Source organism: Nannobrachium achirus (genome assembly GCF_963921795.1).
Source record: "Nannobrachium achirus genome assembly, chromosome: 6".
Lineage (NCBI taxonomy): Eukaryota > Metazoa > Chordata > Actinopteri > Myctophiformes > Myctophidae > Nannobrachium > Nannobrachium achirus.
Genome location: NC_137815.1, coordinates 69,234,269 through 69,378,447, shown reverse-complemented (window position 1 = coordinate 69,378,447; position 144,179 = coordinate 69,234,269). Strand labels below are relative to the sequence as shown.

Here is a 144,179-nt window from a genome sequence, read left to right as displayed (position 1 = left end):
CCCAAAACAAATATTTGCACTGGGGCCTATCACCATATGATGTTACGCCACAAACTTTAGTTTAGGATGGCTCATTGTGTGTGTGTGTGTGTGTGTGTGTGTGTGTGTGTGTGTGTGTGTGTGTGTGTGTGTGTGTGTGTGTGTGTGTGTGTGTGTGTGTGTGTGTGTGTGTGTGTGTGTGTGTGTTGATGAGTTTTGTCTCCTGTGGAATCAGACAACGAGACAGTTATCATCATTGTTGTGGTGAAATATATAGACTAACATGTGGAATAATGTGTGACAAACAATGTTGAGGTATTTGTACTTTTACCAGTTTCCAATATTTTTACTTCTACTCCACATCTCGGATCCAAATATTGTACTTTTACTCTCCTCTACAATGAAAACTTAAGTTATTAGTTACTTAGCATTTAGGCTATAACTTATAGTATTATAAAACATGCATTAACCACTTTACCTAGGATTTTGGTACTTTTAAGTACATTTTAATACCAACACTTTCATACATAGTATGTTTTGAATTCTGGACTTTTACTTGTAACAGAGTACTTCTATATTGCAGTATTGATATTTTTACTTAGGTAAAATATGTGAGTATACTTCCACCACTGATGATTTGTGAACATTGATTTGTGAATGTTATGTCAAGTAGTTGTGAATTAGGTGATTTTGTCATTGAGCTAATTGGCCGCTAGATGGCAGTGCAAACCCACATGATGAGTCAAAAGTTCACTATGGAACAGTGAATGTATCAGATGTTTTTTATCCAGCTTTGTTCATATTCACTGGTGTTGTGGAGCCTATAGCTTCTTTATTCCGAATTGTTATTAGTTGAATAATAATTGACAGAACACATAACAACAGAACCTGGAAGTGATCCACAAACAGGGTGACTGTTCAAAGGGGGATATAGCCTATTAATCAAATCTGGAATACATTCCTTAATAAATGATTTCTTCACCAATGTGTTCGTAAAGGTGTCTAGTATACTAACATATCTAAGTTTGAAATTCAAAATCCCTAGGAGAATCTTTGGCAGCTAGGGTAGGTTTGGGTCTCATTCACTTACTATAAAAATAAAAAGACTCCCAAAAAAATCCATTGCAAGCATTTTTTTTGCACGAAAAACTTTATTTGGGCTAAAAACGGGCCCACAAAATGATGGTTTAGTGATGAGTCATCACTTTTCACAACTGAAGACTAATTTGCATAAATGATTGAGATTTGGATGATTCCCCTGGTAACGCTATGAACTGTGGGTAATTCCTTTGCCAAAGTCTGCATCGATGCCTTCTTATTATAATTCTATGATCGATACTGACTTACGGAAAGAGAGCAAAAATAGACCCACACTGACTTCACGTGAACGTGCGCCCAAGGGCTCGGACACACTGTGTGATATTTAAGTGGTCGGCGATTATTGGATCGTAGAGTATTTCACACTACACAAGCGTCTTTCTTGAAATCGGCTGTCATAATATCGTTGTGGTTTTCACACTGTAAGATAGATCGCCGACAAGGGATCACACACTGCCAGACATTTCACCATGATGCGACCTAGACCCGAGACATATAGACAACATTTGTTTCTAAATATTATTAACGTGATTTATTTGATTGAAAAATGTATTTGCAGTTTGCATAGGAACAAGTACAGTTTCATGACGGTACAAATCACTGGTTCAAGGTCAACTAAAAAGAGATCCTAGTAAGCTAAGGATGTCTGTGGAGAAAGCCAAATGGGGAGTTGGGGGACAGAGGCCGGGAGGGGGGATGGGGAGAAAGTCCAGGGCCCAGTAGTTTGTACAAAAGTTCCAGCCAGGCTGCAACGGGCCTCAGCAGTTCTTACTGTATCTGTGGGGGTCCGCTGTGGTCCGTGGGACTGGATCCGTAGACAAAGGACTAGGAAAATTGGAAACGGAGCTGGATAGTATTAGCTTCAGATGGGGGGGGGGGGGGGGGGGGGGGGGGGATTAAAGGACAACTTTAGTTTTTTACAACAAGGGTTCATATTTTAAATTGTAATTAAATAATATAAATGATGAGTATTAAAATCATTTCATTTATTCTTTTAGAGATTCTTATTTCAGTGGTTGGGGGCATGCGTACAAGTGGCTAAATACAGAATAAGCCCATTCCCAAGATACAATGCAACCTTTCATGGTTGGATGTGACTTATGGCGGCTAGAAGTGTTACTGTAAATAGCAATAAAGAAACTGCTGGCTTACTGTGTCTAAAAAGACATTTAGCCACTCGTACGCATGCCCCAATGCGTACGCATGCCCACATTTTAACACGGTAAACGCGATAAAACCATAGAACGAAACAAATGAAAACATTTTAACCCTCACTTTTTCTTTTCTCTAATTACAATCTAAAATATGAACCCTTGTTGTAAAAAAACAAAGTTGTCCTTTAAGGCTCACATCTCCCGATAGTAGCAGAAAGAATATTATCATGGATTTTCTGTCCATTGGGGGGCATGTTTCTTAGTTTTGGGTCTGAAGTCAGAGTTATTGCGACCACACAGAGGCTTGTTGTTTTTTCCTCCAAGTAGGTAGAAGTCGCTGTGCGGTTCACTGTTCTCCCTAGCCCCATATAGAACCTCAACCTCCGCTGGCGATCAGTTGTTAGCTCCGTGGTGAGGTCCTAAGGTTTAAATCGCTTATTTAATCAGCCTGCCATGTTTTTTTCCATTCAACCCAGAACTCCCCCGGCGGCAGTTGCCAGTACTGCTTCCTATTCTGCTACAATGCGAACCGAGCAGTACTCGCACCTGCCGCCGGGGGCTTTTCCGGATTTAATGAGACTCATGAGCGATTTAAACTGTTTTCCAAGTGCCGGTGTATACTTTTCTTGTGTCTAAGGAAAACAGTACTTGGCGAGTATGGAACTAACCTTATTTTTTTTATTTATCTCCACGAAATGGGTTTCCCCGGTCGCCGTAAAGCCGTTCCTTGACAGCGGGCGGATGGTTCCATAGGACCTCACCACGGAGCTAGTCTGGGATCACTTCACTTTTTGGGCTTGTAACCGGTCTGGAGCGGAAACCTCAAAACGTCATGTTGTAGTACTCAAAGGACTACAATTTGGCCGGAACTATCCACCGGAAACAGTTTTAACCCAAAATAATTCCCCTGCACTCAAGGACATACTTTTAAGGCCTACCTAATAAACTCCTTGATGCGGAGTAGTTTCGCTTTTGAAAAATGTGTTTGGTATGTATGCATCTTTTTTTAGTCTAACTCGTAGCGACTGGAAAGACTACACAAGGCTACTCGAGTATTTTAAAGGGGATTGGGGAAACAAACGGAGGGAACCAAATCAGAGCGACGCCGCTTCTTCTAGTGGTTTCCGCGTTGGGCGGAAACCAAACGGGCTGTTGTGAACAAACACCAGGCTTTCTCTCTGAAAGCCTGGTGGGCGAGGTTACCACGGAGCTAACAACAGATTGCCAGCGAATGGTGGTTTCTATATGGGGCTATGTTCTCCCTTGCAAAACTCTCCCTTTCTATTGGTGTTAAAAAGAGTGGTGATTCCTCATATAAATCATTAATCCACGGGAAAAAGAGGAGAAAGTGTGGTATAATCCTTGCTGAAGATTTCAGGAAACCAGAGTGAGCTGAAATGTGACTCCTCATGACGACGAACTAGTTAAAATGCAAAAGGTGAAAGGCTCCCGTGGCCGTAATAATATGTGCTAAATGTATAATAGTAAATAATATCTAAATATTGAATCAAGCAATTTATGTAAGTTGTACGGTTGTGCTGGTTGATTGGCTAAATTCACAAACTGACAACTGAATGAAATAAATAAATCATACAGGAACAATGTAAATAGCTCAACAAAAGTAAAATGTTTTTTTTTTTCTTTTTTTTTCTTTTCCCCCCCCTAATTCAATGCTAAATGCCACTTTTGCCCCTTTCACTTTTAATTATTCAACTATTAATTACACCTGAGAATATCTGTAGGCCTAATCAACTGCAATCAATTAATCAAGGGCTTAAATAGTTGCATCAATCTGGACTGACTAGAAGTTTGTTAGTTGACTTGTGTGGCTGTGATTAGAGCAGTTGTGTATTTGGTATTCCTTATACAAGTATAAGGAATGATCAGAAAAGTTCAGAGAAGAGATTGTTACTTTTTTACAGAAAAGGATATAAAACAAGACACTGAATGTTCCAAAAAGTACAGTTTTGAGCATAGTTCACAAGTTCTAAGTCAAGGAACAGTGGTTACACTGATGAACAAATTTGTCAGTGGCACAAGCGTAATTTGTATAGGGTTGATGGGTTTAATAAACCCAAGGGCCCCCCTACTGGTGACAGTATTATAAATTCATGGGCTATTATATCTCCGTTGTCTCGTGAAAACCTTGTATGTCCAAAACCGTTCATTTAGCATTTTTCATTTTAAAAATGATTTAAACTTGTGAAAACAGCAGATCTACAAGCACACAACACCTCGTACCGCGAGGCGTTTTGTGCTTGTAGATCTGCTGTTTTCACTACTTATGTGCGACGGCCTTGTCTGATGAAGCAGGGCTTTGCTTTGCGAAAGAACATACACATTTGAAACTTGGAGATACGATATGTATTTTGTCATTTCCAATATATTAGGGGTCTCTAATCTCCTAATCTATGGGCCCCACTCACAGCAGTTCAGGGCCCATTTGATCTGAAAACCCATGCAGAATAAGATCTCATTTCGCCCCTGGTCAGAGGGGGTTGAATAATTTCGAGCACAACTGTATGTTTGTTTGTTTTTTTGCTCACACAGAGCAGGGTGAAAGTGAAAGCAGTTTTTCAGTTGAGTTGCATCACTTAGAGGACGTGAAACTCACACAGTCAATCAGCTGCATATTTTCCTTCAGCGTCTCGTCTGCACATGATGAAGGTAAAATATCTCTACTTTATAATCTGCCTGTGAATTCACCCTGATACTAATAGGAGGAGATATGACACTAAAGAAGAATGAGAAGCCTTTTTATCCAATCGTTTTCTGTGTTTTCTTGTATTTCCTGGTGTTCCCCATACAATACAAGGGAAACAGAAATTGATCGGATAAAAATGCTTCCTATGAAAGAATACGGAGGATACGGGTAATTATAGTAGGGCGTAGGTGTACCATAGAGACGTGTGAAACTTGATTAAGCACTTTGTTTGTGAAATCTGAATGTTTGTGTAGCTGTAAGCAGTAAACTAAGTCACTCTGCAGGAAACTAGGTCAACCCAGAACCTGGCGGTTGTGAGATACGACCGCCATGTTTCAGGCAAACGTACATGTAACCAGTGGTGTAGTAACTAAGTAGTCTACATTTACTTAGCCTAAGTACTATTTTGAGTTATTTGTACTTATTTCCAATTTCCAATACTTTTACTTCTTCTCCGTTACATCTCAGATGTAAATATTGTACTTTCTCCAATACAATTATTTGAGAACTTTAGTTACTAGTTACTTTGCAGATATAAATTACAATATTATAAAACATACATTAATGACTTTAGCCCTCTTTAATACCTAGGCTATTTTAAAATAGCCGATTGTGAGCCTGTAGATCTGCTATTTTCAAATATTTTGTACTTTTACTATTGTTACTTTAAGTACATTTTGATGCCAATACTTTTGTACTTTTACTCAAGTACATTTTGAATTCCGGACTTTTACTTGTTTAAGGGTGCCCTCACACCAAAGTACCTATGAGAGTGGAATCCGCGATACAATATTTTGAAAAAATTCGATACTCGATACCATTTCCGATACCACGCACCACGTATATTTTAGTGCAAAAATGTTTATTTTTATTTAAAGAAAAATACAGAACTTCTAGAGGTAGATGGTAGTGCATTTTTTAAAGGCCTGCCTTTGATGTTTTCACATTCTAAGTACAAATAGGCCTAAAATAACTAGGAATAAGCCAAAGTAGGAAGGATACACTTAAAAGTAACGTTGGTGTAAACCAACGAGAGAGGTAAAAACTGACTATCGATATAATCGATACTATGGAAAAGTCATATTGAAAATCAATACTATATTCAAAATCGATTAATTTCGATAAATCGATATTTTTGACAACCCTAATATATATATATATATATATATATATATATATATATATATATATATATATATATATATATATATATATATATACTGTACTGTGGTCTATGTCCAGGACACTCCAGCTTGCTTGTCTTGTCTTGTCTGAACACAAAGACGTTATAGCCCCAGGGATAAGAGCAGCAGTAGCTAGGTGCTTGTTCGGACAGGAAAAGCAAAAGAGTGCCAGAAACTATGATGGCAACAGATGCTCCCTCCCTCCCTCCCCCCCCCCCCCCCCCCTCTCTCTCTCTCTCTCTCTCTCTATACCTCAATATATATTGTATCTTCATCTAGTCTAGCATGCAATCTTCCATCCTGTCCTTCTTTATAGATTTACAATGATGTTCCTGTATTGTATATTGTGCAATAGACAGTCAATGGATGTGGCCTAAACATGTTTGCATGATCCCTCCCATTGTTGTATACTGTACTTCCAACCCTTTCTGCCTCTGGGCACGAAACCAGCACAATACATGTGTCTTGTTGACATTCCGTGTATCTTACTCCGGTGACCATGGACTGTCAGTAGACCAAAGCACCCGAACATAGTGTTCGTAATTCAATAAACACTCAACTCCATGGCTTCTTAGAAAACTCTCCCTACAGTTGGCTAGCGAAAAGGCCTCCAAGATTTATATATACAAGATATTATACAACCACAAAAACAGACGCATCAACCTCCTCTCGGAGCACAACAGTTCTACAGTGGAGGGTCAGGTTCTATATCGGGCTAGCTAGGTGAGAGCACGTCGATAAAAGTATAGTTTTTTTGCGTGTGCACACAAAAAAGAACGGGCAAGATGATATTTCAAAAGTGGAATGATTATAGACAGTGGTGGGAAAAGTACTCACATTTCTTACTCAAGTAAAAGTATCAATACTGCTGCAATATAGAATACTCAGTTAGTAAAAGTCCGGAATTCAAAATGTACTTGAGTAAAAAGTACAAAAGTACTGGCATTAAAATGTACTTAAAGTACTAAAAGTTAAAGTAGTCATTATGCAGAATGTCCCATTCCAGTTTTCAAAAGTACAAACGTCATGACATCTTATGAAAATAGCAGATCTACAAGCTGACAATGTGACACATTGTGAGCTTGTAGATTGTCCATTTTCAAATGGCCAAAATTAATATATGGCTGAAGTGATTAATATATTTTTTGTGACCGTCATCAAAATCTACAAAGTAATTAAAGTGTTCAAATAAATGTAATGGAGTAAAAGTAAAATAGTTGCCTCTGACGTATAGAAGTAAAAGTATTGGAAATTGGAAATACTCAAGTAAATAACAAATACCGTAAATAACCAATTAGTAGCCCAGGCGTTTATTGCGCAAAATCGATGTGGACCCCGGGCGCTTAAAAGAGGCCAGGCGGCTATTGGTAAAAGGCTTTTATTTATTTTGGCACTGGCCAGCACTGGGCCATTAATTGGTTACTTTTCTCAAACTATAAGGCTGGCAAGGTTTATATTTTACCCCAATAAATTCTTCCATATTATAATGAATGTCACATGTGTGTTTGCAGATGTACTGTATGTGCAATGCGCACCCAACTAATACACAATTTCATGTTATGGCTGGGCATCTTTCCTCTTTATCACAGATACAAACTGTTCCTGTTTTTTAGGGATGTTCCTAGCAGTTAATTTCACTGACGTGTACACAGTTTTGTTTTGTTTGGAAACAAAAATAGACCTAGCTAGGCCTATTTAATCCGAATAATTGATTCATTTATTTATTAGAATTATGCCTATATATAGCCCAAACTGAGCACATTTCAATCTATTAGGACAAATCTCATTTGAAAAAAATATCAAGAGTAAAGCCTTTTAAAAATGTTTATACTATTGGAATCTGCTCCAAAATAAGTCATTACATAAGCCAGCTAAAGACGCATCTAGGTTAAATACCAATTAACTCCAGCGCACCGCAGCTGGACAGACTCTGGACTCTGAAGCATATGCAACCAAGTGACCAGCTCAGCACTCCTCAATGTTACTTTAAACTGTCATGAATAAGGGTAATTCACAACAGAAAGAGGGAGTCATAGTCAACACACAAGCTCAAACGTTTAACTGATTATTTATTACTTAACTTAAATTAAATAAGGCAATAAGCAAACATAAATGGTTGTGAGGTGTGAGCAAGTCAGTAGTCAGTGGTGTCTGCGGTATGCGTGAGTGTAGTGTGCTGTGTGCGTGTTGTATTAAAGTGTGCATAAGGCAAACAGAACAAAAGGCTAAGGCCCTAAACAGGCCAGGTGGCTCCTTGAGCACAACCTGTTCCTTTGGAGGAAAAGGAGAGGGAGAGAGAGAGAGAGAGAGAGATCTGGGCAGGAGGCCTTCATTTTATACTCCCCAGACCACACCCCCTCCAAGGTGTGCGCAATGGGCTGACGGTCTGCTCCTCCCTGCCATGACACTGAGGCAGGCGCCTAGCCTACAGTGAGGCAGAGAGGGGCAGGGCCGTCACAAAACCATAATGTATGGAATTCTCAGACAACTCCAACTTATTATTAAGCCTCCATGGTCTCCCCTCAAGGATCACAACGAGGCAGCGGGCATGTAAACTACTCGAGGTAACGATTGATTAACATCCAGTAGTAGAGATTTCTACATCAAGATCCTTTGCCATCAAAGTATTCACACAAACGTTGCGCCTTAGCAACTTTTCTGAGTAGCCTATCAAATGATTCTTAACTCCCCTACTGCTTTGGACGTTCCTGTTCGCCCCAATTCTCAAGAGACCTCCGCGCCAATACGGCGCTCGTTCGCGTTCGTTCGTTCGTTCGTTCGTTTACCTTGTTGAAGCTGATGAGGGGTCGCGCCGCCGTGTACTGTAAACACATTTTCCGCGGTGATGGTGTAAAAAATCCATTATGCGTTCTGCAATGTAAAATGTAAAATTTCATAATCGTGAAAGCCCTACCCCTCACATATAGGACAGGTGTATCTATCATGGTTAAAAGTTTGATGTTACGAATTGATGGGTTTGTATTAGGGGTTGTGTGACGTGTCTGATAAAATGAATATTAAATATCTAATACTGAATCGAGCAACTTAAAAACTGTCTGGTTTAACACAAAAGTGTTAACCAGAGTAGACGATAAAATGATCCACTTTTTTATTGTGTGAAATATCCCTTTAACTGCAAACTCACTTAAGCTCAAAATGCACAGGCCATGTACTTGCAATTTCCCAGAATTGCATTCTAGGAACCAGTAACTAGAAAGGCTAGTACTGCCTTCTGTGTTTCTGTATCTGGCGGTATTTGTGTCTGTGATTACGCCCATAGCCAATCAGAGAGGGGCTGTCCAAACCATAGCCAATGAGGGACCTTCTTGGTGACGTCATCATCAACAAATGCAGCCTCCACAGAGCCGATGTGCCCACCCACTGACCCACATACATACAGATATCACCAGTCGCAGTACTTGCACGCTTTGCTTGCGCACAAGAAGGCCTTACGTGGCCATGAGTGCACAAAGAGCAAGTTGGCACCTCGGCAGAGTGCACTCTTGCTGTGTATTGGAGCGGTGCAAACCGCTCCTATATATTTCACTTTGTAGCGTATTTAGCTAAAACATTTTAGCACGGAACGATTCATTCATTCATCATCGATTGGCTAATTGATTAACTAAACATTAGAATTGACCAATCAGAAGCTGTTCTACCCATGATGATATGTGTTAGCCAAACAGAACAGACCAATCAAATGCTGTGTTGTTCATGCCAATTTAGATCTGTCTTGGCCAATCAAAATCCTGCTGTGTCCATGACGTGTTGTCCATGACGCGTTTAGCTAAATATTTATGAAACAATATCTTAGCCAATTAAATCCTTGCCCATCAGTCAAAGTTAGAGGGCAAAGTCTGATCAATCCATATCCTGGGCAAAGTTTATTCTCTTCAGTTTGTTGTGCGTTATGGCCATGCTGTTTGTCTGAACTTCTGTCTGTTTTCCCTCTGTCTCCCTCTTGCTGTATAACCCACAAGAAGCTCTATTTGGCTCTATACATCGCTTCACAATATAATTGTAACATATGTCAATTTCTGAGTACAACCACGGCAAAGGACATGGAAAAGGATTAGCCACTTACTACAAACCTAAACAATTCCGACATCAAACAGATTTCAATGATGATACTAAGCAAATAACCATGATGACTTCAACAGACATAGACATAATCAGTATTTACAGAAGTAAACCTAATCCAAACCTTAGAGAAGATTTTGCTGAAAACCCCAATAATCACATTTCACATTCTCTTCTAAAACTGGGATTCACTCAACTTATAAAACAAGCAACTCACTTTAAAGGAGGACACATAGACCATGTATACTTTCAAAATAAAAAGAATATCAACGCACATTCCTCTCTGTACAGTTCATACTATACAGCCAACGACCATGATGATGAAAACTAGAGAAGAGAAATAGATATGCTTTCAACATAATTAAGTGTGCCTGCCATGCAATGGCAAAACACTTATTGTAATCCGCCATACTTAAGTAAGTACATACATAATGTCGCCACAAAATTTCGGCACGTAATAAGTGCCGCACGATTTACGCCACCGCCGCAATATATACATGAAAACGTGCGGCTCGGCCGGGAATGGGGTGCTATTACTTTTCTTTCCGATCCGCGTTACCATTGCGACGTAATTCGCAAAAAACTACGCCAAAAAACCCCATTGACTTAGAATGGGGGAAACTTCGGCACGTAATAACTGCCGCACGATTTACGCCACCGCCGCAATATATACATCAAAATGTGCGGCTCGGCCGGGAATGGTAAACTATTACTTCTCTTTCCGATCCGCGTTACCATGGCAACGTAATTCGCAAAAAACTACGCGCAAAAACCCCCATTGACTTTGAATGGGGGACTCGAAAAAAAAAAACAGAAACTTTGGCGCCACATAACTCTGCCATACTTTTGCCTAGCAACGTCATTTAAAATTTAAAATGCTCACACAACTTTGGTCTTTTTCCGGCCAATAGGGATAAGCTGTAATTAAGCCCCGCCCCCTCTGTATTCCTATTGGTTGGGCTTTAAACAGCCAATACTCCAGTTCACAGCATGGTACAGTCTTGAAACTTAGTGTCTGGACTTAAGCGGCCAATAGGGACGTATTACTTAAGCCCCGCCCCTCTTAAGCCCCGCCCCTAGCTTCCTATTGGCTGAGCTTTAAACGGCTATATCTCCAGTTTGCAGCATGGTACCGTCTCGAAACTTGCTGTGTGTACTTAGATGGCCAATAGGAATGAGCTGTAATTGTTTAAGCCCCGCCCCCTCTGTCTTCCAATTGGCTGGGCTTTAAACAGCCATAACTCCACTTCCCAACACATTATGTTATGTATGTTCATTATCAAACCAATAACCCCTAACTCCATTTCTAAATGTTTGTATTTTTTTTCCTCCAGTACAGTATTAATAATCATATATATTTGAAAATCTATATTTATTTTTTCGTTACACTATTAATGATCATACATAATATATGAAAATCGCCTTAGCACCGCCCACTTCGAATTTATACTATTACTATTATATATATTAATATTCGTTACGGACTGTACAGCACTTTGGTTCAACACTGTTGTTTTAATTGTGCTCTTTAAATAAAAGTGGATTGGATTGGATATCTGGACACAAAAGGGGAATGCCCGTATATGGGCATGCATATGTTGATGACATAGCTATCTCCATAGTTGGGCATTAAAAAAAGAATAAGGACTGACAGATACATAGATCTAAGTGTGAGAGACATACTAATTCTAGCTAGAAAGAATGTAATTCTGGGAAATTGCGAGTGTGGTTGCCTATTTATTGTCTGGATGTGAAGCATGACTTGCCTGGCTCCAGCCCATAGACCCGCCCACTCTCTGAGCGGACTGGTTCTCTTGGTCTGGTGTTGTCCTATGACGCTAAAGTTTCTCTGGTTTAGGCAGAACCAAGCCAATGAGAGTCTGAGCCTCGGAGGAGGGGATGGGTCTAACTTTTGAAAATCAACAGAAACAGTGAAGGGAGGGGGAGCTCTCAGTCAAAGCTCTTAATTGCTCCCTTTGAACTTCAAAGGGGGTTGTGCTTACCTCATTAGCATCAAAGACAACGACCTGTTTGATGCCTGACATAGAGGGGAGGGGGAGGGGGGAATGTTTTTGTGTACACACAAGTCAAACACAACCCCTCCCACCAGATCTCTTGTGATTGGGAATTTCACATTTCAAATCCCCTCCCCTTTGAAATCTCTTGTCAATGGGACAATGTCAGACTCAAGCTCAGCGCAGTGTCTGAAATCAGGCTAAAGCATGACCAATCTTCAAGCACCACTCCCCCATTGAAATCAATGGACCTACTCTATAATGGTGACATCACCGAGAATGCTGCTTCCTGATTGGTATAAAGAAATCTGGACTAGAACTATGATGTGTTGCCCTCTCGGAAACCACACTAATAACTGGAAATACTGTTCCTACAAAACAGTGTGGGCTCGCTCGTGACTATATTCTGCAGCATGCTAACTGTCATGTGAAGCTCAAACAATATCCAGCTTTTTTTTGAAGAATACAATTGACCTATAAAGCTTTGGTATAAGACACTGGTCTCGCCTTTCAGCGAGCCCACAATTATTTGTATATAATATATGCAACAAAATGGTCAGTGACAGCTGTGTCAGAGCAGAGGTCATAACATTCATATAAACATCTCACTGAAACTTGTCTCCAGGAACTCTAGCAGATGCTCCAGTGGTCCCATGAGGACCATAGAGCAGTAACATGAAGCTCCACAGGACCAGAGACCAGTGGTCCCTGAGGACCAGAGACCAGTGACACATGCTGTTAGCTCAACTACAACTACAGTGTTGTTCTCTGGTGAGTAGAACTGTAATAACTGTGTCTAAATCAATACCTATTCACTATAGATATCATAATGACTGTACCATTACCCACCAGTCAGTTCTGACCCTTGGACGACCCTGTGGGGCTCGTCGAAATGTCAGTGGGTTCCTCTAGGCAACTAGGTCAACTGTTTTTCGAAACACAGTTTAAGATGCAGATTTCCTTTGTGCAGGCACATACCCTGTATGTGAGAGAGAGAGAGAGAGTGTCTGTGTGTGTGTGTGTGTGTGTGTGTGTGTGTGTGTGTGTGTGTGTGTGTGTGTGTGTGTGTGTGTGTGTGTGTGTGTGTTTGTGTGTGTGTGTGTGTGGTGGGGTTAGGTTTTAGTTTAGGACGCATCATCAGTACTGCCTTCAGGTCTTGGGGTCAGCAAGGCGTATTGGGGCCCGGGTCGCAAATTTGGGCCCAGGGCCGCAGCCCCGAATTTGCGGCCCCTTGGGGTGTTTCGGCCTTGACACTATACACCCTCGCCGAAGGTGGCCAGCTCAGGGTGATCAGTCCCGAACTTGCGTCATTCCCGATTAGTCATGAGAGTCGCTTTCATATGGAATGGCAGACTTCTCATTGGACTGTGCAAGGCAGGGGTGTCCTTTTCCCTGAGTCAGGCCTATAGGCTGACCGCATACCTCCTGGTTTACAGTTTAAGCATTTAGCAGACGCTCCCAATCCAGAGCCACTCACAACAAGCAGGGCAACACATAAATGACTCCAATAAGCAAGGTAATACAATAATACATCAACATCAATACACCAGTAAGACTCCCTAATCGTGATTTTAGGGCAAAATGTGTAGGAGCAGTGTCCAAAAATGTGTTTAAAAAATCGGCCAGATGGTGGCGCTATATGGGACAGATCCATGTTGATGACATGAGTGTAGACATACTGTGTACCGATTTGCGTGATCTTAGGGCAAAATCTGTAGGAGCAGTGTCCAAAAAATGTTTTTGAAAAAATCGGCCTAATGGAGGCGCTATATGGGACAGATCCATGTTGATGACATGAGTGTAGACATACTGTGTACCGATTTGCGTGATTTCAGGGTAAAATCTGTAGGAGCAGTGTCCAAAAATGTGTTTGAAAAAATGGGCCTGATGGTGGCGCTATATGGGACAGATTCATCTTGACGGCTCTCTTGGCGCCGCCGAGGCGGACGCGTGGGTACCGGCCCCGGCTCTCCCGGTCGCTCCTAGCCCGAGTTACAGCATTTTATGTGCGCTGCAGTGGCGGGGGTCCTCCACTAGGGGCATCCATTCTGGAGCACCAGGAGTCGGTGGTCCCCAGGAATTCCCTGTGAACAGCCCCGTTTGGGTGGTCATTTGGTAATTTTTGCACTTTTTGGCGGCGGCGGAAGGGGGTCCCTGGGGGTCCCTGGAGCTCCGGGGGTCCCTGGTGGGGTGGAGGTTGTGGATTGGCAGGCAAGGAGTGTGTGTGCAAAGTTTGGCATGGATTGGGGTAACGGTGGCGGAGATATGAGTTGGGGAAAAGTGTGACGTGACGGACAGACTGACTGACTGACTGACAGACAGCCGGTGGAGGTTTTGGTAGTAACTGCGACCTGACAGTCGCAATCAATTGCACAGAAATATCAATCCAGAAAAAAAGACACAGGCAGACCAAGCACCCAATCAGTAAAAAAACCTTATACAAAACCTAAGAATGCTATCTAGCTTTGTCACTTTGGGGCAAGGTTATTATAGTAAACGAAAACTAACTAAAAAACGAAAACTAGAATGGAAAAACATTTCAGTTAACTGAAATAAAAATAAAAACTAAGCTTTTTAAAAAAACGAAAACTAACTGAAACGGTATTATGTGTTTACAAAACTAACTAAAATAAACTAAAATTATAGAGAAAATCTCCTTAGTTTTTGTCTTTTGTCTTTTGTGGAAATAAAAAATAAAAAACACCAGTTGGTGAGGTCAAAGAGAGAAGTTGTATGTCTCAACATTCCTGCCACTCTCAACAATATGATGTTTTGTTGATTTTCTTTATTAACTGGGGACCCCCTGGAACCACCTCAAGGACCCCTAGAGTCCCCCAGGCCCTACCTTGTAAACCGGAGCATACATATTTTGCTAAATGCCTGTTGCCATTGGTTACGGTTTTAACTGTGTCAGCTGACCACATGTCAGTATGTTTGTTACTTCCTCAATTCTCACATATTACTGTACATTCTGTGGTAAACTGTCTATTCCACACACGCAAACACACACACACACACACACACACACACACACACACACACACACACACACACACACACACACACACACACACACACACACACACACACACACACACACACAGGCCGAAGCAAGTGTCAAATTGTATTTGAGGAAGTGAAACTTCCTAATTCTGTTCAGATCACAAACAATTTCTGCCAGATATGCAAATTCAGTGACCAAGACATGGTCAGTGAAATGAGCTTAATAATGCTTAATAATGAATTAAACATATTATTAGCAAAGCATTTTTACAAAACAAAACAGAATATTGAATCAATATTTAGAAAAAGCATACATAATTAGTAATAAAATAATGAATAGATGAGGCCTGTCAGCAGAACCTACTGTAGCAAACTGACAGTTTAAAGTGTGACTTGCATGATGGTGTAAATGATAAACCACACTTCACTTCACACCCTTATGAATGTGTCTGTTTACTTGTGCTGACAACTTCATTTGTTACTTTAGGGGCATTTTGTACTTTTCAGAAAAAAAATACTTTATTTAATACTGGGCAATATTGCTCATGCTTATAGGAAAAAATGAAAATCTGACAATACTTTTATGAACTTTTTTATTTTTTTATTTTAACATGCCCATTACAGTTTAGGCATTTAGCATTAATTGAATACGTGTGGTTCAAGAACAGGACATCATTCTCACATAGAGCTGAACACACATGTGAACACACATGAACGTCACATATGAATATACACATGAACGTATACACTAGGACAGAGGTTTTCAAACACAGGTGGAATGGGGCTTCGGAAAGGGGGTGTTAGAAGTAAGCAATTTACCCCGAGTGAGAGGACATTATGAGAGCATAATGTCCGACCCCGAGTGGTAAATAGCTTTTCTACCACTTTTTCCCGTATACATGAAAGAAAACACATAGTTGTAACTTGCAAGGATCTTAAGTTACAATCATTATTGCCTATAAAACTTCCGCGAGACAGCAGATAGTTCCACAAACAACATCTTCTACTCACCAACAGATGGCGCCAACTCCATACTAATCCATGCGTCTAGCTTACAGCTAAGCTAACGTCAGTTAGAAGTACCGTTCCGGCCGTAAATAGAGGCTGTTCGCTTCCAGAAAGGCATAGGTTCAGAGAAAAGGGGCTTTAAAGTTGGCGGATTGCATTGGATCCAAATAAATCGGCGACGATAGTACGCACGTTAGTAAACATAGGACCGCTGCGACCTTCATTTGTTGGTTGGGGGAAAGGTGTTCCGACTACCTCCTGAAGTCCCCGGATGTACACTGAGGCGCATTGATCTCGGACACACAACTTTGCGGCAGTTGTCCTCTCATAACCTCTGGAATTTAGCCAATCAGAATCCAGTATTTGAACACGTGACTCGAAAAAGTGGTAGAAGTGGGGGTGACTGTGTCTGTGTTCTGGCATAATACTGTATTTCTGTGCATCTATGCTTCCGGGTCAAAATGACCCGAACAGCACTAAAGGTTCAAAAAATATGAGGGGGGTGTAGCATGGGTGTAGTGCAAAAATATTTTTTTTACATGTTCATCTCAGAAGAATCTTTAAGGCCAGTGAGTTTCAGGTGGAAAAACCTTTTAACTTCTACCTTTTTTTTCCAAATGAAAATGTAAAACGAACAGCACTTAAGGGTTAAACTATACTTTTTCCGGAGCTTTTTTAATCTCACCCCTGACAAATACCCCATATTACGTAAAAGACTAAAACTAACACTAAAACTAATAAAAACTAAACTAAAACTAAGCATTTTCAAAAAATAAAAACGAAACGAAACTAGCAACCTCACTTTAAAAACGAATTAAAACTAAACTGTAATTAAAAACAAAACCTCAAAACTAATAAAAATAAAAACTAATGGAAAAATCCAAAACTATTATAACCTTGCTTTGGGGCCCAGCAGGGGTCTTTCCTTCCTTATAGAAAGCCAATGGCTGCTTCTTTCGGCTGCCTCTGATGCAGCTTTGACGGCTGAGCGCTGGCTTTGGCCTCTGATTCCCAGGTCTGCAAACAGTCTTGTTGTAGATCTTGCCACAAAAAAAGTGTTCCAATCACGGTGTTGTGCTTCAGCAGCGAGCCTTGAGCGCCACTGCAGCCCACTAAAAAGGCTGTAACTCGGCCCCCCAGCGACCGGGAAAGACGCAACCAGCACCCAGGGGGTCCCCGGGTTCCAGCCACCCCTGCGGACCCCCGCACCGCCAGGAAAAAGAATATATGGGAAAATAGTCAAAAGTATCCGATCGTACATGCAGTGGTCGCTTATCTCCCGATTAGGGAGTCTTACTGGTTAAATATGCAAGAATGTTGCAACTTCTCCCCTCCCAATCGCACCGAATCTACCGAATTATATGTGAGAATGTGGCCTAAAAATATCATAAAAACTTGTCTAGGAGGTTTGAGACAAGTTAAATCATTGAAAGACAATTACTCTGATCTGATTCCAATGACACCACCCTAAAGTTAACATTAGCAATCGTCTCAATAGTTACAGGTACATAGAAAAAAGGAAAAAACACAAACTTGTAGACCGGCTATTTTCAACCCTAACCCTGTTTGGCAGTGGAAATTTGACGTTTCGCCACGGTCACGCCGTTTCACGCTTTTGATAACTTTTCATTCTAAAGGTCTCTTGCATAGGCTGAACGAGTTTGAGGTGATTCTTCTGACCATCCTCTTCGGAGGAGTTTGTTAAAGTATGACCTGTGAAAAAGGCAAAACGCCACAATAAATGCAAAATGTCTGACTTCCTACTGGGTTTAAGTCATGTCTCCAAGATACTTTTGTGTAAGTCGAGACATGATACAGGTGTCTACCAACTTTCATACATACTGTATAGCTGATATTCTGGGGCTGCAATGTTGAAATTATGTAAGTGCCACTTACACATATCCCCTCCTTCCAATAAAACATTATTTTCTTCTTTGCTCGTCAGCTGTGCCTCATCCGGAGAAGACCATGGCTTCAGACCAGGTAGGTGTACAGGCAAATAGCAACACAAAATAAGGTGTCATTGTAACAATTGTTGCATATTGAAAAAATATAATAATACCTTCTACTCATTTCTATAGGGCCTGTCTGTGAAAAGATTGAACGCCATGAGGGTGGAACTTACGTGTATCCTGATGAATGATGAAGGCTACATTCTACAGCATGCATATGCTGATGGAATTATTACAAAAAGAGATTATAAATATATAAAGCAAATAGTCCAGTCAGAAGAAGCGTGTATTGAACTTATTGATAGAGTTATTGCTAGAGGAGAGGAATTTGTATTTCAGTTCCTAGAACTTCTAAAAAAAACAGACATTCTCTACACATATCCACAACTCAAGAAATTGAATTCTTCTTCAGCGGTGCCAGGTAAAAAAGAAAAAAAAAAAGAAAAAAAAAAGGGAAAGGAAAGGTGATTCTTTGTGCCGGGTGGGGCCGGGTTGGGGTAATCATGATGTCTACTTTGTTTGACTTAATTCATCCTTAAGTTTTGTTCAGATTCACCTCACCTTGGTTCTGTTCTCGGGTCAAAAACAACACAAATATATATATATATATATATACCGATGTTTCTGGTTGACATTGGCACATTTCACTCAGGTTTTTTCATCTCACTCATGTCACTTTGTCTGCTGACCTCACTCAGCAACGAAATAAACATAAAATAAACAAAAATAAATAAAACAATTCACAGGAGGCAAGCAGTGATCACCCCATGATGTGCACTGCAATGTAGTTTCAAATGCATTGCATTGCAGGCGCTTTTTTAGAGTAAAGAAATTAAAAATAAGAAGAAGACATGTGTGACATGCATGATCTGGGCAGATTGCCCCAGGAAATGTGCCAATCTCAACCCAAAACAACGGTATATCTGATAGCTGAAATTCATGTAAAATAAGAGCTGAACACAAATGTAAACATGTGAACACATATGAATAAACATGTGAACACACATGAATGTCACATATGAATGGACACTTGTTAGACCCTCCAGAAAAACACGGGCAAAAAATCTTGATTATGTAGGCTAAAATCCTTGATTTTGCAGGCAAAAATCCTTGATTATTCTGTGAATTATGCGTTTTTTTATGTGAATTTATGATGTGAAAATGCGAAACTATGCGAAATATGCGGGAACTTATTTTTTTATTACAGTATTTATGTATACTGTATATATATATATTTATATACTATTCGCCCCCCTCTCTTGATACGCCTTCTCTTTACTGTTACAGTACTGTTCTCGTTTCTTCCTACCTTTTTCTTACTTCTCTGTAACTTTGTAAATAACCTTATACTGCTGTGCTACCACTGGGCAACTGAGTTTGGGATAATAAAGGTATCTATCTATCTATATATCTATATCTATATCTATCTATATATATTATAATATAGATATATATATATACCAACCAGAGCATGTGAGCGGGACGTTTTTGACGTGAGCGTGAGCGAGCGACTTTTCAAATGGGTCTGAGTGGCTTTGGAGCGAGGATTTTCCTCCACTCCGTGGAGCGCCGAGAAGCCCCTCACTGCAGAGTGCAGAACGGGGCATGGCGGGATGTGGGAGGAGCTGGACGTCCCGTGACGTCCCGCTCCTCCCATTGTAGGCCGTTTAGTGTTTCGAGCTCCCACCCCCCACGAGTCCCTGAAATCAAGTGCAACGCTTTGTGGGCTTGTAGATTGGCTGTTTTCTGCCACCGGTGCCCAGTCGTTTTTAGAGACGGCTACATGGCGACGGACCACCCGTGAGACGCCGTCGCTGGCGACCCTCCACCGGGGTCCCACGCCACCTCTCGCGGACCTCCGCTGCGGTCTCCCCGTGGTCGGCGGCAAGGAACCCCCGCAGGGCGGCCGACTCACAGCCACTGTGCCGGGGTCCGTCGCCGGCGACCCTCCACTGGGGTCTCCATCGTATTTAAATCAAAAATGAAAACTTCCCCATAGGGGTTCTGGAGCACCTGCAGCACCCCTAGTTCCCACGGCTATGGGAGCCACGTACTGCCAAAACATCACATTCACTTTCACTTTCAGCTGTGTAGCGATGCGCGGAAGCAAAGAAAGTCTTTGATTTGATCATTGCTTCGTCAATTAAGAAGGGATTTCTAAAATGTTATGATTCGCTAAACGCGAGATTTCACATCGTGATTTCGGTTTGAAAACGATTAACCATGCAATCTGCGTAGTCTGCGTATACGGCCCGTCGGCGCTGATTAAAAGTAATTTTTCATTATTAAGAAACGTTATATTTTTTGGGAATGGCAATTCAAAGCCAGAAGCAAATCACAACATCATATTGTGTAACGTCAGTCGCAACCGCCGGATGTGGGAGGAGCGGGACGTACAGGCCTCTATGGTACAGGCCGTAAGTGATCCCGCCACGCCCCCATCCTGCCACGCCCCCCGTTCTGCACGATGCAGTGAGGGATACTTGGGAGCGCCGACCTCCTCCGCTCCTGGCCGTCCCTGTTGGGGCCGCGCACCGCATGTTTCCAACAAAACAGTGCCGAGTGCAGTAGTGCCAGTGCAGCCATGTCGGCACCGCAGAGATTTCACTCAAGTCAAATGTATTTATATCATCCACACACGTAGGCTATGTTTATAATAAATAGCCTACCTTGTGTCAGTTTTTTTTATATATTTTTATTGTTTTTTTTACACATAACACAATACATATAATCACACACATTCACACACATATACACATACCACCTGCACATGCCCAACAAATTACATTGTTCACATCATCCTTCTCTTTTCTATGGTTCCAGCCCATAGACCCCGCCCACTCTCAGAGTGGACTCTTTCTCTGGTCTGGAGCTGAGTACATGAATAGGTAGTTTAGCAGCCAAAATGTTCGGCTGCTCCAATGAGCGCGGCGGGTGGGGGTGGGTCTAACGAATATCCAATCAGCGCAGCAGTTGAAACGATTTCAAACAAAGTTCACACACGACAGGCACATACACACACACACACACACACACACACGTGCGCGTGCTGAGTTCACCAAGCTGTATCTTAATTACATCTTTCTGGTCATAGTTCTGTGTGTATCTATTAATACTGTAATAATTAATGCCCACAACAAAATGGCTGCTTAATAGCAGGGAATACAATTTGATATGTTTACACACATCATATTCATATATAGCATCTACGGATGGTTCTCAGATAGGCCTAATTCTCTTCACCTCAAAAGCAGCAAAGATATTGATCTATAAGCAGTCTATGGTAGTCAGACTTAAAATGCAGTATGTGTGTAGGCCTACACATGGAGTAGAATACACTACATTTTGTGTGCCATTCTTAATGCCAAATAATCAATTAGCAGCTTTTTCAAATTTAACTTTTTTTATAAAACAAATCTTAAAATTGTCCTAACTGTTAAATCGCTAAAGTTTTAGATCACCCACTCCGTGAATTTCAGCCTGTAAAGCCTTCTCTATATATGTAAACTGCGATCCTTGCCGTGGACCGGATCTCGCGCCAAAATTGCGTCATCACACTACCGGCCAATCACAGCGAGGGTTATACAACTGCCGGCCAATCACAGCGCATCTTGAAGTGGGGTCGCTATGGCAGCCATATTTGTTGTCGCCCGTTTGTACCATCCCTTCTCTAGGTAATTTCGCCTACCAGGCAGGGTGAAGGAGTCCGTATCTCTGGAATTACTGAACGCACAGGAACAAGGGACCCCTCAAAAGATAGATCTCAGCGAGGTGGAGGCAGACGCGGGGGTCTGAAGGTACGAACAACGGCCGAAAGACGCGGACGTGACCGCGGTTTGCTATAGGGCTAATGACCACTAGTTGGGCATCTTACACAGTATAGCTTTAAATTTATTTGGTTTATTCATTTTTCAATCAACAACTATTTTGGGCAGTGTGAGGGAGAGCGACTTTTTTATTTTATTATTATTTCTTTCAGTCACAAGCATTAGGACAGTCCATTTAAATAGAGGAGTAATATTCCAACCCTTCCCAACTGGATTCCACAGAACAACAACATGATTGTGGCACTATAAACCACTTTGCTACATAGCCTGTTGAACATGCTCTTCAAAAGCATCCTCAGTATAGCCTTGCATATCCAGGCTTACTCATCTGCGAAGAGAAAAGCCTGGTGACAATATCAGGCAGAGACTGTTCAACTTCCGCCGTGAGAATTTAACCGGAAGACTACAATGCATGACGTAACTTCCGTTAAATACAGCACTTCCGCCACTTCCGCTAGAACGAACCGGAAGTCATATTGTGGCCAGGGTGTCCTCAGTAGGAGGCAGATGTGAGACTGACGTGTCATTTGTGTGCGATGCAAGAATACAACAGAGCTCATCAAGGCCTGCCCTTTCCCTTCTTTTTTAGGCCATAGAGAATGAGGGCATATTGTCTTGCACAATGCACATGCTAACGTCTCAGATTATGTGTCAAGCCAACGATTCTCAGACCCTGGAGCTTATTTACTGTATGTGCTTCTCCAGCTTGTTGAAAGCTGATGTTTTGCTTTTCTGAACAGGCTGCTCGTTGCATCACAGAAGACTCTCACAAAAAGCCACTCCCAATGTATTTGTAATATCAGACACTGGGATGTATCGTTGTCTATCCAGCATGCATTAAGAGATCCCACCCAACTCTACTGCTATGATAAAGATTGTTGCAGTCAAAGTAGAAAGTGCCAATGTCTGTCTGTGGGATTGGTGTTTATAGTCTGGTTTATCCAGGAAAATAAGAAGAAAGCTACACTAGAACTATTGTGTGTTGCCCTCTAGGCAACCACACTAACAAGAAATGACACAATCCTTTTATACCAGCTTGCTCCTTGTGGACCAGCCTTGTGGAGCATTTTAGTGGTCTTGTGGTTGTAATCCACTGGGAACTGAATTCCTTCTTTCCGTTTATATTCATAATAATATATACCATCATACCATTTTCATAGTAACATACATACATAGTAAGAAAAAATTCAATGAATCCATTGACCAATAGATACACAGTCAAAATGACATCACGGCTTTGTATCTAATGACCGTTGATGAACAGTTGTTGATTTGAAAATATTGACAAATAAATGATAAATAGCTGCTGATTGATTATTTGGCGTTACACACAAAATGTAGTGTATTCTGCTGCATGTTAAAGGATCCATGGCTAATACGACAAATATGCCTTAATACATTATAATTGTCCTATATAACTGCAATGTAAAATTAAAAACACCTTAAATATTTTATTTCTTCTAGAAATAGCTAATCTTTCACTCAATAAGGGAAATGCCTGTCGCAAGTTGATGATGTCATAAATGTCATGTGTCATTTTTATGGCAGGCTTGTGCTAAAAAACAAAACACAAACAAACACATTTGAAATATTGATTTGATGCTCATATTAGCCATAGGAAGTATTATGTTTGTTTTTATTTGCACATGCATGCCATAAATTCCATAGGGATAGATCACAAATTACATCTATGACATCATCAACTTGCGACAGGCATTTCCCCTATTGAGTGAAAGAGGACTATTATAATGTACTAGAAGCTTCTAGTCGGCGATCTGGCCAACTCGGGAATGATGTAAATAGGGAATGAATGCGCCACCCTTTAATGCAGACCCCATTATACGTGTTGTCATACAACCTGTTTTGACCATCTGTTTGCCTGTGTCCATTTATGCCCATATATGGAGATGATCTCTGTATCTGTATCTGTCTGTCTGTGTCCCTTTTATGCCCATATATGGAGATCTCTGCTCTTTGGGCGGCCAAGCGTCTAGTCGGGTGCCGGCCTACTCGGGAACAATGTAAATAGGGAATGAATGCCCCACCCTTTAATGCAAACCCCATCATAACTGTTGTCATAGGACCCGTTTTGACCATCTGTTTGCGTGTGTCCATTTATGCCCATATGGAGATATCATGCCCATATATGGAGATATCTGAACGTCTGCGTCCATTTTATGCCCATATATGGAGATCTCTGTATCTGTCTGTCTGAGTCCCTTTTATGCCCATATATGGAGATCTCTGCCCTTCGGGTGGCCAATCGTCTAGTCGGGGACCGGCACCGGCCTACTCGAGAACGATGTAAATATGTAATGAATGCCCCACCCTTTAACGCAAACCCCATTTATCTGTTTGTCTGTGTCCATTTATGCCCATATATGGAGATATATTTCTGTCTGCGTCCATTGTATGCCCATATATGGATATCTCTGTATCTGTCTGTCTTCATCTTGAGCAGTAATACGCAGCCTGCTTGCTTTGCCACCCATGGGGAATGATGCCCCTCTGGTTGTTAGGCAATACCCATCATGCCCGTTGTTCAGTTGGCGTACGTCAGAGCCCTTTATGATGTGATGTCACAATGAGTCGGCGCTTGCGCCGATTTCCTCCGGAACAGCCTGATGTCAACAATCAGCTCCGCATAAGGAGATTCCGAACGTTTCGCGCCGTTTCGGGAAAACCGTTCATCGGGTCGGGTCGGGTCGAGGCCGGGCACTGCACTCCGCGCCGCGGCGGGGAACGCGCGTGCCGAATCTGAAGCCGGTGGGACGAACGGTTCTCGAGATACGCGGATTACATACACACAGACATACAGTACAGACAGACTCACAGAGACTTCTCGCATTTATAGATACCGGTAGATTAAGGCATATTTGTCGTATTAGCCTGGGATCCCTTTAACCCATAATGCATTTTTAGTTTATTTTCTATTTATTTGTTTACCATAAACTGCTTATAGAACAATATTTTGTTGCTTTTGAGGTGAAGAGAATTAGGCCTATACTGGGAACCATCCGTAAATTCTATATGAATATGGAGTGTGTATTGATTGAAGAATTTATTAGAAGTTTGCAATAGAAAAAAGTACAGTTTCATGACAGTACAAATCACTGGTACAAGGTCAACTAAAAGGAGATCCTAGAAAGCCGAGGCTTATTTCCACAGGAACCACACTTTAAGTATCTCATATAACATTGAAAGACAGACGGATAGAACATAGTACTTTATCTAGGATAATATCAGTTTCAAAAGCATAACATCAAATACAAAAGGCAGAATACAAAGAAAAAGGGGGGGGGGGGAGCATGGGGGCTTAGTCTATTTACAAGTCACGGGTAGCTGCTGTCTGAAGGTGACTTTTCATACCAATTTTGAAGGAGGCTAGGGATTTGCTCTCCTTTAGGGCTTGTGGAAGGGCGTTCCACATGTTGATGGTATAGCAGGAGAACGAGTTAGCGCCTTGTTTAGTGTTAAATCTATCATATCAAATTATATTCCCTGTTATAAGCAGCCATGTTGTTGTTTGTAGGCATTATTACAGTATTAATAGATAAGGATTAGAGGGAACTCTGGAAAATAAAAAGCCAGCTGTTTCACAATACAAGTAGCATATTATGACATATTCTTCTGGTTGCTTTTGGGTGTTGGTGTATTCCCTATAAACAATCTGTATAAATTCAAGTAAGTAGTAACTTACTACTACTATTTTTACTATTTACACATTTTTCTTCTCTTTGAAGTTGAAAGGAAAGTGGTAGAATTATACTTTAGTCGTTATTTTTGTCTCGGATCTGTTGAAATAGCTAGGGACACATATTGACAATAAATCTGCTTGGAGGTCTGACTACAAAATGATGTCACAGCTTAAAAGCCCCATAGGAAATACACCAGTAAGTGGAAAAGGTTTCATGATTAACTTGAGGGGCTATTTCTGCACTTTTTTGGTAAATCACTTTTTGAAGAATTTCATGACTTTTGCATTAAAGTTAGGACTACTGACCATCCATTTCTTGAAGAGAACAAGTAAAAAAAAAACACTGTCAGGTTTTGTACTAGCCCTATTAGAAGATTATCACCAGGATTACAGGGGAACATCTCCTTAGAAATTACATTTCTGCCTATAGAATGTCCTTATATAAAATATATATGCTAATTCAAAACAGAACCACATTTTTGCGTTCTGATTGTTCTGGGATGTAAGGACACTACCTGCAGACCATCTGTGCAATTATGAGGTCAAAACAACCAGCAGGTAGAAAATGACAAAGGATAGACTTCGAACTCCAGGCATTTTTTTGCCTATGTGGTGAGTCCTTCATGCATCAATTTCATGACTTTTGCAGTATATTACCTAACAATATATAAGCAGCCAGAACGTACCTTCATTGCATGATTTTCTCTCACATGGAATACTGTTTTACAAACTGGTCTTTTGCAAATACAACAACGACCAAACCCATTGAACAGGTATTTAAAAGGGCTATTAAAATACTAGACAAAAAAACAAACTCCTATCACCACTGTAACATTCTGGAAAAGTATCACCTCCTCAGCTTTGAAGATTTTAGGAAATGTAAAAATGCATGTCTAATATATAAGTGCCTTAATGGTCTGGCTCCCCCTCCTCTTATGGAATTCATCCATAAGAAGAGGGACACTGGACGCAGTACTAGGTCAACATCCAGGGGAGACAGTGAAATTTAGCACTCTTGCTAATTCCGGTGTATTTACATTGCATTTATGTAGTGTTCATTAATATGCATTGTCCCGTCTAAATAAACAAATAAAGTAAAGTAAAGTAAAGTAAAAGCAAAACTCGGGACAATTCATTTCATGAAGGGGACATCCTAAAGATATGAAAAACTATGTCGCGTTTTGTTCTACTTTGGGACTATTTTTTCCTCCTCTAATCAGTAACATTGATGTATTGAACATGAATTGAATTTCTTTTTACAGCTAAATGTGGAAGTTGTGAGTCTCCAGAGCCAGTTGAAAGGTCAGCTCGCCACGTGCCCCCGGAGTCTTCAAAATGTGAGTACATGTTGATAAGCGGTAGGCCTATAGTGGCGTTTGATAACTAAACAAACAAATAAAGGGCTTAAACAGGGTTTTGTCCATAGTTACATTCTAGCATTTGTACCAAATGCATAGAAAAGTAATCTAAGAAAAAACGCAATCAGAACAAGCATATATATATATATATATATATATATACGTATATATACGTATATATATATATATATATATATTAAGGCTGGGACTTTAACTGATTAATTGTGATTAATTAATTACAGAAAATTAACGTGATTAAAGAAATTTACGTATTTTATTCGCACTTAGTTTTTGCACCACAGAACCTTCAGTTTCGGGCATACCGATCATAGCGATGCACCAACCAAGAAGAGACAACAAACGCAAAGGGAGAAGTAGCCGATCAGAACGCTTTGCTTGGCCCAGTGGATGCGTAATTTAGAAAAACTCACTCGTTGATTCACAAAATGTGTTTTACTTGAAAAAAATACTTCTCAGGTCAAATATCGATGTGCGATTAAAATGCGATTAATTGCGATTAATTAATCACAGAGCCTGTAATTAATTAGATTAAAAATTGTAATCGCATCCCAGCCCTAATGTCGGGCATTCGTGGAATGAGCAACACAGCCAAACGTGTGGATAGCGCCAACCCAAAATTTGCCCCTTTAATTGTGCCAAATGTTATTGTGTTTGATATCATTGTTATCGTTGATTTGTCACCTTATATAAGGATATAAGGAGTTGTAAGGATCTACCATTCGTGGAATGAGCACAGCCAAACGTGTGGGTAGCGCCCCTCCAAAATGGTCAAAATGACCTGTCATGCCTGCAATACTGTTTTTTTGGTGTTCACCTTTGTTGCTTTGGTCGGCGCTACTCATACGTTTGGCTCATGCCTCGAATGCCCGATGCTTACACTGCAAAAATGAATGAACTAAGCAAGACTTAAAATCGTATATATAGCCATAAATTATTATTGATCTGGTTTTAAGACTGATATTCTAAACAAGAACAAATTGTATAAGATGATTGATATCATTTTTAGAAGATATTTCTTTTTTCTCTTACCATGATATTACATCTTAAATCAAATGATTTTACATGTACATGAAGCTAAAATTACCCCCTGAGACAAAGGTTGAATCCACAGTGTGTCTTTTTTTGTAGCTGTGAGTACTTATTTTAAGAACCAAATAACTCCTATCATATTATTGGAATGATTCTAAACATTTAATCATAAATGTAACTGACAGTTTTGGGCAAGCACATTGCTGACATCTCCCTCTGCTAGGCCTATAGCATTGTAAGGACTCAGTCACACACTTTCACCAGCCTTCTGGATAGAAGGCAATCAGAATCAACAATCATTAACCATTAACACATCTGTGGAAAAACTCCACCTGAGCCAGGTTCCTCAATCAAGAATGCACCAAACTTACCATGGGATTTTGCTCTAACATACTAGAACATTTCAATAGACATGTAGGAGACTGTGGGGCAGTACCAAAATGGAATGATTTGGCCCGCCATGATGCGCATGAAAATAACTCATGATTAGAGAGAGAGACCAACAGAGACAGACAGCGCAAACTTACCTCCTACATGATAACATAAACCTGGTCAGGTGAATGGCTCAGAGGGAGATGAAAGGCATTCATTTCCATAGCTAACATTGTGGTTTATTAATGAATCGTCAGAATGTGTAATCTGTTACTTCAATGTAATGATGCAAGTAAGACAGTACATTTTGGTGCGTGGTTAATAATGAAGCTGTACCTCGTTGTAAAGGTGACGAATCAACGATAAAAATTATATAAAACACAATACAATTTGATATTATTAAAGGGGAAATATTATAGAAGTCAAGTTTCCTTTCTTTTTGTGCTGGGTTTATAAAAGCATATGTTTATGCTTTTATATGTAAATTACATGTATGGTCATTGAGGGAAGTGTGAAGAGGTGAGCTTCCCTGTGCATGCAATAATCGATTTATTTGATTCTTTATTCTTACAGACACCTCCGCTTTTTGGACAGTATTTTGGACAATAATTGTCTTTACTTTGGTAAAACGATTAGCTGTGCAAACAGCCTCCCTCTCACGCATCTGTACATCACACACAAGTTGTAGTAAATACATTAGTTCTGTCTTTGATTTTTAACATTTTATTAAATAAAGCAAACTGAATAAGTAATGATGATATTTTCATTGTTCAATAGATTTTCATGATGATGCGGTCAGTTCATGATGCGGTCACCTTCTCCAGCTGTGAAGGAGCGAGGAAAACAGACGGTTAGTGGGCTCACAGACAGGAAAATTAAGAAACATATTTTGTCTAAATATGCTTTGGTTCATGCTTGCACAGAAACTCTTCCGTTGCTTTTATTGATATGGTAGCGTTTCAGTTCCTGGAGCTGTCACCTCGCAGGTGACAAGCTGCATCAAGCTTCAGTGAGTGAGTCACTGCGAGTGTTTAAGCACGATGACACAATATTAGCCTATTCTTTCATTTCATTTCAATTATAATAGGCCAACAAATCAACAGGAATGAATGCTCTGATGTCCTTTTCTAATAAATATGAATATTCAAGGTCAACAATGTATGCTTTATTTTAAGATTAATTTCTTAATTTCCATTTTGAAATTGTGCTATATCCCTGTGTGCGTGCGTGCGCACGCGCATGCGTGCATGCATACATACAGTACATACTGTACATACATACCAGTAAGACACCCTAATCAGAAGATAAGCGCTTTGCGTGATTTTAGGGCAAAATCTGTAGGAGCAGTGTCCAAAAATTTGTTTTGCAAAAATTGGCCTCATGGTTGCGCTAGAAGAGGGCCATGTGAGTAGGGCAAAAGTGTGACGTGAAAGACAGACTGACAGACAGACTGACAGCTGGTGGAAGTTTTGATAGTAACTGCGACCTGACGGTTGCAACAATTTAGTCCTACAAAAGTAGTTATGAAATGTAAATGTTGTGTCCAACAGGAATTCATGTGACTGAACCCTGCACAGAGTTCACAACGACATCATGTGAAGACTGTCCTGAGGGAACCTTCCAGCCTCTGCACGATGGAGAGAGACAGTCTCATGCAGGTACATTTATGTCTTTCATATTGAATGAGAACTGACCAGTGTGCATCATCAACTCAGTCAGTGCTTCATGTGCTTTTGTTTTAAGGACAAGATCAGGTGACCGGGTCTTCCCAGGACATCCTGGTCAAAGTGGGGGATGAGGTGATCCTGCACATCAGCACTTTGATCCAGCTCCTTGTTGGTAAGATTCAATGTCACCTAGAACAAGGACACCGGCACTCACTTTAGAACGAATTCTTCATGTTTATTGAAGGTTTGAATTGAATTGAATTGAATTGAATTGAATTGAAGAGTTTATTAGCAGTTTGCAATAGAAAAAGGTACAGTTTCATGACAGGACAGATCACTGGTGCAAGGTCAACTAAAAGGAGTTCCTAGAAAGCCTTGCGGCTTATTTACACAGGAACCACTTTATGTATCTCATATAACTTTGAAAGACAGACGGATAGAACATAGTACTTTATCTAGGATAACATTAATTTCAAAAGCAGAACAAAAAGAGAGGGGGGGTGGAAGCATGGGGGCTTAATCTATTTACAAGTCTCGAGTAGCAGCCGCAGCAGCAAACGAGCGGACGTTTCGGCGGCCTTCCTCAGCGCGTAACTGAAGTAATATCAACATCAGTGTCATGTATAAAGGGGACCTCTGTGCCATGCACAAAACGGTCGGGGTGAAACAAAGATCAGTCACTTCATTATACAGCTCACATCACTCAATGTTTTCTTTAGAAATCTTTTACATACCCCGGGTCATCATAAACAAGAGACCAATAGCACAATACATATCTGTGCGAGTACAAGACCCCTCCCTCTATTAAGTGTGTGTTTTCACCTTTGATAAACTGACCATAGAGTGAGGTTAGAGTACAATAGAAAATATGGTACTACATACTAGTTAGTATTTATTTATATACTCTTCTCTCCACTTCCCCTCTTCTTTTACATCACCATCCTCACTCTCCTCCTCCTCTCTTTGGTTGTGAGTTCATGTTCTGTACAGACTCACACTCCAGGCCTGCCAGGCTGCCACTAATTCCAGGGACTCCCCAGAGTTCTTTGTGCCTGCCACTTCTCAGTTATTACAATACGGACCCTTAGCTAGAGTTCTCAACAAGCCTGTAATTACAGGCCTCGGGAAACTCGTGTTTGGCACAGACTATACCAAACTCGGGAAACTCGTGTTTGGCACCAAGTGTGTTAACACCTTCTAAGCCAAGGGGAGCCCCTTAATGTTAAAACCGTACTATATCGCACATCCCCCCAGGGACTCTCAGCCACGTCGTACATTCCCGGACTTTGTCTTTAAAACCGGAATAAAAGCTTTTGATCCGAAAATCGGCGATCGTCTAACCTTCCCTAGTCACCACTCGTGCACTGATAGCTCATGCAGACCGTGCATGAAGCAGAGGTGACGTCAGCGCCTCTCCTTCTCCAAGGCACCTTCCACCCATCCGTTTACTGTCTACACACTCGAGCTCCTCCTGCAGCCATGCTTGGGGCTATGCTAGCGAAACTTTTCAGTTCTGTTCTTCAGTCACACATGGACTATTTGCGGGGACATTTACGTGAAAGGATCGCGCACGCGAAACGCACGGGGACATCGACGATCGGCCAAAACCCCCATTCTATCCCAACGGAAATCGAGAAAATCATGGTGAGTTACTGGCCTGGGGGGAAAAAAAAAAGAAAAAACAGCGGCGCTGTTCAAGATGGAGGGGCTGCGGGGTCATGTTTATAAACATAATATTATGTCTCAGATCACAATACAATAATAGAAATGTCACGGCTAATCTACCAACCACCATTCTATTTCGGACGTCAAGGTGTTAACAATGTCTGACAACAGTATGTCTGCTTTAATACAATAGCACTTTAATAGCACAACATTGGGCTTTTTAGCGGTTGTAAAATATTGTTTGTAGTTGTTAGTACTTATTCATGATACAGGTTTCTACGCCTTATGTGCATTATCACATTCTACAAGACAGCACCTGAATACGGACATTTGCTTATTATGATTATCCATACATATATGCATATGATCAAAACTACTGGACCTAAACTATGGTCTGACATACAACTTAAAATATAAAGGACCATGATATGTCATGTTGTCATGTCATGAAGTCTGTTTAGTAAAGGACCATGATATGTCATGTTGTCATGTCGATCGCTCGATCAATCAATCGATCAATCAATCAATCAATCAATCAAACAATCAATCAATCAATCTCACTGTTTTTCAGAGAGTGGCATTACCACAGCTGAAGCAGTGAGTACATGGATGTATACAACGATCATCTTGGTGGCAGCAGTACTGGGACATTTAGACTGGGAAAAGAAGCACCCTGGTGAGACTGTGTGTGTGTGTGTGTGTGTGTGTGTGTGTGTGTGTGTGTGTGTGTGTGTGTGTGCGTGCGTGCGTGCGTGCGTGCGTGCGTGCGTGCGTGCGTGCGTGCGTGCGTGCGTGCGTGCATTGATTTAATAAAAGGTAATGTTGTATTACTTGATATTATATAAGTGTTAACTGGAGCTTACAGTATGTGTGGCAACAGTTTAACAACTCTTACGTTTCAGAGAGGGCTCCATTGGTGAATCTGTCCGACCAGCCTATGACAGGTACGTCTTCTGTTTTATCCTTCTAAAGAAATAAATATATTTTCTATAATATAATAATTTTATTGAGTTTGGCAACTCTTTTACATTTCAGAGAGGGCTCCATTGGTGAATCCATCCGACCAGCCTATGACATCCGACCAGCCTATGACGGGTACGTCTTCTGTTTTCTATAAGTAATAATATTTGTTTCTATAAGGGTAATAATAATAATTATAATACTAGTGAGAGTGATAACCTTCTGTAACATAAAGACCCTAAACTTTAAATTATGCACCAATTAAAAACTCATAATCAACACTGTAAGAAAGGCCATGACTGCACAGGTGTTGTCAGTAATGATTACCCAGGTGTTTTACTTTCTAGTTGATTGCATACCAAACCAACAGGCTGAAGCTGATTGATAGATAGATATTGAAGTCTGCTCACTGCAATTATAGTTCATTGTTTCAGGTTGACATGACCCAGTTTGTCAGTGCTAGTTCAGTTTGCCTACTGTCTGCCTCCAGTAAAGACAGAGTGTGTGTCATTCCTAATAAGTAAGTCCTTTTTAGTTTTGGGCTTCTGTTCTTTAGTTATTTCAGTATTGTGTAATTGTTTGGACATATGATTTTATGATGACTATGAATGTGTATTTCTGTTTCTGGTTTTCTATTTCAGACCATACTGTCAACGGTCATACTGTCAAACTGTCACTATAAATAGAAAGTAAATTACAAGTCAACTCTACCAAGGTCTAGGCCTGGGGCGGTATGGACATTTTGTTACCGCGATTACCGTCTTCCCATTTACCGCTGGTACTGCGGTAATTACCACACCCCCGTATCTATTAATTAAGGTTCGGCGATAAGCCAAAATATTGCAATCATCTTCCCAAAAGTCGCCTCTCCACAGTGGAGAGGCGACACAGCCTGACTGCCCGAGTTATACTTCTCCGTACAGCACAGCGGGTCTGGCTTTCAAAGGAGCAGATCTACAAGCTCACAACACATCACATCCGCGACGCGTTCTGAGCTTTTAGATCTGCACTGTCGGGTTACCATAGTAACGTAGGCTAGCTACTTGGGCTTTTCAGACACAAACAGCAGTGTGAACAAACCAGAAGAGGAAGGGTAGTCAGATCGTGTACAGTGATTCTGTAAACTCACGTCACGTCTCAACTCTCAAATCGCAGTGATTGAGTGCTGCTATATACAGGTTTTAGTTACAAGACTTGACAGAAAAGGTTATAAAATCGCCGACGCACGGGGCACAACGTGCGACGCGGTGGAAAAAGTAAAATAGTTTCATTTTCGGTTTTAGTCCACGCGGCCCGCGCTCCGCCAGTAATCCGTATGAATAAAAAAAGATATGCCACAACACAAGGGGCCTCATTCATCAATCTGGTCGTAAATAGGGTGTATTTTTTTCCTTAAACTTCATCTTAAATTTCAGTAAGTCCAAACGTCAGTCAAATTCATCAAGCAGTGTGTATATCCTATTTTGTGCTTATCCACAGGTGTATGTCATGATGAATTTAGACTTAAATTTAAGTGCAAAAACAAGGGTAAAAACGAGAGAGCAGCTTCCATAGTACTTATGGCAGGACCATATATGGTAGAGAGAGCATGACTAAGCACTTTCTGCTCTGGAAACCCATTCACACCATAGGCTACTAGAAATTAATCACAACTTAAACTTGGTTATGCTGTTGAACTTAATTGTGTAAAAAAAAAAGAGAGACAGAGAGAGAGAGAGAGAGAGAGAGAGAGAGAGAGAGAGAGAAAATAATAATAGGCTGCCTATTTTTTTCTTCTCTATAGATCAGCACATTTACAATACGATTAGTCCTCAATCACAAAATAATAAACATGGGATGGATATTATAATCCTTTTCTACTGAACATTGCCAAAAAGATAATGTTGAAGGAATATACAGTATGAGCTGTGACACGCGTTGCTTTCCGATATGGACCAGACCAGGTCGCGAGCTTTATTATTTATTTATATGTATATACTGAGGGGAAATTATTTTTTTGAATTAATATTTCAACACTGTCCTGTAAAGCCACATGTATCCTTATCAGACCGAAGGTAAGAGTTATTTTGCTTTTGTGTGTAGCGTTATGTGTTGATGTGATCAATAGGCCTACAGTAGCCTAGTCTATTATAGCCTAGTCTATTATATAAGCCTAATCAGTGGAGGGTCGCGTCGCCCCCCATCTTCTCGCCGGCATACGGAACTTCAACTTGGACTTGCTGCATATAAAAACTTCAACTTGTCTCGTCAAAAAACAGAGGAAAAAAAAGGAAAGAAAAACACTGACAACAGGATAGGAATTAAAACTGTTCTGATCCCACAGATTGCAAAATGGATGCTGAATGTAATGCTCTAATGTAGACTATAATAGAATAAAGTGGTTTACAAGGTTCAATCCATCACGGAATAATACACTAAAAAATGATGTGGAAATATCCACAAAGTGAAGCTGCTATGCTTCATCAGAGGTAAGAATATAGGCTAGTGGCAAATACAGTAGGCCTAGGTAGTGCAGTGGGTCTCAACCAGTGGTCCAGGGACCACAGTGCTGTGCTGGGGTTTACAAGTGTTCTGGTCTCCTGCTAAATGAAGGAGAGTTGGTAACCAAACAGACCCTTGGGCCTTTATAGATCCTTAACTCTTTAAAAGGAAACCAAATGGACGAGTGCAGGCAGTCATCATGCGGTGCATGAGTGGTCCCCCATCGGCGGGTCCATTTGGTTACAAACTCAGTGACAGCTAATCCACGACTGAATATGTAATTATTTGACAATTGACATATTCTTTTATTAACATGTTTAAATACATGTGTTGGCAGAGATGGGCGAAAATACATTGAAAAGTATTTTGATACAAAATATAAATACTGGGTCAAAAAATGTATCAAAATACAAAATATAAATACAGGCCAGAGAAATGTATTTAAGATTCAAATACGTATTTTGTATTTTGAAAATACATAAATACTTTTTATAAAAATGTATGCAATGATTAGTAATTTTATAGATTGACTGCCAAGTATTACATTAATTGCCTGTCAGAATTTCGAAGAATAAAGTGCCTTCCAGACGATATGCGGTCACCGCCTCCTAGTAATTAATTTTCAATGGGAGGCGGGCGGCTATTTTGGCCGTGCAGAGAAGTTTTGGGGCGGCGAGGCGAGCGGGTGCGGTCCCGTGAAATCCCCGCGAGCGTGCTAGTTTGTGCATGCATATGCGGGCGGCGAGAGATGGATTGTGTTCATCTTTGTGAAATACTGTGTGTCTCACCACAGTGCGGTAACCGCTGACCCAAGCGGCAGCCATAGCGGTGACTGCGTATCGTGTGGAAGGCACTTAAATTGACCATACTATGGTATGTGTCTTGAGCAGGCAGCCTAAATGTTTACCACTGTGTGCCAGTGTGTGAGAGCTCAGGCCAGAAGTGCCTTCCACATGATACGCGGTCAACGCTACGGCTGCACTTGAGTCAGCGGTTACCGCACCGCGGTGAGACACAAACACACTCGCTCAGTGAGTAAACGCCACACGGTATTTCACAAAGATGAACACAATTCATCTCTCACTGCCCATGCACGTACGTATGCATGCACAAACGAGCATGCTCGCAGGGAATTTCACAGGACTCGCCTCGCCGCCTCAAAACTTAGCTGCGCGGCAGAAATAGCCGCCCGCCTCTCATTGAAAATGAATTACTAGGAGGCGGTGACCGCATATCGTCTGGAACCCACTTTACCGTTATCTTATAAAGGAACTATGGCATGAGACTGAATGCACAGGTGCCTCTGCGCCAGTACTTCATAGAGTGCGAAACCGCTCTGCCAGCCTTATAATAATAACTAAATCTGCACTCTGTCAAGGTGCCAACTTGCGCCTCGTGCACAAGGGCCATGTATGGCCTGCTTGTGCGCCAGCAGAGCGCGCCATGAGGTGCGCTCTGATATCACCACTGACATCACCAGGAATTATGGTCCCTCATTGGCTGTTAATGATGACATTGCCAGAAATGCTGGTCCCTTATTGTGCTACATGCTTAAACACACACAGCTACCTACCTACCAACCTACATACATACATACGCAGATGAACGCAGTACTTGCGCGCAAGTAATTCGAAATTGTAATCATAATGCACGTTACATTTGAAGCAAATCAAAGTCAAGTGCTATGGCTGTATCACACACACACACAAACCACCAGCAAATCTTTCCCCCTACAGTTTAAACCTCTGTGAATGTTTACAATCTGTCCATTTGAGAATAACATTACATTAAAAAGTATTTTGTATTTCAAATACAGAAAAAACTAGACCTGAAAGTATTTTGATACAAATTACATCAATTGTTTTCCATCCCAGCCAAATACAAATTACAAAATACAAAAAAGTATTTGAAATACGTATTTCAAATACATGTATTTCAAATACTGCCCATCTCTGTGTGTTGGCACATGTTGGGCAGAATGGACTAATACATATTTTATTTGATGTTTGGCACAATTTAAAATTGATTTTGCATGAAGAAAAAAGCATTCTAAATATGCACCGTGGGCTGACGGCTTATTTCCCGACCGAAAAAAGCATCCTAAATATATGCAAAGCTTTACACCATGGTCGGAGGTGGTGTATTTTCCATCGTATTTCCAGCACAAATCCAAGACCAAAATACATTGATGAATTTGACCCCAAACTTGAGAATCGTCTTAAATGCCGGTAAGATCAAAATATGATCTTATTTTGATCTTAAGTGCTTGATGAATGAGGCCCAAGGTATGTATTAACATCCTTGTGTCGAGTGGATTACAGAGAAAGTTTATGCTGCTCCGTCATAGAGTTGTGCTCCGTACTCTACTGCCCTGGCTGTGCACTGTGTGCAGGTCTGTGTCTGAGTGACGTATGTGGCTTCCAACGTGTGGTACACGGCCCAGAGCAGAGCGGCATGGAGCGCATGCGGTCCTCGCTTCTCCCCGTTTTAAAACTCGCTTGTTTTCCAATAAAAAATAGACCTTTTTTTTGTCTTTTACGGCGGTACGGCGGTTACCGCCTCCAATCCTACCAAGGTCCTGTGCACATTTGTTCTGACCAACAAACAGGGGCGAGTGCTAAAGGCCCACCACTATACAGTCCTTTTGCAAGTCCTCAGCTACAAACACACTTCAATTGATTAATTTATACATACATGGTTGTTGTCTTTCTTTCTTTCTTTCTTTCTTTCTTTCTTTCTTTCTTTCTTTCTACATTCACCAGCTCTCATCACAAATGATGAAGAAATTCGAATTGTGATGGTGGGGAAGACTGGAGCTGGAAAGAGTGCCAGTGGAAACACCATCCTGGGATTCAAAGCATTTGAATCCAAGGGTGGAGCCAAATCTGTGACAGTGAGCTGTTATAAGGCCAGTGGTGTAGTGGCTGGTAGAAAGGTTTCTGTTATTGACACTCCAGGCTTCTTTGACACTTTGTTCAGCAAAGATGATACCATTAAAGAGGTCAGAAAGTGTATTACCTGTGCTGCTCCTGGTCCTCAAGTGTTCCTGGCTGTGATCAAACTGGAGAGATACACAGAAGAGCAGAGGAAGGTTGTGGCAAAGATCCAGAAAGAATTTGGACAAAGTTCAGATCGATACACCATGATTCTCTTCACTCATATTGACCAGTTTGAAGGTTCAATTGAAGAATTTTTGGATGATTCTCCAGAACTACAAGCATTAATCAGCAAATATAGTGATTTTCATGTCTTAAACAACAAAGCTGAGGATCGCTCTCAGGTCACTGAGCTGCTGGGGAAAATCAACCAGATGGTGGAGAAGAACGGTGGAAGTCACTACACCAACGAGATGTTCCAAGAAGAAGCAAGGAGACAAGGTGAGAGATCATTTACACTCACATAATGGCATTAAGCCAACCTATTACACTAATAGAGCCCTATCAGGATGCCCGCATATAGTCACTTGTGTAGCGTTTATGACAGTAATATTAATATCAATATTAATAAAAATATTAATATTAATAATAAAAAATATTTTTTTCACAAAATGATGAAAAATATATTTTTTTCTTCTCGTTCACTGTTCAAAACGTAGATTCTTTATATTAGCCTAGGCATTTAAGATTCCAGTACCAATCACATTGATTCAAAACACACAGAAAGAACGTCACTGTCCACACTGTTTCGCTTAAGGTTAAAATATGAAAAAGTGATTTATTATAAAAATCATAAAATGTACATTCAGACTAGCATAACTATGTCTGATTCTTCAAGCAAAAGATAGATAATGGGTTCTTAGGGAAATAATAGGCATAGTATTTTAAAACCTGTCAAACTGTTGTACAAAATAGATGGCAGACTACTGTACAGTGTTCACTTTTGCAAAGCGTTTCCCCAAAACATATATATCAAACAATCACCAAAAGAAAAGAAATAAAAGAAATGAAATCAATACAAGATCATTAAACCTTCGATATCTAACCCTACTCTATCTTAGTTGCCATTGACACATATAAAACTGCCTTACTGTGTGTGAAAGGTCCGTTTGCACATTCGCGTAGAGAGGAGAAGAGGAGAGGGTTGGTTGCTAGTGTAGCAGCCTAGCATGTGCTGGAAGGTCGGCCATTGCAGCAGGGCGTTGGCTGTGTCATCGCCATGAGGTCTGACCATGCGGCTTGGATGGAGGCAGCCATCTTGGAGAGCCACAGGAAGTAGCGTGTGCAGAGCAGGAGAGGAGAAGCACCCCCCTTCTGGCTGGAAAGGGGAAACAGGAAGTTTCCCGGTCGGCTGCTGTAGTGGCTCCACACACCCCCTCTGGCTGGAGGAGGGGGGATCCTGGAATTCCACCCTGTGGTTGTTGAGAGATGTTGTCACAGGCGAGAGCGCTGCATGCTCCAATCGCCTGGTCTGGATAGCAGTGTATTTGCCTGCTTGCTGATGAGCCCAGGGGATCCTGGGAACCCTGTGTTGGTAGAGCTGCAGAGGACAGTCTTGTCCCCTCTGTTGTTGAGAGAGAGTCGTGGTCACCAGGGCGTGGCAGCCCCTGGTGGCTGAGTAGTCTTTAGCCCTACTGTCCTGTTGTTGTCTGTTCAGTGATTTTTTCAAGAGAGCGTTGTGGTCACCAGGGCGTGGCAGCCCCTGGTGGCTGAGTAGTCTTTAGCCCTCCTTGTGTGTTGTTGGTTCAAAGCCGTTTTTTGCAAGAGAGAGAAGAAACAGGAAGTTCTCCTCTTTAAAGTCAGAAGGTGCGGCCTGTATGTTAGGCCCGCATGAGGAGGAGTTTGGAGCAAAGATCTCTGTCACCTCCCTGTTCTTAAATGAAGTCAAATTAAAACTCCTATCAACATTCTGAGGAAACGTGATTTCCTACATTTGACCAGATATTTGTAATCATCATTATTTTAGACACGTGGAGGTATCAAGCATCATTGTTTTATATCGTTCAGAGGGCAGATGGGTTAAAAAGTTAAATAACCAAAGAAATACATATTCGTACATGTTAAAATCAATGCATAGTTGATGTACATCATATCGGAATACAACCATGTAGTTTAATTTTTATAAAATGTCATTGCATCAAGCATTTATCCTCACATTCCAAGGCTTCTTTGTCTCCTACTGGATTCTGTGAGTTGCAATACTGTTGTGCAGGAGGTGTTTGTGTGACTAGCTCTTATCTGATCAACATTCCTTTGAGCCATAAAAGTTTCTCATTAAAAAGTAGCTAGCCATCCTGAAGCCCCTTTTGGAGGAAATTGGTCAGTCACTGATGTCCGTGGGGGGAGAGGTACATTCAACCCAAAATCCAACACCAGGGTTGATTTGGTTTGAATATGATTCATAAATTGTATATCTGGCTCTCATGCTACACTTGCCTGTATTCTTCACTTTAATTAGGGCCCGAGTACATACAGTGTGTGAGGTCTGCTGCGATAATATTATGATTGCTGATCGTTGTATATGCTCCACGTTTAATGTTGGCGCACCCTTCGTAGTTCTTAAATCCATTGCAATTGATGTCGCAAGGGAAAATCTCGGTGCCATGCCAGTGCACAACAAGTTGCATGGGGAGTGGATAACATTTGCTATATATATATATATATATAAGTGCCGTAGCTCGGTCGGATGAGCATTGTTAGCTTGTAGATCAGCTCTGACGCAATGCACCGAGGTGAGAAGAATCAGGCAACAGGGCAAGCTGGCCATCAGAAAAACACAGTGAATGCTACACTTTAAATATCAAAATAACATCAGCTACTTAATGCGGAGCAAGGCAACCAGCTAGTGAGACTTCTAGTGAGAGTCATCACCTTCTATAACTATATATATATGGTAATTTCATTGTCTACTCAGACTTTTGTGAGCACCCTGGGAAGTTTTTAAGTTACTTGGTTCAGTATTTAGTTGTTTGATATTGATTTTTATCAGACATGTCCCCTTCCTATACAAACCTAATATAACTTCAAACTCCATTTTAACAAGTTGAGTGCTTATCCCGGCTAAAGCCTGGATTTCAAATCCGACCGCCGAGTGCATTTCAGAAAATAGTTTATCTTATACTCATCTAGTGCCACCACTAGAGGCAGCCAACTTCTGCTGGGTTGCTGGCCTAACTCTCATAGGCGAGCGCTGTAGATGCGCAAGCCCTGCGCAGCCGTGACTTGCGCGATGACTTTCGTGTGTGTCATCACTATGCGCCGGAAGGCCTTGGATTCCATTACCTCTAGGCTAATGTTATTGTTAGAAGCACATTGTTCGGCTATTCTGTTGCGAATAAAGGCTGTCCTCTTCCAGAAAAGCATAGATTCAGAGAAAATGGGCTTCAAAGTTGGCCATCTGCATTGGATTACAAATCTGCGGAAAATGCGCTTAGCGATCGCGGTAAACAACGGCGGCCCTCGGACCACCTACAGTGTCAATAACTCACAGTAAGGACCAAAGCATTGCGTTGCTAGCCGACAAAAAGAGCCGAACCAGTTCGGGATCGGCACTCCGGATTGCGTCTCTAGCCGACAAAAAACCAGACTAGTTCTGCTTTTTGGCACTTATAAGGTTAAACCATAGCCGCGGCTCCACGGCACCCTGCACTGAAAAACTCAAATCTCTATAATCCATCTGGAGAAACGGAATTGGGAAATTACACTGTTGGAAGCAATGGAGTGATCTTCAGGAAAATGGCTGTAGATGTATCTCGGAATCCATCTACAGATAGTGTTCTTGTTTAAAACTAGCCCTATGGGCCATAACAAAAGAAAGGTTTGTTGCGGTCACAATTTTTCTTTACAGAGCGAAAGAAGCAATGATCGTTGGATGTAACAAACAGTGTGTAAAAACTCATTGTGGTGCCACCTGTGAATTCCATGGGTTATTCAAAATAAGGTATCTTACAGATACAAATAATAGTTTTGGAGGCAGACTGTGGCCCCTGGAAGTGTCACATTTCTTCAAGGAAGCATTGTTAGCTGTCTGAATGTAATACAAAATGTCCTCATACATACATTCTGTTCATACTTTCTGTTCTTTTGTCTTTCTGTCCTTTCTTTCTTTCTTTCTTTCTTTCTTTCTTTCTTTCTTTCTTTCTTTCTACAATCACCAGCTCTAATCACAAATGATGAAGAAATTCGAATTGTGATGGTGGGGAAGACTGGAGCTGGAAAGAGTGCCAGTGGAAACACCATCCTGGGACTCAAAGCATTTGAATCCAAGGGTGGAGCCAAATCTGTGACAGTGAGCTGTTATAAGGCCAGTGGTGTAGTGGCTGGTAGAAAGGTATCAGTTATTGACACTCCAGGCTTCTTTGACACTTGGTTCAGCAAAGATGATACCATTAAAGAGGTCAGAAAGTGTATTACCTGTGCTGCTCCTGGTCCCCAAGTATTCCTGGCCGTGATCAAACTGGAGAGATACACAGAAGAGCAGAGGAAGGTTGTGGCAAAGATCCAGAAAGTATTTGGACAAAGTTCAGATCGATACACCATGATTCTCTTCACTCATATTGACCAGTTTGAAGGTTCACTTGAAGAATTTGTGAATGATTCTCCAGAACTACTAGAATTAATCAGCAAATATAGTGATTATCATGGCTTTAACAACAAAGCTGAGGATAACTCTCAGGTCCATGAGCTGCTGGAGAAAATCAACCAGATGGTGGAGAAGAACGGTGGAAGCCACTACACCAACGAGATGTTCCAAGAAGAAGCAAGGAAACAAGGTGAGATAAACCAGTTATCATTAACCCTTAAGTGCTGTTTGGGTCATTTTGACCCGTTTTACATTTTCATTTGGAAAAAAAAAGGTAGAAGTTGAATTTTTTTCCACCTGAAACTCACTGGCCTTAAAGATTCTTCTGAGATGAACATGTAAAAAATATATATTTGCACTACACCCATGCTACACCCCCCTCATATATTTTGAACCTTTAGTGCTGTTCGGGTCATTTTGACCCGGAAGCACAGATGCACAGAAATACACAGTATTGTAATAATCCAATGAACCGGAGGCAGAGACGTGTTCCACCGTTTTGTGTCACATTTATTAAAGGCTTCTTTCAGCATGAATAATCACATGTAAATCCGGAGTGTAGCACAGACAGTCTCCCATGTAACAACAACACCCTGGAATGACGCTACTTCCCCCCAAGTCCCGGCAAAGCCACCACAACAACACGTGACATCCGGCCACTCTTAAAGGGGCCGCTACAGTATTATGCCAAAACACAGTCACCCCAACTTCTAACACCCCCCTTCCGAAGCCCCATTCCAATTTTTTTAAACCAAATATCCCCCGGGTTAAAATGACCCGAACAGAACGAAGGTGTAGTGAATCTGAACAGAACTTAAGGGTTAAAGGAGCTGTCATTGGAGGTTTTGCCATACAGGTTAGACCTCAAGATTCGATTGGATTAAGATCTGATTTCACAGCGCTCGTCACAGCGACTTGCTCGCTCAGTGGTGTCTCACGTGTCTCGCGTGGCTCATGGTCGCCTCATGCTGTGCCAGTTTGTGAAACAGTAATCAATGTGTGATAGAATAGAATCATGCAGTGAAGATAGGATCTGGCAACACTAACTGTCAGGAAGAGTCCAATTTGTTTAATCAATCACTAATATCTCATAGCGTTTACAATATAAAGTCCCTCATGTACAGTACATAGCAATACAAGGATTTTTCTGAATTGTCTTTCATGTTTCAGAGCTGAAAACATTGATGCATTCATCGAACCTGATGGCAGCTTCTTCAGGTGAGTTCTTTGTTTATTGAATGAACTGATATTCAGGTTCAGATTAAAACATTACAGTTTACAAGGCAGGCCCACTCTCATTACGTGTGTGTTTGTCTCACCGGTGCCTAATTAATGGAGACATGGGCAGTATTCTTCCTTTGCCAGTTGAAGGCAAAAATAAATAAATAAATAATATATATAAAAAATAAAAAAAAACACCCCTCTGCCGGCTCCCCCTACCGGCTACAAATTTGCAAACAGGCGTCCTTTGAATGGGTGTCACAGTTAGCCGTGTCCACTGCGGCTGTCGTATGATAATAAGGTGATGGGACGATTTTAGCTCCTCACTAAATTGGTGTTTTTCGATTGGGCCTTTTGACTCTGATGGTTTCAGGAAGAAACAAAAAATACGAAGACATATTTGTATATTATAACCCCACCCGGTGATCTATTAGTCGTTAACCCCATAAACACATACAAAATAGAAAAAGTACAAAACTACATTGCGTGTCTAAGCAGTCAGCCTGACAATTTTTGGAGATTCCTGGCTTCTCCTAAATATTCAGTTCAATTCAGCATGCCATGCACATGAGGTTAGACATAAGGTACATCAGTATACCGTTCGTGATATTTAGACTCATTAAGGTGCAAAATAATATCAGCACATACAGTATAATCATTCTTACTTTTGTTTTCTTTTTGTTATATTGCATATGACCACATGATGACTGAACAACATTTTGCCTTAAACAGATGAAGAAAAAGGTGAGCTTTTTCTATCCAGAAAGTTCAATAATTGAGCAGTGAGTAGGTTTGTTGGATGTACAGTACATCCTCTAAATCTCATTCCAACCCCATAAATGTACCAGTTCTAGACTATGTGGATATGCAGAGATGCAGGAGCTTCATTTACTGTGATGTATTCATCTCAACCACTCAGTTTTGTTCTATTCGTTCGTTACAGCACACTTTGTGATGCAGCACAAGACACAATTGATTCATAAGGTTCCAGCAGTCCTGTCTCTGGTAGACAGTCTAGGAGACATGGTCTGTCCTGAGCTCTGTGCTGAGATCCAAGCTGCAGAGACCAGTGTGGACCAAATGAAGACACTGTACACAACGGTGCTAGGACCAGGGGGAACATCTGTTAGAGCAGCTTTTTACAATGCTCTTGCAAACCATCTCTCTGAGACCCCTGGTAAGTTCCACAGTCATTGTTACTAAATAAGGTTTGTATTGACATTTATTAATTAATTTTTCAAAACACTTAAAGAGCCATGAAACACTTTTTCTATAAATATATATTATATAGAGTCACTTGTGATAGGGAGCGATAATATGGTTCAGTTTGCCTATAGCCTTGTGGATTCAGAGCTTTCTGCTGGTCTCTGCAGCTATTTCAGTTTACTTCTGGTTTCTGGTAGAAAAGAAATCTTTGGCGCCACTCATTAAATATTAGCTCACACTGTTCTATTGTGCAACGTGACGTAGCCATATCTAATTAATATTAACGTTTGTTTTATATAGAGTCGTATCAAGGGGGGGCGTGGTTTCACTGTAGTTTCAGCCAGAGAGAAGAGTAGGCTCTGTCAACAGACAGTTACACTGTGTGGTGCCTGTGAGTGTGTTTTCCCCTGGTTCTCTCTCACAACACACAAGTCAAGTCACAACTCACAAGTCATACAGTTCTTTAGATTTTAGGGTAGTTCCTTCGTATTTGGTGTTTTATCATATTAGTATTTTCAATGGTCGTTGACTCTTTCCGTGCGGAATAACCACCGTGTGTTTACATGCCGTGTCAGAGAACGCTGTGCGGCTGCTGTCTCGACCGTGGGGCAGGGCTGTTGCTGTTCGGCTCAGTGGGGGAAAGTAACACTTGTTACATGTTGGAAGTAGCCTATATTAATACTGCGTGCGATATACAAACACTCTGTTACAAGTAAACATCCAGGATTGAAAATGTACTTGTAAATGTAAAAAATAGCCGATCTACAAGCTCAAAATTCGCGGCACGGCTATTTTTCGTGCATGTGACGTTGTGTGTGTAGTGTGTGTGCGTGCGCGCACTGTCACCACACACAAACACTTGTCTCACACACACACACACACACACACACACACACACACACACACACACACACACACACACACACACACACACACACACACACACACAGGCTACACTACACAGAAAATAGCTATCAGCGCTAGCCTAGCGTCCATTCTTCTCCGGTTCCGTGGTTAGTCCATGGATAAAAGCTCAGACAGCTTTTTTGTAAAATACTTACTGGTTATAGAACATGGAGTTGCCGAATCTTTATACTTTAGTTTTTACACCTCCAATGGCTGGTTTTAAAATTTGTTTCCGAAATGCAAACAGCAACAAGTGCCCACTGCCGACAGCTTCGCTCTGTCTCTCTCTGATAGAACACAATGATGTGCACGCATTACTCCGCCCCTCCCCCCACAACGGCGGATAACCACGCCTACATTTCAGATTTCTTTTCATGTTCTGAAATCCCATAAAACAAATAAAGAGACGGGGTTTCTAACCCCTTTAACACTTTAATTTTAAAGAACCTGGGGCACACGCTGGCCTACTGGTCCAGGCACATACCACATAGACTTTGTGTAGCCTGCAGTGGGTCGCTGGTTCGATTCCCGAGCCGGACCAGATTTGCTGCGTGTCAATCCCCAACACTTTCCCCGCTTAGTGTCAGTCTACTGTCCTCTAAAAAAAGTCATAAAAGCAAGTAAAAGCAAAAAATAAATAAATGTATATATATATATATATATATATATATACCGTAAATCACCATTTAATCGCCCGGTGGCAAACTGCCGCCGGGTCTAACCGCCGGGGGTCCGACCCCATTTTGCGCAATAAACGCCTGTCTCAAATAAGCGCCAGGTTCGTTTAATCGCCCGGGCAGTTAATTGCAATTAATATTATCTTGATTTGGTTTTATGTAACAGCCCGGGCCATTATTTGCCATTTATGTTATCTTTGTTTGGTTGTTTGGTATTATTTGCTATTTATTTAACTTAACTCAGTCGGTGCCATATTTAAAGTGGGACCTCTTATATTGCCGTTACGCCAACAAAGGGTTAAAAAAATAGTGTGCACGGGTGCACAATAGGGTGCACACATTCGTGCACAGATCATGCACTATGCATGTGCATGCTTTTCACAGCTTTCAAATCTCTGCTACTGGATGTTAATCAATCGTTAAGTGCCCACTGCGCTGCCTCGTTGTGATCCGGTTATTTGAAGATTTAAATAACCCACTATTTTGAGGTGAGACCATGGAGGCTTAATCAAAAGTTGGTGTTAGCTGAGAATTCCATAATCTACATTATGGATTAAAGTAACATTGAGGAGTGCTGAGCTGGTCACTTGGTTGCATATGCTTCAGAGTCTGTCCAGCTGCGGTGCGCTGGAGTTAATTGGTATTTAACCTAGATGCGTCTTTAGCTGGCTTATGTAATTATTTATTTTGGAGCAGATTCCAATAGTATAAACATTTTAAAAGGCTTTCATATACTCTTGATATTTTTTTCAAACGAGATTTGTCCTAATAGATTGAAATGTGCTCAGTTTCTATATATAATTCCAATAAATAAACGAATCAAATAATTTTCAGATTGAATAGGTCTATTTTTGTTTCCAAAAATAGACCTAAAAATAGACCTATTCAAAAGCACTAGGAACATCCCTAAAAAAAACAGGAACATTTTATCTGTGATAAAGAGGAAAGAAGTCCAGCCATAACATGAAATTGTATTAGTTGGGTGCACATTTGCACATACAGTTACAGTACATCTGCAAACATGCATGTGAACTTCATTATGGATGAATTTATTGGGGTAAAATATAAACCTTGCCATATTGTTAGCCTTATAGTTTGAGAAAAGTAACCAATTAATGGCCCAGTGCTGGCCAGTGCCAAAATAAATAAAAGCCTGTTACCAATAGCCGCCTGGTCTCTTTTAAGCGCCCGGGGTCCGACCCCCTTTTGCGAAATAAACGCCCGGGCAACTAATTGGTGATTTACGATATATATATATATATATATATATATATATATGTGTGTGTGTGTGTGTGTGTGTGTGTGTGTGTGTGTGTGTGTGTGTGTGTGTGTGTGTGTGTGTGTGTGTGTGTGTGTGCGTGCGTGCGTGCGTGCGTGCGTGCGTGCGTGCGTGCGTGCGTGCGTGCGTGCGTGCGTGCATGTGTGTGTGTTTGTGTCCCAGCACGGCTGATGGCTAGTCATTGAATTATTATTATTATTATTTTTTTTTTCATTTTCATTTTTTCATGATTTTTTGAAATCATAGCTACAAAATGATATATTGGTTGTGGAGATTGACCCAACAGTTTTGAAGATATGGCTTATAGAATGATGCCATGCATAAATTCTACTTTTTTTCTAGATTTTCAGGTTTTTAGATAAAAATATAACCTGCAATGACCTGACTCTGCCACATGGGGAAGTAGAGAGTAATCTCCAATGCAAAGAAGCTTTATTGGCATGAAACAAACTTTACATTGCCAAAGCAAGACCCCAAAATGCATGTATTTAGCCTGTCAAAAATGTATTGTATTACTTAAATTGATTACTGAATTCCATTATAATACAATGAGGACTTTATTGTTGAAATTATGTTTTAGTTAATTCCAGCAGACAGGAGGACGCCATAGTTTGGAAGTTATCCAATGGTGTAAAGTAACAAAATGTACATGTACTGTACTGTACCTGTTTCCTATTTCCAATACTTTTACTTCTACTCCACAATCTACAGGCTTAACCGCCTCGAGTTGTGAGCTTGTAGAAGAGCAAAAATAGAGTTGAGTCGTGTTTTATTCCATGTGTATACGGTGTCTACGTTAGCCTGCAGCTAGCGCTAGCTAAAGCTAGCTAGCGTTAGCCGTTAGCCACTAATAGCCAGTCATTCAGAATAGCCTAATAATCAACTTTCCGACGGCGAGTGAACGATTGCATTCCATGTGTCCTTCTGATGGATTTTTTCGTGGCTGTGAATGTTTTTATCATCCAAAAAAACAAACGCTCTGAACGTTAAAACTATATCTTAATTGGCTTAAGGCCGCAGCCCACTTTGACACAGGGCACAGGACACAGGGCAGCCCACAGTCAACGGACACAGGACACAGGGCAGTCCACAGTCAACGGACTTTGAGACACGCCCACACTCGAGCATAGGCACAGGGCACAGGGCAGTCCACAGTCAACGGACTTTGAAGCAGCAACATTCCAACACTCCCCAGAGAGAGACGCACACTTTGGGGGGGGGGGGGGCAATTTCTTTTTTTTCCTTTATTTTTATTTTTATTTTTTTCCCTTTTTTTAACTTTTTTTTTTTTTTTTTTTTTTTTTTTTTTAACTAGATGTCAGCGGCCCGAAGGGCCGCGACCCTCTAGTACAGGGGTCCTCAATAGGCGGACCGCGGTCCATGTCCGGACCGCGAGGCACCGCCGACCGGACCCAGGACGAATTATAGTAAAAAAGAAAAAAAAAAAAGTGGAAAAACATCTCCACGTTTTTGTTTCCACTTCTCGTATTCATTCACTTTCATTGCATGCGCTGAGTGTGTGTGTGTGAGAGAGAGAGAGAGAGAGAGAGAGAGAGAGAGAGAGAGAGAGAGACAACGACGCGGTGATTGGCTGATGCCTGGCAACAAAGTATTATGGGCTGTCATGTCTTTGACAACGATGCGCTGATAGGCTGTTGCTACAGACCGCGGATGTTTTTGGAGCAGCAGCAACAGCAGCAGCCACCAACAATGCAACTAGTTATAAATCAGTTGGGTTTCATTCACGCTAAACATCATCAACGTGAATACATTTGCAGGATTGTAATCTTATCTCCAGAGTTTGTCGCGACGTGCCACGGCCCGACGGCCCGTGACGGCTGCCTCTCTTTCTGCATGGATGTTGTTCTCCCATGGTTCTCCCAACCGGGGGAAATGGATGTGCTGTGTGGCAGCGCGCCGCATCCAGTTGGGGTTACCGTGCGGCACAACGTGCGTCGATACCACGATGCGACGCTGCGCAGCCGTCCGCGTTCAGTGTGTGCTCCCCTGTCTCTGACGCGCGACACCTTGTTTTCATATCGATATTCACGTTGCGACACAAGCATAAATTATTCGAAGATTATCCCAGTTTGTTAAAAGAAACCAGAGCACTAGCGCAAAATATCTCTGCTCCATTGAACATTCTGTTCTCCCTGCTTTAATGGGTTGTTTCTCTTCAATCAAGTAATGCCCCCAAATGATTTTGGAGGAGTCCCCAGCCCAGATGACAGTGAAGTCATAATTTAAGGACCCTTTTAATAAAGAAAGAAACGGGAAAAGACCATTACTGCATGAAGCCTGGTGGGCGAGGTTATTACTGTATCAACAAACTACTACTACAAAAAAAAAACACAACAACACATCAGCCATTGTAAAAAAAATAAAAATAAGAAAGGGATCCCTAATTATGTAAGATGAACAATAATGAGGGCAAGTGGTCATGACCTGAGGGCAAGTAGAACATGACCTGTACTTTCCAGACGGACAAGTGCCTCTGAGACCATGGTGTCAACCCCTGGTTGGTACTTTTTTGTATCTTAGCCTACTATTTAAGATTGACCGACATAATAAAAATAAGCGAATATAAATATATTTTAATATATATATATATATATATATATATATATATATATATATTAATTGTTTTATTTTTTCCCCGGACCCGGGCCTGTTTCAAAAAAATATTTGTGGACCTTCAAGATTTGTATTTGAGGACCCCTGCTCTAGTAGTTTACAACGACACAGTTCTATTCAATGCTAAGCTAACTCAGTGACAAAGGACGTTCCGTTTACGGAACACGGAAGTCCAACACATACGTCACGTGTCGAAGCCAATCACAGACGCCTCCAGGCAGGAAACGGATATTTTTTTTTCTTCCAAAACCCGAGAATAACAGCGGAATAATAATAAAATTATAAATTAAATCATTATAACAACATTACGTGGTAATAATAATTGTTCATTTGGAACATACGTGGCATTAAATGAACGGGATAAATACTGTGGTTTGCATCGCTAAGTAATAGAGTCCCGATATTACATTTGGCTACAAAGGACTAACAAAGGGTGGCTTGATTAAAAATAAACAAGCATTTTAGCTACATGGCCTGGAGGACCAACAAAATGATGTCCCGATCTCTCACATTAATTAAAAAAAAGTCTTATTTACATGCAGAGTTAAGCTCTGGCGTTTAAGTGAAATGTAGCCTAGATATTTTGAGATGCTGTTGTGGCTTTATTACATTTTAGAGAAAAAACAAAACAAAACATCATAATAGCTCCAGTGAACAATTGATCAGTGCGAGATGACTTGCCCTCTGCTGCGCTCAATCACATATATATAAAGAAAAGACGACTTCACCACTTTTCAACCTGTCTTCATATAATTGGTCCTCACGAATGTTCATGATAAAAGAGCACAGTGTTGTGAACAGAGATTTGTGGGTGTTGGTGAAAACCATATGACTCATGAACTGTGTTTGAACTGAAGTTTGAAGAAGTTATCTGAAGATAGGCTTCTGCGTCAATATGTCATAATGCTGATACAATGATACAATGCATTAGGTCACTACAATACATCACCTCAATACAGCGTAATCTGTGTTTAATGCAGTGTCTATATTTTAGAGGATTATGGAACTCATCTCATCTTTGAGATGTCTAAATAACCTGATAACCGCCTATGCTTAACTCTCCCCACGCTTTGAACGTTAACGTTCGCCCCATTTTTTACAGAACCTCAATGCCAATACGGCGCTCGTTCAGTTCGTTCGTCTGATGACTGTAAGCTGATGAGGGGTCGCGCGGCCGTGTATTGTAAACACATTTTCCGCGGTGATGGTGTAAAAAATCCATTATGCGTTAACATCAACGGAGAACAATTCACTTCCTTGTTGATTTCCTCTGGCCCGGAGGCTCTGTAGCCAGTGACTGCTCTGAATGTACGGCAACACATAGCAGGACAATTCACATTCATTCTCGCATGAGGCCGCCCTCTGCTGCCTGGCAGACCAAAGTGCACTATTGCACAATCAAAAAAAATAAAAAAATGTCTGTCTGTCTGTCTATCTACTATAACGTCGCAAAGGTAAGCCGCTTTTTGATGGCACCAGACCCAATAAATAAATAAATAATATGGCAGTAGGAGAGTTAATGTACTGTATTTGTATTTTAAACACTATGATTATTATCATTATTATTACCCTTATTATTCTTTTATTTATTTATTTATTTATTTCATTTTGTTATTTGTTATTCTAGATTCATTTTCTTGTTGTTATTTTTCAGTAAATCACACAGTGACGGAACCTCAGCTGACCCAGGTAAGAGTTAGATGTCACAGTGTAACACTCAGTCTAGGGTTGTTAGACAGTTGTCAGTCAGAGTGTAACACTCAGTCTAAGTTGAAAACCACTCCTTAAACCAATACTGTAAGGCATACTGTACAATAATGTATTCTGTAAAAGGCATAATGTTGTTAGATACACTAAATAAATTATAACATGATGACTGTGTTCAACAGGATGATGACGGTGATGATGTTAATGCTGATGGCTTGACATCAGAAGAAAAAGGTGAGTTTTTGAGCGGTGCAAACCGCTCCTATGCCCCACTTTGTGTTACCCTAATGATGATGTCACTAATGATGATGTCATGAGTTAGCCAGACCAATCAAACACTTCGATTCTGTTGATTTGTCCATGATGTCATAGACACAGAGGCTTTCGATTGGTTTGCCATGATTTAGAACGCGTTTAGCCAAAAGAATTGTACCGACCAATCAAACGCTTATTTGTTCATGATGTCATAGACACAGGCACAGACCAATCAAAGAATGCTAGAGGCAAATAAGGTCACTTATCGGTGTGACCTGGTCGCCTAACTGACGACGAGGACCACCAGAGTCATCAGGCTCTGGTGGCAGAGCTGGTTCTGTCCAGAGATGGTTCCGCATGGCTCCTATCATCCTTCCGGGAGGGTTCAGTCTGTGAAATTCCTTTCTGGCTTGGTTAAATGGTCGTCCCATACCTTCTCCAAGTTTCAAATGTCTACGTCTTTTGGTAAAGCAAAGCCTTGCATCATACAAGACTGTCACACAAAAATAGTGAAAACAGCCGATCTACAAGCACATCGCGAGGCGTTGTGTGCTTGTAGATCTGCTGTTTTCACTAGTTTAGTACATTTTTATTGATGATAAATACAAATCGAACAGTTTTGGACATACAAGGTTTCCACCCGACAACGACGATATGCTATAAATATAAGGTGCTGGGCGTGAAAATTATAATGTAGGGGTGCCTCGGATTAGAAAATATATATTTATTGGGTGCCCTGAGACAAAAAAGTTTGGGAACTCCTGATGTAGAGGATTAATAGTCTCTCTCTCTCTCTCTCTCTCTCTCTCTCTCTCTCTCTCTCTCTCTCTCTCTCTCTCTCTCTCTCTCTCTCTCAGATGGCCTTGGAGAGTCTTTAGATGCACAGCCAACACAGGATGGTAAGCAGACATGTATTTAAATGGAACAAATAAAGCTAGTGACTTCAATTATAATTTAAGATTCTGATTTAATTTGGGGTAATTTTTTAAGCAAGTGAGATAGAATGGATGTGAATGAGGAAGTAGAAGTCGGGCAGCAGTGGCTATCGAGATGCATCATGGGATATGAAGTTTGTACCTGTTTACCTGGTTACCATGGTAACCAGTTAGCAGTTCCCTGGACGTGATAACAGCGCCGTGGCGCTGATATATCGAAGATGTATCGATATAGAGGTATCAACATGCAAGGTATACATATCGACGAAGACGACTTGAAATTAGTTATTGGTGTATGTGTCAAATGAATTAACAGACACGCTATGCATGCACGTAGCACATGCAAAAAAGCAGTCCATCTGTAATCAGGTGTGATCAATTACTTTTTCCAGAAGGTTGGAAGTACAGACACATGTATCTACGAATCCCGCAGCTACCAATCACGTTTTTGTCACGATACAGAAAGACTTTCAATACGGAAAGAGTGGGGACTGAACTTTCACTCTCGCTGCTGCCTGCAGCCGTGCAAGCGAGCGGAGAGAGGGAGAGAGAGAGAGCCGAGGTGATGATGTTGATGATGATGATGATAATGATCACTCAGTGTCACTGACGGAGAGTATAGACGTTGGAGCATCATAATAATAAACACCAGTAAGACTCCCTAATCGGGAGATAAGCGACCGTAGGTGGCTTATCTCCACAAATAGGGCAAAAATGTGTTTTTCCAAAATCTTCCTGATCCATGTTGATGACATGAGTGTAGACATGCTGTGTAGTGATATTTGTGATTTTAGGGCCAAAACTGTAGGAGCAGTGTCCAAAAATGTGTTTTAAAAATCGGCCTGAAGGTGGCGCTAGAATAGGGCCATGTGAGAAATGAGGGGTGGGGTCTCCGCGTTGCCTTGGCGGACGAATAGGTACCGGGCCCGGCTCTCCCGGACGTTCCTAGCCCGAGTTACGGCATTTTATGTGAGCTGCAGTGGCAGGGGGTCCTCCACTGGGGGCGCCACCACTTTTGCATCCGTTCTGGAGCACCAGGAGTCGGTGGTCCCCGGGAATTCCCCGTGAGCAGCCCCGTTGGGGTGGTCATTTGGTCATTTTTGCACATTTGGTCATTTTTTACATCTGGGGGTCCCCCAGGTCCCTGGGGCTCCGGGGATCCTTGGAGGTTGTAGTTTGGCAGGCAAGGAGTGTGTGTGTAAAATCTGGCATGGATCGGGTCAACGGGTGCGGAGATATAAGCAGGGAAAAAGTGTGACGTGTCGGTGTGAGCACATTTGGTCATTTTTTACATCTGGGGGTCCCCCAGGGACCTGGGGGTCCCTGGGGCTCCCGGGGTCCTTGGAGGTTGTAGTTTGGCATTCAAGGAGTGTGTGTGCAAAATTTGGCATGGATGGGGGCAACGGTTGTGGAGATATGAGCAGGGCAAAAGTGTGACGGACGGACTGACTGACTGACTGACTGACTCACTCACTCACTCACTCACCCACGGACAGCCTGTGGAGGTTTTGGTAGTAAATGCGACCTACGGTCGCAATTATAGGATATTGTCGGCTATTTTCACAGTAACGAGTGTAGCCTACTAAAGCAGTCATTAAACTATCAGCAGCCCAACTGTTACAGATGCGACCGGCCAGGGGTGCGTTCAAGAGTATCGAAACGAGGTACCGTTTGTTTTTACTTGAACCGATACACAATAGTACCAGTAAGACTCCCTAATCGGGAGATAAGCGACCGTAGGTGGCTTATCTCCACAAATAGGGCAAAAATTTGTTTTTCCCAAATCTTCCTGATCCATGTTGATGACATGAGTGTAGACATGCTGTGTAGTGATATTCGTGATTTTAGGGCAAAAACTGTAGGAGCAGTGTCCAAAAATGTGTTTTAAAAATCGGCCTGAAGGTGGCGCTAGAATAGGGCCATGTGAGAAATGAGGGGTGGGGTCCCCGCGTTGCCTTGGCGGACGAATAGGTACCGGCCCCGGCTCTCCCGGACGCTCCTAGCCCGAGTTACGGCATTTTATGTGCGCTGCAGTGGCAGGGGGTCCTCCACTGGGGGCGCCACGACTTTTGCATCCGTTCTGGAGCACCAGGAGTCGGTGGTCCCCGGGAATTCCCCGTGAGCAGCCCCGTTGGGGTGGTCATTTGGGCATTTTTGCACATTTGGTCATTTTTTACATCTGGGGGTCCCCCAGGGACCTGGGAGTCCCTGGGGCTCCGGGGGTCCTTGGAGGTTGTAGTTTGGCAGGCAAGGAGTGTGTGTGTAAAATCTGGCATGGATCGGGTCAACGGGTGCGGAGATATAAGCAGGGAAAAAGTGTGACGTGTGAGCACATTTGGTCATTTTTTACATCTGGGGGTCCCCCAGGGACCTGGGGGTCCCTGGGGCTCCGGGGGTCCTTGGAGGTTGTAGTTTGGCAGTCAAGGAGTGTGTGTGCAAAATTTGGCATGGATGGGGGCAACGGTTGTGGAGATATGAGCAGGGCAAAAGTGTGACGGACGGACTGACTGACTGACTGACTCACTCACTCACTCACCCACGGACAGCCTGTGGAGGTTTTGGTAGTAAATGCGACCTACGGTCGCAATTATAGGATATTGTCGGCTATTTTCACAGTAACGAGTGTAGCCTACTAAAGCAGTCATTAAACTATCAGCAGCCCAACTGTTACAGATGCGACCGGCCAGGGGTGCGTTCAAGAGTATCGAAACGAGGTACCGTTTGTTTTTACTTGAACCGATACACAATAGTACCAGTAAGACTCCCTAATCGGGAGATAAGCGACCGTAGGTGGCTTATCTCCACAAATAGGGCAAAAATTTGTTTTTCCCAAATCTTCCTGATCCATGTTGATGACATGAGTGTAGACATGCTGTGTAGTGATATTCGTGATTTTAGGGCAAAAACTGTAGGAGCAGTGTCCAAAAATGTGTTTTAAAAATCGTCCTGAAGGTGGCGCTAGAATAGGGCCATGTGAGAAATGAGGGGTGGGGTCCCCGCGTTGCCTTGGCGGACGAATAGGTACCGGACCCGGCTCTCCCGGACGCTCCTAGCCCGAGTTACGGCATTTTATGTGCGCTGCAGTGGCAGGGGGTCCTCCACTGGGGGCGCCACGACTTTTGCATCCGTTCTGGAGCACCAGGAGTCGGTGGTCCCCGGGAATTCCCCGTGAGCAGCCCCGTTGGGGTGGTCATTTGGGCATTTTTGCACATTTGGTCATTTTTTACATCTGGGGGTCCCTTGGGGCTCCGGGGGTCCTTGGAGGTTGTAGTTTGGCAGGCAAGGAGTGTGTGTGTAAAATCTGGAATGGATCGGGTCAACGGGTGCGGAGATATAAGCAGGGAAAAAGTGTGACGTGTGAGCACATTTGGTCATTTTTTACATCTGGGGGTCCCCCAGGGACCTGGGGGTCCCTGGGGCTCCGGGGGTCCTTGGAGGTTGTAGTTTGGCAGTCAAGGAGTGTGTGTGCAAAATTTGGCATGGATGGGGGCAACGATTGTGGAGATATGAGCAGGGCAAAAGTGTGACGGACTCACTGACTCACTGACTCACTGACTGACTCACAGACAGCCCGTGGAGGTTTTGGTAGTAAATGCGACCTACGGTCGCAATCAACGTCATGCGTTCGGTACCATTAAAAGTATTGACTTCGGTACTACAATACATCACCTCAATACAGCATCTCTGTGTTAGTTTAATTGAAAGAGCAGTGTCTATATTTTAGACGATTCTGGAACTCATCTCATCTTTGGGATTTCTACATAACCTGATATACTGTATTACCTTTAAACGGCCTATGCTTAATGTACTGTATTTGTATTTTAAACACTATGAACCAGTAAGACTCCCTAATCGGGAGATAAGCGACCGTAGGTCACATGTATACACAAAGAGTAGGGAGCAGTGTCCCCAAAAAATGTGGAGGGATCCATGTTGATGACATGAGTGTAGACATACTGTGTAGCGAGTTTCGTGATAATAGGGGAAAAATTGGAGGAGCAGTGTCCAAAAATGTGCTTTCAAATCGGCCTGAAGGTGGCGCTATATGGGACAGATCCATGTTGATGACATGAGTGTAGACATACTGTGTACGGATTTGGCAGGCAAGGAGTGTGTGTGTAAAATCTGGCATGGATCGGGTCAACGGGTGCGGAGATATAAGCAGGGAAAAAGTGTGACGTGTGAGCACATTTGGTCATTTTTTACATCTGGGGGTCCCCCAGGGACCTGGGGGTCCCTGGGGCTCCGGGGGTCCTTGGAGGTTGTAGTTTGGCAGTCAAGGAGTGTGTGTGCAAAATTTGGCATGGATGGGGGCAACGGTTGTGGAGATATGAGCAGGGCAAAAGTGTGACGGACTCACTGACTCACTGACTCACTGACTGACTCACAGACAGCCCGTGGAGGTTTTGGTAGTAAATGCGACCTATGGTCGCAATCAACGTCATGCGTTCGGTACCATTAAAAGTATTGACTTCGGTACTACAATACATCACCTCAATACAGCATCTCTGTGTTAGTTTAATTGAAAGAGCAGTGTCTATATTTTAGACGATTCTGGAACTCATCTCATCTTTGGGATTTCTACATAACCTGATATACTGTATTACCTTTAAACGGCCTATGCTTAATGTACTGTATTTGTATTTTAAACACTATGAACCAGTAAGACTCCCTAATCGGGAGATAAGCGACCGTAGGTCACATGTATACACAAAGAGTAGGGAGCAGTGTCCCCAAAAAATGTGGAGGGATCCATGTTGATGACATGAGTGTAGACATACTGTGTAGCGAGTTTCGTGATAATAGGGGAAAAATTGGAGGAGCAGTGTCCAAAAATGTGCTTTCAAATCGGCCTGAAGGTGGCGCTATATGGGACAGATCCATGTTGATGACATGAGTGTAGACATACTGTGTACGGATTTGAGTGATTTTAGGGGCAAAATTGTAGGAGCAGTGTCCAAAAATGTGTTTTGCAAGAATCGGCCTCATGGTGGCGCTAGAAGAGGGCCATGTGAGAAATGAGGGGTGGGGTCTCCGCGCCGCCGAGGCGGACGAATAGGTACCGGCCCCGGCTCTCCCGGTCGCTCCTAGCCCAAGTTACGGCATTGTATGTGCGCTGCAGTGGCAGGGGGTCCTCCACTGGGGGCGCCACCACTTTTGCATCCGTTCTGGAGCACCAGGAGTCGGTGGTCCCCGGGAATTCCCCGTGAGCAGCCCCGTTGGGGTGGTCATTTGGTCATTTTTGCACATTTGGTCATTTTTTACATCTGGGGGTCCCCCAGGGACCTGGGGGTCCCTGGGACTCCGGGGGTCCTTGGAGGTTGTAGTTTGGCAGGCAAGGAGTGTGTGTGTAAAATCTGGCATGGATCGGGTCAACGGGTGCGGAGATATAAGCAGGGAAAAAGTGTGACGTGTGAGCACATTTGGTCATTTTTTACATCTGGGGGTCGCTCCGGGGGTCCTTGGAGGTTGTAGTTTGGCAGTCAAGGAGTGTGTGTGCAAAATCTGGCATGGATCGGGGCAACGGTTGTGGAGATATGAGCAGGGCAAAAGTGTGACGGACTCACGGACTGACGCACGGACAGCCAGTGGAGCTTTTGATAGTAAATGCGACCTACGGTCGCAATTATGTTTTCTTCTATCTTTCATTTTGTTATTGCTCTTGTCGTGTGTTTATTCTAGATTAATTTTCTTGTTGTTATTTTTCAGTTAATCACACGATGACAGAACCTCAGCTGACCCAGGTAAGAGTTAGATGTTACAGTGTAACACTCAGTCTAGGGTTGTTAGACAGTTGTCAGTCAGAGTGTAACACTCAGTCTATTGGACAGTGTGTTTATGGTTTCAAGTTGAAAACCACTCCTTAAACCAATACTGTACAAGGCATACTGTACAATAATGTATTCTGTAAAAGGCATAATGTTGTTAAATACACTAAATAAATGATAACATGACGACTGTGTTCAACAGGATGTTGACGGTGATGATGTTAATGATGATGGCTTGACATCAGAAGAAAAAGGTGAGTTTTTGAGCTGTGCAAACCGCTCCTATTTCCCACTTCGTGTTACCCTAATGAAGATGTCACTAATGATGATGTCATGAGTTAGCCAGACCAATCAAACACTTCGATTCTGTTGATTTGTCCATGATGTCATAGACGCAGAGGCTTTCGATTGGTTTGCCATGATTTAGAACGTGTTTAGCCAAAAGAATTGTACCGACCAATCAAACGCTTATTTGTTCATGATGTCACAGACACAGGCACAGACCAATCAAAGAATGCTAGAGGCAAATAAGGTCACTTATCGTTGTGACCTGGTCGCCTAACTGACGACAAGGACCACCAGAGTCATCAGGCTCTGGTGGCAGAGCTGGTTCTGTCCAGAGATGGTTCCGCATGGCTCCTATCATCCTTCTGGGAGGGTTCAGTCTGTGAAATTCCTTTCTGGCTTGGTTAAATGGTCGTCCCATACCTTGACGACAAGGACCTCTGTGTAGATGTGATATTACGTTTTGTCGGATCAAAACCTAATATGCTCATGTCCTATGGTCCTGTGCAATTCTCATGTTCTGAGAAAGAGATAGTGAGGTCTGCTGTCCCTCTTGATTAGGTCAAGGTCCTTGGGTCTTTGGTCCTGTGCAGTTCAACTGTTCTGAGAAAGAGAGAGTGATGTCTTGTAAGACAGTTACTGTAGCCTTCATAGTGAGCTAGTGGATGGACCCCTCTTTCCATGTAGAGCAAGGGTTTTCAAAGTGGGTGACGGGACACCCTGGGGTGCCGTGACGGCAGTCCAGGGGTGCCGCGAGATAATTGGATAATATTTGGAATTTATTTGGCCACTTGGACACAAAAATATTTAGTATCATTTTAAAGTGCAAAGTTATTTTCAGTCAGTTCTAACCAAAATGGCTATTATCTCAACGTTTTCTTCACAACATAATCCCTATAATATCTTCACTGTCGGGTAGAAACCTCGTATCTCCAAGTTTCAAATGTGTACGTTTTTTGGTAAAGCAAAGCCTTGCATCATACAAGACTGTCACACAAAAATAGTGAAAACAGACGATCTACAAGCAAATCGTGAGGCGTTGTGTGCTTGTAGATCTGCTGTTTTCACTAGTTTAGTACATTTTTATAGATGATAAATACAAATCGAACAGTTTTGGACATACAAGGTTTCCACCCGACAGTGACTAACGATATGCTATAAATATACTGTGCTGGGCGTGAAAATTATAATGTAGGGGTGCCTCGGATTAAAAAAAAAATATTTATGGGGTGCCCTGAGACAAAAAAGTTTGGGAACCCCTGATGTAGAGGATTAATAGAGGTCAAACGTGCCGGTCCAAAAACACAGATACTTATTACATCACAGAATCAACCCCTCCCCTAATTACCATTCACCCAACATACATGGGTGTGGCTAACTTCAGCTGGGTCACCACCCACCGGGATAACCACGCATACCAATGAACTGGTGGGTGTGGCCACATAAAAACATAATTTTAACTCTTTCTGTACACTTTTTTGGAAAAAAACGTCCTCCTAGTATAATCATAATTGCGACCGTCAGGTCGCAGTTACTGTCAAAACCTCTACCAGCTGTGAGTCAGTCAGTCAGTCAGTCCGTCAGTCAGTCAGTCTGTCTGCCACACGTCACATGTCACACTTTTGCCCTGCTCATATCTCCGCAACCGTTGCCCCGATCCATGCCAGATTTTGCACACACACTCCTTGCCTGCCAAACTACAACCTCCAAGGACCCCCGGAGCTCCAGGGACCCCCAGATGTAAAAAATTACCAAATGTGCAAAAATGACCAAATGACCACCCCAACGAGGCTGCTCACAGGGAATTCCCGGGGACCACCGACTCCTGGTGCTCCAGAACGGATGCAAAAGTGGTGGCGCCCCCAGTGGAGGACCCCCTGCCACTGCAGCGCACATAAAATGCCATAACTCGGGCTAGGAGCGACCGGGAGAGCCGGGGCCGGTACCTATTCCCCTCCTACCTAACCTACCTAACCCTTCCCCTCGGGGATTAATAAAGTATATCTCATCTCATCTCATCTATTCGTCCGCCTCGGCGGCGCGGAGACCCCACCCCTCATTTCTCACATGGCCCTCTTCTAGCGCCACCATGAGGCCGATTCTTGCAAAACACATTTTTGGACACTGCTCCTACAATTTTTGCCCTAAAATCACTCAAATCGGTACACAGTATGTCTACACTCATGTCATCAACATGGATCTGTCCCATATAGCGCCACCTTCAGGCCGATTTTTTAAAACACATTTTTGGAAACTGCTCCTACAGATTATGCCCTAAAATCACACAAATAGGTACACACTATGTCTACACTCATGTCATCAACATGGATCTGTCCCATATAGCGCCACCATCAGGCCGATTTTTTCAAACACATTTTTGGACACTGCTCCTACAGATTTTGCCCTAAAATCACACAAATCGGTACACAGTATGTCTACACTCATCTCATCAATATGGATGTCCCATATAGCGCCACCATCAGGCCGATTTTTTCATTCATTTTTGGACACTGCTCCTACACATTTTGCCCTAAAATCACGCTGCGAACTGACGGTCGATTATCTCCCGATTAGGGAGTCTTACTGGTAGTAGATAATCATGTTTTATAGGGGGAAAATCATGGCATCCCGTCTTTAAGATTCTGATTTAATTTGGGGTAATTTTTTAAGCAAGTGAGATAGAATGGATGTGAATGAGGAAGTGGAAGTCGGGCAGCAGTGGCTATCGAGATGCATCATGGGATATGAAGTTTTTACCTGTTTACCTGGTTACCATGGTAACCCGTTAGCAGTTCCCTGGACGTGATAACAGGGCCGTGGCGCTGATATATCGAAAATGTATCGATATCGAGGTATCAACATGCAAGGTATACATATCGACGAAGACGACTTGAAATGAGTTATTGGTGTATGTGTCAAATGAATTAACAGGCACGCTATGCATGCACGTAGCACATGCAAAAAAGCAGTCCATCTGTAACCAGGTGTGATCAATTACTTTTTCCAGAAGGTTGGAAGTACAGACACATGTATCTACGAATCCCGTGGCTACCAATCACGTTTTTGATACGATACAGAAAGACTTTCAACACGGAAAGAGTGGGGACTGAACTTTCACTCTCGCTGCTGCCTGCAGCCGTGCAAGCGAGCGGAGAGAGGGAGAGAGAGAGAGCCGAGGTGATGATGATGATAATGATAATGATCACACAGTGTTACTGACGGAGAGTATAGACGTTGGAGCATCATAATAATAAACATTATAGGATATTGTCGGCTATTTTCACAGTAACGAGTGTAGTCTACCAAAGCAGTCATTAAACTATCAGCAGCCCAACTGTTACAGATGCGATCGGACAGGGGTGCGTTCAAGAGTATCGAAACGAGGTACCGTTTGTTTTTACTTGAACCGATACACAATAGTATCAACGTCATGCGTTCGGTACCATTAAAAGTATTGACTTCGGTACTACAATACATCACCTCAATACAGCATCTCTGTGTTAGTTTAATTGAAAGAGCAGTGTCTATATTTTTGATGATTCTGGAGCTCATCTCATCTTTGGGATTTCTACATAACCTGATATACTGTATTACCTTTAAACGTACTTAATGTACTGTATTTGTATTTTAAACACTATGAATTATGTTTTCTTCTATCTTTCACATTTTGTTATTGCTCTTGTCATGTGTTGATACTTACATTTCTTTACTTGTTATTTTTCAGTTAATCACACGATGACAGAACCTCAGCTGACCCAGGTAAGAGTTAGATGTCACAGTGTAACACTCAGTCTAGGGTTGTTAGATAGTTGTCAGTCAGAGTGTAACACTCAGTCTATTGGACAGTGTGTTTATGGTTTCAAGTTGAAAACCACTCCTTAAACCAATACTGTACAAGGCATACTGTACAATAATGTATTCTGTAAAAGGCATAATGTTGTTAAATAGACTAAATAAATTATAACATGATGACTGTGTTCAACAGGATGATGACGGTGATGATGTTAATGATGATGGCTTGACATCAGAAGAAAAAGGTGAGTTTTTGAGCGGTGTTTAGTAAATTTTTATAGATGATAAATACAAATCGAACAGTTTTGGACATACAAGGTTTCCACCCGACAACGACGATATGCTATAAATATAAGGTGCTGGGCGTGAACATTATAATGTAGGGGTGCCTCGGATTAAAAGATATATATTTATGGGGTGCCCTGAGACAAAAAACGTTTGGGAACCCCTGATGCAGAGGATTAATAGTCTCTCTCTCTCTCTCTCTCTCTCTCTCTCTCTCTCTCTCTCTCTCCCCCTCTCTCTCTCTCTCTCTCTATCCCCCCCCCCCTCTCTCTCTCTCTCTCTCTCTCTCTCTCTCTCTCTCTCCCCCTCTCTCTCTCTCTCTCTCTCTCTCTCTCTCTCTCTCTCTCTCTCTCTCTCTCTCTCTCTCTCTCTCTCCCTCTCTCTCTCTGTCTCTCTCTCAGATGGTCTTGGAGAGTCTTTAGATGCACAGCCAACACAGGATGGTAAGCAGACATGTATTTAAAGGGATATTCCACTTTCAAAAAAAACTTTTGGTCATTTTATCATCTAATCAGGCTTTTATGAACACCCTGAACAGTTTTTAATTTGCTTCATTCAATATTTAGATATTTGATGTAAATGTTATCTGGCCCTCCAGGCTCAGGGCCTCTCCACATACACACCCATTGTATCTTCAAACTCCATTTTAACCATGATAGATTCATTAAAAACACACATATTTTTTTCTGGTGACTCATACTACCCTCCTAATACGTGAGAAGACCGTGTTTTTTCAATAGCTTTTTTCATTTATTTTTAATAATTCTTTGGGAAAATGGTAAAAATTAAATACAATAATATTTTATTAAAAATAAATGAAAAAAAGTTATTGAAAAAACACGGCCTGGTCACGTATTAGGAGGGTATTATGAGTCACCAGAACAAATAATGTGTGTTTTTAATGAATCTATCATGGTTAAAATGGAGTTTGAAGTTACAATGGGTGTGTGTGGGGAGAAGCCCTGGAGGAGGAGGGCCTGATAACATTTACATCAAATATCTAAATATTTAATGAAGCAAATTAAAAACTGTTCAGGGTGTTCACAAAAGCCTGATTAGACGATAAAATGACCAAAGATGTTGTTGGAAGTGGAATATCCCTTTAAATGGAACAAATAAAGCTAGTGACTTCAATTATAATTTAAGATTCTGATTTAATTTGGGGTAATTTTTTAAGCAAGTGATATAGAATGGATGTGAATGAGGAAGTAGAAGTCGGGCAGCAGTGGCTATCGAGATGCATCATGGGATATGAGGTTTTTACCTGTTTACCTGGTTACCATATATCGAAAATGTATCGATATCGAGATATCAACATGCAAGGTATACATATCGACGAAGACGACTTGAAATGAGTTATTGGTGTATGTGTCAAATGAATTAACAGACACGCTATGCATGCACATAGCACATGCAAAAAAGCAGTCCATCTGTAACCAGGTGTGATCAATTACTTTTTCCAGAAGGTTGGAAGTACAGACACATGTATCTACGAATCCCGTGGCTACCAATCACGTTTTTGATACGATACAGAAAGACTTTCAACACGGAAAGAGTGGGGACTGGACTTTCACTCTTGCTGCTGCCTGCAGCCGTGCAAGCGAGCGGAGAGAGGGAGAGAGAGAGAGCCGAGGTGATGATGATGATAATGATAATGATCACACAGTGTCACTGACGGAGAGTATAGACGTTGGAGCATCATAATAATAAACATTATAGGATATTGTCGTCTATTTTCACAGTGTAGCCTACTAAAGCAGTCATTAAACTATCAGCAGCCCAACTGTTACAGATGCGACCGGCCAGGGGTGCGTTCAAGAGTATCGAAACCTTTGTTTTTACTTGAACCGATACTCAATAGTATCAACGTCATGCGTTCGGTACCATTAAAAGTATTGACTTCGGTACTACAATACATCACCTCAATACAGCATCTCTGTGTTAGTTTAATTGAAAGAGCAGTGTCTATATTTTAGACGATTCTGGAACTCATCTCATCTTTGGGATTTCTAAATAACCCGATAACCGCCTATGGCCAGCCAAATTAAAATATGAATTTGCGCTAATAACGCCAGGAAATATTAATATTTTAATGTGATCAATAGCATGAGTTTGAACAGAGAGATCATAAACTATCCCCAAAAACACCACTGGAGTGCGCCATCGTAACACTGTAAACATAACAGGTCTGTGTATGCAGTAGGGTGACCAGATGTCCCCCTTTGCGAGGGACAGTCCCACATTTCCATGACTTTTCAGGCGTCCCCCAAATTGAGACTCTGTCCCACATTGTGACTGGCAGGTGTTGATATACAGTAGGTGCGCTGATTGTTGCTGGAGATCTTAATGTGAGCTCACAGCAAGCTAGACTGGACCACACTGGACTACTGGAATACATTATAGGGCAGAGTATTCCATTGTCATGTAAATCTCTCTCATTGTCTCTTTTCCCTGCAAGATATGTTTTTAAGCCTGTTAATAAAATAACATGAGAAATATACCCTATAGGGGGGTAAATAACAAATTAATAGGCAATATTAGGCCTATGGTCGAATATGACATCAAAGACGCCCGCCCGTCCCACATTGTCCCACACAAGTGGTACTTCTGTCCCTCAAATGAACAGTTTGTATCTGGTCACCCGACTATGCAGCTGTGTAAACAGCCCCTCCTCCATGGGAGGGGCTGTTGCGCACCAGAGGAGAATAACGCATGGATCTGAATGATTCGTGGCAGATCCTTCAAATTAACCTATCGTCCGGCCAAATGGTCGGATGCAGATGCCACACAAAACAATCTGAATGAAAATCCGACCTACTGAAGCGGCGTTATGGATATGGACAGTATATTAGCAGGCTAACGTCTGGGAGCTGCAGTCGATCCAAAAGTCGCTTGGCAGGGAAGCCCATAGTGAGATAGTTGATCTGAAAGTCGTCTGGCGCTGATCTTGTTAATGTACTCTATTTGTATTTTAAACACTATGAATTATTTTTCTTCTGTCTTTCATTTTGTTATTGCTCTTGTCATGTGTTGATACTTACATTTCTTTTCTTGTTATTTTTCAGTTAATCACACGATGACAGAACCTCAGCTGACCCAGGTAAGTCACAGTTTAACACTCAGTCTAGGGTTGTTAGACAGTTGTCAGTCAGAGTGTAACACTCAGTCTATTGGACAGTGTGTTTATGGTTTCAAGTTGAAAACCACTCCTTAAACCAATACTGTACAAGGCATAGTGTACAATAATGTATGCTGTACAAGACATAATGTTGTTCAATAACACAAAATAAATTATAACATGACTGTGTTCAATAGGAAGATGACGGTGATGACGTTGTTGATGATGGTGATGATGGCTTGACATCAGAAGAAAAAGGTGAGCTTTTTCTGTCCTGACAGTTCAATACTAGAGGTAACCAGTGAGTAGGTTGTAGTTTGTTTGGTGGAGAGTCACATTTAGAATGTGTGTAGCCTCCAAGGGAAGACAGTGTAATCGCAGGGGGAAAAGGTTTGATCTCAAGTCCGCATAGGTCGACTTAGTGTCATCAAGCAAATGTTAAAGGATAAATAATAACTAGTGTAAAAAGGAAAATCCTTCCTATGTGGATGGACCCCTCCTTCCATGTAGAGGAGGACTAATAGTTTATCTCTGTCTCTCTCTCTCTGAAGGGGCAGTCTAAAGTGAGGATAAGACAGATTTTGAAGAATGTTACACGTGTCTCACCTTCGTACGTGACACAAAGATTTGCAGCGAACAATAGGTCACACAAAATAAAGCAGGGCAGAGGAAGAAAGCAGGGCAGGGTATTCAACTCTGAAATCTTTAAAATCCCTTCTGATCAAAACAAACACATACAAATATTATGTTTATTGTGTTGTCGGCAGAAACCAGATATGTCTAAGATATTAACCTTTTAGAAAAAAATAAAATAAAATAAAACATGTTTTTAGAACAAGACAATGGTGACTTAATACATTGGTTAAAGTGGTTAAAGCATATTCACTGCCAAGAATATAAAAAGCACACCAGGGGGTCTAATGAAGTACTGTCAACCTCATAGATTGCCTGGTTAATAAACCAGACTCTATCACACACTTCGTTTTGGGAAGAGAGTCTGGAATTTCGGGGAGAGATTCTTTTTCTGGGGGGCGGGCTAAAGCCTATTGACGTGATGTTAGGGGCGGTTAAAAAAATGTCAAGGTGACTTGCTCTTATTTGCTCCCTTTGAACTTCAAAGGGGTTGAAAACCGCAGTAATTGATTGAGCCATACAAGTGTCAATAGCTCGTTAGTGTTCTCTCTAATCAATGAAACATCAAAGACAACTAACTCTTTGATGCCTGTAATGAGAGTAGAGGGGGGGATGTGTTTGTATACACACAGACTCGCCTGATTGGCTGAATGGTTTTGAACCAGGCCACCACCCACCACGTGCCCCAAGCCTACAGCCCTGATTGGCTAGCACTCTCATCGGGCTAGGGGAAAAAGCTTAGTTAACGTGGAGGGCCAGACTTCACTACAACACCACTACCACCAGGGGCAGGTGTTGAGTGCAGTCTGGTTTTAACCAGGCAACCTCATAGACACAAAACAGAAAAAGTACAAAACTATGGCACCGCCTCTTTAATGGACATCACATATGAATGCAATGTAAATGCACCGGATTAGCAAAGATGCTAGTTTACATCCACAGTCCCCACGCAAAACATAATAAAACTAGAAAAGAAAATTTCTACGAAATTTTAAGTGTGCCTGCAGCTCGCTAAGTGTGTGCAACCTTGTGTAGCGGTTGGTGTTAGCATTAGCGTTAGATTAACGCTCGATTTTTTAACATTAGCATTTTTTGCATTAGCTTTAACATTATCGACTGTACAACAAACGGTTCATGAGATATAGAGGCACTTCCTGTTTGGCAAAGGGCACTTCCTGTTTGGTGAAGGAAGCATCAATTAAGGTTAAGGACTCTTAATCAAGTCATATGACACCACCCACGCGTCTGTACGACAAACGGTTGATGAGATATAGGGTCACTTCCTGTTTGGTGAGGGGCACTTCCTGGGGTTTGTATTGTAAATTACAACTTGATGACATCACACATTGTACTTTACAATACAAACCCCAAAATCAATCCTCCAGTTCTAGGCAACACAGAAGGGGGGAACTTTTTTTCTAATTCCACACAACTCCTCTTAGGTATATTAATGACATATTTCAATATTGAAAATCGGTGGTCTTCCCCTTTAAGGACTCATAATCAAATCTTAATGCACCACCCTCGCGTCTGTACGACAAACGGTTCATGAGATATAGGGTCACTTCCTGTTTGGTGAGGGGCACTTCCTGTTTGGTGAAATAGGCCCCAATTAAGGTTAAGGACTCTTAATCAAGTCATTTGACGCCGCCCATGAGTCTGTACGACAAACGGTTCATGAGATAAAGGGTCACTTCCTGTTTGGTGAGGGGAACTTCCTGTTTGGCGAAATAGGCCCCACTTTAGGTTAAGTCATTTGACGCCACCCACGAATCTGTACGACAAACGGTTCATGAGATAAAGGGTCACTTCCTGTTTGGTGAGGGGCACTTCCTGTTTGGCGAAATAGGCCCCAATTAAGGTTAAGGACTCTTAATCAAGTCATATGACAACACCCACGAGTCTGTACGACAAACGGTTCATGAGATAAAGGGTCACTTCCTGTTTGGTGAGGGGCACTTCCTGTTTGGCGAAATAGGCCCCAATTAAGGTTAAGGACTCTTAAACAAGTCATATGACGCCACCCACGCGTCTGTACGACAAACGGTTCATGAGATGTAAAGGCACTTCCTGTTTGGCGAAGGGCACTTCCTGTTAGAGGGGGCGGGGCTTAATCAATTACAGCTCATCCCTATTGGCCGGAAAAAGACCAAAGTTGTGTGTGCATTTTAAAGTTTAAGTGACTGTTACGCCCACAGGGCCCAGGGGTGTTTGCGGGGTAACAAAGGCAAGGTGGTATATGCCAAAAAGTAGTTTTATCACAATAATGCAAGAATAATACAGTTAAATATAAATTAAAAGGTTGCCTTCTCCAGTGGTGAGACAGGGCGGGGCGGGCACCCGACACAGGAAATGAACAAACAAACAGCTACACCTGAGCTAAAAGGGTTAACTCCCAAGCTAACTGACTATCACCCAAACACTTCCCTAACTGACTACACTATCTACTCTAGCCAAAACGTGTACACAGTGGTAACCCGCCCATAAGTGATCTAACAGAGTGAAATACTGTTGTGGCTTTTTCTATAGATAATCTAGAAACGTACCGAGAGTCTAAGGATGACTGAATCAAGAGCTGTCCTTCAGAGATTTATTATTACAAGTACAGGGATGCTAACTTGACCAACAGCACGCTGCTCTCAAGGTAACATGTTGAACAATACAAAGACACAGACCTTTAAGGTGAACTTTGCTCCTCCCTTTGGGGGACTGACCAAAGGGGAGGGATCTTACAACAGGGGTGGGAATATCTCTTGTGTATACATACAGTATATAAAAATCACATCATACATACTTAAAACATTGTACATATATATTGGCATAAAACAATATACATACAGAATGGTATATGAGGATACACTATAATAATACACGGATGATAGGTTAGATGAAGTTATAGAGAATGAGAGAAAGAGAGGGAGAGAAGGAGAGAGAGAGACAGCTGTGTGTGTGTGTGTGTGTGTGTGTGTGTGTGTGTGTGTGTGTGTGTGTGTGTGTGTGTGTGTGTGTGTGTGTGTGAAGAGAGGGGGGGGAAGAGAGGGGGGAGATAAGAGAGACAGAAGGACAGGACCTATTTACAATATGCGTGGCCCGGGCTAGGGCGGGGGTTTCCTGTATGTAAAGCCATGCCACACCTATGTGTTTTGGCCAGGAGACTTCCTGGGCTCTAGTTAGAAACAAAGAAATAAGGGGAGAAGGAGAGGGGGAGTCGTCACCTCTAGGCTATCTTTACGGCCAAGAAACAGAGTATCAAAGAAGAACTGTATATTGACAGTAGCTCCAGGTGGCATTGATAGGCATAAGAAACCAAAAGGTCACCAAATGGCCTGGGTCACCAGAACCTTCTACTGTCTCTCATGGACAGCCCTTAAACACAAAGAATTACATTTTATGGCCGTAACAGATTCCTCCCTTTTGTTAATTAACAATTTAAACAATTTAATTAAAACAATAAATGTATCGACAATAAATGTAATTCTTGTCAATAGTAAATACTGTGAATACGAATGTGCTAAACAGAAGAATATTACACATTAGTGTCTGAAAAAGGGTTATAGTCAGGTTCAGTGGTTTGAATTAGCTGGTATTGCAGCAACTGGCCATGAATCAAATTGCCTATGCACTTGTGAGTCAGTGGGACAATGCAACAAACAAAAATCATAAACAAAACCAAAAACAGTCCCGCCGGAATAACCAGCCTTGTTAACCATGCAGACCAAGAGCTGTGGGTTAACCAAGACCAGAAATCCCAGCCTGGGGGTGTGGGTATGTCATCTGCCTTTATGTTAGTCAGGAGGGAATTCATGTGATTTATTATTGTGGACAGATTTCCAGACACCTCAGGAATGAATGAACAACAGCTTTCTCCTATCACATGACACAAACCAGACTCAGAAGCATATAGCAAGTCAAGGCCCATGCGGTTTTGTAGTATCATCATTCGGGCTGCTTTCTCAAAGGGTAGCAAAGTGGAGAAGCCATTCACAGTGTAGGCGGTCAAATTTTCTAATTCAACGTGCAAACGATCGATGTGATGTGCATTATTAACAGAACCGTACCAAGGTAGTAATCCGCCAAGGAACTTGTCCTTTGCGCTTATCATGAGCGCTCGCTTAGGGCGGGTCGGGGAATTGTCTGAGGATGTTTTGCGGTAGTGTGTGTAGTGATGAGTGCTGTAATATAATTTGTTATAAATTTCAACATGTGGCACTAAAAATACAGGGGTACATATTCCACTCCAGTTGGGAGGCAGTACCTGATAATAATTTGCGCCGCACAGCCATGCCATATCAGTTGTCGCTCCGAAACCATCGTCACCAGGCCACCTAAGGCGGCCTGGTGACGCGGGGTTAAGAGTACTAGCTGTGGCCAAATCAGAGACTTCAGGGATCAAACATGGGGAATTTGTGTTATGGAGAATGTGGCCCTCTTGTGAAACACCCAAGGAGCATGTAGCATTAAAACAGTCTCACAGTGTGTCAGTGATCCAACCACATTAGAATATATGTCGCCAAGTCGCTGAAAACAATAAGGAATGTGAGTTGGGAGCAGGCGTTCGTCTACTTGACCCACTGGACTAAAGACCCGCCACCCTTTTGCCTCTCTGTAGAGTGACGTTGCATTGTAGTTTCGAACTATCAGTGGGGTCTGTGTCTGATTAGATGACACACATTCAGCTTTAAGGTGGGAGGGCACATCTCTGGTCAATTTAACAAATCTACATTGTATCTCATTAGCTGTCATAGGTAGCGGTTTTATTGGAACAGAGTGAGTGTGAGCTGTTGGGAAAAGTGTGCAAGCATAACAGGATCTGTTGTTGCCCAGATCTGAGCTTTTTACCATCATGTGAACAGAATTGTACCACAAATTATCAGTCAGGGTCTGTCTATTCGGATCGTCGTGGTGTTTATGGTCAGTAAGGTAGGTCAGTGGTCTGAGTTGTGTTAGTGTCTCGGTCAACTTTAGTGTACGGTCTTTCTGTATATGGTCATCAGTTAAATTTAGCACCCCAGACCTTAGGGGCACTGGTGCAATTTCCAAAAAGATTGGTCCACACGAGTCATCGCCTGAGACCCAAATACAAATAACAAACCAGCCCTGATCTGACGGGCGGGCATTCTCTAAGGTCACCAGAAGTTGGGTGGTTGTTTGCTAATTTTTTCAATGTTCAGTCTTCTTCTTAGCAGTGTGAAATCATTGTGTAGCCGATATCCCCATTGTTCCTCTGGGAACAATGACTGCCACACTGCCTGACTCCAACTGTTACAAGCAATTATTCCCATTTGGTCTTCAACATAACACAGATAGACAGGGTACCATGCCCATGCGGACGGAGTAGGTGGACATGAAACATACCTGCAGACATCAATCATAACAGTTGAGGTTGCTCCGTTCAGTACTGTAACATTTGCAGATTCCGTCAGTCCGGGTCGCCATGCTCCTCGATAGGACATAGGTGACCTCTTAGGCCGAATCAAAGGTCTGTTTACTATATTACTCGTGTTAAGGGAACTATTGTCTAGTCCTTTCGCAGGGGGTGTGTTGTCTGTTTCTTGATTGGAAGAGTGATGGACAGTCAGGACACCTGGCGTTGAATACAACCAGAACAGGCCTCCGATGATAGAAATCAAGAGGGCTGAACATGTCATATTTACAACCATTGTGCGTTGGTATGTGTGTGCACCGTGAGTCTTTCCTTTCAGCATGTTGGATACTGGGGTGTCAGGAGTGTATGGGGGGTTGGGGGTTGGGGTTGGGGTGTTTGGATGTTGTGTTTTAGGCAGTTTGCAGACAGGGACTTTGTCTTCGCAAATTGTGTTGCCCAGCGCTGACGAGTAACTCTCCTGAGTTCTCCTTTGGCTTAGTGACTCAATAACAGGTGTTGATACCTGTCACAGCATCCGGGGGCGTGTCGTCCTGGGGAGAAGGGTCGTTGTCATCTGGTCCTAGGGCGTGGTGTGGTGGGTCGTCGTCTGGTGGGACGACTGTAAAGCGCTGTCCTCTGGTGAGACGTGGTGAGGCGTGTGTGGGGAGCTGTCCTCTGGTGAGATGCCTGGGCTGAACTGCTTACAGTGTGATGAGTGGATCCACGTCTGACGTTCCTTGATTTTCACTGCCAGTGGACTCGTTAGCAGAACCTTGTAGGGACCTTTGAACCGGGGCGAGTTCCACCTTGAGCGCTTGCAGTCCTTGTAGAAGATCAGGTCACCTGGTTTGATTTTGTGGCACCTAACCTTACCATCGAGTGGGGTAGGTAGGGCAGCTTTGACTCTACGGGAGATAAAAGCAAGGTTTTTAGTCATAGCAGTACAATATCTTATAAGTTCCCCTGAGGCCAGGGGAAGAGTGTCTGCTCCATTCTTCCCTCCTCCTGGCGGGCCCCAACCTGTTCTCGGGGGGCGGCCAAACAATATCTCGTATGGAGATAAGCCCACAGAGATCCGTGGGCGCATTCTCATGTACATGAGGCTCAATGGTAGGGCTTGGATCCAAGAGAGATTGGTCTCCTCACTAATTTTCGTTAGTTTCCGTTTAAGAATATCATTGGTCTTCTCAATAGCACCAGCAGAGCGAGGCCAATAAGCACAATGCTTCCTTATGTCGATATTGAAGATCTCACCTAGTGTATCTATTGCTTTGTTCGCAAAATGACCTCCAGAATCGCTTGAAATTCTTTTCGGCACACCAAAGATAGGGATTATGTTTGTCAACAGAGCACGCACCACTGACTGTGCATCCTGTTTCTTACAAGGAAATGCCTCAGGCCACTTTGAATACATGTCGACCATGACAAGGCAGTGACCTTTGCCCTCACAAGGGCTGAGGGTTATAAAGTCCATCTGAATATGGTCCCAAGGTTGCAATGGCTGCGGGTGTGCCCCTCTCTGTGTGACCTTCACGGTACCTGCTGGATTATGTAGTTTACAAATTAAGCATTTTCTGCAGAAGTTGTCTGCCACTGTTGAAAAACCTTTTACAAACCAATACTTAACTATCGTAGCTAACATCTGTCCTTTTGAGACATGGTCAAGACCATGTATCAACTCTGCCATCGAAGGAAAGAAATGACTGGGAAGACAGGGTTTACCTTCCTCTCCATTTTCGGCATGTGTGGGTCCCATCCAGAGACCTGTAAGTTTGTCATACTTACATTCTGCCTTTCGCCATTTGTCCTTGTCACTCTTAGAAGCGAAAGATTGCATGTTGATTAGCTCAAGGACCTCACCGTCCTCAATCAGAGGCTCCTGGAGTTCATCTGAAGCCTCACTCAGAAGCTGTGTGACTGCAGGAAACAAGGAGGCGGCCTTAGCCGCTGCATCCGCTCTGCAATTGCCTTTGGTGATCAAAGAGTCATCTTTTCTGTGGGCAGGACAATGCATTACAGAAATGGATTTTGGCAACATAATTGCATCCAAGAGGGTGGAAACCAGCTTACCATTTTGAATGGGAACACCTGCAGAGGTTTTAAAACCCCTCATACGCCACAAAGCTCCAAAGCTGTGACAAATTCCCCAGCCATATTGGCTATCAGTATAGATGTTTACTGATTTTCCCTTAGCCTGATGACAGGCTTTAATCAAAGCAATTAATTCAGCAGCATTGTTGGAAAAGTTAGGAGGCAAACGGCCGGAGACGACAGTCTCGTGGTCACTGCAAACTGCAAAACCCACACAGTTTTCTCCCCCCTGCTGGCCGCGTGAAGCAGAACCATCAGTGTAGAGTGTGAGTTCTGCATTTTCAATGGGCACGTCTTTCAGGTCAGGTCTAGGTGTGCATGCAGTAGCTACTGCTGCCACGCAGTCATGTGGCTCGATGTCCACGTCATGTGGGCTGCCATCTGTTTCAAGAGGAAGCAAAGTTGCAGGGTTAAGTGTCAGGCAGCGTTTAACAGTAATATGTGGCATTTCCACAAGATTAGAATAATATTTCTGATAGCGAGCCGCTGTCATGTGAGACGTTTTCTGCTCCAGAAGTAGATGTGATACTGCATGTGGAACCATTAGTGTTAGAGGTTGGTATAACACAAAGTCCTTTGAAGCCATCACAGCTGCATCACAGGCAGCCACTGCTTGCAGACAATAGGGGAGGCCTTGAGCCACAGGATCCAATTTGCATGAGAAATAAGCCACAGGGCGCAGTTTACTGCCAAAGGATTGCATGAGTACTGATCTCATGTGACCTTCCTTTGCGTCCACGAACTGAATGAAAGGCCGATCCATGACTGGGATACCTAGTGCAGGGCAATTAGACAAAGAACATTTAAGGTTGGTAAAAGCACGTTCTGCTTCAGGGTTCCAAACTAGTTTGGAAGACATCGTAGTCAGGGAGCGGTCGTGTGCTATCGCATTTATTGGGGCCATTAGTAGGGAACAATCCGCAATAAACATGCGACAGAATCCTACTGCACCCAAGAAACTCAGACATTGCTTTTTGGTTAAAGGTTTAGGCATAGCTTGAATAGCAGTAATGCGTCTTTGCGACAGCTGCTTAGATGCATGAGAAATTTCATGACCAAGAAATGTGACCTTTTCCTGAACAAATTGCAATTTTTTCAAACTGACTTTGTAGCCTTTTTTAGCCAAATGCTGAAGCATCAAAATTGTAGATTTTTCACATTCCTCCTTACTTGGCGATGCTAGAATTATGTCGTCGACATAATTGAGCCATACACTCCCTGTAGGTAATACCAAGTCAGACAGGCTATCTGTTAGGGCACGGTGAAACAAATGCGGTGAATTATGGAAGCCTTGACAGAGCCTGGTGAACGTCCATACTTTTCCCTGAAAATTAAATGCAAACCAATACTGTGAATCCTCGTGCACTGGCACAGAGTGAAAAGCATTCACAAGGTCAAGACAGCTAAAAAATCGCGCATTTTCAGGAATCCCACTCAAAATAGTGTAAGGATTAGCCACTATTGGAGGAATTAACTCCGTATGAAGATTTACCGCTTTTAAGTCTTGAACAAATCTATATCCACGTGGCATACCGTCTGGCCCTGGTGCTTTGGCCACAGGAAGTATTGGTGTCCTTACTGGAGAATAAGGACATGGGACAATAATGTTCTTTTTTCTATAAGAATTAAAAAGAGGTGTTATGCCATCTATCGCTTCCTGTTTGATAGGGTACTGACGAACATTGGGCCTGTACAAAGATTTAGGATCTATGTGGATTGGGGCACAGTCCTTGATGAGACCTATGTCATACTCGTCGTCAGGCCATACACACCTGGGCACAGTTGCCAAGGCCGGGTCAGTCTCAGTCATAGTCAGCTGCATAGCAATCTCAGCCGGGGGCGGGTTGCCTGCGTCTTTTAAATGCACTGTACGTATAACAGGTAGGGTTGCTGTCAATTGTGTGCGCCACATATGCAGATTTTTGGAATAAGAAATAGTCTTGTCTTCTGAGATAGGCTCCCAGTCAAGAGTAGTCTTACAGTCTTGTGCACATTGTCCTAAGCCTAAGGAAGTGGCATTCTCCTCTGGAGATAAGCACAAAGGAATGTGTGGGTGCCTTCTACTTTGAAGCAGCCAGATTGTTCTGCTGTAAAATCCACCATAAGGAAAGCTGATGTCTCCGACCAGTATAAAGAGGTAATCAATATACTGTCTGTCTCTTTTTTATACCATTCTTTTTCAAAAATGTCATCTTGAAGATTTGAGTCATGCACAATACACGAAAGGTTACTTTCCTGCATGAAAATAGATCTTGGATCTAACACATACTTGTGGGCCAGATTAAGCAGTTTCTCGCTCATTTCAGGGTCAGTTAACAGAAACTGGTACTCGTATAGCGGAGAAGACAAATCTAGTTTGACACATTGATAGGGAACAGCCATTTCCTCTTTACCATCTGGGTCTAAAAAGGTGTCTTTAAATAGCTGTAGGCCATCAATATTTTCAGTTGCAACACTCCTGGTAGGGTTTTTTTGGGGGACCACGATAATGCCCTGTTCACAGGGTATAAGAGCGAGCGAGAATGCACACAAAAGATCTCTGGCCAGTAGGTTCACAGGACATTTCTCTGAAATGAGAAATGAGTGTTTTATAGATTGGATGCCATCATCTACAGATAATGGCACACTAAACTTTTCTCTAGTGAACTGGCCAGAGGCTGATTTTGTTAGCACACTCCTTCCTCCCATTTTTACCTTGCCAATGTCACATGTACGGATAGTAGAATATGTAGCTCCTGAGTCAGCTAAAAACCTTATTTGAACACCATTTACCGTCATTGTGTAAATGGGCAATTTGCTAATAAGTGTTGAATCATATTTAGCAAATTGGCATGCAACTGGGGTGTATTTCTGTTCTAAAAATGCAATGCACTGTGCCACTTCAGTATAATCTAAGTGAGTGCCTGTATGCAATGGTGTGGGGTCAGGGGGTGTGTGGATGTAAGTTGCATGGGGTGTGCATTTTGTATCACAGAGTGTCTGGGTGTTCATACGACCTGTTTGTCCTTTCTTGTCTGGAGGCGTGCCATGTAGACCTGGGACCTGATCGTCACCACACCCCGTCCGTCAATCCCCGGCCTCACTGTGCTGTCCTCCATTTCGTGAATATCTCTGTTCACGTTGGTCATAGTAACCCCGTTGTTCTCTTCTTCCTCTGCCTCTCCCTCTCTGTGTGTCCCTTCGATCTGGACAGTTATTGCTCCAGTGATCAGGTGATTTGCAGATGAAACAACAATTTCCGTTGCTTTGTTTTTTAAGCAGTTTGGGGCGATCTTTCCAGTGGTCCGTTTTTTTGCAGTAGTGACATCCTTCATCGTTTTGGCTTGGTTTGTCAGTTTTCTCGTGTCTCCTCTCATTAAACTGGTGACCTTGGCCAATTGTTTGGGAGAGTTGTAGTACAGCTGGGCCAACGTCCGTCATTTTTCTCACTGCTTCTGTCATCGCTTGTTGAGTCTCTGTCATGGATAGCTGCATTGCCATAGTGTCATTTTTGCGCTGTTTCTTATCTTTCTGTTTTTTTTCATTTTCTCTTTTTTCTGCATATTTTGCGTGTCTAAAGATCTCCGCAGGATCAGCAAATTCAGCTTCGATGAGGGAACTCTTCACAGCTGTAGAGAGTTCTTCACGCATATTGGTCAGCATGAGCGTGGTCAGATATGACTTAGCCAAGGTGGAAGTTGGGTCACCAAAACCACCATGAGTATTGATGGTCGTCTGCAGGCGAGGATAAAATTCAGTGATAGATTCGTCTTTCTTTTGCAGGCAATTTCTCACTGCATCGAGGTTCACTCTATTAGGAAAAAGTCTCAAAATCACAAGGCACAGTACTTGCAGGCCGGTCAGGAAAGCATAGTTTAGTTCGTATCGTGTGGCTACTGGTCTCGTATCAACATAATTCTCCATGGCTGTCATGACGTCATGCATTTTGGAGGGGTCCAAACGTTTTGCACAGATGGAGAGCACCTCTCTCATTGTTGGTTTGTATGTGCGACAGAAGGCTTGCAACTCCTCCACCCAACGTTGTCCTCCCACTTCACATGGTTTTTTGAGCGTTCCTGCATATTGAGAGATTTCATCAGGTGTCCACATCCGCGAAACCATTACGATGTCACCGTGGGAGTCAACAACTTCAACCATGGGTAGCTGTAGGCTGGCGTGTGTCTCTCCTCCCTGGTTTGATGGGGTAGGATACAGTTCGTCAATAGTGGCCACACGTCGTCCCACTTCCTGGCCCCGTGTCAATCTGTTGTCCTCAGTCCCTCCTTGTAACATGGGTGTGGACTGATATGAGGGCAGGGTCGTCTGGGATGACAGGGGCGTGGACTGATATGAGGGCAGGGTCGTCTGGGATGACAGTGGCGTGGACTGATATGAGGGTGGGGTCGTCTGTGACAGGGAAAAGTGTAGCTCTTGAGTTGGTGCTGGGGTGGACTGGTATGCAGGTGGTGTCATGGTCTGCATCATTTGGCTTGTGACAGGAGAGGCGGCTGCTTGGGGCGTCACAGGTGGGGGCTGGTTGGGGTTGGGTCCCCCACTGGGATGGGCTGCAGTGAGAACAGCTGATGTGGGATAGCTCAGGAGAGGTGTCTGTTGTAGCACTGGCCGTGGAATGGCTGGCGGGGGAGGTGAGGTCAGGTCATCGTCTGTACATGATATCGCCTGCAGGGAGGACATGAAAACAGAAGGCAGTGTGCTTGCATTTGCATATGGGGGTGGGGGCACCGGCACCTTAATTTCTTCACTCAAAGATTCCGCTCTAGGTAACTCTTTTAAATCACTCTTTCTTTGTCTGTGTTCAGCTTCATTTTTCCATAGTTCAAACATTTTCTTATGGTGAATGCTTTTAGCTAAACATGCAGGTTTGATTTTCTTTTTTGACATCATTTTTAGCTCTGCGTCTGTCAACCTTTTACCCAAATCAGCCAGTTTTTTAACACTCAAAGAACCTTTTTCAGGGAAACCCATTTTCGACCACTCTGAAAGACAGCTTAAAGATTCGTGTCCATATTTAGCTTCCATATCAGTCATAACCTGATTCCAATCATCTCTGTCAAATAAGACAAGAGGTGAACTTCGTTCATTGCCCATCTTTTCTGACTCTTCTCTCCCCACACAGGCAAAACCACAAATCTCTCCAAATCTAATGACAAATCTCTCCAAATCTAATGACAAATCTAATGAACTCTCTCCAAATCTAATGACAAATCTCTCCAAATCTAATGACAAATCTCTCCAAATCTAATGACAAATCTCTCCAAATCTAATGACAAATCTCTCCAAATCACCAAAAAATAAAATAAAAACTAGATGGGCAATGAAAACACAAAAACAAGTCGGCTAAATATGGACTTTTCTTAAATTATATATATTATTATTATTTTACCCCTTAAATAATCAACCTAGTAATTTCCAGGAACTTGTTTTTAGAATTTGGAAAACAGAAAATTCTCACCGTTTCTAGCGAAAGCCACAGGTTCTTTTGAATCCAGGTGTTGATGAGACTCCAATGGAAGATGTCCGCGTGTCTCCCCTTCGCTTCGTGTAAGGCGGTCCGGGACCCCCCTTGCTGGTAGGGCGGGCTGATCAAAACGGCATGCGGTTCTCCCTATGGAGGCTCAAGAACACTGGATCCTCACTTCTGACACTATTTTTGTTGTGGCTTTTTCTATAGATAATCTAGAAACGTACCGAGAGTCTAAGGATGACTGAATCAAGAGCTGTCCTTCAGAGATTTATTATTACAAGTACAGGGATGCTAACTTGACCAACAGCACGCTGCTCTCAAGGTAACATGTTGAACAATACAAAGACACAGACCTTTAAGGTGAACTTTGCTCCTCCCTTTGGGGGACTGACCAAAGGGGAGGGATCTTACAACAGGGGTGGGAATATCTCTTGTGTATATGTTACAGTATGTTCAAGAAACCAGTAAAAGTTGTCAAGGAGCACTCGTTTTGACGTTCACCACACACTAATCACCACCAGATGGCGACGTCAGCCACTGCTCTGCCATTCACCAGAGTGTATATAAGAGAGTTACGTCACGCTTTGAACTCGCCGCAGACCGGAAGTGTTTACTCTTTATTTACTAGCCTAGCCTAGCCTAGCCTAGCCTAGCCTAGCCATTAGCTCCATTGTAGTCACTTGGACAGGGCGTTTAACGTGCGCTTGCCCAGGCCGTAAATATAACGATTGCATTCACCACGGCTTCGTAACTCGCGCGGCGCTCCGCCGGCCGCGCGGCCCTGGCCCGCTCTTCGCGGCCACTCGCGCCTGCGGCGCTCGGGGGCGAAGAGCAGGACCAAGGTCCGCTGGCCTTCGCGCCGCTTGGGGCTTCGTGGACCCAGGGGGGCCTCGTAACTCGTTTGGGCTTCGTGGATACAGGGGGGCTTCGGTAGCCGCTCGCAGTGTCGTGGACAATAGAGCGGCGCACCGCCTGGAGTACGTTGTTGTGGCGACCGCTTGCTCCGCCCCGTGCCGCACCACGAGTGCTCCGCGTCTCGAATGTGCTGTTTCTCTAATATACTATGACATATACATACAGTATATAAAAATCACATCATACATACTTAAAACATTGTACATATATATTGGCATAAAACAATATACATACAGAATGGTATATGAGGATACACTATAATAATACACGGATGATAGGTTAGATGAAGTTATAGAGAATGAGAGAAAGAGAGGGAGAGAAGGAGAGAGAGAGACAGCTGTGTGTGTGTGTGTGTGTGTGTGTGTGTGTGTGTGTGTGTGTGTGTGTGTGTGTGTGTGTGTGTGTGTGTGTGTGAAGAGAGGGGGGGGAAGAGAGGGGGGAGATAAGAGAGACAGAAGGACAGGACCTATTTACAATATGCGTGGCCCGGGCTAGGGCGGGGGTTTCCTGTATGTAAAGCCATGCCACACCTATGTGTTTTGGCCAGGAGACTTCCTGGGCTCTAGTTAGAAACAAAGAAATAAGGGGAGAAGGAGAGGGGGAGTCGTCACCTCTAGGCTATCTTTACGGCCAAGAAACAGAGTATCAAAGAAGAACTGTATATTGACAGTAGCTCCAGGTGGCATTGATAGGCATAAGAAACCAAAAGGTCACCAAATGGCCTGGGTCACCAGAACCTTCTACTGTCTCTCATGGACAGCCCTTAAACACAAAGAATTACATTTTATGGCCGTAACAATACTACCGTGAATACTTACTAAACTTACCCTGCTCACCACTGTTAACGTGGACTCTGAAGAGCAACCTGTACATTACACCAAAAGGCTAACAAAGATGGCTATGTTTTACACCTGCTCCGGTGGGCACGCTGTCACTAAGCTACCCTCATAGCTACCCAGACAGAGTGACAGCGGCCATGACTGGCTTCTTCCTGGAGCTTTTATAGGGGGCGGACCAGACGGACAGAGCACTGATTGGCTGGAGGTGGCAGAGTGACAGGAACCCTCCTCCACTCGTAACGGCAGCAGGAATCTTCAGACAGGGACCTAGACAGGCGTGCACACCCAATATAGAACCCAATGCAGATCCCCACTCCAATGGCTCTAGCCTTTATTAACCTTGTCCGTAACACCCCCACCACCAAGAAACAAACCCGCCGGTTTGTTTCAAGATACACCAAAACTTTATATGTCAGACTACTAAGTAATATATACATAATATTTACAATACCCACCTATCCCAACACTATATTCCTTTCCACCCCACACTCTGGACATAAAGCGTCAGCTATACATTATCTGTCCCCTTGCATTTAAACTCCAATTTATAACCACGGACTACCAAAGCCCATCTCATGAGTAAAGTAGGATTATAGGTCAGTAAATTTATACCAACACAGAATTGGAGAGACCACATAAAAGCTCGGCTAAAAACAAGGAGCGCGGTCAGTGGGGAATCACCACCCTCTACGACAGCCAGCGGCTGCAGTGGCTCCGTGCCCGTTTCACCACCCCCAGCGTCACCTGCTGGAGCACCGGCCTGAGCGCCACTTTCAGCGCTACTTTGCACAGTTGAATCACCCTGTTCAAGGTTAGGATTAACCGAAGGCACCCATTCCAGGACATTTCTCTCCACCAATCTCGCCACCACAACTGCTTTAAGATCATCTCTATTACCAGACTTACTTGGCACCGGAAATTTTGAAATGAACTGCTACTGTGTGCAGCTCCTGCACACGACAATTATCACTTTGATCAAATAGACAGATTCTAATTAAACAGCTCAAGATTAAATGGAAAGCAGCGCCATCCCTCTATGCAATTAGCCTAACCGCCAATACTAAATTTGCACCACCGTATCAATTGATTAATATTAACAAAACTTACTTTAATTTATCAGCTCTGGCTCAATATAAGCGGACGATAGCCCCCATCTGTTACGCCCACAGGGCCTAGGGGTGTTTGCGGGGTAACAAAGGCAAGGTGGTATATGCCAAAAAGTAGTTTTATTACAATAATGCAAGAATAATACAGTTAAATATAAATTAAAAGGTTGCCTTCTCCAGTGGTGAGACAGGGCGGGGCGGGCACCCGACACAGGAAATGAACAAACAAACAGCTACACCTGAGCTAAAAGGGTTAACTCCCAAGCTAACTGACTATCACCCAAACACTTCCCTAACTGACTACACTATCTACTCTAGCCAAAACGTGTACACAGTGGTAACCCGCCCATAAGTGATCTAACAGAGTGAAATACTACCGTGAATACTTACTAAACTTACCCCTGCTCACCACTGTTAACGTGGACTCTGAAGAGCAACCTGTACATTACACCAAAAGGCTAACAAAGATGGCTATGTTTTACACCTGCTCCGGTGGGCACGCTGTCACTAAGCTACCCTCATAGCTACCCAGACAGAGTGACAGCGGCCATGACTGACTTCTTCCTGGAGCTTTTATAGGGGGCGGACCAGACGGACAGAGCACTGATTGGCTGGAGGTGGCAGAGTGACAGGAACCCTCCTCCACTCGTAACGGCAGCAGGAATCTTCAGACAGGGACTTAGACAGGCGTGCACACCCAATATAGAACCCAATGCAGATCCCCACTCCAATGGCTCTAGCCTTTATTAACCTTGTCCGTAACAGTGACGTTGCTAGGAAAAAATATGTCAGAGTAATGTGGGGACAAAGTTTCTGGGTTTTTTTCAGAGTCCCCCATTCAAAGTCAATGGGGGTTTTTGAGCGTAGTTTTTTACGAATTACGTTGCCATGGTAACGCGGATCGGAAAGAAATGTAATAGCACACCATTCCCGGCCGAGCCACACATTTTGATGTATATATTGCGTGCCGAAATTTCCCCCATTCTAAGTCAATGGGGTTTTTTGGCATAGTTTTTTGCGAATTACGTCGCAATGGTAACGCGGATCGGAAATAAAAGTAATAGCACCCCATTCCCGGCCGAGCCGCACGTTTTGATGTATATATTGCGGCGGTGGCGTAAATCGTGCGGCAGTTATTACGTGCCGAAATTTGTGGCGAAACTTACGTACTTAATTACTTAAGTATGGTGGATTACAATAAGTGTTTTGCCATTGCATTGCATGGCAGGCACACTTAATTAAGTGTGCCTGCCATGCAACGCAATGGCAAAACACTTATTGTAATCCGCCATACTTAAGTCATTAATTAAGTGTGCCTGCCATGCAATGGCAAAACACTTATTGTACTCCGCCATACTTAAGTAAGTCAGTAAGTAAGTAAGTAATGTTCTTGCAAATTTCTGCACGTAATAACTGCGGCACAATTTACGCCACCCACGCAATATATACCTCAAAACGTGCGGCTCGGCCGGGAATAGGTTGCTATTACTTTTCTTTCCGATCTGCGTTACCATGGCGACGTAATTCGCAAAAAAGGACGCCCAAAAACCCCATTGACTTAGAATGGGGGACTCCCTGCCATACTTTTGCCTAGCAACGTGATTTAAACTTTAAAATGCACACACAACTTTGGTCTTTTTCCGGCCAATAGGGATGACCTGTAATTGATTAAGCCCCGCCCCCTCTGTATTCCTATTGGCTGGGTTTTAAACAGCCACTACTCCAGTTCACAGCATGGTACCGTCTTGAAACTTGGTGTCTGGACTTAAACGGCCAATAGGGACTTATTACTTAAAGGGCCTACACCATGCTTTTAAAACTATATTTTTTGTATAAATATATGCTCAAAATTGAGTCTTAGACAGGTTTTAACCCTCAACAAACACTCTGACCATTCTTTTTGTTTGTTCTAGCTCTACTATAATGAGGCTCTCCAGCTGCAATACCAAAACGGCCTCTGTTTGCTCAGGGGCGCATCTAGTGGGGTTTTTCCAGAAAAAAAAGAAGTTTTTTGAGAAAGAAAAAGTTTTTTGAAAAAGAAAAAGTTTTTTGAAAAAAAAAAAGTTTTTTGAAAAAAAAAAAGTTTTTTGAAAAAAAAGTTTTTTGAAAAAAAAGTTTTTGAAAAAAAAAGTTTTTTGAAAAAAGTTTTTTGAAAAAAGAAAGTTTTGAAAAAAAGTTTTTGAAAAAAAAAATTGAAAAAAAAATTTTTTTTTTACTCTGCATTGCATTTTTTTTGAAAAAAATTTTTTTTGAAAAAAAAAGGTTTTGAAAAAAAAAAATTTTTAAACGGGAAACGAGAGTGACGTCACTCTCGTCAACTCTCAGAACAGCACTGTTCTGAGAACCCGTGGAAAGCTTTTCATCTCTGTCTGCCCAAAACCAGAGAAAGACACAACGGTCAGAAATAGGACTTTGTGAGGATAGAAGGTGCCAGTGGGACCCCAAAAAAAGGTTTTAAAATAGAAAAAGTGAAAATTCATGGTGTAGGTCCTTTAAGCCCCGCCCCTCTTAGGCCCCGCACCTATATTCCTATTGGCTTAGCTTTAAACAGCTTTATCTCCAGTTTGCAGCATGGTCCCGTCTCGAAACTCGCTGTGTGTACTTACATGGCAAATAGGAACTATCTGTAAATGCTTAAGCCCCGCCCCCTCTGCCTTCCTATTGGCTAGGCTTTAAACAGCCATGTCTCTACTTCCCAACACGTTACTGGTCACAAACTCGGTGGGTGGTCCCACAGTCCCAACGGCTAACCGCTAATGCTAATGCTAATGCTAACAAATGCTAATGCTAACAAATGCTAATGCTAACAAATGCTAATGCTACAAATGCTAAAGCTAATGTTAACAAATGCTAATGCTAACACATGCTAATGCTAACACATGCTTATGCTAACACATGCTAATGCTAACAAATGCTAATGCTAACACATGCTAATGCTAACAAATGATAATGCTAACAAATGCTAATGATAACTCATGCAAATGCTAACAAATGCTAATGCTAATACATGCTAATGCTAATGCTAACACATGCTAATGCTAACAAATGCTAATGATGATGCTAACAAACTCTAATGCTAACAAATGTACTAATACATGCTAATGCTAACAAATGCTAAGGCTAACAAATGCTAATGCTATCAAATGCTAATGCTAACACATGCTCATGCTAATGCTAACAAATGCTAATGCTAACAAATATGCTAATGCTAACACATGCTAATGCTATGCTAACACATGCAAATGCTAACAAATGCAAAAAATGCTAAAGCTAACAAATGCTAATGTTAACAAATGCCTAATGTTTAAAGGAAAAAAATCAATGATAATGTTAATGCAAAATGCTAATGCTAACACAACTGCTATACAAGGTTGCACACACTTAGCGAGCTGCAGGCACACATTTTCTTTTCTAGTTAAGTCCATAGTTTCGCCACAAATTTCTGCACGTAATAACTGCCGCACAATTTACGCCACCCACGCAATATATACATCGAAACGTGCGGCTCGGCCGGGAATGGTGTGCTATTACTTTTCTTTCCGATCCGCGTTACCATTGCGACGTAATTCGCAAAAAACCACGCCCAAAAACCCCATTGACTTAGAATGGGGGAAATTTCGGCACGTAATAACTGCCGCAAGATTTACGCCACCCCCGCAACATATACATCAAAATGTGCGGCTCGGCCGGGAATGGTGTGCTATTACTTTTCTTTCCGATCCGCGTTACCATGGCAACGTAATTCGTAAAAAACTACGCTCAAAAACCCCCATTGACTTTGAATGGGGGACTCCGAAAAAAAAACAGAAACTTTGGCGCCACATAACTCTGCCATACTTTTGCCTAGCAACGTGATTTAAACTTTAAAATGCACACACAACTTTGGTCTTTTTCCAGCCAATAGGGATGAGCTGTAATTGATTAAGCCCCGCCCCCTCTACAACAGGAAGTGCCCTTTGCCAAACAGGAAGTGCCTCTACATCTCATGAACCGTTTATCGTACAGAGTTGTGGCTGGTGTCATACATTTTTTGTTTTCTCAAAAAAATAAAAATCTCAAAAAATTCTCAAAAAAAAATTGTTTTCTCAATTTTTTTTTTCTCTCAAAAAATTTTTTTTTCTCAAAAATGTTTTTTTTCTCTCAATTTTTTTTTTCTCAAAAAACTTTTTTTCTCTCAAAAATTGTTTTTTCTCAATTTTTTTTTTCTCAAAAAATTTTTTTTCTCAATTTTTTTTTTCTCTCAAAATTTTTTTTTTCTCAAAAAGTTTTTTTTTCTCAATTTTTTTTTCTCTCAATTTTTTTTAAAAACGTTTTCTCTCAAAAAAAATTTTTTCTCAAAAAACTTTTTTTTCTCAATTTTTTTTTCTCAAACATTCTTTTTTCTCAAATTTTTTTTTTCTCAAAAATTTTTTTTTCTCAAAAATCTCTATTTCGCCAAACAGGAAGTGCCCCTCACCAAACAGGAAGTGACCCTTTACCTCGTGAACCGTTTGTCGTACAGACGCGTAGATGGCATCAAATGATTAAGAGTCCTTAACCTTAATTGGGGCCTATTTCGCCAAACAGGAAGTGCCCCTCACCAAACAGGAAGTGACCCTTGATCTCGTGAACCATTTGTCGTACAGATGCGCAGGTTGCGTCAAATGACAAGAATAAGAGTCCTTAACCTTAATTAGGGCCTATTTCGCCAAACAGGAAGTGCCCCTTACCAAACAGGAAGTGACCCTTTATCTCGTGAACCGTTTGTCGTGCAGACGCGCGGGTGGTGTGAAATGACTTGATTAAGAGTCCTTAACCTTAATTGGGGCCTATTTTGCCAAACAGGAAGTGCCCCTCACCAAACAGGAAGTCACCCTATATCTCATGAATTGTTTGTCGTACAGACGCGTGGGTGTCATCAAATGACTTGATTAAGAGTCATTAACCTTAATTGGGGCCTATTTTGCCAAACAGGAAGTGCCCCTCACCAAACAGGAAGTGACCCTTTATCTCGTGATCTGTTTGTCGTACAGACATGTGGGTGGTGTCATATGAAGAACCATAATGTTAAAGCTTATGCAAAAAATGCTAATGTTAAAAAATGTAACGCTAATGCTAACACCAACCGCTACACAAGGTTGCACAGACTTAGCGAGCTGCAGGCACACTTAAAATTTCTTAGAAATTTTCTTTTCTAGTGAAGACAGCCAGACAGTGGAATACGTTACATTACATTAGGAGACAACGCATAAAAAAACATACAGGGTACAAAGGTGCCTAGTACATCTATGTAATTTAGCAGTGTTTTAGCAATGCAAATTTGTGACTAAAGTAAGTTATGCATAAAGTGCAGTATTGCTTTCAGTTAATACAGGATATGCCGATAGACGATACATGGTAACGGGTTCGGTTATCGAGTAACCATTTTAGATTGTACTGTACTTAAAGGGTGGAAACGAAGGACAATCTCTTATGGTCAAAGGAAGATCATTCCAGATTGAACAACTCTGAACTGAGAGGACATTTTGTCCGAAAGCGTTTTGCCGGTGCGGCATTTTGCAGTCCCCTCAAGTGGTTGCCTATTGTGCTGATTCCTTTTCATGAATTACCATGTAGGGTCTTCTATAAATAAACCTTTTTTTAAAACCTTAAAATTGGCAAAACTCAAGATACTGTATCTCTAAAGGATAGGGTGATAGGAATGGGGCTTCCTATCAAACACCTTAACTGCACTCTTATATAGCTGTTCTATGGGTTTGGCAGGTGTTTGTGCAGCAGCAGCAGCAGCAGAGCCATCCAGCTCCAGCAGCATCGTGTCCTGGGCTCTTCCTGGTAGTTTTATGTTCATGTTGGTCGGGGACTCTAATATCGGGAAGACCTGCCTAACCAACCGCTTCTGTGAAGGGATGTTCTACTCCGACCTTGATATCACCTGCGGGTTGGACGTCAGCTCTAAGCTAATGGATATAGACGGAGAGAAGATCAGGGTAACTACATGTACTCAGTATGACGTAATAACGGCTCTAATGGCGTCATGTGGTATCAATGACATGATACAATATCAGTGACTGACAATGACATCCTACAGTGCCTGCAATGCAACTGTCACACTAAAAACACATTAAGCTCAATATCAACTACATACTGTAGAGCCTCCGTTATGAAGTCATACTTGTAGATCTGTTATTAAGTGTGCCTGCCATGCAATGCAATGGCAAAACACTTGTTGTAATCCGCCATACTTAAGTCATTAATTAAGTGTGCCTGCCATGCAATGGCAAAACACTTATTGTTCTCGTTCATACTTATGTCAGACAGACTCACGGACGGACAGACGAAAACTTTGGCACGCTACTAGTGCCGCACCATTTTCGCCACCCCCGCAATATATACATCAAAACGTGCGGCTCGGCCGGGAATGGTGTGCTATTACCTTTCGTTCCGATCCGCCTTACCATGCCGACGTAATCGGCAAAAAACGACGCTTAATTGTCCCCATTGACTTATAATGGGACAATGCAAGAAATCACTTTCAAGTATTTTTCTCTCGTAAACCATAGGAGCTACAGTTTCAAACCTCAGAGAGGAGATTCATAATGATTTTAAGAATGAATCGAAAAATAATTACATCACTCGGCCTCATGGTGGCGCTATAACGGCTCACTTTACGTTTTGCCCCATAACTCTTGAACCGTAGATCGGAAAATTAAAATTCTTTTTTCCCTGGATTCCTTGGGTCAAGACGCATCTCCCCATATAGGCCACACCCATTTGCGCCAGGATAGATTTTCCGCCATCTTGAATTTTCTCCAAAACACACTTTTTGCTCCTTTTCCTACATATTTTCTTCAAATGTCACAAAAATCGATACACATGATCTATGAACCCATGCAATGAACCTATTCAAGGGATATTTTGATAGTCCTTACCGTTAGTTCGTAACGTGTTTCCAAAGTTAGCGGGAGGGGCCCGTTTCGCAAACAATAGCCATAAATCACAAACAAAACGTCGAGTCAACACTGAATTTCAACAAAAGGTCCGGGGTGGCATACTCAACGAATCCCCAAAAGCATTTCCACTTGGCCACATGGTGGCGCTATAACGGACCACTTGCCTCGTAACTCTTGAACCGTAGGTCGGAAAATTTAAATTCTTTTTTCCATGGATTCCTTGGGTCAAGACGCATCTCCCCATATAGGACCCGCCCATTTGCGTCAGGATAGATTTTCCGCCATTTTGAATTGTCTCCAAAACACACTTTTTGCTCCTTTTGCTACATATTTTCGTCAAATGTCACAAAAATGGGTACACTTGATCTAGGAACCCACGCAATAAACATAATCAAGGGAAATTTTGATAGTTCATACCGATCGTTCGTAACGGGCTGCCAAATTTAGCGGGAGGGGCCCGTTTGGCAAAAAATTGCCATAAATCACAAACAAAAGGTCAAGTCAACACTGAATTTAAACCACAGGTTGCGGGTGGCATACTCAACAGATCCCCAAAAGCATTTCCACTTCGACCCGTAGGGGGCGTCAAAAACGCGCAAAACGTAACCGTTTCGTGCCAAATGTGTTTTTCAGGTGGAACGACCCTCTCAAAACTTAACACAGACAACTTGGTGGATTGCCTCACCGTCCAAACTCGCACATTTAGCGAGCTGCAGGCACACTTGTAAAAATTGACTCTGTCAATTCTAGTTAAGTGTGCCTGCCATGCAATGGCAAAACACTTATTGTAATCCGCCATACTTAATGGTAATTAGTGTGGTTGCCCTTACAGGGCAACACACTATAGTCCTAGGGAAACTTTATTCTTTATTCTAGATAAACTTATTTTGGCGCGTTTCACCGACCACAGTTTTTGCGCCACACACTCGCGCCATATGTCAAATCGACCGGCTTCATCGGGAATCGTGTGCTTATATTTTGCTAAGAGAAAAGTTGTATCGTTTAATTGATATTAATTTATTAGTGAATTAATTTTCCCCATTGACTTATAATGGGAATCGCAAAAACTCACATTCAATTATTTTTTTTCTCGCAAACAGTTTCAAAACTTGGAGAGGAGATGCATAATGAGTTCAAGGAATAAATAAAAAATAATATCGTCAGTTAGCCTCATGGTGGCGCTATAACAGCCCACTTTACGTTTCGGCCTGTAACTCTTGAACCGTAGGTCGGAAAATTAAAATTCCTTTTTCCCTGGATTCCTTGGGTCATGACGCATCTCCCCATATAGGCCACGCCCATTTGCGTCAGGATAGATTTTCCGCCATTTTGAATTTTCTTCAAAACACACTTTTTGCTCCTTTTCCTACATATTTTCTCCAAATGTCACAAAAATCGGTACACATGATCTATGGACTCATGTGATAAACATATTCAAACGATATTTTGATAGTCCATACCGTTCTTCCGTAACAGGGTTCCAAAGTTAGCGGGAGGAGCCCATTTTGTAAGAAGTAGCCATAAATCACAAACGAAACATCCAGTCAACACCAAATTTGGCAAAGTGGCGGGGGCTATACTGAACATATACCCAAAAGCATTTCCACTTCATGCCAAAACGTGTTTTTCAGGGGGAACGACCCTCTCAAAACGAAACACAAACGATCTCGGGAGCGACGCGACAACGTAATCGCCTTGCGGAACTTGTGGGAGGAGCCTATTTCTTAAAAACAAGAAACCATATCCTTACTTCAGGAATGCAGGATCCAACTGGCACCTTTTCTAATCGCGCGTCGCACGGCCCCGGCGCTATCCGTCCCGACGTCGTCTCCCTCGGACCCCTGCGTTTTGCTCAGGGTCCCGGCGGCGCATCCCCACGACTCGCGCCGGGGCAGGGCAGGCAACCACACTCGCAATTTCACAAATTGCAAATTTTCTAGTAATAATAATAATAACTAGAAAAGAACATTTCTAAGAAATTTTAAGTGTGCCTGCAGCTCGCTAAGTCTGTGCAACCTTGTGTAGCGATTGGTGTTAGCATTAGCGTTACATTTTTTAACATTAGCATTTTTTGCATAAGCTTTAACATTATGGTTCTTCATATGACACCACCCACATCTCTGTACGACAAACGGTTCACGAGATAAAGGGTCACTTCCTGTTTGGTGAGGGGCACTTCCTGTTTGGCGAAATAGGCCCCAATTAAGGTTAAGGACTCTTAATCAAGTCATTTGATGCCACCCACGCGTCTGTACGACAAACAATTCACGAGATATAGGGTGACTTCCTGTTTGGTGAGGGGCACTTCCTGTTTGGCGAAATAGGCCCCAATTAAGGTTAAGGAATCTTAATCAAGTCATTTGACGCCACCCACGCGTATGTACAACAAACGGTTCACGAGATAAATGGTCACTTCCTGTTTGGTGAAGGGCACTTCCTGTTTGGCGAAATAGGCCCCAATTAAGGTTAAGGACTCTTAATCAAGTCATTTGATGCCACCCACGCGTCTGTACGACAAACAATTCACGAGATATAGGGTGACTTCCTGTTTGGTGAGGGGCACTTCCTGTTTGGCGAAATAGGCCCCAATTAAGGTTAAGGACTCTTAATCTTGTCATTTGACGCAACCCGCGCGTCTGTACGACAAACGGTTCACAAGATCAAGGGTCACTTCCTTTTTGGTGAGGGGCACTTCCTGTTTGGCGAAATAGGCCCCAATTAAGGTTAAGGACTCTTAATCTTGTCATTTGACGCAACCCGCGCGTCTGTACGACAAACGGTTCACGAGATCAAGGGTCACTTCCTGTTTGGTGAGGGGCACTTCCTGTTTGGCGAAATAGGCCCTAATTAAGGTTAAGGACTCTTAATCTTGTCATTTGACGCAACCCGCGCGTCTGTACGACAAACGGTTCACGAGATCAAGGGTCACTTCCTGTTTGGTGAGGGGCACTTCCTGTTTGGCGAAATAGGCCCTAATTAAGGTTAAGGACTCTTAATCAAGTCATTTGATGCCATCCACGCGTCTGTACGACAAACGGTTCACGAGGTAAAGGGTCACTTCCTGTTTGGTGAGGGGCACTTCCTGTTTGGCAAAATAGGCCCCAATTAAGGTCAAGGACTCTTAATCAAGTCATATGAAACCATCCACGCATCTGTACGACAAACGGTTCATGAGATGTAGAGGCACTTCCTGTTTGGCGAAGGGCACTTCCTGTCACAGAGGGGGCGGGGCTTAATCAATTAGCTCATCCCTATTGGCCGGAAAAAGACCAAAGTTGTGTGTGCATTTTAAAGTTTAAATCACGTTGCTAGGCAAAAGTATGGCAGAGTTATGTGGCGCCAAAGTTTCTGGGTTTTTTTCGGAGTCCCCCATTCAAAGTCAATGGGGGTTTTTGAGCGTAGTTTTTTGCAAATTACGTTGCCATGGTAACGCGGATCGGAAAAAGTAATAGCATACCATTCCCGGCCGAGCCGCACATTTTGATGTATATATTGCGGGGGTGGCGTAAATCGTGCGGCAGTTATTACGTGCCGAAATTTCCCCCATTCTAAGTCAATGGGGTTTTTTGGCGTCGTTTTTTGCGAATTACGTCGCCATGGTAATGCGGATCGGAAAGAAAAGTAATAGCACCCCATTCCCGGCCGAGCCGCACGTTTTGATGTATATATTGCGGGGGTGGCGTAAATTGTGCGGCAGTTATTACGTGCCGAAATTCTGTCGGAACATTATATATACTAGAAAAGAAAATTTCTAAGAAATTTTAAGTGTGCCTGCAGCTCGCTAAGTGTGTGCAACCTTGTATGTGTTAACATTAGCATATTTGTTAGCATTAGCATTTGTTAGCATTAGCATGTGTTAGCATTAGCATTTGTTAGCATTAGCATTTGTTAGCATTAGCATTAGCGGTTACGTTTTGCGCGTTTGTGGTGCCCCCTATGGGTCGAAGTGGAAATGCTTTTGGGTATATGTTCAGTATAGCGCCCCCCACTTGTGGTTAAAATGTGGTGTTGACTGGATGTTTCGTTTGTGATTTATGGCTACTTCTTACAAAACGGGCTCCTCCCGCTAACTTTGGAACCCTGTTACGGAAGAACGGTATGGACTATCAAAATATCGTTTAAATATGTTTATCGCATGAGTCCATAGATCGTGTGTATCGATTTTTGTGACATTTGGAGAAAATATGTAGGAAAAGGAGCCTATATGAGGAGATGCGTCATGACCCAAGGAATCCAGGGAAAAGGGAATTTTAATTTTCCGACCCACGGTTCAAGAGTTACAGGCCAAAAGGTAAAGTGGACTGTTATAGCGCCACCATGAGGCCAACTGACGAAATTATTTTTTATTTAATCCTTGATATCATTATAAATCTCCTCTCCAAGTTTTGAAACTGTAGCCCCCATGGTTTGCGAGAAAAAAAATATTGAATGTGAGTTTTTGCGATTCCCATTATAAGTCAATGGGTAAAATTAATTCACTAATAAATTAATATCAATTAAACGATACAACTTTTCTCTTAGAAAAGTAATAGCACCCCATTCCCGGCTTATTACGTGCCGAAATTCTGTCGGAACATTATATATATATATATATATATATATATATATATATATATATAAGTATGGCGGATTACAATAAGTGTTTTGCCATTGCATTGCATGGCAGGCACACTTAATAAGTATGGCGGATTACAATAAGTGTTTTGCCATTGCATTGCATGGCAGGCACACTTAATAATGATCCCACAAATTTCGGCACGTAATAACTGCCGCACAATTTACGCCACCCCCGCAATATATACATCAAAACGTGCGGCTCGGCCGGGAACGGTGTGCTATTACTTTTCTTTCCGATCCGTGTTACCATCGCGACGCAATTCGGAAAAAACGACACCCAAAAACCCCATTCACTTTGAATGGGGGACTCATTCAAAGTGAAAACAGAAACTTCGTCGCCACATTACTCTGGCATACTTTTGCCTAGCAACGTGATTTAAACCTTAAAACACTCACTCGACTTTGGACTTTTTCCGGCCAATAGGGATGAGCTATAATTGATTAAGCCCCGCCCCCTCTGGATTCATATTAGCTGGGCTTTAAACAGTCATAACTGTTGTTCACAGCATGGTACCCTCTTGAAACTTGGTGTCTGGACTTAAACGGCCAATAGGAACATATTACTTAAGCCCCGCCCCCTCTTAAGCCCCACCCCCATCTGATTGGCCGAAACTTTATTTGGCTATAACTCATCAACCCTTTGTCGTACAAACGTGTGGGTGGTGTCATTTGACATGTGTCAGAGTTACACAAGGTTGCACACACTCAGCGAGCTGCAGGCACACTTAAAATTTCTTCGAAATTTTCTTTTCTAGTTAAGTGTGCCTGCCATGCAATGGCAAAACACTTAATGTAATCCGCCATACTTAATTAATGATAATAATAATAATGATCCCACAAATTTGGTGCGGTAATAACTGCCGCACAATTTACGCCACCGCCGCAATATATACATCAAAACGTGCGGCTCGGCCGGGAATGGTGTGCTATTACTTTTCTAAGAGAAAAGTTGTATTGTTTAATTGATATTAATTTATTAGTGAATTAATTTTACCCATTGACTTATAATGGGAATCGCAAAAACTCACATTCAATATTTTTTTTCTCGCAAACCATAGGGGCTACAGTTTCAAAACTTGGAGAGGAGATTTATAATGATATCAAGGATTAAATAAAAAATAATTTTGTCAGTTGGCCTCATGGTGGCGCTATAACAGTCCACTTTACCTTTCGGCCTGTAACTCTTGAACCGTGGGTCGGAAAATTAAAATTCCTTTTTCCCTGGATTCCTTGGGTCATGACGCATCTCCTCATATAGGCCACGCCCATTTGCGTCAGGATAGATTTTCCGCCATTTTGAATTTTCTTCAAAACACACTTTTTGCTCCTTTTCCTACATATTTTCTCCAAATGTCACAAAAATCGATACACACAATCTATGGACTCATGCGATAAACATATTTAAACGATATTATGATAGTCCATACCGTTCTTCCGTAACAAGGTTCCAAAGTTAGCGGGAGGAGCCCGTTTTGTAAGAAGTAGCCATGAATCACAAACGAAACATCCAGTCAACACCAAATTTTAACCACAAGTGGGGGGCGCTATACTGAACATATACCCAAAAGCATTTCCACTTCGACCCATAGGGGGCACCACAAACGCGCAAAACGTAACCGCTAATGCTAATGCTAACAAATGCTAATGCTAACACATGCTAATGCTAACAAATGCTAATGCTAACAAATATGCTAATGTTAACACATACAAGGTTGCACACACTTAGCGAGCTGCAGGCACACTTAAAATTTCTTAGAAATTTTCTTTTCTAGTTAAGTCATTAAGTAACGTTCTTGCAAATTTCGGCACGTAATAACTGCCGCACAATTTACGCCACCGCCGCAATATATACATCAAAACGTGCGGCTCGGCCGGGAATGGTGTGCTATTACTTTTCTTTCCGATCCGCGTTACGATTGCGACGTAATTCGCAAAAAACTACGCCCAAAAACCCCATTGACTTAGAATGGGGGAAATTTCAGCACGTAATAACTGCCGCACGATTTACGCCACCCCCGCAATATATACATCAAAATGTGCGGCTCGGCCGGGAATGGTGTGCTATTACTTTTCTTTCCGATCCGCGTTACCATGGCAACGGAATTCGCAAAAAACTATGCGCAAAAACCTCCATTGACTTTGAATGGGGGATCCGAAAAAAAAAAAAAAAAACTTTGGCGCCACATAACTCTGCCATACTTTTGCCTAGCAACGTGATTTAAACTTTAAAATGCACACACAACTTTGGTCCTTTTCCGTCCAACAGGGATGAGCTGTAATTGATTAAGCCCGCCCCCTCTGTAACAGGAAGTGCACTTCGCCAAAGAGGAAGTGCCTCTACATCTCATGAACCGTTTGTCGTACAGACGCGTTGGTGGCGTCAAATGACTTGATTAAGAGTCCTTAACCTTAATTGGGGCCTATTTTGCCAAACAGGAAGTGCCCCTTACCAAACAGGAAGTGACCCGATATCTCATGAACCGTTTGTCGTACAGACTTGTGGGAGGCGTCAAAAGACTTGATTAAGAGTCCTTAACCTTAATTGGGGCCTATTTCGCCAAACAGGAAGTGCCCCTCACCAAACAGGAAGTGACCCTTTGTCTCATGAACAGTTTGTCGTACAGACTCGTGGGTTGCGTCAAATGACTTGATTAAGAGTCCTTAACCTTAATTGGGGCCTATTTCGCCAAACAGGAAGTGCCCCACACCAAACAGGAAGTGGCCCTTTATCTCATGAACCGTTTGTCGTACAGACTCGTGGGTGGCGTCAAATTACTTGATTAAGAGTCCTTAACCTTAATTGGGGCCTATTTCGCCAAACAGGAAGTGCCCCACACCAAACAGGAAGTGGCCCTTTATCTCATGAACCGTTTGTCGTACAGACTCGTGGGTGGCGTCAAATTACTTGATTAAGAGTCCTTAACCTTAATTGGTGCTTCCTTCACCAAACAGGAAGTCCCCTTCACAAAATAGGAAGTGCCTCTATATCTCATGAACCGTTTGTCGTACAGTCGATAATGTTAAAGCTAATGCAAAAAATGCTAATGTTAAAAAATCTAACACTGATCTAACGCTGATGCTAACACCAAAAAAATCTAACGCTAATGCTAACACCAACCACTACACAAGGTTGCACACACTTAGCGAGCTGCAGGCACACTTAAAATTTCTTAGAAATGTTCTTTTCTAGTTTCCACTATTTTTGAAAATGTTTGAAAATATATCAAATAGTTTATTATTACTAGTCCTTACCCGTTCAAAGATATGAGCTCCGAAATTATGTGCAGTGTGTGGGTTATGGGGTGTGCACTGTGCACATGCACAGTATATGAGGGATGGAACACACACACACACACACAGCTGGTTAAACATGTTGCCCCATGCTAGATGCAGAATAGATGTGCCTCATGCTAGATGCAGAATAGATAGTAGATACAACATAAAAATGCTAATATACAGCATATGATTTGTGAAAGTGACAAACGGGCTTCACAGTTATGTCAGGTGTGTTCATATGCTAATGCGATTTCAGATCAATTGCTCCAGCCACTGAGGAGAAACGCTGTGACAGACACTCAGACAGACAGACAGACAGACAGACAGACAGACACTCACTCAGACAGACATTCGGAAAATTATAGTATAGATGTAATAATTGTGACAGACAGGCACAGGTATATTTGGCAGACATAATGTAGTTGTGATAGAGGGCTGATGGCACTACTGAAACAGACTGAGTGGGTGGGACTAAGATGAAAAGACACAGAGCTCATAGGAGTACATTAGCCTGGGATCAGTAGCATTTCGGGTTTATGATCTGGTTGAGAGCAGAAACAACCTACCGGTATGTCATGTTGCCTAAACGGAATCAGTTTTATAAGAGTAACATGAATTGTTCTTCAAGCGTACAAATCTAACCGAATAATGGACCCATGAGGTTGACAGAGGGTATTTGTTTTCCTCCTTTGTTTAAAATGTTTATTTCCTGTCTACACAAGCATGTTATAAAATCTCACCAGTGACTGTGAGCGGTGCCCACTTTGCATGGTATCAAACACGATACACGTGCATATCTCCTTTTATGGGCCGTTCTGTCTGTGACATCAGCTGTGGTGATGACGGTCTCTGTGTACTTTCTATGACGTTAGTCTCGTGCTCAGTGGTGGAAAAAGTACTCACATTTTCTACTTAAGTAAAACTATCAATACTGCATTGTAGAAGTACTCTGTTACAAGTAGAAGTCCAGTATTACAAATGTACTTGAGTAAAAGTACAAAAGTATTGGCATCAAAATGTACTTTAAGTACTAAAAGTAAAAGTACAAAATGTTTGAAAATAGCAGATCTACAAGCTCACAACGTGTCGCGATGCAACGCGTTGTGAGCTTGTAGATCGGCTATTTTCAAACATCCAAGGTATAACATCGGGCTAAAGGGGTTTATGTATGTTTTTTTATATTATATCTGAAAAGTAACTAGTAACTAAACTTTTCAAATAAATGTAGTGGAGTAAAAGTACAATCTTTGGATCCCAGACGTAGAGGAGTAGAAGTGAAAGTATTGGAAATTGGACTTACTCAAGTAAAGTACAAATACCTCAAAACTGTACTTAGTACAGTACTTAAAGGAGAAGTTCACCACTTTTCAACCTGTCTTCATATAATAGGTCCTCACTAATTTTCATGATAAAATATCAAAAAAAAATTCTACTCAGTCCAAGTCTCCTAGGAGAGCTGTGGGAAGTTCAGAATCCATCGTCTTGTGACATCATCATTTTCCAAAAAAAAAATGTAATGAATATTTTTGAAAAAAATATTTAGATTTTTAATATCGCGAGAACAATGGCTTCCACTTTAAAATTGCAACTTTTCAGGAATAGAAAGCCTGCAGTTTCTATAAGCTGGATTGGTAATCGATGATGTCACAAGACTATGGGTTTCTGACCAGCCCACAGCCCTCCTCTGAGAAAAAAAAAAAAAAGAAAAGCTATTTTTGAGTGAGGACCAATTATATGAACATAGGTTGAAAAGTGGTGGAGTGCCCCTTTAAGTAAATGTACCTACTTAAGTAAATGTTCCTTCCTTCCTTCCTTCCTTCCTTCCTTCCTTCCTTCCTTCCCTCTCTTCCTTCCTTCCTTCCTTCCTTCCTTCCTTCCTTCCTTCCTTCCTTCCTTCCTTCCTTCCTTCCCTCTCTTCCTTCCTTCCTTCCTTCCTTCCTTCCTTCCTTCCTTCCTTCCTTCCTTCCCTCTCTTCCTTCCTTCCTTCCTTCCTTCATCCTTCCTTCCTTCCTTCCTTCCTTCCTTCCTTCCTTCAGTAACGCCTCAATGTCTATAGCTGCTGACGTGTTGTAACATCACATCGTTGTGACATCACATTGTGAGATCCCTGATGTCTTCAATTTAAAGCCCATAGCTTGGAATGTCCATATATGGACTTATTGTATGGAGTCAGTTTAGTCTCATAATGTTTGTAACTCACATGCCCAGATTCACAACTCACAGGTTCAGTTTCATATCTGTATTTCACATTTGTGTTTCACATCTGTATTTTGCATCCGTGTTTTACATCTGTGTTTTGCACAGTGTTGTATAAAGTACTGGAAACCCATACTTAAGTAAAAGTACCGATATTCCACTTGAAAGTTATTCAAGTAAAAGTAAAAGTCACCGATAATATTATTACTTGAGTAAAAGTATGAAAGTAGCTCTCATTAAATGTATCAAAAGTACATAGTGTTAAAATGTACTTAAGAATAAAAGTAAAAGTAAAAAGTACAAGTACAAGTACAAGTAAAAGTACAAAAAATATTTTCAGAATGCCTACAAAAAATTGACAATTCTCAAAGTGTTTTATTATTAATAGGTTGGAACATTCAGTGACCCCTGGATACCAGGGCCACAGCACACACCTACAGTAAGAACAAAACATTTTGATCCTACCATGCAAAAAAATACACAAGTCCAAAGCTGACGGCCACAAAACAGTTGAAGCTAGAAACCTCAAAACCTACTCTAGCGAAGCCTTTAATCACAAACTGGAGAAATCTGACTGGTCCCCAGTACTAGCTAGCACTCAGGTCGATGAAGCCTGGCTGGGCTTTAAATCCATTTTCAACACTACCCTAGACGAAGTGGCTCCTTTGCTTAGGGTCAGGGTTAAAGCCCGCTCACAGCCATGGTGGAATTCGGAAATCTGTGAATCAATGAAACTCAGAGACAAAAATACTCTGAGAAACGCAAATATAATCACAAACTCAAAAAAGGCCCCAATAAACACCTTGAAGCCAAATTAGAAATAGTCAGTTTAGAGGCCAATAAACTGAGAAATCGGACAACCTCCTTAATCCTCTCTGCCAAAAAACACTACTTGGATGAGAAAGTTGAGGAAAACATCCACAAACACGAGACCTATGGAAGCTATTTAAAACCCAGCTAGGCTGTGGTGCTAAACTTAGATCCATAGCCAGCAACATATCCATCCAAACTCCCATAACCCTCCTCACTGACAGTCTTGATGTAGCCAAAAATCTCAACATCTATTTCACCTCCATGGCCAAAAATCTGGTCAATAAACTGCCCGCTCCATCTGGGCTGTTTGGTGTTAGGCACATCTTGAAATTCTACAGGAACCTTGGGGTATGCAAAGACAATTTTAAACTTACCACGGTGACAACTGATGAAGTGTTTAAAAAACTGCGCACCCTACCTCAATTCAAGGCCGCTGGCCATGATAAAATCGCCCCCAAATTTCTCATAGACTCAGCTGCCACCATTGCCCCAATCATTACCCATATTATTAATCTATCTATCAAGTAGGGTTATGTCCCCCAGGACTTCAAATTAGCTAAGGTAACCCCCCTGCACAAAAAAGGCAGTAAACTTGACCCTGGCAACTACAGGCCAATCTCTATCCTTAGTTCCATCTCTAAGGTAATGGAAAAAATTGTCTATGAACAGGTGGCTAAATATCTTGAAGAGAATAAACTGATCTACGAGTTCCAGTCTGGCTTCAGAGAGTCCCATTCCACAGATACATGCCTCATCTATTTGAATGATTACATCAAACGTGAAATTCACGATGGCAAATATTGCGGCATGGTCATGCTGGACCTCCAGAAGGCATTTGACACCGTCGATCATTCTATTCTGATTGAAAAACTCAAAGCTATTGGTCTTGATAGCACAGCAGTGAGATGGATGCACTCTTACTTGGTGGGGAGGGAACAGATGGTGGAAGTCAACGGAACCCTGTCCCCCCCCCTCCCAGTAAACTGTGGAGTACCTCAAGGGAGTATACTAGGACCACTGTTGTTCTTAATATACGTAAACGACATGTCATCTGCTTGTGACTGCAATCTGTTTCTGTTCGCGGATGACTCGGCTCTCCTAGTCTCAGGCAGAGACATATTGCAGGTTGAAAAGGCCCTTAACTGTGAACTTAACAAGATCTGCACCTGGCTCAATGACAACAGACTCTCAATTCACCTAGGCAAAACTGAATGTATCCTCTTTGGATCTAGTCAGAAACTTAGCCTAGTTGAGAACTTCACAATTAAAGTAGGTGACACTGTGATAGAAAGAAAAAACTACATCTGCTACCTGGGTTGCATCCTGGAGGCTGTGGTGGAATTCAGATCAATCAATAATCATGAGAGAATGAGGAGACAAGACAATTATATTAGGTGGTGTGTGGTCAAGTTTATATAACATGATATCATGGACAGAAGTACAGTTTAACACTCTGGTCAGTGGTAAAAGAATTCTGCGAAGAAGAATGGTCAAACACTAGAATTATACTGTGGCTTCAAGGCCTCTGGAACGAGCTGTACCATAACAAGATAGGCTTTACCACAACAATAGTTACTGAGGCCTTCTGAAGACCTCTCGACTCCTAACTATCAAGTACTAGTATCATCATACTGTACAGACCTAGATATTAATATAATCAATGAATACATGATCTACTCTATAACGTCATACATAATCAATCATGATAAACTCTAATCTACTGCAATTCCTCCCTTTTTGTACTTGTATTTTTTTTTTTTTGGATAATTAAATACAATCTTTCTAAAACATCTAATGAAAAATAATAAATGAATGTCCTCTAATGGAAAAAAAATACCTCATCAAAGTCATCATTGGGAAAAATTGGTACATGAACTATTTAAACAAAAGCACAAAAACACTAATCACAACATAACAAATTAATAAAAATGAATGTCAATTGATCGTGGTTCAATAATGATCGACCCAATTGTGGATGAGATCTAAACCTGCTTTATCTTGCAGGGCAAAGTCACTCATCACCCTCGTTATACCACCATTTATTCGAGCCATGACCTGCTAGTCAGGTACACAAGTTGTTCCATTATAATTGATCGCCATCAATTGACAGACATAACCCATCAAACAAAAGATGTATGTGTATCTGTGAATGTTTCAAAATAAAAAAAACATAATGGGAACTGGGACAGGGGCGGGGCCGGGGTGTGTGTGTGTGTGTGTGTGTGTGTGTGTGTGTGTAAGTGGGAAGGGAAGGGGGGGGGGGGGGGGGGGGGAGGGACACCACCTTTCTGTTTTCTTTGTGTTTGTGTGTGTGTGTGTGTGTGTGTGTGTGTGTGTGTGTGTGTGTGTGTGTGTGTGTGTGTGTGTATAGAGTCTTTAAACAAGCTCAGAGTCCATCCATGTTATGACTGTCCGTCACAACATATTCCGTTTCGAGCGGAAAAGAACAAGAAGGTATCTCCATTTTGACCGATATATTCCAACGATATTTCCATGCACGTTTGGAAACAGAGGCAAGGGTGACATCACCCTTCCTTGCACTTCTCAGGAAAGAGACCGGAAAACCGGGGCGAGGTTTAATAACCTGCAGCCCCCCTTTTCCTCAAAATCTCACTGCCCAACGATATATTCCACACGAAAACAACGCTCGAGATTGCAAGGCACATTCAACTGCATCCAGGCCAGACGATTCATATCTCTGGTGACTGATGTGCCATTTCAAACTTCCCACGTCATGTGGAAAACATGTATTTCCATTGGATTGGTAGAAGATTCACAATGACAGCCTTATCCATATTGAAGCTCTAATCAGGACTGATCCTTATTTTCCAGCCATTTACTGCACACTTAAAATGCAGCGTGTTGTTTTGCTCTGCTGGGCCCTCGCTGTGAAACAAACCGATGAACATGGCACACAAAGCCACTTTTGCATGCATACTGTATATAATCATTTTTCAGAATTAATATGATTGGGTTTGTTTAGTTAGGTTAGTAAGCTGGTTAATTCATTTGCATTATTCAATTAGCACACACAAGATGTAATTGGAAACAACAACAACAACAATAACAACAACACAAAACTTCCTGTGTTTCTCACAGGACAATATCCATGATTCAGCTTTCTCTGTGAAAAAAATTTGAGATTAAAAGGCATACAAAATGCTGGACTGCTCAGCGTCCTCTGTCAAATCCCCTGTAAATCAAAATTCAAAAGACACTTGAGTCCTTCGGACCTCCATAAGGCGCAGTATATGGTTATTAATTTGATCATTGCCCCGTAGTGGTCACTGGGAATAAAAGTAAAGTTCAGGTTAATGATTGAATCCATGATATATCAAACAGGAAAAGGCATTATTACAAGAATAAAAAAATATATTATTATAACCTTTAAATATGTCAGTTTCCCTACCTGCCTGCTCAGTCGTTCGAGTAGCGAATAAGGTAAAAATGAGTCTGAGTCAAAGTCAAATGAAAGTCCCTAACCCATGGGCTGATTGGAAAAAGAACAAATGCATATCATTCACTGTAGATTATTTCAAAATCGCAAAATGTCCGCTTTTCGGCACACTGAAAAGCTCCCATCTAAATGTACAAATGTATGTACTTATGGACTTAATTAAACATGCCCACTTTCTCTCAAATATAAATAAAATTAAAAAAAAAAAAAAAAAAAAGTCATATCTTATTCGTTGTGGGACAGTAAACTTCTCTAAACGTACTTATTTGAGTAAAATATCAGCAGTTACATTTCAACCACTGCAGGCCTCTATCTTGTTTGGAATTCCATTCCAAGAACACATAACAATAATAAACTTGTGCTGTTGGTCCCTATGTAACAATGGAAAAAGAAATGGGCACTATTTCATGAAAAGAGTAACTCAAACTAAACAATATAATTTTACCGCTGCTAAATGGTGTTAGATAAATATGCCCTGAACTATGTTTATTATTGATTTTCAGTTATTACAAATTACGTTTTCACTTAATCACTTTATAATCATTTAACTTTATAGGTAGTATGACCTTTGCCGGTCACTTCACATTTCAGACTTCCATAGATATCAACATTTCCTGTAGAAATCTAAAGTAATTTTTTTTCTACTGACATCTTATTTTATAAAAAATACTATTTCGGCATAATGTCAACACTTAAATTAAAGTTCAATTAAAGTTTATGTTTCACTTGTGTCACAAATGTAAATTCAGTTTTATTTTATTTCTGTTTTTATCTGAGTACCAACACCAGCACACACCACTAAATTTCAAATTATTTGTGCTCTGAAAACACTTTCTTTGCTCCTTTTAATTTGTCTCTTTTAAGAAATATATATTATATCGGATAGATTATTCTGATAATGACATTCTATTTCACACCACACATTACAATTTGTCCCATGTATTTGGTTGTCTTATTTGATTAAGCTATGATGAGCTGTCACTCTAATATTCTGACTTCTCAAACAACTTAAAATGTACGGAGAGAAAAAATGTTTAAAATGATATACTGTATATATGTTCGCTCTTTATGTGTGTGAGTCTAAAATTGTGTTATGTTCGCCCAGCGCGATAAAAATGTATTCTGTTTTCACATGCGAAACTTTACAAAATGATTAGGCAAGAAATCAATCTTATCTTGATAGACCTCTGTGCTGAACAATGAGCTGGTCATGAGTCCTTGACCGTGGCACGAAAACCGAACAGTTCCAGTGTGTCTGTAACAGATTAGAATGTTTGTCAAAACAAGCTCCCCCAAAGCTTGCGCAGAAAATGAAATGTCTCTCAAAACACACTCCAGGCATGGGTCCTTGACTGTTGAAATGTTGTGCCTTCTGTAGCACTTTCAGTGGCATAATTTACTCTTTGTCATGAGCGTCTGGTCCTGCTTGCAGGATCGACTTCCACCCACACAATCTGCCAAACTTTCGAATGTGAAAGAAATATACAACTCTAAAGTCTGGGCGTGACTGTGTAATTGACTTACAATTGTAGTGTATGTGATAATTTGGATGCAAAATATATATTATTGTGCCCTATACATAATAACTCCACATTCTAAATAGTGTGCATCCACTTGTGTTGATGGTTTGATACCAATAAGATTACCCACCGATATAAGTCTCTCCACACCATTGAATATTCACTTGATTTGTTTTGAGCCATTGGCTCCATGTTTTCCTGAAACTAAAGAACACACTCTAAAGTGTGTCTTCCAAAACGTTGAGTCGGCCTTGCTATTCAAACCATGTTTGGATGATTTAATCGTTTGGAGCCATTGAGCTCTATTTTATCTGAAACATATTTTGTTGACAACTAGAATTATACTTATCTTATTTTTCCGATCCCGTGTGATGTTCTGTTTTTGTTTTGTGCGGCCTCGGTTGGTACTCCTGTTAAGCATAACCTCGCAAATATTTAGTTAGTTTCCTATACTAACAATTAAAAGATTATTCAATGCAATGCATATTATTCAATGTAAAAATCACAATATAATTGACACTTCTAATAAGTAGAATTTATGTTTATTTGTTATTGACGCTTCATATTTCAACAACATTTTATGTTCTATGTTTATTGCCATTTCTATTTGCCTATTCTTCACTAATGTCATAATTGTAACCACTTTTGTTTACAGTATCCGGGACAGTCTATCTCGACCTTTTCCCTACTACAGAATTCACTCGGCCTCTAGTTTATCTTCTTTTGCACAAAACTGTCTCATTTGTTGACCTTGAATATCTTGGATGGCACTGTTGAAACTACATAAGTTATTGCTTAACACAACATAGTCACTACATCTCGCTTGTATTTTAGTATTCCCAAATTTTATCAATAATGAAAATCATAATCATTTTCCCACTACAGTATTCCCTGCTATGTTAGTTCTCAATTGAGCTATTTTGTGGTTGTAATCGGTCCTTACTGACTTAGAATACCACTTTTGCCATCACTTACTGAAAAACACTGATTATATACTTAGTATTAACATAACAACTGGCACCTACAGACAACAAAATGTGTATAAATGTTGAATTTCCCTCTCTTCTCTTTCTCTCATATGCTGATTTCATCTCTCAATTGACTTGAAAGAATAACTATTTGTATGAGCACATTTTCTCTCACTCACTCAATATTTCTCTCTTTAACATACAGTAACTGTACTAAAGATCATTAGCATTAACAAAAAGAAAACATTTGACCCACAAGGTCAAATAGCTTGGTCATATTAATCAAATAGCACACATGTTTTATAATGATACTCAATGTCTCTAAAGTAACTAATAATTAATGTTTCTCCATAATTCTAAAGGAAATGAAAGTCCAATATTTGTCTCTAAGCTCTCGTCAATTTCAAATAACTATACTGAAACACTCCAGCACGGAAAATAATATATATCTCGAACATACTTGATTACTACACTGAAGTAAATGTATTCAATTACTTCCATCATTGAATCACACAGGCAGTCTGTACTTTGTTTACATATCATAAAAGAACAACTTCTCCCAGAGCAGCTCCATTATCTCTTGTTTACAAACACAGTTCTCATAATAACTGCTCCAAAACAGCATTTTACCCACATTCGATCTCCAATTCATCTTAAATCTTGGTAGATATTATTGAACTATACTATTAAAAATATATTGATTACTCCTATAATAAAAACACCGAATCAATTTAAAAGAAACCCCACGTCACACACTGTGTCTAGAATATTTTCAAAATAATCCAACTCGCAACACGGCATACGGTATGGCCTTGACTCTGCTGCCTGCATCTATTTCTTATCAGTCTCTCTGCTCACTACCCCAGGCAGGCCCTTGTCCACTAAAGAAACCCTGTATGTCTCTCATTATACAGTTTCCTTTTATATCTATTAGAATAAATGTTACTTTGGGTGGAAAATCACACTGTCAATCACTTTAGTAGGGCTGGAAATGTCAGTATATCTATAATTATGGTAGGATAAACACACATAATACTGTAGAGATTTACAATTTGTTACAATCAACAGTGTCTGACTTACTGTATGTCCATTAATTCTTAAGGTGATGCATTCACACAACTGGCATGTTGACCAAGGCATTAAACAATTTATAGGATGCACTATTTAGCTAAAAATCTATGTTTACACTTTTCGTTTTGTAATCTCTGACAATCATAATCATTTCAATGAGCCAGTCAACAACCTACATGTTAGTTACAGATCATAGTGTACTCTAGTCACATTATACAATTATTTAGAATATAAGGTAGCTCATCTAAATTTGAAGAGTCAGTGACACTTTCTTTCATCACTTTGTTTATGGGATTCTCTTTTACTTCATTTTGTTTATTTATCATTTCCAGTAGTTTTAGAAGGATGGATCATTTCCAGTAGTTTAAGCTTTTCTGCTTCAATTTTCTACAATCAAAAGTGGTTTACATATGTCCATTAATTCTCAAAATGGGGCATTCATCACGACTGGCATATTGACCGTGGTTACACGTCCCCAGTCCGATGTAGTGGTGGTGGTTACAGTACATCTGGTGTTCCCACCATTTAAGCATTTCCACTGCAGTGCATGGTGACCAATGAATATTATCCCCCACCGTTCTAAAATGTTGCTCAGCTAACAGGGTCAAGTGGCGATATGTCTTCTGAATGTATTGGTTCAATCTGGACAACATATCCCTTTGTCTAACTGACTTCCTCTAGGTCGGGTGGATTCTCCCTGTCGGGCATAAGGCCCTGAACTGGCCGTTGAGCTGAACACTGTTGTTATTTGAAATGCCTTCGTTTTGAAAATATACTGTATACTACAAGAGAATCTATCTTGCTCTGCTCTAGACAATCTCTGAGTGTGTCTTTGTGTGTGAGCGTGCATGTACTGTATATGTGCGTGTCACTCACTGAGTGTGGATGAGTGAGTGTGCGCGTACTGTATGTGTGTGAGTCACTCACTCTCCTTCCTTAATCTTTAATGTTTCTCTGCTTTTCTCACACTGCTGCAAATATTTATTCAATAATAACTACAGTATTTACTTCAACAAAGTTCTAGGATGAATACACTGATTGTTTCTAACAATTTAGCTCAATATTGTATCACTATTTCAACTCACTTAACTATTCTATTCATATTTAGTTTTACAACGGTTCAAACTCTATTATGCCTAATGATAGAATAATTACTTTTCACTCTTATTGACCTTATCTTTAATCAAAAATGTGTTTCTTTAGTTGTTTTACAATAAGTCCAAACTACAAAATGTTCCACACCGTAACCGTATCGGGATCTGTCAAGAGACACAATTATCTCAAACCAGGCCTATAATATACCGAACAACAATGATCTCAATCTGGCCTATAAGGAGCAACAATTAGCTCACTGACCAGGAGCAACAATTAGCTCACTGACCAGGAGCAACAATTAGCTCACTGACTACAAGGAGCAACAATTAGCTCAAACTTCCTATAAGGAGCAACGATTAGCTCACTGACTATCATAACTTGTAGGGATCTTGACGATCAGCTCATTTTCACCACATGAGCAACTATTGGTTCCTCTCTCTCTCTTATTTAAGTACACACTTCAATTAGGACCCACAAAAACTACCATAGACTTTGGAATCACATTAGACTCTACCACAAGCCTGGGAACCACATTAGACTCCACCAAAAACCTGGGAACCACATTAGACTCCACCACAAACCTGGGAACCACAGTAGACTCTACCATAAACCTGGGAACCTACCGTACTTTACCAAGCAGCCACATAACAGTTCAAACACCATGTGTATCAAACTACAACAATTACTGAAAAGATATTCTCAACCACACCTGATGTGTCTCAATTTCACTACGAATCACACCTATACATTAACTTCTTAGACTATTTGTCTGCACTTCTCTCATCAATGCAATTTGGCAAGGTTTAGAATTCCCCTTTCAAGACTAAGTTCTAACTTAAATAAGTATTCCGTACCGCTGTACAGTCCAACCACACAGAGACAGGAGGGAAGGCCAATGCCTTACCTTAACTGCAGCTGCGACTCCTTCTCTGTGTCCATGGATCTGTCAACGGGTTTGGAATCCTGTTCGTGACGCCAACTGTGGTGGAATTCAGATCAATCAATAATCATGAGAGAATGAGGAGACAAGACAATTATATTAGGTGGTGTGTGGTCAAGTTTATATAACATGATATCATGGACAGAAGTACAGTTTAACACTCTGGTCAGTGGTAAAAGAATTCTGCGAAGAAGAATGGTCAAACACTAGAATTATACTGTGGCTTCAAGGCCTCTGGAACGAGCTGTACCATAACAAGATAGGCTTTACCACAACAATAGTTACTGAGGCCTTCTGAAGACCTCTCGACTCCTAACTATCAAGTACTAGTATCATCATACTGTACAGACCTAGATATTAATATAATCAATGAATACATGATCTACTCTATAACGTCATACATAATCAATCATGATAAACTCTAATCTACTGCAAGGCTAACCTATCCAGTGAAAAAATGACCACCAAGGTAATCAATAAAGTCAACCAACGAATTCGCTTTTTGCAAAGGGTTGCCCCGCTGATCAATATTAAATCCCGAAAGACACTAGGAGGTGCTCTTATCGGGCCCCTCATTGATTACGGAGTCCTTGTCTGGTATCGCGACGCCCCAGCCGCCTTAAAGTTAAAGCTCCAATCAGCCCAAAACAAACTAATTAGGGTTGTGCTTGGTCTCCCTCCTCTGACCCACCTTACCGATCATCACCACGAAAGCGTGGGATGGCTCAAAGTAGCTGACAGAGTACAGCATCTTGCAATGGGCCTGGTGTACAAGATACACTACACCTCCAAGATTCCCATGTACCTGACAAACTACTTCTTAAAGGTCAAGGATGTTCACAACCACAACACCAGAGGCAGCTCCACTAATCATCATCAACGTAGATTTAACACTAAACAAGGCTCTAACTCGTTCTCCTGCTACACCATCAACATGTGGAACGCCCTTCCTCAAGCCCTAAAGGAGAGCAAATCCCTAGCCTCCTTCAAAATTGGTATGAAAAGTCACCTTCAAATAGACTAAGCCCCCATGCCCCCCCCCCCCCCCCCCTTTTATTTTTATTTTTTCTGCCTTTGTATTTGATGTTATGCTTTTGAAACTGATATTATCCTAGATAAAGTACTATGTTCTATCCGTCTGTCTTTCAATGTTATATGAGATACTTAAAGTGTGGTTCCTGTGGAAATAAGCCTCGGCTTTCTAGGATCTCCTTTTAGTTGACCTTGTACCAGTGATTTGTACTGTCATGAAACTGTACTTTTTTCTATTGCAAACTTCTAATAAATTCTTCAATCAATCAATCAAAAGGTTCAAATAGCACTGGGGCACCAAGTTCCCCAAAGCTATTTGAGATGTTTATAGATTAGAATCTTTGCACACCTGCTTCCGAATAATTAATTATATAATTCCAGTTCACTGCGCATATTATGTAGGTGACAGGCAGTGTTGGGCAAGTTACTGACAAATAGTAACTAGTTACCGTTACTAGTTACTTCATTTCAAAAGTAACTCAGTTACTTTACTGATTGATTACTCATACCAAAAAGTAATGCGTTACTGTGAAAAGTAACTTTTTAGTTACTTTTTCGTTTTTAGTTAAGCAATTTTTAGTAATGACCTAATAGCCTGCATGGATAAACTTTATAGCTTGTAATCCAAAAGAGAAATTAGACATTTGCCTGTGACCCAAACTAGTGAAAACAGCAGATCTCCAAGCTCACAACGCATCCCTTTGGCTGCGTTGTGAGCTTGGAGATCTGCTATTTTCACTATTTCTTAAATATATTTGTGTTCTAATTTAGGCTGTCAGTCGATTAATGCTGCATGCCTGAAGAAGGCCTATGACCAAAAGCTTGCACTTTATTTAACTGGAAATAAAGAACATGATTTCCTCCATTTAATTTTTCATTAGGACAGATTTAAAATAAATACACGTTTACAGCATCCTTATTCTAAGAGCATATTCACCCAAAGTAAGCTTGTAGATCGTCTTATTTTTGGTGAAGAGAGTTGATGTATGGAAAAATAGTGCAACTCAGGGGTGTTTTACAAAGCAAGCATGAGGCATAGAGGGTCTAAATTGGTTTAACTGAAGTAATAGGCTATTGATAAATGTATTATCAATAGCCTAAATCTAAAATGTAAATTTATTCAAGCAAAATCTTAATGCAAAACGATTGTCTTAAAAGCTAAAATAAATAAGGCTGCATGTACCTTATCTGACTCTAGACTGTTCCTTTCAAATATTTAAGGGCAAGATATTACCTCATGACACTGCTGCTGTTGTGTTGGATTGTAAAGCCTCTGTAAGGGACTGTTACATACTGTATAGCCTACATTCTGTTGCTTAATGTACTTTGTGAAACTATCAGAGGAGTGGAGACTAGGACTAACGATCTTTAACGGGTTTCACCTGGACATGCATTGATTAATCCAGCGTCAGCGTGTGGACAGACACACGATAACACCACACACTAGCTAAAATAAAGGGCCATTTATAGGATGTCTTTTTCTGTAGCTTGCAAGCAACTGCAGCTTATGCAGTGCTGTTGCATTCTGTTATGAAAGAGAAAGTAAACTCCTGCATAGACCGTCTGGATGCAGGAAAGCCTGGTGGATGCGCTTCTTCTTTTTGGACGACATTGACACAGGATTATGGAATATATCCTTACATTGCAAAGATAATCAGCACCATCTAAAGGTAATCAGCACCATCTTGTCTGACACATGCATGGATTTAATACAAGACGTTGTCTGTATCTGTAGTCGCATTTTAAGTCTATATGTCTGCACTCTGCACTAGTCTGTTGGTAAAGCTGCTGCCCATTTCAGCGCGGCTCAGTGTCCGCCTGTACTCTCTCTCTTTCTGTCTCAGGGCGGATTCACACTGCGGTCTCGGGACCGGTCTCGAGGCTACTTGGCAGATGTTTAGACCGGTTTTGACAGTGTGAAGCGTGCGGTTTTCATCAGAAACGGATAGCCTCGAAACCACCTCAAGAGGTAGTCTCGAGACTGCATTGTGCGACCTCGAGACCGGTGAGCTGCAGTGTGAAGCAACCGTCCTCAAAAACGGTATTGATGTTGAACGTGACCTCATATAATGTCGACGAGTCAGGCGTCGCCACAAATAAACACTGGGTAACAGTTGTCGACATGGCCTGGTCTAACAGAGAGATTGTTTGCTTGTAGGACTCAAACGCCAATTGTTAGAGTCGAGGAGTCAAAAATGTATATATTTTTATATCACCAGTTAGCCTACTACTGCGGTGCGCTGGACTGGTGTCATGTACTTCCAATTGAGAGAAGTAGCAATTGGCGACAGTTATTTATTGTCTCGCACCAGCGCACTGAGCGCAGGGGTGAAAGTGAGACGGAACGGCCAGAACCGCCGCTCCGTTAAAACATTCGGAGCCGGGACGGTGCTCCATTAAGAGGAAGAAGCAAGCTGTCAAAATCCCATATTAAATAACCTGCCACAGCACTAACGCACGTCCAAGTCCAAGAAGTAAACAATCTAGCCTACTAATGTCAGATTAACATACACAGCTACTAGTTACATTTTCTAATTAAGTGCTTCTGAATTGTTCCAGTGTTTTTGTAATCCAAATGCTGTTTGTGTTTCGCAGCCTGTGTCCATGACATGTCCACACTGCTAGCTCTCGTCCGTGAGCTGTGCGCCTCCCCCATCCGTTTTTTCTGATACCGTTCTCGACACTGACTCATTGCTCTGTGTCCCGCGACTGCGGACTGGATCCCATCGTTCATTTAAAAGAGCCGTTCAAGAGAGTCGAATCGTTCGCGAATGTCTCATCTCTACTGCGCGCTGCTTGGGACGGGGCAGAGTTGGCCGATAACGGTGTTATCGGTGTGCACTGCTGTGCCTGCTTGACGTGCTTGTTACCCTTAATGTGAATATTAAGCCACACCGTGGCTTGTGAAAGCGTTTCAATTGTAGGCCATGTTGATTATTAAATAATAAAAATAATAACGTGCGCTGCGCTGCACGTCTTGCTCATCATTCTGCACGTTTATGCGCCTGGAAAATAGCAGATCTACAAGCTCACAACGCGTCGCGGATGCGAGGTCAGTGTGAGCTTGTAGATCAGCGAACGTCGCTCGACACCTACTATACAGGTCAATTGATATGCAAATAGGCTTGTTTCTTTGTTAAACAGTTGTCGAGGTGTGGGGGGTGCGAGACCCAAGACCACTGCTACACTGTTCCACACTGCACTGTCGCGCGTCATTGAATTGTTACACCAACTTTCGTGCCTGAATTTATTGGCGACCACCATCAGCAATGTTGCATAGTTGATGACGTCTGTATTCACCAGCGAGGCACTATGTGCATACCGCCACCTGTAGGACCGGGATGTATAGTGCTAGTGGTCTCCATGGAGGCCAGAAGGTCTGCCAATGTGAATGCTGGCCAGCGTGAACCAGCAACCGTTTTCAGAATCAGTTCTAATCAAACGGATTGCAGTGTGAATCCGCCCCACACAAACTCTGCCCCCCCTCTGCCTGCTTGTGACTGACAGGAAGATTCAGCTCCGCTTGCATAAATAACGCAAAAGTAACGGAGGAACGCAGCATGTGTAACGGTAACTGAGTTACTGATTTGAAAAAAGAACACTTAGAGTATGTGTTACTGAAAAAAATAACTGCGTTACAGTAACTAATTACTTTGTAACGCGTTAGTCCCAACACTGGTGACAGGTCATTTCAATTAAGCTCTCACTCCAGTCTGCGCTGGTCTGAAAAGAGTCAAGCAGCTCCCTATAGTTTAAACTAGGCTATAAAATGACACAATAGGCTATAGAATGGATCTTCAGACAAGAAGTTAATTGTGAATGAAAACGTAGGCCTGTGCTTTCTTATTGTCCTCACCTCAAAGTAAACGCTGGATTATTATTTCTTCAAATTGACTGGATTCAACCTGGATCACACAAGTAATGAGGTAACATCCAGGTCTTTATCCATCATGCTTTCACATCAAACAAAGACGTAATCACTCAAACCTATGTGTGAGTGTGACCAAGATTAACATCTTAAACATCACATGCTGCATGCGTCGTGGCATCCTCAGTCAGCCGCCTCTCCTCCTCTTTCTCTCCTGTGTGTGTGTGTGTGTGTGTGTGTGTGTGTGTGTGTGTGTGTGTGTGTGTGTGTGTGCCCACGAACGTGTGTGTGTGTGTGTGTGTGTGTGTGTGTGTGTGTGTGTGTGTGTGTGTGTGTGTGTGTGTGTGTGTGTGTGTGTGTGTGTGTGTGCCCCCACGAACGCGTGTGTGTCTCCGCTCTCATAGGCTACTAAGAACGCGTTCTCACCCCAAGTCCGTCACTCTGCCTAGAAGGTCCGGATCAGGGACCAAATGTTTACATTGTTGCATTTTGAATTTGGTCTGGTTAGCGTTCACACGGGACTTTTGTTAAAAGAACCAAATATGTAAACAAATGACACGTGGTATACAGGAGGCGAAACACTACCAGCACATTCCAAATTCCAATTAATTTATGTGATTTTAATCACAGCCGCTTCCTATAGGCCTTTTTTTTTAAGAAGCGAAAGTCACGCATTCCAGGCAGCAATTAGTGATGGATGGACGGAGGAATCTCTCTCTCACACTCGCTCTTTCTCTCAAAAAAATAGGCTATAAAGCGTAAAGCCTACTTGATTCATTTAACAATAAATAGCCGCCCACGAACGCGTGGCCAAATAACAACATAAGCGTCACCGTTTCCACATCAAATAATCTCTTTCTGTTTCTCTCTTTCTTTCTTTACAAGCAACGGGTCCATAAGGATATTTCCTATCCTTTATCAGGTTGGATATGTGAAGCTAAATGAATATAATAACCTTAAAAAATAAATCAAATAAAAAACAATGCATACTCCCAAATGTTGAATGTAGCATATGCGTGTGAGCCATACTTTATATGCGTTGGCGCATGCTTAAAAAGAACAGATCTAACTAACAGGATGCTATAGCTTGCAGATCTGTTCTTTTTAACCATGAGTTCTGCACCGCACATGATGACATCTTACTGCCGTCCCAAAAACAACGTGAAGAGTTTGACTCATGCACGCCTGTCCTCAGAGGGAACAGCAAGAGAGCGAAAAGAGAGAGAGAAAAAAATCCTAATCCTCGAAAGAAAAGCCAAGTTTGACATTTCTGTGTTGTGGTCGTTTGGATGGAAGATGTGCGCGCAGTGCGCTCCTTCTCCTCCCGTGTTACATTCCTTGGGCTAAAAAGGGTCCCAGAAAATGATGGTTTAGTGATGAAAAGTGATGAGTCATCACTTTTCATCAGTTTTGTGGTCGTTTTCTGGGGCCAATGAATGTTTTTCGTGCAAAACAAATGCTTGCAATGGATTCAGCATCATGACAAAACCCTAGTTAGACCCCTCACATCCTACTTAAAGCAGATTTTTTTCTGGGTATTTTCCTCCTGTATAGAAAGTCGATGGGAGCCCAACTTGATTTGGCCACTGTGGGTATTTGCAGTGAGCAGATTATGGTAGATTTTTTATCCTGGCTAGTAGACCTAATTTCCTGTCAGAATCCGTTGAAAAAATAAATAACACAATTTTTTCCAACCTCAGCTTTATTTTTACTGGACTAAACCTGTGCCCTGCATTTTTCACATCTGCCTATGTAAAACACATTCTTCGATATTACTCTGTGTTGTCAGATGTTATCCGAAAATCACACAAATCATTATACAGTATCTCTACAGTGATGTAATCATGACGGATTTGTCCGATATCATATTCTATCTAATTGGCTAACATTGAATTCCAAGATTTGCAGGATTGCTCCTTTTTGAACAAAATGTCTCAAATCATGAACGCAGCCTGCTATGTGTGTGAAATCTTGCACACACATTCCCACTAGGCCAAGGAACAGATGCCACTCTCTCACATTGGCCTGTTATAGCGCCACCAGCGGGTCAACTTTTGCAAAACACATTTTTGGAACAAAATGCCTCAAATCCCGAATGCAACGTCCGATTGCCGTGAAAGGCCCAAGAACGTGTGGCACCCTTTTCACTTTGGATTATTATAGAGCCACCAGGTGGCCAAAAAAACCTACCTGACTGGTCGGAGATCTGTTCTCGGAAGAACACTGCTTTCCCTTGCTGCTTTTTTGCTTTCCTGCTTTTTCTGGCTTGGCCACTTTATCGCTACTTGCAGCTATATTTATTTTTTCTTTATGGAGAACACACGATAGGAATGTGTCAGGGTCCAGCCTGCATTCACGTGGTTATTCAAAGGCCACCTTGCATTGCATTGATATGGTTTTTAGCTAGCTGACCTAGGTGTCAAGTAACCTGAGATACTACACTGACTCTTTCACTCACTCACTATCAGAGTGTGTTGTCCTTTACCGAGAGCTGAGCCTTTCTGTCAAACCGATCATAGAGATCTAATGTAACACATGGGAATAACAGAGGGCACAAGAGACCTGTATAATGTATTTGTTGCTGTCTGACTGATTTTTATTTACTCACCTCAACATTCCATTGGGGGAGGGGCAGAGCTAGCCTTGCACAGCTAAACAATCCACCCATGTTAACACCCGGTGGGGATATACCTGTACTGTATATACTGCAGTTGAGTTATTGTAGTTAACTGCATGAGTACCGGTTTATAGCCCAGGGCAGAACAGCTATGTACCACTGGTTACCAAGAACTGGGACGGGACCCATTTGTCGGTCGTGGACACATTTTTGTGGGTCCCTTAATTTTTGTTTCCTACATTAATTTGTTTTATCATTTTTATTTCAAAACACATTAAAGAAAATAGACGATCTACAAGCTCACTCAGGCTTTTGGGGCATATGTGCGTGTGTGTGTGTGTGTGTGTGTGTGTGTGTGTGTGTGTGTGTGTGTGTGTGTGTGTGTGTGTGTGTGTGTGTGTGTGTGTGTGTGTGTGTTTTTTTAAATTTCAAGCTTACTGTATAGTCCCATGAAGTCCCATGTTCAAAATGTAATTGAGTAATGACGTTTTGGTATCAAAGGCCTACTTAAAGTGAACATGACATGAAACAATCATTTTTCTATTTGTTATGTTTTTTTTAATCTTATCTGGCCTCAATTACACCAAAAAAACTGAGATTTCAACATGCAGTCGTTTCTGTGTGGTCTTGTATTTTCTGCATAATTAGGCTCTGACGCGTGAGTCAACTGCCCTCGGGCTGTTACGTCATGGACAGTCTCCTGCTGTCTCTCTCCTCCACCCTCTCACGCAGCCCAAGATTATATGAGGAACCTCTACATAAATTGTCCTTTAATAACAAATACGGGCCTATAAAATATATTTACCCATTCGGATATCTTATTTACATCAATAGCCTTCATATCAAGTAGTCAGTTTATGCTTTTGTGAAATAATGAAAATCGCTATGTAAGGCTATGTATTTTCTGCCCTGGCTGGGTCCGTGGACAGCGCCTCCCTCCTCATTACCGACACTCTGTGTCTGCTGTGTCCGAGGGCAGCGCACTGCACCCGGGTAGAGCTCCGTGGAGCCTCCCGCCCTTTACCGACACTGTGCGTCTTGTAGGCAGCCGACTATGAAACTCCACGCTGCCCTGTCCTCCCCCACACACACACGGGCACGGCGAGCAGACAGTAAAACTCTATAACACAAGCAATAGGTGGTTCTCTAAACGGAGGCATTTAGCCAAAATCGCAAGGGCTGAAGTGATTGATTTGTATTAATAATCAAAATCCAAATGATTGTAGTGGAGAGATAAAGTGCATTTGCCTCTGAGATGCAGTGGAGTAGAAGTATAAGAATTGAAAATTGGAAATACTCAAGTAAAGTACAAATATTCAAAATTGTACTCAAGTACATGTACTTACTGCACTATACTAATATTTGTTAGAATGAGTGGGAGAGAGAGGCTCCCCCGGTGGTGAATATAGAGTATTTCAGGTGACAGCCCTTTTTTCATGACACCTAAACAGGGCTCATAAGAGAGAGAGAGCACGGCCCCATGGAGTGGATTTTCAAGTTCAAACATTTTAAAACATGTTTTAGGACCAGGGCAAAGACTGTTATGATTGGTAAAAACAGAATGTCATTTGACCTTTAATGTAGGCTGTATAAGTAAAACGGAGATATAGTCATTATAGGTCCACTATGTATTTTTGTTGGATTTTTTTGGAGATTAGTAAAACTATACATTTCTGGAATCTTCAGAGCATGGGGAATACAAAAATCTTTGTTTGCATTTGCACAGACACCTGCAAAGCCGCCATTTTGGATGTTCAAAATGGCCGACATAAAATACACAATTTGTGCTATCTTGGCTTCTAGACAACCTAGAAACCTAATTAAACATGCCAATCCTATGTTTTCTGGGTCAAGGAATCGACTGAGTAAATGATGGGTGTAAAATGTTCTGGACCCCCACCCCCTTTTTGGGGGTTATCTATTTTGGGACCTCCCAGAACAGTACGCCAGCCAGTTAATGTCGGATTTTCATAATATTAGAGTTTTGTAGGTTTTAAAACATCCTGAGTTCATTCATTAGACTTTTAAAGCAGCCAGAATAACCATTCTGACTTTTGGTTGGGGTAATCACTCTGCTCCTGCTCCAGAACAATGTTAAATTAGATCATAATTGAAGCATAAAAGTTGTTGTAGCTGGGCTCTGAAAACAAAAATGAGTAAGCACATTACCAGGGGTCTTCCTCAGGGGTTCCGGGACCCCTGGGGGGTCCTTAGAGTTACTACAAGGGGCCCACCAAATCTTGATGGGAAAGGATTTTCTTTTTTACATTTGAAACTTTGTTTTTATGTATCCTGGGTTTATGTATTGTACTTCGATGATGTATTAGTATTCTCAGTATTATTTATAACATTTTTGTGTTAGACAGTTATGGTTGACAGGTGTTACTGCAGGGATTAAGGTATTTCAACTTCTCACTTTGGGTGTGCAGACTAATGTGTCCATTTATTGCACTGCACTCACAACACACACACACACACACACACACACACACACACACACACACACACCTACACACACACACACACACACACACACACACACACACACACACACACACACACACACACACACACCTCTTTGTTAATCGTCACCCCAAAACCCTCTTAAAGAGCTCATGGTCAATTATGCCCAAAGAGATTCAATACTGTACATGTCCTCCCTAATTGTGTTGACAGTCTCCACCATAGCATTTGCACTGAGGGAGGAGTGCTACCTGCTTTGCAGCCAAATTTGATGACCTCCGTGAAGTTGGCACCCCATATGTTGAAAACATATATTAAAATGGTGTCATTCTTTAGTGCTGCATGGATTTGTGCTGAATTGTGCCGTAAATTTTATAATTTGTGCTGCTATCATTATGGTGCTTTGCAAGACATATGTGTTTGGTCAACCGACACCGATGTCCTCCACCGATGGAAATAGATATATTCAAGCAATTTCAAGTTATTGGATGTCACAAATGTCAAGGGTTCCTTGGCCTACACATTTTCTCTGGTGCTGGCTGGGGAAGAGCATTTGTTGAAATCTCCAAAAAGACATGGGTCAATGCCTACTTGAAGCCTGATGAAACAAAGAAACAGTGTTCCAGTCAGGTGTCTTGCCCTCCCTGCTCCAAAGGCAGTACTTGAGCTCATCAAATATGGCTGCAAAGCAGGTTGCAAGGGACAGTGCAGCTGCTCTAATAACCTGCCTTTCACTCCATGGTGGAGACTGTGTCAACACTATTAGGTTGGACATTGAAGATGACAATGATGAAGACAATAGATCCTGCATGTCTGAAATGACTGCATTGTAGTGAATCTTTTTGGGCCATGGGCTCTTTAAGAGGATAGGGTGAGGGTTTTGGGGTGACAATAACAAAGAGGTGTGTGTGTGTGTGTGTGTGTGTGTGTGTGTGTGTGTGTGTGTGTGTGTGTGTGTGTGTGTGTGTGTGTGTGTGTGTGTGTGTGTGTGTGTGTGTGTGTGTGTGTTGTGTTTTCAGTGTGAGTGCAGTGCAATAAATGGACACATTGTTCTGCAATCTCAAAATGAGAAGTTGCAATACCTTCATTATGTCAAATTCTGGTTCTGGCCCTTGCCCTTGCCCTGTTCTACCACACTTTGCTAGCGCCCTCCCCTCCTGTGAACCCGATTGTTAATCTGAACTGCTGTGAGCTGTTGCCGGATGACTACCTAGTTGTCTATAAAAGGGATTTGGTTCCCCTGGCATCACAGGGATCTCCATATATGGGCATAAAGGGGATTTGGTTCCCCTGACATCACAGTAATGTCAGAGCGGGATGTCAGAGTGTGAGAGTCAATCAACAAAAAAGCATTACCTGTCCAGACAGAGAGACAGACAGATACGGTCAAGATGTGACAGTTCTGATAGTAAACGGCGACCTACGATCGCAAACTGTAACCTATGGTCACAATAAACCCAGGATACATAAAAACATTCAAAGTTTCAGTTTCAAATGTGAAAAAAAAAGATTTGGCGGGCCCCCTGTAGTAACTCTGAGGACCCAGCAGGGGTCCCGGACCCCTGTGGAAGACCCCTGGTATTTGCTACTACTCATTTTTGTTTTCAGAGCCCAGCTACAATAACTTTTATGCTTCTATCTAATTTAACATTGTTCTGGAGCAGTAGCAAAGCGATTACTGAGATAGGCTCAGGGGTCTGTCTAGGGGGTCCCAGGTGAGGAAAGACCCCAACCAAAAGTCAGAACGGTTATTCTGGCTGCTTTAAAAGTCTAATGAATGAACTCAGGATGTTTTAAAACCTACAAAACAACTCTAATATTATGAAAATCCGACATTAACTGGTTGGCGTACTGTTCTGGGTGGTCCCAAAATAGATAACCCCCAGAAAGGGGGTGGGGGTCCAGAACATTTTACATCCATCATTCATTCATCAGATTCCTTGACCCAGAAAACATAGGATTAGCATGTTTAATTCGCAACGCATTGTGAGCTTGTATTTTCAAATGGCCTAAATATAGGGCTGAAGTGGTTAATGTATGCCTTTATAATAAATAATTAAATCTGCAAAGCAACTGTTTTCAAAGTTGTAGTGGAGTAAAAGTAGCCTACAATATTTGCCTCTGAGTTAAGCCCTTTGCACACAGGCGCGTTTATCCGCACGGATAAAACGGACAATTTCATTTTTTTAAAAGAAAACTATTATTCTCTATGACCTCATGCACACCGGATCCGAATTAGCCGTGCGACGAGTGGCTGCGGCCGTGCGTTTTTTTCTTGATCGAACCCAGTTCGATTCGTGCGTCTTGTCGCATGCGGTGAAAAACTCATCACTCCTTTTATGAATCCTTTTGGGATCCGCAGCGCAGATTCCGCACAGCCTTGCACACCAAATCCAATGCGTTTTACTCACACAGCAAACGGAAGAAACGCAACTGTCCTGTGTGCAAAGGGCTTTAGGGTTAGTAGGCTACAGATCTAGTACGGATGCCTCTCGAACGACTTCCTAGTTTCTCGATGCACGTCCCACTGGGAGAAGACCTTGTGATCTTGCTGTGGGACACTGCAGGTCAGGTCCATTTTACAGTATCTAATAGTGCATTCAAACCTGAAGAGATAAATTTGTTTCTAGGCGCTTGGGTCAGTGTATTTTTCGGGCATCCGGGATTCTGTTTTATATGTGTTAAATTTTCATTCAGAAAACAGTCTATGTTAAATAAATTAATTAAGTTAAATAAATATGGATATGGATAAATCCATAACCAAAATAAGACAGAGACGAGCCAAAGGACTATATCTTAGATTGTTGTATTTTGGAGAGAGCAGACAAGGAAGACAAACAGTGAGCCAGTAGTGCCAGCTTGGTCATTCTCTCTTCCCAAAATGGAAGTTAACATACAGTATATAAAGAGTACAGTATATGACAGTAAGATTGTGGGACTCATTGATTCTTTCCCATTATCATAACAAGAAGACAGAGATACTGTATAACCAAAACATGATCTCGTAGTCAGGGTAACCACAGTCACCATGACCTGTAATCCACTAGCATGAACTTACAGTACAACCAAAACATGGTCTCCTATACTGTAAGTTCAGAATATAATAATATCCTGGATGGCCGAAAAATACACTGATCCGCTTCAATCGCTTCACTTTGGTCACGCTGGTCAGTGTTGGAAAAACAATGTAGTCATGTCAGAATCAAGGCGAAACACGGACAAAAGGGAGTCCCAAAAAATGTCTGTGTCTTCGGACAACACCATGGGTGGAGTGGGGGGGAAGCGAAGGTGGAGTGGGGGCGAAGATACAGAAATGTTTTAGTTTTTTGGTTCGCGTTCGGATGCGGGTCGTCTCGTCTTTTCAGTCACTTTGTATGTAATCGCGCCACTTGAACTATCCAGGTTTGAACGCACCATCACATAATGTCTCTGTGTCCTCGGATCCAGCTGTGGGATGCTGCTGGTCAGGTCTTTGATTGATTTATTGAAGAAGAAGTTTGCATAGGAAAAGGTACAGTTTCATGACAGCACAGTTCACTGGTACAAGGTCAACTAAAAGGAGATCCTAGGAAAGCACTTGGCTTATTTACATTGAATGACAGACGGATAGAACACAGTACTATGCAATAGATATATCAGGAGAAAATAAAATAAAAGAGACAAAAAAAACTGCAAAAAAATATACAGTAGGTAAATACAGAGAAGGGTCTCATGGTTCAGAAAGGAACATGGAGCACACAGCTGATGGGACTCAACAGAGAGAGATTCAGGTGAAACTTTGACATTTAGAATTGTATTTAATTAGAACTACTTTATATTTAATTAGAAATACTTAGTGAGCTTGGTTTCTGTGGGGGTTTGAGCTGGGACTCCATTGTTTTCACATCTGCCTCAGTTGATTGGCTGTTCTCACAACTTGACACTCCCCCTAATATGCATGTTAAATTGCTTATAAGGGGAGCCAGTGGACAGACACACTCACTCATGGCTCAGAAAGGAACATGGAGCACACAGCTGATGGGACTCAACAGAGAGAGATTCAGGTGAAACTTCGACACTTTAGAACTTGTATTTAATTAGAACCATTCAGTGAGTTAAAACATCAGCATGTGGACCATTCAGATCCGGGCAAATCTGAGCTATCAGTCGGGGCGGGTGGGGCTCTTAGCCATGGTAGGCAACCCACCTAGGAGAAGGTCACTCTGAGGTAAAAACCAGGACTGTGAGAATTTGCGACCCCACAGTCCTTAACTAGCATTGAAAAGCCAACCATGAAGAACAAAGTCATCCCAAATCCTATACTTCCAGCGGCGGGAGTCCGCAGGAGCATCGCGGCGGATGGTGGTGCTGGTCCCCCTTCCGGAGGACATCATGACGACAGGGCCTCAAACCCACGGGAACGAGGGAGGGTTCTGTCTGACCACAGCATCCCATCCAATGCACTCATGCGTTGTCGGAGACCATTTGTAATGGGGACCTTCAACGCATGCACAGTGAGAGAAGAAGCTAGACTGGTGGAATTGGCACATTGTGCTGAAGAACAGGGGGTAGAGATCCTGGGAGTCCAGGAACACAGAAGAGTCCACACTGACGACCAGATAGTTTACCGCAAACGTTCATCACTGCATCTGCGTGGCGAAACGGGGCCCAGGCTGCAACAGGGGGTGTAGGACTAATGCTGGGTTCTCTGGCGCGCAGGGCCCTCCGACGGGTTCACAAGCACACCGAAAGGATCCTCATGGCTGAGTTCGCAGGTAACCCAGTAACAACAGTCATAGTGGTGTACTCGCCCACTAACATGGCATCACCTGAGGAGGTTGAGGAGTTCTATGAGGACCTCACAACAGCAGTCCGAGGTGTCCCAGCGCACAACTTCCTGGCAATCCTTGGCGACTTCAACGCCAGGATTGGACAGGAGGATGCACCATTCCCATACCATGAGTCTACCAACCGCAACGGCACATACCTCACAGCCCTTCTCATGGAACACCAGCTCCTGGCAGCGAACACCATGTTCCGGAAGAGAACAGGGAAGAGATGGACTTTCCGAGACCGAGCCTCACGGCCTGGGGAGCAACCTAGGCTATATCAGTTGGACTATATCCTAGTGAGGCAAAAGTGGAGGAATTCCATCCTGAACGCTGAGCCATACAGCACGTTCAGCTCTGTAGGCTCTGATCACCGTGTGGTCTCCATGAGGGTGCGACTGAGCCTCAGGGTCCCCAAGCCAAGCCCCAAGATTCGGCATGACTGGAAGGCATTCACGACCAATCCGGGCCTTCAAACCAGGTACACGGAGGAAGTCAGGAAGCGCTTTCGGCAGCTTGATAGGGGAGAGGAGCCCAGTCGTGAATATGGGAGATTCATCACAGCGAATGAGGAGGCGACCAGACTGTGCGTACCAGTGCTGAACAGAGTAAGAGCACCACCACGGTCCAGACATCCGAAGGTTGTAGCAGCACGAGGCAGGATGGAGGAAGCACGACTCAACTTTGAGCGTGAACCAACAGAGGAGGGTCGCAAGACACTGAACGTGACCCCAGATGGCAGCAGTGAGGTGTTTGACATCCGAGCTGGTGTAATGCAAGGAGACACCCTAGCCCCCTACCTCTTCATCATAGTTCTAGATTATGCGCTCAGGAAAGCCATAGGTGGACGAGAACAAGAGCTTGGCTTCACGCTAACACCAAGGAGGTCAAGGCGGCATCCCGCAGTAGTTCTGACAGACCTGGACTATGCGGACGACATCAGCCTGCTCTCCGACAGCATGGAACAAGCACAAGAACTCCTGAACAGGGTAGAGATAGAGTGTGCCAAAGTTGGTCTCAGGCTAAATGCTAAGAAAACTGAGGTTATCACCTATAACCTACCTGATCACTCACCTCTGACAACAACAGAAGGAGCTGTGTTGAAGGAAGTCAAGGACTTCAAGTACCTGGGCGCATGGGTCGACTCAACTGAGAAAGACCTTAAAGTAAGGAAGGCACTCGCTTGGAGGTATATGGAGGTGTATGGAACTCTAGCCTCCCCCGCCAAATCAAACTTAGCTTCCTCTTTGCAACAGTGGAGTCTGTTCTCCTCTATGGCAGTGAATGCTGGACCCTGAAGCCAACCCTGCAGAAGTCTCTAGATGGGTGCTACACTAGAATGTTGCGTGCAGTACTCAACATCAACAGGAGTGCACATGTTACCAACAGGAGCCTGTATGAGGGAATACCAAGGGTAAGCGAGAAAATTGCCACCAGAAGAATGAGACTAGCAGGACACTGCCAAAGACACCAGGAGCTTCCAGCCAGCAAATTGGTACTGTGGGAGCCAACACATGGGCACCGGTCGCGAGGACGTCCCACAAAAACATACGTGGACGTACTCAAGGAAGACGTAGGGACACAGAACACCAATGAGCTGGCCAGATGTATGGAGAACCGAGATGACTGGAAACAACGATGGAGGGCTCGTCTGAGGACGACCTAGAGAGAGAGAGTCAGGGGAGACTGGGCTAGGTTTGTTATTGCCAGTTGCGAACGGCTGCTGCCTGTAAGTGGTTTTTCAGGGCGATTTTAATGGATCCCAGGGAACCACACTCCTTTAAGGCCTTCAGTAAGGCGTTCCACACTTTGGTTGTATAGCAGAAGAACAAGTTTGACCCTTTGTTTGAGTTGACGCTGGGTTGAACGTGATCTGTGGCGCTGCCTCTGGTGTTGTAATTGTGGACGTCCTTAAAGGATCAGGAAACGCTGCCTCTTTATTTGTTTTATGAGATTTCAGAACAGGAAAATAAATCTAAAATGTAGGTGTGGTTATCTGCTGTTGTGGGGGGAAGGGGCGGAGTAATGTGCATATCATTGTGTTCTATCAGAGAGAACCTGTCCACACTCCGCACTTGTTGCTGTTTGCATTTCGGAAACAACATTTAAAACCAGCCATTGGAGGTGTAAAAAGTATAAAGATTCGGCAACTCCATGTTGTATAACCAGTAAAAATGTGCAATGTTCCTGACTGTGTAGTGTGTGTGTGTGTGTGTGTGTGTGTGTGTGTGTGTGTGTGTGTGTGTGTGTGTGTGTGTGTGTGTGTGTGTGTGTGTGTGTGTGTGTGTGTGTGTGTGTGTGTGTGTGTGTGTGTCGTGGCAGTGTGCGACATGCACAAAAAATAGCAGATCTACAACCTATGTAGCTATGTAGCCAAGCTAGCCGTAGCAGCAGCCGCCAAACAGCTTTCTCTCACGGACCACGGCATGTAAACACGGTGGTGTCGGCTCTGTTTGCCCAGAACTCATGTGCGTTTCCAAATAAGACGACTGCGGGTGTTTCTCTCTGGATATTACAGTGAAACCACGCCCCCCCCCCCCCCCCCCCCATTACAGTGAAACCACGCCCCCCCCCCCCCCTCCCCCTTAATACAAATCTATATAAAACAAACATTAATATTAATTAGATAAGCCACCTCACGCCAAACTAATGGAATGCAGAGAGCAAATATTTTATGAGTGGCACAAAATATTTATTTTCTACCCAGAAGCTAGAAATGCACAGAAATGGCTACAGAGACAGCAGAAAGCTCTGAATCCACAAGCCTATGGACAAAATGAACCATATCATTGCCACCCACAAGTGACTCATTGATATATAAATATCGATAGAAAAAGTGATTTTGTGTTTCATGAATCTTTAACCTTTATAAAGTATTTTGACAGGTACAGTACATGGGTATGTTAGTGGTGTAGTGTATCTTGTACACCAGGCCCATTGCAAGTTGCTGCACTCTGTCATCTACTCTGAGCCACCCCACTCTTAACTGGTGAGTAGCGGTGAGGTGTCTAAACATCTGTCTCTCTGTGTCCTCAGTTCGCTATATTGGACATACATGGAAGTGAACCCTTCCATCACATGGTGCAATGCTACTACCCCTTCATGCATGCTATGGTGTTCGTCTATGACATGACCAACGAGAGAAGCTTCCACAGACTGCCCTATCGGATCAGGGATTTTCAGAGCGTGCGGGGCACCAAGGTGCCAGGCATCCTGGTGGGCCTTAAGAGTGACATGAAGAACAGGATTCAGGTAGGGGGTGCTGATCTGAACTGATTTGATTACTTTCCCTCTGTGTGACCTGCCGACACACAGAGGGTTAAAGACGTGATTGCCAGGTATGTAATTAATTAATTCAGTAGCTTCTGCCGGGGTCTTTCTGTGTTTCTACCTGATTTTCGAGGCTCCACTAACGTACCACTGGTCCTGGAAGTAATCACTCTCTGTGAGTCCTCCCCATGTATTTTTTAACAGTGTAGATGTATATTTCCTGTGTTCTGTTGAAGTTTGTGTGTTTGATACGCTTATCAGGCTTACTTTACTAGCATGGAAAATGATGGGTACAGTTTAAGCCATTAAAATGCCAAAAGTACAGAAATTGATTTGATTACTTTAGCAATGTAAGACCCATCTGTAATAATAATGTATGATTGCTTGCGCTGCTCCCACCCCTCAGGCGGGGGGTCTGGGTCCTCCCCCAGATTTTTTGTTGTTGTTGTTTTTTAACATAGCAGATGTAATTTCCAGTGCTCTGGTAAATTTGGGGAGTTTGATTACGAAATCCAGGAGATATTCAGGAGAAATTCAGAAGCACCGCAGGAGATGCGGTCAAAATTCAGGAGACTCCTGCCAAATTCAGGAGTGTTGGCAACCCTGCTATTATGACCAGGAATATGTCTTTAAGAGTAAAATCTGGTTAATAAGCCTGTCTTTAATGTTTCAGGTGAAAACGGATCTGGCGCAGCAGTTTGCCAACGACCACTCCATGCCGCTGTTCGAGACGTCCGCCAAGAACGCCAGTCAAGCGGACATCGATGCCATCTTCATGACCGTGGCTCGCATGATCAAGTCCCAGAACCCCCTGGTGTTGAGCAAGCCTCCTTCCGACACCACCGTCAGCCTGAAGGGCAAGAAGGGGCGGGGCAGGGACTGCATCGTCTGCTGAGACTGAGAGACAGCCAGGGGAGGGGGGAGGGGGGGGGGGGGGGGGGGGGGTATGAGGGTTCCACAGAAACACTTTTTGAGCAGGTAGACCCTGTATCACGCTATTAAAGGATGACATTTGACAGGAATTCCCGTGGGTCCCGTGGGATTCCCGCAGGACAGGAGTCAAATCTGTATTAATGCCGTGATCGGGACGTGACGGGAATGAAAATCAACAGGAGTGGGCAGGAGCGGGAATCATCCCAGACCAGTTCATCAAACCACAGAAATAAACAGTGCCAGTCACAGCTGCTGCTTTTGGTCTCTCACTCTCTTGCATGTCAAAGTACAGGCCCATTCCTATACTGAAGTGAAGCCTGATCTACAAGCCTACAAGGTGGCGCGGAAGCAACGCATTGTAGCCTTGGAGATCTGCTAGGTTAATATACGCACGACGCATTCCTACGGCTAATCATAAATCTGACATGAGATGCATTGCAAGACTCCGCCACTTTTTGCAGTGGAGAGGAGTTGAACAGAGCGATGGACATGAAATGAGTGTCAAAGTGAACTTTTATATTACTCCAAAGGTGCAGAGATTGTTGACAAAATGTTACATGACGTCCATCATATTGAAATGTTTTTTTTTAATATATCTCAACTCAAGTCAAAACTAAGTGATGCGGGCGCCTGGTGGCCTAGTGGACCAGGTGCATACCATATAGTCATTGCCATTTCGGCATCAATGCCTGTCGGCGTCGCCGGTTCGATTCCCGATCCGGGCGACCTTTGCTGCATGTCACTCCCTCTCTCCCCCATTTCCTGCCAGTCTACTGTCCTATCCAATAAAGGCAAAAGCCCAAAAACAAATCTTAAAAAAATAAAACAAATAAGTGATGCACGCAGCACAAACCAGCCGTCATCGAAGCAACAAGACTATAGAGAAACAGAATAAAAGCCATTTCTACCTTTAAAGTTCTTCGAGGTCCGAGAAGAGTATGAACATGTGTCTGCATTGCACTATCCAAAGTATTGTATGTGCGCAGGGCCACCAGCCCTGCAATGCTGTAGCAGCCTGCCAAAACAATATCATATTATATTTGGATAATTATATGGAAAGCGAGCGCAGTTTCATCCTTTATGGAATACACAATCCCTGAGTAGTGAGTAGCCTACAGCAGAGAAAGACAGAAGACAACGACTCCAGGTATGAACTCAAACTGTCTGCGCTGTCTGTCTGTCTGTGAAGAATGCTGTGTAAAGTTGCAATGATCCCGAATCTTTGAATTAATATCTGGAGCAATCATCTCCAGCCTTGCATGATTGATTTACCTGTAATAGGCTACTTTATTAGCAGTTTGGGATGCTGATAAAGTGGATGTGAAGACTCCTCCCCGCTTCCGCTTTGTCTTTTTTTTGCGCATTTTTTATCATTTTGGATTCATGACAATTTGTGTTTTCAGATATTTAACCACCTCAGCTGTCATTACCTAATGAACTTGACCTTTTACTCTGTGTTTAGTCTGCTCTTTTTCAACGCCTCGCAGTGTGAGGCGTTGTGAGCTTGTAGATCTGTTATTTTTGGCTACAGTTCTCAGAATATGGACACTAGGGTTCAAGTTGTTAATATAAAAAGGATTGGAAGATTTGGAGGACCCCCTGTCGTAAGGAGCCCTCAGGGGTCCCGGACCCCCTGCTGAAGACCCCTGATTTAAGCATATGCTGCTTATCAGAAATGGAAAAAATATATTTTAAAATATATCTCTGTGAATGAAATCAATGACAAAAAGGTGTCCGCTTCCTTTCTCGACTATCGGCGTGAAATTGAAATTTCTAGACTAGATTTGGACATTGTGGAATAGTTGTTGTCTGTCTGAGTATGCGAGCCTATAGGAAGCACATACCAGCTAAACAAACTGCATTAGATTTATGACGGCAGGAATTTAATGTATAAGCGTGACTGTTTTCTTCATAGATCAATCACACAGGAACTGTCAGTTCATATAGTATACAACACAGTAATATTATTGTACAAACTCAACTTAATGCCATTTTACATTATTTTCATCCTGGTTCTCAAAGGCTGGTCTGTAACTCTGACAGTGTACAAATGGAACCAAATGGAGCCTTACAGGTCTGGAACTCTTGACAGTGTACAAATGGAACCGAATGGACCCTTACAGGTCTGGTAAAAGAGCCTCGAACTTTTTGGGTGGTAATTGGAAGACAATAGCAAAGTGTTACGGTCTGTCTGTCTTGTCTTTCTTTCCTGTAGATAGAATGTATCCTAATCATAATGTAAAAAAAAAATGTATAAGATATTGTGGTCCATTGTGAATTTCAGATTATAAAATTGCATGGAATTGTATAGAATTCCTACAGAGTATTCATCAGGCCATCCATCAGAACTAAAGTATCATCTGTGTGTTTTATTTAGGATAAGTTTTTATTTTTATTTTATCAGGATTCAGCAAACATTCCTTTTCTACTGATGGGGCCAGTACCTCGCCCATGGCCACTCCCTTGGATTTGTTTGTTTGTAAAGGGTTTTCTTTAAAAAAAGGGTTATTGTCCATAACAAGGGAGGCCAGTTTAACCCTTTCAAAGCCGCAGGGACCCCCTTAAAAACAGGGGTGCAGAGGTACTGCCGTGGAATCTTCTATTTATTTATAAACATGTTTTAAAAAAGCAAAGCACCAAATCATAACAACACGCTCGGATCGCTCAGTGCAAGCCAGCAAACCCTGCATGAACAACATTTTTTGGTCGGCCAACCTGATTTGATGGTGCTGAAGGCAGTTTTCCTCCGGTCATTTGCATGGAGGGAGACGGGGAAAACAGCGATCAAAAACAGCGCTCGAAAGTACATTAAGTCCTCGTTGCACGCACAGCGATCTAATCCCATGTAATCCACTCATTCGGAAGCCTTGATTCCGCCTTTCGTCTGATCGAAAAATATGAGGAGACGCACTGGTCAACTGGCTGCATACACAATGCAATGGCACGTAATGGCTGCCCGTGGATCCCAGTTTCTCCGTTGCAGATGACTTTTTTAAAGCTATACTGTGTAAGATTCTCAACTAGTGGTCAGTAGCCATATAGCAAACCGCGGTCGCGTTCGCGTCTTTCGCCCGTTTTTCGTACCTTCACACCCCCGCGTCTGCCTCCACAACGCCGAGAGCTATCTTTAGAGGGGTCCCTGGTTCCTGTGCGTTCAGGCATTCCGGAGAAACGGACTATTTCACCCTGCCTGGTAGGCGAGAATTACCTTTTGAGTAAAGAGACACACGGGCGACTACAAATATGGCGACCCCACTTCAAGATGCGCTGCATTGGCCGGTAGTGTACCATGTGTGCATGATCGGCGATGTGATTGGGCAACGTATACACAACGTATACAGATGATGCAGATTACGTAATCATGGCGCGAAATTCTCCCCCCCTCACGGCTCATAGAAAACATATAAAGAGAAGGCTTCAGAAGCTGAAAATAACGGAGTGGGTGTTCTAAAACTTTAGCGATTTAACAGTTAGGACAATTTTAAGATTTGTTTTATAAAAAAAGTTACATAGTAAAACTTTAAATTATGATTAATTTCATTTTTATGATAAAAGTACGGGAAAAGACGAGCGGCTGATTGCGTGGTCCGGACAAGTACGGGCAAGTATGGCCGGCTTACAAAGTGTTCGATGAGGTCATTAGACGGAATTTGGTCCATTCTTTCATGGTGCTTTAATTGGCTTCAATGTAGTGATTCAATATGAAACCATGTTACATTTTCTTCTCCATGTTACTAATCGAAATAGAAATCATATTCCATATGGATAAACAGTTTTCCCCAACCATAATAAAGTACTCCACACAAGAAAATAGTCCACACCAGCGTAATTCCGTTTTGTGTTAGTTATTGAAAATATAGTTCAGGGTTCAAATTGTAGCAAGTACAGTACACCCATCGTTGGTTCTCTGAGTACAAAGCATAATAATTTCACATATATAGTTGAGTGTACACAGCATAGATTGGCCAATAGAAAATAACAATGTAGAACATAACAATAGATATCAGATGTTTTCATGTTGTTGGCCCCAGTCGTAAGGCCAGATAGTATGTTTGGCATTTTGTTATCCTGTGTCCTGGTCATTATGACCTGCAGTGGACAGATCTCATCGTATATTAGTTATTTGTCCCAACATTCTGATGGCATTGACGTTTAACACTGAAAATGATATCTATACCGTATTAATCATAATAACAGGAACATTTTAATCAATTATCTTAACAAATCCCCCCTGAGATAGCATTTGAAGTGTTAAAGGGTCAAAGGAAAATAAACAACAAGGGAAGAAGACATGGGTTAAACTTTTTAAAGGTATTTGAAACAGAACATAATAATTGAACAATTGAAGTCAAAAACATTTCGAAAGCTTTAAGTTTTAAAGAGGAGAGTCAAAAGAACTGTATATGTCCAAAGGTATTTAAATCAGAATATCATAATTAAAGATTGTATAATTTGGAATCAGTATTCCTAAAATAAATAATTAACAAAATGTTTCATTAGAGGGTCATTAGTGAGCTTCCAGGCCTGTGAGGGGGGAAGTGTACCATAACAAGATAAGCATTTCCCAAACAATAGTTGGCCTACCGAAGGCCTCTCTATGAAAATGGTTAGAAAACCAGAAAATGAATGAAACTTAAAGAAATAAAATAAGAAAAATGAAATAGAAACACATAACATAATCATAATGTCATTCTTTTTTTTTTCCATATGTGTAATACCGTATAAGCCCAGTAGGGTTGTAATAATTGTGGAATTTGACTGAAAAGGTTTGAATGGAGCCCAGCTATTTAAATTGTTTTTGGAACTGTCTCAGCCTGCTGGGGGAGTAATCAAAGTACTTTTACTCAAGTAAAGAGGATAAAGGATTACCCAAAATAAACCAAGAAAGATAAATTAAAGGTCGAGTAAAACAGGGCAAGGTTGGAAATAGAAATAATAATAATATTGATAATAATGATTATGGACATGATTACTGATAAGCCTTTCCTTTTTTTTAACGCATAACTGCAGTTTATGTGTTAAAGATGGATTTTGGCAAATATTGGTGAAAGTAAACGTTTTTGGTTCATGTCCATAATATGTGGTTTAAAAGAACAGGATTACTAAATAATTCTTGACATGATAATTGAGGATCTGGGTTAGAATGTTGAGTTGAGTATTTGGCTGAAGTGGAGACTGTGAGGCTATCAGTTTTTTTTGTTTTTTTTTGTTATGTTCTGAAAGGAATGGAAACAAAGTCAGCCAGCGTTCAGTTGTTACAGGGAATAGTGTTTTTCACAGGAAATAGTGTTTTTCACGACAAAACAGGGGGACAGGAGAAAACTGGTTAAAATAAAATAAACAGTCATGAAATTAAACTGGTTAAAATAAATTTGAAATAAAACAGTCAGTCAGTCAGTCACCTGATCTGCAGTCAGTCAGTCAGTCACCTGATCTGCCAGAAGTGGTAGCGAGTGTCTGATAATCAGTCAGTTAGTCAAGTTGGTAGCGAGTTAGTGAGGTTTTCACCTATACCTGTTCTGCCATGTCAAGTCCGTCCTGTCCCCTAAAATAAAATAAAGCCCACCTGTCATTGATGGGGAAAAAAATTATTAAGACGTTAGGGGCATCACACAGAAACATTCAAATAAACCCAAGCGTTGGTTGTTATCAGTACGAGTGTAGTCATAACAAGAACGAATGAGATCCCTTTTGAGAGAGAGAGAGAGGGAGAGAAACCAAACCAAGACCAAAGGTCATATGTGCACATAATTCCAGGGCAAGTGGGTAGAACAAAACAAAAAGAAAGTGAGACCCCTTTTTCGAGAGAGAGGGAGCGAGGTCAAACACAGAGTAAAAATGCAGAGAAGCGACTTGTGGCTTCTCAAAATAAAATCCCCCCATAGTTTTTTCAAAATAAAACAATAATAATCCATAAACCAAAATGTAAGCATCGGTCAAGCGAGCGCGGGTAAGCGTAAGCGCAAGCAAGCAAGCAGCATAAGCAAGATAAGCAGACTTTATCTGTACAGTACTGCACAGAACACATGGATTCCGTATCACCTCTCACTTCACCTTGGTCTGATTTTTTTATATATAACCAGGGGAGAAAAATAGGATTAGGGAGGATTAGACAGACAATATATCATACATTTAACACGTACTTAGTCAAAAGTAGACAAAATATAGTACCATCTGGACGTCCCCAAGGTCAAAAGAGTGTTTGTTCTTTTAGAGACATTGTAATCCAGAAAGTCACATAGCAGAACTACAAGCTCACAACGCGTCCCATCGCGTCTTGAGTGAAAGGCAGTGCCAGCCAGGTTCGGCTGGGGGGGGCATTGTCAAGCCCTTCAGCTTCTGAAAACATTGTTTGCGTTGTCTGTTCCTTCCTAATGAGGTTTAAATGGCATCCAGTGGCAATAATGTCCGATTTCTCCGCAGCTCCGCACATATCCATTGAAATGTTCCAGGAAAGGTTTTAGGTATTGCTGGTAAATGGAAGTCCCCGGTGATCTTCCAGAGTGATTTGAGGTCCGGGTTAAAAGGAGGTTCTGGGTTTAGATTGTAACCTCTCGTCCGTGTGGGTCCAAGTTTTTGAGTGGTAGGCCTTGACTTGCCTGATGGACTGGCCATGTTTAATTAAATGTTCTTGGGAGCGCTCACCGAGATAAAAAAGCTCCTTTTTTTTAACATCTCAGCTGGCCTGAGATGGAAATTAAAAGAATAAAATAAGATAAGACAGACAAAAACGTGAAGCGATAAAATAACCACAACTTTTCTCATGTGATTAAGTGGCTTGAAACAGCCGTTGTTGGGTATACCGCACTGGCCGATAAGACTTCTTCAGAACAAGAATATGTTCTGGCTCAACACAAAAGATTTCTTCTCAGAACTTAAAACCGCAGCCGTTCTTGAGTATACTCAACATAAAGATTTTTTCTCAGAACTTGAAACCGCAGCCGTTCTGGAGTATACATGAAATCTAACTTAAGTCTCGTGCTAATAAATATACCAACTTGGGACAAGCAATCTCCGTGGCCAAACGGCTGCTATGTCCTCAGAACAGGAGACCTCAGTCTCTATTCTGTTACGCAACAAAAAGCGACAAAACAATAGACTAAAAAAAACATTAAACATTAAAAACGCAGCTTGGGCTAAAGATAGCTAGTCTCTAACTTAGCAGGTACAAACGTCTGAACCCCGGATTGTGATGAATTAGGACTTGTGTCCTAATTCACACACACACTTGTGTGTGTGAGAATGCAGCATGCATGCCTCTCAAGTCTCTGTGCGGAGAGATGAGGGGAGAGAGACTGTCTGAAGGCCTCTCCTTTTCTTCTCTCATTTTCTCACTCTCAGCAGCCGCCCAGCTTAGAATCCCAACCTCCATTTCGGTTTTCTTCAGACTTTTCCGTTGTGATATTTTATCGATATGTTGATACAGTACTCGCAGGAGGAAAAACGTGTGGGAGAGAGTCATTTCAGTGATAATCCGTGGGAGTCAAGGGAAACATCTGATAATATCCTCGGCTGGTTGTTAACTGGTTCTAGCAGCGGAGGAGACAAAATGAGTCCAACAAAGTTGAGTCCCCAATATCTCCTCGGAGCTAATCCGGCATCGAGTAGGGCCATTTTGATGGAAATAGAAATCATATTCCATATGGATAAACAGTTTTCCCCAACCATAATAAAGTACTCCACACAAGAAAATAGTCCACACCAGCGTAATTCCGTTTTGTGTTAGTTGTATTGAAAATATAGTTCAGGGTTCAAATTGTAGCAAGTACAGTACACCCATCGTTGGTTCTCTGAGTACAAAGCATAATAATTTCACATATATAGTTGAGTGTACACAGCATAGATTGGCCAATAGAAAATAACAATGTAGAACATAACAATAGATATCAGATGTTTTCATGTTGTTGGCCCCAGTCGTAAGGCCAGATAGTATGTTTGGCATTTTGTTATCCTCTGTCCTGGTCATTATGACCTGCAGACCTGCAGTGGACAGATCTCATCGTATATTAGTTATTTGTCCCAACATTCTGATGGCATTGACGTTTAACACTGAAAATGATATCTATACCGTATTAATCATAATAACAGGAACATTTTAATCAATTATCTTAACAGTTACTGTTTGTTGTTTATCTGATATGCATTGTACATTTCTGTATTGTTCTGCTTCCTATTATTTGCATGATTTTCATTGTGTTTGTTCCTGTTCTATGTAAAGCACTTTGTGAGGTCTCTGTGATAAGTGCTATACAAATAAAATTTACTTACTTACTTACTTACTTACCAATATAGTGTTTTACCTGGACAATCAGGTGTGATGAGTCTCCAAGTGAAGGGGTTAATGTAATCATCCACACATTTTGACAAGGGTTCCCACATGGAATAGTTCACAGCAGGGACGCGCAGAGAATGTTAGAGAGGCAGGGGCTGACATTTCTAAAAGGTCCTTTTGTTGAAAATATCGAAAATAGCAGACCTCCAAGCTCACAACGCGTCGCGCTGCAATGCGTTGTGAGCTTGGAGGTCGGCTATTTTCGATGCTTGATACCACACTGAACTAAGCATATTCAACTGAATACTGTAGATGTGGCGTAACATGGATTTCTACACAGAGAGGGCAATTCTTTCAACATTAGATGCTGCATTCAAGTTCAGGAGAGTTTGGACAAGGCAATTCTCTTGAATGCTGCCTTCGGGTATGGAAAGATTTGCATTTCTTTCACCATAGTAAAAACTGCATTCATGGTCTTTTTACAGACGGATAAACGTGTCGGGGCTCAAGCCCCTTTTGATGTCTATGTGTGCACGTGCCTGACACGTCATCTATAGGTAACCAGGTCATTTTAGTAGCCTACACTACACTGTTTCTCAACCTGTGCCACAAAGAGTGTCATTATGCAGTATGTGAAATGCCCTTCCACACTATAGGCTTACAGGAAAAACACTTTGCCAATTGAAAACCAGAATAACAGAACACAACAATTAAACATTTCTGTTGATTTGTAACATTTGGAACTCTAATCTTCCCCAGGTTAAAGGGTAGTACCCTAGTGCTCAGTCTCAGTGTCAATGGCCCTTTGTCCTGATGGGGAAGTTTAGCAATATAGTTATTGTTATGGTTAGCTATGCTCAGTGTTGGGCAGTAACGAGTTACTAATAATATATTACTGTAATATTATTACTTTGATTGATTGATTGATTGATTGATTGACGATTTTATTAGAGGTTTGCATAGGAAAAGATACATGACAGTACAGTTCACTTGTACAAGGTCAACTAAAAGGATAGACACCACAAACAAAAACGTCTTATCAGCTTATTTACATTGGGGTCCCTATTTAAACTCATATAATATTGAATGACAGACACATAAAACACAGTAGGCTACTATGCAGAAAAATATCATAGGAAAAATAAACTGTTATGAATAAGAAACTAGAAGCAGTGCTCTTCCGAGCACAGGTCTCTGGCTCTCTGCCAGGTCAGGTATGTTATTGTGGCCTCCTGGTGGCGCTATAATAGGCCAATGTGAAAAGGGTGCCATGTCTTCTTCTGCCTTTCAAAGCGATCGAACCTGCATGCATGATTTGAGGCATTTTGAGCCATTGTGTGCCCACAATTTTGCTAAAAGTCGACCTGCTGGTGGCGCTATAACAGGACAATGTGAAAAGGGTGGAATTTGTTCCTTGACCTAGAGGGAATTTGCGTGAAGAATTTCTTGGAAATCACAAGCTGCGTTCATGATTTGAGGCATTTTGTTCTAGACGGACCAATCCTGAAATCTTTGGAAGACAATCTTAGCCAATTAAAGTATATTCAGTGATTGTATTTCATTCAAATAAAAATATAATTGGTACATTTTCCATTCATTCCTCCTCACTAGAATGTGTGCTGACCATATAAGGACTTCCACCATGGCCCGTGTTACGAGCATAGTTAGATTCGGTTTTCAGAGGTGGCCAGCCAGTCCTCGACCAATCAGGGTAGAGTATGGCCGTAGTTATGTTATGATGTTTAGTTATGATGGTCAAAATAAATGTTTTGAGAACCACATTCGCTCTGAATTAAGAACGTCCACTAAATGCCTAGATTGTTAACTATTGAACTCATAAAATGCCACAGTCTCGTAGTAAATCAGTATCATACATATCCTGAAGCTGGAGACGTAGGCCTACCAATATCCAGTGATTGGGTCTAATGATCAAAACGAGAACATTATAATGGTGTAGAAAACAACTGAAACATTTCCACGCTGTAAGGCCAGTAAGGGCCACTTTCATTATCACTGAATACACCTTTAATGGAATATGATCTCTGACAAATCCGTCGTGATTACATCACTATAGAGATACTTTGTACTGATCTGTGTGATAAGGTCAGGGGAGGAAGGGGAGTATAGGCTTAGTCTTATTTTACCAGTTTTGAGTAGCAGCCGCCACTAAGTGACTTTTCAGTGCGGTTTTACAGTAAAGGAGGTAGGAATTTACACTCCTTTAAGGCTTTCGTTAGGAGAACAAATGTAACCCTTTTGTAACTGCCAGTATAATGGTTTATTTCTTATTTTGGTTCTTTATTTTGTATTTGGTTCTAAATGTTCATATGGCCATGTTTATGCTCAGATATAAGTTATAAGAAGCATTTATTTGTACCGGAAATGGTTATGCATGGAACCCCTTATATAGTCTGGCTGGGACTCGAACCCGTTAGTGGTTGCACTTCCCCCCACTTGAAGTGGCGATGCGGGAGGAAGGTGCAGTGTGTATGAGTCTGTCCCTGGGCATCATGTTACACCATTCCCTTCTAGAGTCTGTCCCTGGGTTAGGGTTAGGGTTAGGGTCTTCATGCTGTATGAGTCTGTCCCTGGGTTAGGGTTAGGGTCTTCATGCTGTATGAGTCTGTCCCTGGGTTAGGGTTAGGGTCTTCTCTTCATGCTGTATGAGTCTGTCCCTGGGTTAGGGTTAGGGTCTTCATGCTGTATGAGTCTGTCCCTGGGTTAGGGTTAGGGTCTTCATGCTGTATGAGTCTGTCCCTGGGTTAGGGTTAGGGTCTTCATGCTGTATGAGTCTGTCCCTGGGCATCATGTTACGCCATTCCCTTCCTAAAGTCAAAGCAGCCATTTGTTTGTTTGTTTTGCATTTTGCTTGGTTTCATTGTTAATTTGTACAATTGTTTTGTTTCTGTTCATTGATGCAAGTATGTGTTGTTTTATGCTTTATTTATGTAGTTCGACGGTTTGGTTTGTTTGAGCTGTGAGAGCGCTTGAATAAAACGATCAGTATGCAGAACTACGGTGTCGTTCATGACTGGAGGGAGTGACACCTTTGTTTGAGCCAAATCTGGGTTGAAGTGATCTGTGGAGCTCCCTCTGGTGTTGTAATTGTGGACATCCTTGACGCTTTGGAAGTATTTTTGAATTACTCTTCCAAAAATGTAATATTATTATATTACTCATCCAATAAAACTTGTTTTTGTTTCTGACCAAAATAAAATCAGGGCAGGAATTTCATGGAGGCCATGAAGGCTATGGCTGATGTTAGCCCTCAGTTTGGCCTTGTGCCCCTCAAATCAATGGCATTCCCAGAGGCCACAGTGGCCTTAATGCCCCAGCTGACTGTACCACTTTCTCCTCTGTCTCTGTCTTGTCAATATGTAGACAGTAGATACCAGTCTCTTCTTTCTTGTCAAGTAGACACCAGTGTCTTTTGTTGAGATTCTGAAATCTTAACACCCCTGAGTCCCCATCTTTAAACCAATCCAGTGACTTTGATTGGTGCAGGGCTGAGCGTGGATCAGATTGTAAATACCATCATTTATCTATTTCACTGCAGATTAGGTTATCATCCCTAACCCTTAAATTCAACAAATTCTTTTAACAGACTAAAATCTTGTTTTATTTGATGGACTTCCTGCCCTGGAATTTGGGCTTTGTGCCCTCAAAAAATGCCAAGTGGCCACGCCCCTAAAATGACAAAATTCCAGGCCTGGTGTTAATAGTTTAGTATGTATTGCTTTTATTGTTTATTATAATTTATGGACCACACCAACCTCACAGTGTATACTGAGCTTACTCCTTATACAGTACATCCTTGTGACAATAAATCTCTTGAATCTTGATATTTATTGTTCCGATATGGAACTATGCAAAATAATAAAAAGTAATATAGCTAGTAATACAATATGTAAGTAATATAGTAATATCATATGTATTACTCTTGATACAGTAATACCGGTAAGTAATACAATATTATTTGTTTTTAAAAGAGTAATAAGTAGGCTAATATTGCCCAACACTGGTAGTGCTGCATTACTAACTATAACAATATTTCAATAACTATATCTTTCACCATTGTGTTTTCTTATATTCAGTGTGAACTCGTTTAGGCATTAGTTTACAGAGGTTACGTTTAGAATACCAGACAGAGACCTTTCTACGGTTCAGACAGATAGACGGCCAAGGCGACTGTGTTTTGGGGCCAGCGTTCTGGTATTCCTAGATATAGGCCTATATTCACACAGCAAACAAGTAAAAAAAATTGTATTTTCTATTTCTAAGAACTGTAGCCTATAGAAGAAAAAAAGAGCCAAACATGGACTTGAAGGCTATAGATTTCAAAACGGTATACAATTTGCAGGAGTCCACTAGCTGTGTGAAGTATGAGCAATGAGCATGGTGAGTTCTTGAGTTTAATTTTCATAGCCAGTGTGGTGGTTTGGCATCCAACATTTGTGTGCAGTGGAGACTTGGGGCCCTATTATGATCCAGGTCTTATGCCTTATGCCTTAACTTCTTTACCTTTTTTCACTATTTTGAAAAACATTTTTAAATACTTCAAATGCTGATCTACATCTGCACGCTGTGAACTTGCAGATCAGCTATTTGAAATATTTTAAAAACAAAATAGTAAAAAAAGGTAAAGAAGTTAAGGCATAAGGCATAAGACCTGGATCATAATAGGGCCCTTGCAGTCTTGCAGTGGAGTCTTTTGTATGGAACTCTCACATTTACTATCTAGAAGATTGAATGGAGATGTGATGGTCAATGGGCGCCATCTATTGGACATAAGGTGGAGAAAATAGAGGTCTACTGTCAACAGTAAAACATTACAAGATAATCTGTGGCAAGACTTGTCTATGTCCGTGGCCCATTTTAGTTTTGTTTATTTATTTTGAATGAAAAATATAGTATTGTGTCTGGATGACATGCTCATTAATATGTTGCAGGAGATTTGTGTTGTTGTAGCCTACGTGCCTGGTTCTCTGCATGTTTGCATCAGATGAGAACAAGATAGTGCCTGGTTCTCTGCATGTTTGCATCAGATGAGAACAAGATAGTGCCTGGTTCTCTGCATGTTTGCATCAGGTGAGAACAAGATAGTGCCTGGTTCTCTGCATGTTTGCATCAGATGAGAACAAGATAGTGCCTGGTTCTCTGCATGTTTGCATCAGGTGAGAACAAGATAGTGCCTGGTTCTCTGCATGTTTGCATCAGGTGAGAACAAGATAGCTAGACGTAATGTTTGATAATAACTACCTTAATTCCCTGAAAATAGCAAAACATGTTTAATCCTTTGTTGGAGAAACCTATTTTGTATAGGTTGCGCTCAATTTAGGCTACAGATGCAGTGCTACATGGATTTCTACACAGAGGGTGGGCCTAATTCATCTATGTACTGTCCTGCAAACGTTCGTGGTGGATTTGACAAAATTATATTATTTATGAAAAATGCTAGGATGTTGCCGTGGCAACACCCTGGATGCCCAAATGACGCCCCTGGGGCATGCATGCAAATCAAAATCGTTAAAACACAAAAACAATAGAAAGAAGTAAATGAAAACATTTTAACACTCTTTTATTTTCTCTAATGACTATCTTAGGCAACGAGATCTTATGCACACCTGATAGGCTTAGAGACGGGTGCGTAGCTAGGCAGGGTTCAATGTATACTTTCAATCATGCACCAGTAGCACATATGACCCGCACTGCCACCATCTTACACTTAGCCAAAACACTCCTTTTTATTTAATAATAATGCAACGTTTCGGTCAACGACCTTCTTCAGGCATATCTGCTAACAGATTGTAGCAGGACAGCTAAATACACACACAAGAGATCTATACAACCAATCACAGTCTCCCTCATTACAGAGATGAGCCTCAACAGGTGGTGATCATTAAGTTAAAGTGATCTTGTCATCACCGTCAGTATATAGAGCAGTAGTTAATACACATCTCAAATTCATAATACAACTTATACAAAACAGTGGATCACAATGTGTGTCAACTATGTCAATATAGTATAAGAAAAAACATCAATTCGATCAGAAAAAGGCCTAAATATATATAGAAAAATAAAAATAAAATACAGCAGAGAAATCTTTATTACATTTGTCAGGCTTAAAAAGTCTAAAAACAGTCAGGATCAGGCAGCTGAATATCCTAGTGCCTGAATCAAAAAAATAAAAGAAAAAAACAACAATTAGAATTAAAGCATCACATTAAGTACCAGTTCATCATTTAGTCCCCTGGGTGTTAGAGTGTTTAGTGTGTGGATCCAATAGGCTTCGCGCTGTTTAAGTAAAATATCAAGATTTCCACCTCTCTTGGGAAGGGAAACATGTTCAATCCCTATGAAACGAAAACTTGATATGTCGTGTTTCATATCATTAAAGTGGACTGCGACGGGATATTCCCGATCGTTCCTTCTTATAGAGCTTTTATGCTCGCTCATTCTCTGTTTGAGATGCCTAGACGTTTTACCTACATAGGCAAGTCCACAGGGACGACGTATGAGGTACACAACGTTAGTAGACGCACAGGTGATAGTCCCTCTGATCTTGAACTTGACACCAGTGTGCGGATGATTAAAGAAAGTAGTTTTCGTTGTGTTGTTGCATTGCGCGCAACGTCCACAAGGATAGTTTCCTTTAGGAAGGGGAGCTAAAAGGGTCTGTCCCTGTGCAGCAGAGCTGCAGGATTGAAAATCAGCGTGAACCAAATGGTCCCTCAAGTTTTTTCCTCTTTTAAAGGAAAAGAGGGGAGGGTATTTAAAAAGA

At 42.0% G+C, this 144,179-nt stretch overlaps 1 protein-coding gene across 1 annotated transcript; it reads left to right on the top strand.

The window, feature by feature from the left end:
* Positions 1-88,982: 88,982 nt before the first annotated feature.
* On the top strand, positions 88,983-129,088 carry LOC308287262 (ras-related protein Rab-33B-like; the record flags this gene model as incomplete). The annotated part of the gene is made up of 3 exons (XM_080728378.1): positions 88,983-89,219; positions 127,960-128,175; positions 128,867-129,088. The coding sequence occupies 3 exons, from the start codon at positions 88,983-88,985 to the stop codon at positions 129,086-129,088; spliced, it is 675 nt and encodes a 224-aa protein (XP_080584504.1).
* Positions 129,089-144,179: the final 15,091 nt, after the last annotated feature.